Source organism: Dasypus novemcinctus, chromosome 5 (assembly GCF_030445035.2).
Source record: "Dasypus novemcinctus isolate mDasNov1 chromosome 5, mDasNov1.1.hap2, whole genome shotgun sequence".
Lineage (NCBI taxonomy): Eukaryota > Metazoa > Chordata > Mammalia > Cingulata > Dasypodidae > Dasypus > Dasypus novemcinctus.
Window position 1 is genome coordinate 156,620,650 of NC_080677.1, and position 121,896 is coordinate 156,742,545.

A 121,896-nucleotide genomic window follows, 5' to 3' on the forward strand; every position below is an offset into this window, starting at 1 on the left:
AAAGACCAAGGAGAAGAACCTCCAACCCGCTTTCAACAGACCCAGGTTCTCCCACACCTCTATTGCCTGCTACCAAAAGCCACTCCCTGGATGTCCTTCCTGGCTGGCATCTACACAATACCCTCTTCCAGGGGACGACGGGACACATTTCACTTCCTACGGGAATCAAGGCAGCGACCTCAGCCTGCCCTGTTTGAAAAACCCTCAGCACCTTCCTCATACATCACATCACATCATGCCATGTTATGTCAAGTCACCCCATGCTACGGCCTACCATTATTGCAGACAAAGAAAGCAGAGGAAGGAGGTAGGAGAGAGAAGGAGGAAGAGTCCAGACGGGCCTGATGAGTTGTCTGCGTGCTAGAGCTGTGGTTTATTCTCCCAGCGCTCGCTAACGGGTTATTCTAAATTCTCTTGATGAGTACTGGACCCCCCAAACCAGAGGCAGAGTCACTCGCAGCCCCTTGTTCCAAGCTCTGGAAGGTTCCAGCCAGGGGAACCACCCCTTCCTAAACTAACCCTGGAACTTTCACATCTGCGGTCACTTTTATAATCCCGAGAAGAAAATGCATTCTGTTTGCTGCCCTGAGCACCCCTCTCACCCTGCAGGTGCCCTCCGCGGGTGGGGGCCGCGCTGAGACGTGCCTTTCTTGCCCTCTGGTGGTGAGAGGGAGGCAGCGCCCAGCGGGGAATTCCAAGCCGCTGCTGTTGAGAGGTCAAGAGGCAAGGTCACTCCAGGGCATAGTTAGACTCAATATTTGAGTGCCGGTGTCTCAGTGCCGTGAAGGGACCTCAGCAAGCGAGGGCTGTGAGCCCTGCTCCCAGATCGCTTTAGGGCTATGGGAAGCACTGAGCCGAGAGAAGGTCTCTCTTTGGGGAATTCATCCAGCGGAACCTCCTGGTCCAGATGTGCTGATCAGTATGATGGAGCGGTCGCTGCCCAAATGTAACACTGGCCGGAGAGTGTCAGTGTCACCCGCCAGGAGGTCGGTTCATCTTCAGGGGACCCAGGTCGTGGTTTGGGGTGTTTTCGAGTGGGAATGTGCTGACCGAATGGGCAGCCACAACGCGTGGCCTTGCTGCTCCGAGCTGGATGCGGGCATTGCTTCTCCGGAGCCACAACCCACTCTGACCGACTTCAGCTTTCACCCCCCAACAGATGAATTAGGTAAAACTCCCCTCCTTTACTGTTCTACACCGTACCAGACGGTGGGGGCTGAAATTTCCCCTGTAACTGAGCATTGCACTGCTGTGTCCTGGGGCTGCCTACACACCCCCATGAGGACTGAAAATCTGATTTTTGCCCTGGTCCTGATCAAAGCAGAGGGACTAAGAGGGCAATTCAGCCTCCAACTGCTGATCACATTAACGGAATGACCCATCTGTGTCCGAAGAACTCTGTGAAGCCGTGTCAGCTGCTCTTTACCTTAAGTCTTGGCACTGATCACATCCCTGTGTTACTTTGCAGATGAGAAAACTGAGAGGAGTTTATATTTCTTTAATAGCTTTTTTTTTTTTGAAGTACAGGGGCTGGGGATTAAACCATGTGGGAAGCGGGCGCTCAACCACTGAGCCACATCGGCTCCCCCTGAGAGTTTAAATGGCTTCCCAGGATCGCCCAAGGCACTACCCTCTGGTCCCTTTCAGAAGAAGAAGCTGGAAAGGACCATCCCACCGGCTAGGAAATAGTGATTTGTTTTGCCTTTAATAAGGGTATGGAAAGACATTTTTAGTGTTTCTGAGCAAAGATCCCATGGAAACATTTTGGTGCTATTATAAGGTAAAATTAGCAGTTGACAAACGGGCTAATTTCCCCCGATGCTGAGCGAGCAGGAGTGAGAGCGAGACCTTTTACAGCCGACTGGGGCCCTTTTATGAAGCCGAGTGAGTCCTGCCACTCCCAGCGCTCCCGCTTCCTATGAGCCTGCAGTGAGGATTTCTGGGAATGAGTTTATAGGTCACTCTTCAGCTTTCGGTTGCAGGAACCAACCTGCCCAGGTAGCCGACAGTTACTGCTTTTGCCCGCGGTGGATTTCATTTACAGGCTCCTCCTGTTCAGAGCTCGGCCTTCTCCGGGGAAAAGGGCTCTCTGGAGAGTGCTTCGCCCTGACCCGCAGTCCTCACGAGGTCCCTCCACAGGGGCGCGCGGACCACAGCCCTCACCCCAACCGTGGCCTTCACCCAGTCGGGGAACCGTTTCTGCCGGGGTAAACCTTGGGGCTCCTCACAGGCCAGACCTGGCTCCATTTTGAGGCCCACTAAGAGCCGGAGGTCCAGTGCTGGCGTTCCCTCTAGAAGCAAGGCCACCAGACTAGCGGCCCCGCCCCGCCCCAGAAGGTCTACCTCACCCTTAGCCCATCAGCACTGGGGAGCGGAGAAGGGGTAGCGACTGCCTGCAGGGCATTGCCCCTCCACCCGGCCAGGTCCCACCAGGCACACGGTCCGTTTGGCAAAAGATATGGACATTTTCTGTCCTACCCAGAAATGAACTTGGAACACGCAAGAAAATGAATCAGCACAAAAGAATTAGGTTATCATGAAGTTCATTTTCTTTTTAAAGTCACAGCATGTGCGCTGAAGTCTGATACCCTCTCTTCTCCACCCTCCCGCTGCTCAGGAGAGTGTGAGCTCAGGATGGAATGTCAACTTGAACTTTAGCATTTGTGGCACAACCAACCATAACTCAGTTGCAGCATGCTTTTAAAATTTGATTGAGTGTTCCAATTTACTGTGCACTTCCCGAGGCCCTTGGGTTAAAACAACATGATCTAATGCAATGAAAACCAGCAAAAAAAAAGCATATGCCTTCTTTACTTCCCAATTGAATCTACCCAAAGCAGAGTAAGTGTTAATCAGCCCGAAGACCAAATGGTTTTGTCTCCTTTTTTGTGTGTCCACACACTCAGTTAAGAAACCACTCAGTCTCCCAGTGGCCCCCAAACAAACACAATTTCTGAAATAACCAATGACTAGTTAAGAAACCAGTCAGTCTTCCAATGGCCCCCAAACAAACACAATTTCAGAAATAACTAAGGACTAGTACTTGGTTAAAAGAGTGTTATCGGTAAGTGCCAAGGCAGGTTCCTGAGTTGTCCAGGCAGGGCAGCCCAAGGAGAAAGGAAATTCAGTCTACCCTAGTTGGTTCTAATTCTAATTCTGTAATTCCTGCTAGGAGCCTGGGGTTTAAAAGCATTACAATAGTCTCAGCGACATAAAACCAGGGAAAGGGACCAGGGAGGAGGTGGCGGTTGACTTGGGCCTTAAAGCCAGGGCTGGGTTTGGTAGATGAAGAGGAGGCTCTGCAGGCAGAGGGCGCCCTGTGAGCAGACGGCTGCATGCAGCCTTCACGCCCTGCGCCGACGTCAGCGGAGCACTGTCCACGTCCAGGACAAGTCAGTGGACCAGAGAGCTCCTCGAACTAACATGCTCGTGGAAGGAGCTAGACAGAGAAGAAAGAGCTCCAGTGTCAAGGTGGCGGAGGGCAGGCGGGACCACAGAGAAGGGGGGAGGCCTGAGCGGGGAGCTGCTCCTTGACGTGCAGGCCCCAAGGGACGCCTCTCTGGGACAGTGGCCCTGTCAGCTTCAGCAAGACCCGAAGCAGGCAAGGCAGTGAGTGACACTGCTGGACGGGGCGAGTGTTCCGGTCAGAGGCCAGGCAGCGTCAGGCTGGGAGGTGGGACCTTGCCCACCCAGAGTCTGCCTTCTCTACAGGGTGGATCTCCCCCAACGGAGTGAAAATTCATTCCTTACTTTTTTGATGTATAAGGAACAGTGCGGTGATGGACACATTTCTGTAATGGATGGCAGGGATGTGGATGTATTTAATGCCACTGGATTGTATACTTAGGAGGGGTTGAGATGGTAAATTTTATGTTGCATATATGTTTCTGCAATTAAAAAAAGACAGAAAGAGATGAAAGACAATGACAACTGAACGCAATACACAATCACAATCCTGGACTGAATCTAATTATGGCAGAGAAAATGCCCAAGAGAACATTACTGGATCAACTAAAAAATTGTTGTATATACTGTATTCCTTATATCAATGTTAAATTTCTTGAACTTGATAATTGTACTTAATGTGGTTACATAAGTGAATATCCTTGTTCTTAGGAAATATACATGGAAATATTAAATTATAAAGGAGCTTGATGTATGCAGGTTTATTTAAAAAATAGAACTAGAGAGAGAGGAGGGAGAGAGAGAGACAAAGAAAAACAATTGTGGCAAAATGTTAAACGTTGATAATTCTGGTCGGTGGATGTCCCAACCCATTGGGTGCCTGCCTACCACATGGGAGTTCCCGAGTTCAGGTCCTAGTGCCTCCTAAAAGAAGAGCAGATGCCGCACCTGCTGCAACAAGCTAGATGCTACCTCTCGTCACAATGAGCAGATGCCACAGACCACAGGAAGTGGGTGTGGCTCAAGCTGATGGGCACTCGCCTCTCACGTGGGAGGTCTCAGGTTCAGTTCCCGGTGCCTCCTGGGCAAGGGGAGCAAAACAATGAGCAGACAAGAGAACCATCTTGGGGGGGGGGGAGCAGGGTAAATAAAGAAAAATAAAGTAGATAATTCTTCTTTTAAAAAGTTGATAATTCTGTGTCTGGATGGGGGTATATTGGAGTTCTCTGTATTATTTTTGTATTGTGTTTGCAATTTTCCTGTAAGTTTGGAATTAATTCAAAATAAAAACTATTAAAAATGTTTTTAAAAAAAAGAACAGGGGAGTGGATGTGGTTCGAGCAGTTGGGCACCTGCCTCCCACATGGGAGGTCCCAGGTTTGGTTCCCAGTTCCTCCTAAAGAAAAAACAGACAAAGAGCAGACAATGAGCAAAAAACAATGAGCAGACAATGAGCACAAACAATAAGCAAAAAACAATGAGCAAACAAACAAGGGAGCCATCTCACGGGGGAATAACTTACTAAACAAAAATAAAATAAAATTTAAAAAAGAACAGATATACCTACAGCATATAAACAAAGGTATTAAAATTTCATGGCTGTGGGGGGGTGATGGTGATTAGGAAAAAGAATGTCTAATAAGTCTCCTGGGAGGGGGCAATAATGAAAAAAAAGGTTGAGAAACACTGAGTCGGAGGAGGAGGAGGGAGGTCACGGTGACTGGAGTTGAGTGAGCAAAGGAAGAGCAGAAGGCAAAGAGGGCAGACAAATAGTGGGGAGGGGTCTGATCCGACACTGAAAATAGTTGGACTTTTATTCTGAGTAAAATGGGGGACAACTGCAGGGTTTTTAAGAGAGGAGTGATGACACATAATTTTTAAAAGACTCTCTCCAGCCGCTCTGTTGAAAATAGACTGGAGGGGACCCGTGGGAGGTGCTCGCTGGAGTCCAGGTTAGAGAGGCTGGTGTTTGGCGGAGGTGCTGAGAAGTGTGGACTAGATATTCTGAAGACAAGGCTCCCAGGACACACCAGTACTGACTGTGGGGTATGCAAGAAAGAGAAGGGGCAAGTGTGCTGAGTTTGGGCAGGAAGAACTTGAAGGATGGCCTTGCCCTGACTTGGATGAGGGCTCTGGGGGAGGAGGAGTTCGGGGAGGACTCTTGGGAGCTCACGTTTGCTTTGTTAGGTTTGAGATGTCTCTTAGCTATCCCAGGGAAGAGACCGTGTCGGCAGGTGCATAGAGGAGCCTGGAGTCCAGGGGAAAGGCCCATGCTGGAGATACAAATCTGTGCGTTGTGCAGGAGACATGGCAGGAAAAGTGGAAGAGAGGAACAAAAACAGAGTAGACCAAGAGAAAACTAATAAAACGAGATCCAAACCCCCAAACATATCAATAATTACACAAATGGACTAAAGGCTTCAACAAAAAGGCAGAGATGGGATTGTCAAAGTGAATAGTAAATATTTATTTATATTTTAGTATATAAATACACACACACACTAAAAGAAATGCTGTTTAAATGTAAAGACAGAAAAAGCAAGCAGGTGGAAAAAATACCCCACAAAAAAATGGTAAGCCCTAAGAAGACTGGGGCAGCTACATTAGCATCATTAAAATATTCTTCAGAACAAAAAGTATTATCAGAGATAAAGAGGGACTTTTATTTTTATATTTTTTAAAGATTTATTTATTTATTTCTCTCCCCTTCCCCCCTGGTTGTCTGTTCTCTGTGTCTATTTGCTGCGTCGTCTTCTTTGTCCGCTTCTGTTGTGTCAGCGGCACGGGAATCTCTGGTTTCTTTTTGTTGCGTCATCTTGTTGTGTCAGCTCTCCGTGTGTGCGGCGCCATTCCTGGGCAGGCTGCGCTTTCTTTCGTGCTGGGCGGCTGTCCTTGTAGGGCGCACTCCTTGCATGTGGGGCTCCCCTACACGGGGGACACCCCTGCGTGGCAGGGCACTCCTTGTGCGCATCAGCACTGCGCATGGGCCAGCTCCACATGGGTCAAGGAGGCCTGGGGTTTGAACCTGGGTAAGAAGGACTTTTAATTATGATGAAAAGGAAGACACAGGACTTCCAGGAAGGTGGCGGACTAGAAAGACACAGGACTCTCTTCTCTCAAGAAAAATAGCTAGAGGATAGGCAGGAACCGCCTAGAAAAAATCTTCCAGGGTTTAGGACAGCAGGGGAAGGATGGACACTGCCCAGAAGAGAGAGGGGCACAGGAAAAGAATCGCTCCATCAAAACTGACTTAAAAGCCACAGCTGCAAATGCCAACATGCTCCCCCACACTATAGACACTTTATTGGACAAAAGAGACTTTAAATGCAAAAACTATATAAGAGATACAGGAGGTCATTATATTTTATTAAAAGGGGCAATCCACCAGGAAGAAATAATGGTCATAAATATCTATGCACCTAACCACGGTGCCCCAGAATACATGAGGCAAACTCTGGCAACACTGAAGGGAGAAATAGACATCTCTGCAATAACAGTTGGAGACTTCAACACCCCACTCACATCATTAGATGGAACACCTAGACAGAAGATCATCAAGGAAACAGAACTTTGAACAATATGATAAACCAGCTAGACCTAATAGACATATACAGAACTTTCCAGACTCAGCAGATTATACATTCTTCTCAAGTGCTCAGATCTTTCTTTAGGATAGACCACATGTTCGGTCACATTGCAGCTCTCAATAAATACAAAAAGATTGAAATTATACAAAGCACCTTCTCAGATCATAATTGAATAAAACCAAAAATCGGTAATAGACAGGAAAGAAGTAAATTGGCAAATGTGAGGAAGCTAAACAATACACTCCTGAATAAACTGTGGGTCAAGGGAGAACTTGCAAGTGAAATCAGTAAATACATAGAGAAAATGAGAACACAACTTATCAAAACTTACAGGATACAGCAACACAGATGTGGCTCAACCAGCTGGGCGCCCACCTACCATATGGGAGTTCCCAGGCTTGGATCCTGGTGCCTACTAAAGAAGACGAGCAGACGCTGCACCCACAGCGATGAGCTAGAGGCTGCACCACTGCAACAAGCAGGTGCCTAAAGAAGCAGATATCACAAGCCAGCAGACAAAGCAGCCCATCAGGAGCAGATGTGGCTCAGGCCATTGGGCACTTGCCTTCCTGGTGGGAGGTCCGGGGTTCGGTTCCTGGTTCCTCCTGGAGGAGGTAAGCAAACCATGAGAAGACAGATGAGAGAACCATCTGAGAGAGTTGGTATAAATTTTTAAAAAATAATAAAGTAAATAAATCCTTAAAAAAACCTCATGGGATATAGCAAAGGCAGTCTTAAGAAGGACATTTATAGATATAAATGCCTATATTAAAAAAGAAAGAGCTAAAATCAAAGATTTAACTGAACAACTGTAGAAACTAGAAAAAGAACAATAAACCATTCCCAAAACAAGCAGAAGAAATAATAAAGATTAGAGCAGAAATAAATGAAATTGAGAACAACAACAACAAAAAATAATAGAGAAAATCAACAAAACCAAAAGCTGGTTCTTTGAGACAGTCAATACAATTGACAAACCCCTAGCTAGATTAATAAAGAAAACAAGAGAGGAAAACGGACTTTGGCCCAGTGGTTAGGGCGTCCGTCTACCACATGGGAGGTCCGCGGTTCAAACCCCGGGCCTCCTTGACCCGTGTGGAGCTGGCCATGCGCAGTGCTGATGCGCGCAAGGAGTGCCGCGCCACGCAAGGGTGTCCCCCACATAGGGGAACCCCACGCACAAGGAGTGCGCCCGTGAGGAGAGCCGCCCAGCGTGAAAAGAAAGAGCAGCCTGCCCAGGAATGGCGCCGCCCACACTTCCCGTGCCGCTGACGACAACAGAAGTGGACAAAGAAACAAGACGCAGCAAATAGACACCAAGAACAGACAACCAGGGGAGGGGGGGAAATTAAATAAATAAATAAATCTTTAAAAAAAAAAAAAAACAAGAGAGAAGATGCAAATAAATGCAATCAGACATGAAAAGGGCAAGGTTATGACTGACTCCACAGGAATAAAAAGGATCCTAAGAGGATATTATGAGAAATTGTTTGCCAGTAAACTAGACAACTTAGATTAATTGGACAAATTTCTAGAACTGCACAAACAACCTACACTCGCATTACAAGAAATACAAAAACTAACCAACCAATCACATTTAAAGAGATTGAATCCATCATCAAAAATATCCCAACAAAGAAAGGCCCAGGACCAGATGCCTTCGCAGGTGAATTCTACCAAACATTTTGAGAAGAATTAACACCAATCCTGTTTAAACTCTTCCAAAAAATTGAAGAGGAGGTAACATTACCCAACACATTTTATGAAGCCACCATTACCCTAATACCAAAGCCAGATAAAGACACTAAAAGAAAATTACAGACCAATCTCTCTAATGAACATAGGTGCAAAAATTCTCAACGAAGTACTTGCAAATAGAATCCAACAACATATCAAAAGATTTATACATCACAACTAAGTGGGATTTATTCCTGGTATGCAAGGGTGGTTCAACATAAGAAAACCAATCAACATAATATACCACATTAACAAAGAAGGAAAAAAAACCACATGATCCTCTCAATCAATGCAGAAAATTCAGCATCCTTTCTTGAGAAAACATTTAGATAGATTGGAATAGAAGGAAAATTCCTCAATATGATAAAAGGCATATATGAAAAACCCACAGCCAACATCATTCTCAATGGGGAAAGGTAGAATTTTCTAGTTTATTTGTTTGTGTGTTATCATTATTATTGAAATAATGAAAATGCTCTAATAATGACTGAAGTGATGAATGCACAACTCTGTGATTATATTAACTATCATTCATTATGCACTTTGGATGAATTGTATGCTTTATCAATATGTATCAATAAAATTGATTGTTTAATCAACAACCAATAAAAAAAGGAAGACAAAACAACCATAAATATGTATGTGTCTAAGAACAGAGCTTCAAAACACATGAAACCAAAACTGACAGAAAAGAAGCGAGAGACCTGCCCATAATTCGAGGAGATTTTAAACACCATCTCTCATCAATTGATGGAATAACTAGGCAAAGACCAGCAAAGGCACAGAAGGTCTAATTCCACTATCAACCCCCTTTTTAGAACACTACACCTGACAAGGATAGAATACATATTCATTTCAAGAATGTTTGGTACATTCAGCAGGACAGACTATGTACCGGGTTATAACAAAGCCTCAACCAATTTTTAAAAATGGAAATCATGCAAAGTATGTTCTCTGGCTCTGTAGAATTAAATTAAAAATCAATAACAATAAGATAAGTGGGAAAGCCCTGAATATTTGAAAATTAAACAACGTATTTCTGAATAATCCATGGGATGAAGAAGAAATTATAAAGGAAATTAGAAAAGATTTCAAACTAAATGATAATAAAAATACAACATATCAAAATTTGTGAAATGCAGCCAAAGCAGTGCTCATAGGGGACTACAGAGTTTATGCAGACTACATAAACTTTTGAGTCCCAATAGCCAGCAAAGCTCCCTTACTCTGCACCATGATCAAGTGGTCCCAACCTTTGAATCCTACCTCAACAAGGAAGAAGAGCACGCTTACTGCAGAGCCTTACGCCAAATTCGGAGGAGCTAAAGTTTCTTGAGGCAGGGTTGGAAATGGGCTCTAGGAGAACTCAAAGCAGAAGGCAATTCTCAGACACAAAAGATGTGGGGCTCCTTTGATGCAGATTTCTGAGAAGGTCATGAAATACATGAGGGGAAGCTAGACCCACACCATTGTCTGCAGAATCCAAGAATTTTGTTTAATCACCACCCCAAGTAAACTCTACACAAGAAGGCACCACCAACAGGCTCCAAAAACTGGATCAACGTTTTATTCCCAGCTCTGTTCTAGAGATGTCACAGTTTATTGGTTGTCTGTCCAATCCTGATTCAGTTTTCTAGATAAAGAAGTCCTCCTAAGACCTGGACCTGTAGCTTTATTTGAGTAGACCTTCCCCCAGTCCCCACCTTTTAAAAAGTATATATTTTATTACAACTTACAAAACACTCACGCACATGTGTAGAATTCCCATACAACAACCCTTCACCAAAACACCACTCTGTTGTGGAATATCTGTTACAGATTATGAGATATCATCAGCCTAGGACCACTAACTCCATAATGTCCAGAGCATACATTTGGCATATTTTTTCCATACCCTCCTATTATTAACACAGTACATCTTTGGCATTGATGCAAGTATATTACAGTATTGTTGTTAACTACAGTCTATGAGTTACATTAATTGTATTTTTCCCATGCTTCTCTACATTCTCACCACCCTGCAATAGTGGTGTACATCTGTTCTAGTTCACAGAAGGACATTCCTGCATTTGTACCACAATTCTCATCCACCTCTGGTTTCACTGTGTTAATCAGTCCCTAGATTATTCTCTAGCTTTCTTTCAATTGACATTTACATCCCTAGACTACCCTTTTTGGCCACAATCCCATTTATGAACCAGCTGCCACTCTCTATAACATGCTACCATCAATTGAGTAGACCTCCTTTTGAGGTCAGTGGAAGGTCTGCCACAGTTTGGGCTTCACAAAGGAGCCTGAGCAAGTATTTGATCAGGGGCCTGCAAGCCTCTGAGATGGGGTTGTGCCTCAGGAAGGAAGATAACAACCATATCAGTTCTGCTCAAGAGCCACCAGTAAAAATCATCTGTCAAGAGATGGCTTTGGGGAAACGGGCTTGGCCCAGTGGTTAGGGCATCCGTCTACCACATGGGAGGTCCGCGGTTCAAACCCCGGGCCTCCTTGACCGGTGTGGAGCTGGCCCACGCGCAGTGCTGATGCGCGCAAGGAGTGCCGTGCCACGCAGGGGTGTCCCCTGATAGGGGAGCCCCACGCGCAAGGAGTGTGCCCCGTAAGGAGAGCCGCCCAGCGTGAAAGAAAGTGCAGCCTGCTGAGGAATGGCACCGCCCACACTTCCCGTGCCGCTGACGAAAACAGAAGCGGACAAAGAAACAAGACGCAGCAAATAGACACAGAGAACAGACAACCGGGGGTGGGGGTGGGGGTGGTGGTGGAATTAAATAAATAAATAAATCTTTAAAAAAAAAAGAGAGATGGCTTTGGAGTTCAGTGCCTTACCAGTGGGCCCTACTTTGGAATTTGTGTTCCTGAGCATGATGGAGTTGGACTCAGATGTGACCTCTCTACATATGCCTCTTCTGTCACTTTTTCTGAACTTGTGGTTGGCACTGGGGTTGGTGTATGTTTAGGTGAATTGAATCTCTAGACCGTCCATGTGCCAGCTGGGCCCTGAGCCTCAGCAGAGTTGCAACACCTACTCTCCAGTTCATTGGACTTACCCAGGTCAGCTGACAGGGAGGTGAAGATGGCCAACCACCACTCCAGGGAACCGAGAGTGCCCACAACTATAAGCAGGAGAATCGCATCCATTATCCATGTGGAATCTAAGCCCCCTCTCGATATAGAGGTGGAGAGGGCATCACCACCCCAGGGCCCACAGGATGGAGGAATAAAATATGGACTAGAGTGGACTTACTGGTATTCTACTATGGAACTATTGTGACTAGCAGTGGAAGAAACTGTAGCATTGATGTGGAGAAAGTGGCCACGGTGTAGCTGAGGGCAGGGACAGGGAAGAAGAGATGTGATGTGGGGGCATTTTCAGGACTTGGAGTTGTCCTAAATGATATTGCAGGGACAGATGCTGGACATTATATATCCTGCCATAACCCACTGAATGGACTGGGGGAGAGTGTAAACTACAATGTAAACTATAATCCGTGTGGTGCAGCAGTGATCCAAAATGTATTCACCAAATGCAGTGAAAGTGCCACCATGATGAAAGAGGTTGTTGAGGTGGGAGGAGTGGGGAGGGGGTTTTGGGGGGTGGGATATATGGGAAGCTCTTATATTTTTGAATGTAACATTTTTTGTGATCTATGCATCTTCAAAACACTACCATTTTTTAAAAATCTGCCAAGGCATGAATAATTGCTAATTACAGTATCACCACAGAGGTGGTATTTTTTCACTTTTCCCTTGAACGGCAGGAGGTGGTGGATTTTGGTTCACTTTGCCGCCTCACACCCCACCCATTTCTCAGTTGCCCTTGGGCTCCGCAGGCCCTTCTTTGCACTGCACCCATTTCTTTGTTAGCACAGATTGTTGACTCCCCAAGCTAGAGGGAGGCCATCAATAGGCCACCTTCAAACCAGGCCTGGCCTCTGAGGCTGCGCCTAGGGGGTCCCACCTCCCTCTCTGTCCTCGCTGGAGCAGGGTGACCCTCTTGTGTAACACATTTTACAGAATTTTAAACCTCATTCCCCCCTGGGCCAGGCTCAGTTGAGGCAAGGAAGTGGGCCCCTGCCTGCCACCCGCACCTTGGGCTTCTCACTGGCTGGAACGGGGCAGGGGACAGCAGTTTCTGTGCTGCTCGGTCGTGAATTTGCTCCTCTGGTTGTTACTCTCTCCTGGGCACAGTCCTCGAGGGCTCCAGCCACCCACCTCTGTAAGGGCGGCCCAAACAGGACCGTGGGAAACTACCTGGGCTGCACTTCCAGCTCTGCAAATCCCAGGGCTGAAACGTCAAAGGGTCACGCTGAGCCAGGGAACCAGCCAAAGAAAGCTGAGCCTCAGCCCCACTCCACGGCACACGGCAGGAGCCCGAGGGAGAGGCCACTGGTGGCCTCTAGGACTGGACACGAGCGAGCACAGAAATACCAGTTCACCTCCAACAACCGGACAGCTTCAGGCAAAGAGCCGAGGGCTGGGCCTGAGGGGATGATTGCCTCCAGGGCGGGCAGTTCGTTCTTTCAACAAATCTCTACTGAGCACTAAACCAGGCAGGTCCTGCTCTAGGTACTGGGATATAGCAGGACAGCAACAAGGTAGACCGAGCCCTGTCCTCGTGGAGATTATTAGTCCGGGAGTCCTCATGCTCCTCACTGTTTGCCTCTTGCATCTTTCACTTAACAAAATCTTGGTACTCTTTCCTTATGAGCACATTCAGGCGTACAGCATTCCATCCGATGTCAGCGTAGCACTCCATTGCACGGTGTGCATGCACCAGTGTCCATTAACTAGTTCCCTGTGGGGAGATATTTGGAGCATTTCTCATTGGTTGCTGCTATCAACCATGCTGCAATGACCATTCTTGTACCTGCCTTGACCTACTCTGTCAATATATCCATGTAGCAGTGAACTTGCTGGGTCTTAGGGTACACAAATTTAAAATTTGAGGGTATTATCAAAGGAGGGAGCCTGTTTCCCATATATTTACCAATATTGGCTTTTAGCACTTGTTTTGGTGTTTGCAAATCCATTAGTTGAAAAATCGGTCTATTGTTTGAGCTGCATTTCATTCATTCACTCAACCCACAAATATATCTTGAAGGCTTACTCTGTGCCAGGCCCTTGGATAAACTGCAAAAGGCCCACGGAGTAGCAGCACAGTGAACCATATTCTCATAGCTATTTATATGCCTTCTTCTGAGAAAAGCCTATTCATATCCTGTTGCATTTTTCTCTATTAGCCTGTTCATATTCCTCTTTCAGATTTGTAGGTGTTCTATATGGGGTCCGTGCCCATTTTTTCATGCCTTATAATTTCCTCCCCCAGTTTACCTGTGGTCTGTTGAGTTTGTTTAGGGTTTTTAATTTTCACTTTGGTTTTTTTCCATAGAGAAGTGTGGCAGTATGGTATTTATGAATTCCAAAAAGAAATATTGATTATTTTTGTAAACTGAGCTGTCCTTTGGGCGTGAGACCCCTTCAATTGTATTACATTCAGAGGTTTCACTTTTACTTTATTAAATCAAGATTAGGGCTTTGATTTGACCAAGTCATTAGGGCATGTAGGGTTGAGTTCCCGCCAAGGGGGCGGCTATATGCACAGACACTCAATCAAGAAAACGAAAATAGATACAGAGGATCCTGCAGCCTGTGAAGAGATGAGCCTGATAGTCTAGAGCTGACCTTGTGAAGAGAACAGACTAGCTGAGCCTGGAAAGAAATGAGCCCCAGAGGAAGAGAAAACAGCCCTATGCCAATTAACATCTGAGATCAGAAGAAGCTGGGACCACAGAGCCTTAACATGGGCCAATTTGTGTCAACATGTGGCAACAGACTTTGGGTGAGAAAGTAACTCTTTTTTTTTTCTTTTAAGATTTACTTATTTTATTTCTCTCCCCACACCGCCCCCCCCCCCCCCAGTTGTCTGTTCTCTGTCTCTATTTGCTGCATGTTCTTCTTTGTCTGCTTCTGTTGTTGTCAGCAGCATGGGAATCTGTGTTTCTTTTTGTTGCGTCATCTTGTTGTGTCAGCTCTCCGTGTGTGCGGCGCCATTCCTGGGCAGGCTGCACTTTCTTTCGTGCTGGGTGGCTCTCCTTACGGGGCGTACTCCTTGTACGTGGGGCTCCCCTACGTGATGACACCCCTGCGTGGCATGGCACTCCTTGCACGCATCAGCACAGCACATGGGCCAACTCCACACGGGTCAAGGAGGCCCAGGGTTTGAACCGCAGACCTCCCATATGGTAGATGGACGCCCTAACCACTGGACCAAGTCCACTTCCCAGAAAGTAACTCTTATGGTACCTTGAGTTGGACTCTTTAGGACCTTGTAACTGTAACCTTCTACCCTAAATAAATACCCTTTATAAAAACCAACAGATTTCTGGTACTTTGCATCAATACCCCTCTGGCTGACTAATGTAAGAAGTTTTCAATTTGGATGTAGTAAAAATACTTTAGCTTTCCTTAGTGCCATGTAGGTTTTCTATCTGGCTCAGAAATGCCTTCCCCATCCAAAATTACATAAATACATCCTTTCATAATTTCTTCTACTATTTTTATGTTTAAAGTTTTAACATTTAAATGTTTGATCCATCTAGTACTTAGTTTAACAAGAAAGATTGAGATCCAGTTTTATAACTTTGAAAATTGCTGCTCATATCCTCCAGTTTTGAATAGGATAAATTTAATATGTTACCTTATCACATCTTAAATTCATATTTATATTTTGGGTCTTTTCTGAACTGACTATTACATTCTGCTACTTTGTCTATCAATTATATAAGTTGAACATTTTACATAGTATTACTGTGTCTAGTATAGAAAACATTATAGTAATATTTTTAATATGTTTAAGATATCTACAACTAGCTTTGAAAAGAATAATTTTCCTAATAATCTGTACCTTTACTTTTCCAAATGAACATTAGCATCATTCTGTCAAATTCCCTTCAAAATCTCTTACTGGTATTTTATTGGAATTACATCAAATATATTAACTTGAGGATTCTGACACTTTAAAAAATACTGAGTCTTCCTATAAAAAACATGAATATTTTCCATGTAAGCCATATTCTCCATCCCACAGAACAGTCAAGTTTTTTTCCCACATAGGCCCTCTACATTTCTATAACTTTATTGCTATAGTAAATTAAATCCTTACATCATTGTACTTTCTTTTGAATGAAGCTATTGATTGTTGCTTATTTAATTTGTAATTGGCCTTCCTACCGAGTACTTTTTTCTTTAATAGTTATCAAGTTTTCAGATACACATCCCTGAAGGATCATACTTTTCCCTCCTCCTTTCCAATATTTCTAGCTCATTTCTTTTTCCTAATTGCATTAGCTAGTATTTCTCAAACAGTATTGAAAATTACAATGGTGAAAGTAGGCATACTTTTTTGGTCTTGAATATTATGGAAACTGTTTTCTAGTGTTCTTTCATGAAACACAATATAATGTTAGGCTTTGTATGGCTCTCTTGGCCTCATTTTTCAGGTCTTGACTCAAAGGTTGTGTCTCTGGAGAGAGGTTGTGTCAGTATATGCTCTAAAACCCCTCGCCCTCACTCCCTTGACAGTTTCTTCTAACATTGTTTTATTGTCTTCACAGCAATATTTGGGTATGTTTTTGCATTATGTATTAAATTCTGACTTTCTTCTGTACATTTACTTTTAAAAATTTATTATCTTTTTGCCTTTACTTGAAAATATGCTCCACTAGAGGCAGGGTCTGGTCTGCCTATGCCATAGCACATTTCTATTTGATTTATGAACAATGCATCTCCCCACTAAGAAAGAAAGATGAATGCACTCATAATTCTTCCCATCTTCCCACCATCTCCCATTTTGTTCTTTCCACATTGCTACATTATTGCACTCTTACATCACACTTCCAGCAGTTCTTTAGTTGTGTGTGTCAATTGCTTCCATCATACCAACAGTGCTTTTACCGTCACTCTCTGGTCATGCCTTGGTTAGAGTTTGTTAGCAGTGGTCTTTTTCAAGGTCTCACGAGTGCAGGGGTCTCTGGCTCTTCAAATGGTGTCACAATCAATTTTCTTAGACATTTCTTAGAACATCACAGTCATTGCCGCATTATCTTTTGTCAGGAAATGTTGCTCAAATTGGCACGCTTTCCCCGCTTCACTAGCAGGAGTCAGGGGCCTGCTGGTGGCTCACCTGCCCACAGACTGGTTTTTCGCCCTTCTCTTCCCTTCTCCGTACTGCAGGGAGTGTCCTGGGGTCTCTTGTCCTCTGCCATTGTGGTTGCTCTCGGGACACCAGGGGACTGCAGGAGGGTGGCGCCTGGCTTTGCCCGTCTCTGCTTCAGCTGGCCGCGGGGCAGGGGCTGCCTTTTCTGTGGACCACCTCCCGGCCACCCTGCCCCTCCCACAGGTCCAGCTCTCACCTCTGTAACTGCCTCGAGGCCAGCCTTTAAAAACGTCCTCCTTTTCAAATACGGAAGATGATTTGCATCTTTTTAAAAGGACACTGAATAATCAGGAGGTGTGCTAAAGTACACTAAAATGTTCCATCTTCCTTTCTTTCTGAATATCAGTTTTCAAAGATTATAGAACAAGTTTATGCTCCTTTCATTGTTTTGTTGTCCATGGAGCAATATTTTGGCTCTTTTATTTAAAAAAAAAACTTTTCTTGTTAGGCATTGGGGAGTATTTCGCCTGCTCTTACCCTGTAATTCCACTGTCAGTATTTTATTTTTCCATTATTTAATGTTTTTTTAATTGCAGTTAAAAACAAAAACAAAAACAAAAATGTAAGCCCTTCCGCTGCCGAGGCGGGAGCTGAGCCGGAGCCCACCGGGCCGCAGCCTCGCGGGGGTGGGTGCGGAGGAGGCGGCGGCCACGCGGGCCCGCGGAGCCCCCCGCTGCTGGCTGGTGCGGGAGCCCGTCCCTCGGGGGCGCCCGGGGCGGGAGGCCGCGGGAAGGAGCCGGGCCGCGGCGAGGGCCCGGAGCCCCTGCACTGCCCGGTGCCGCCGCCCCTCCCGGCCTTCCTGGACCCCCGGAGCCGGTGCCAGGGCGGGCCTGATGCGCTGCGCCCCCGGCCACCTGCGCCCCGCTCAGCCGCCTCAAGGTCGCCCCAGAGGTCACAGAGGAAGAGTCGCAGATGTGAGGGAGCAGAGCATCCACGACGGCCGGGGACACCCTCAGGCCCACGTGAGCCTCCGCAGGCCTGCCCGGCGCCCTCCCGATGGGGTGGAGGACGGGGACGGGGAGGAAGCTGGTGGAGCTGGTGGCTGCGAGGGAGAGATGGAGGTGGGCTGTGTGTGATGGCGCCCTCCGCCCGAGGCCGGGGCCTCCAGGACCGGGGGCTTTCTCAGAGGCGTAAAGCCCTTGGATTGTTCCTGTGCCTGCGGAGCCCTCAAATCCAGCATGGAGGTGGTCAGCTCCTACTCTCCAGTTCTGCAGGGGGCCCCGGACAACTAACAAAATGAAGAGAGGAAGCGGATTTGGCTCAACTGATTGAGCGTGGCCTACCACGTGGGAGGTCCAGGGTTCAAACCCCGGGCCTCCTTGACCCGTGTGGAGCTGGCCCATGCACAGTGCTGATGCGCGCAAGGAGTGCCCTGCCACGTAGGGGTGTCCCCCATGTAGGGGAGCCCCACGCGCAAGGAGTGCGCCCGTGAAAGCCGCCCAGCGCAAAAAAAAGTGCAGCCTGCCCAGGAATGGCGCTGCACACACAGAGAACTGACACGACAAGATGACACAACAAAAAGAAACACAGATTCCCGGTGCCACTGATAAGGATAGAAGCGATCACAGAAGAGCACACAGCAAATGGACACAGAGAGCAGACAACTGGGGGGGGGGGAGGTGCGGGGAAGGGGAGAGAAATAAATAAAAAAATAAATCTTAAAAAAAATGCTTAATCATATTCATATCTACAAAACCAAATCCCATATTCTTTCTTTACCTTTAGCATTAATTTACTACCTTATTTGCTTTTGCTACAAAAACATTACAATATTGTTGTTAACTATGCTCTGTGATTGACGTTATATTTCCCCCATGTATCACATTCTTAATACCTTGTAGTGGAAGAAACTTCCTTATTTATATTATTAATCACAATCCTCATCTACCACCAAAACCAGTTATACATTCCCTAAATTATCCTCCAGCTGTCCTCCAACTAATATTAAACTACCCAGGCTACTCGTGTCAGCCACAATCACATTCATAAGTCAACAGTGCTTGTTACACTCATTATAATGTACCATCAAGTCCATCCATATTTACAGTCGACCTTAATAACATTCTACATACATCAAGCATCACCTCCCCCTTCTCTGCTCACAATCTGTTTTCCACGAACTTACACCTCAATGTCCAACTCTGTAAGTCTACTCATTGTATTTAGTACGTATCAGTGAGACCACAGAATACTCATGAATTTGTGTCTGGCTTCTCTCACTCAACATAATGTCCTCAAGGTTCCTCCACGTTTTGTGCTCCCCCAATTGATTTCTTCTTGCTGCTGAATAGTATTCCATTATGTGTATATACCCCATCTTGTTCGTCCATTCATCAGCTGACACTCTGTTTCCATCTTTTAGCAATTGTGAATAATGCTGCTATGAACATTGGTATGCAAATATCTGGTCATGTCCTTACTCTCAGTTCTTCTGAATATATTCCTAGTAGCAGGATTGCCAGATCCTATGGCAGTTCTATATTTAGTTTCCTAAGGAACTGTCAAATTATCTTCCACAGCAGCTGCACCATTTTACCCTCCATCCACCACAGTGCAGGAGTGTCCCTATTTCCTTACATCCTCTCCAGCACTTGTAGTTGTCTCTTCTTTTAATAATGGCCATTCCGTATGGTGTGCAATCAGAACTTAATGTTTTGATCTGTAGTTCCCTAATAGGTCTTTGTCTTTGGGCCATTTGTACTTCCACTTTGGAAAAATCTCTATTCAAGTCTTTGTCCCCTTTCTGAAAATTGGGTTGCTTGTTGTTTTGTCGTTATGTTGTGTGATCCCTTTATGTAGTAAGGGAATCAAATGCTTGTCAAATAGGTGGTTTCCAGAGAAATTTTCCCATTGAGTTCCTGCCTTTTCACTTAAAAAAATAGCTTGAAGTACAAAAGTATTTAATTTTGAGGTGATTCCATTTATCTATTTTTTTTTTTTTCCTTTTGTTGTTCGTGCTTGGGATATAAAGTCCAAGAAAACACTTCTATCTTGAAGATGTTTCCCCACATTTTCTTTCAGGAGTTTTATGGTTCTAGTTTTTATATTTAGGTCCTTGATCCATTTTGAATTAAATTTTGTATGAGGTATGAGATAAGGGTAGCTTTCTTTCCTTTTAAATCTGGACATCCAGTTTTCAAAGCACCATTTGTTGAATAGGCTGTTCTGACCTAGCTGAGGCAGTTTGACAGCCTTATCAAAAATCACTTGACCACACATGTGAGGGTCTATTTCCGAACTCTCAAATCAATTCCATTGGTTAATCTGTCTATGCCAATACCATGGTATTTTTAGCACCGTAGCTAGATAATATGCTTTAAGGTCAGGGAGTGAGAATCCTTCAACTTCATTCTTTTTAAAGATATTTTTGGTTATTCAGGGACACTTATTCTCCCACATAAACTTGATAATTGGCTTTTCCAATTCTACAAAGAAGGATATTGGAAGTTTTTATCAGGATTGCATTAAATCTGTAGATCAGTTTGGGCAGAACTGACATCTTAATGAAATTTAGTTTTCCAACCCATGAACACAGAATATCCTTTCATTTATTTAGATCATCTTTGGTTTCCTTTAACAGTGTTTTATAGTTTTCTGAATACACTTCCTTTATGTCCTTACCTAAGTTTCGTCCTACATATTTGATTCTTTTAATTGCTATTGTAAATAGAATTTTTTTTTCTGACTTCCTCTTCAGATTGCTAGTTAGTAGTATATAGAAACGGTATTGATTTTTGCATATTAATCTTGTATTCGTTCACTTTGTTGAAATTGTCTGTAAGTTCTAATAGTTTTGTTATGGATATTTCAGGATTTTCTAAGTATAGGATCATATCATCAGCAAATAATGAAAGTTTTACTTCTTCCTTTCCTATTTGGGTGCCTTTTATTTCTTTTTCTTGCCTAATAGCTCTAGCTAGAACTTCCTGCACAATATTGAATAATAGTGGAGTGGGCATCCTTGTCTTGTTCCCAATCTCTGTGGGAAAGCTTTCAGTCTTTCACCACTGAGTGCAATGTTAGCTGTGGGTTTTCCATATATGCACTTTATCATATTGAAAAAGTTTCCTTCTATTTCTATCTTCCAGAGGTTTTTTTCTATTTTTTGTTTTTATTTTGTTTTATCAAGAAAGGATGTTGTATTTTGTTAAATGCTTTTGCTGCATCCATTGAGATGACCATGTGATTTTTTCTTCAATTTATTACTGTGGTGTATTATACTGATTGATTCACTTATGTTGAACCACCCTTGCATACCTGGCATAAATCCCACTTGATCATGATGTAACTATCCTCTTATGACCTCTGTCATTTCTGTTGGGTCAGTGGTAATGTCTCCCTTCTCATTTCTGATTTTATTTATTTGCATCTTCTCTTTTTTTTCATTGTTAATCTAGGTAAGGATTTATCAAGTTTGTTGATGTTCTCGAAGAACCACCTTTTAGTTCTGTTGATTTTCTTTTCTTTTCTTTTTTTAGGAGGTACCAAGATTGAACCCAGGACTTCATACATGGGAAACAGGTGCTCAACCACTGAACTACATCCGCTCCCCAGTGACTGTTTGTTTTTTCATTTGTTTTTCTTTTAGGAGGTATGGGGCATTGAACTCCGGACCTAGTACATGAGAAGCAGGTGTTCAACCACTTGAGCTACACCTACTCCCTCTACTGTTTTTTTATTCTCCATTTCATTTATTTCTGCTCTAATCTTTATTGTTTGCTTCTGCTTGCTTTGTGATTGGTTTGCTGTATTTTTTCTAGTTCCTGCAGATGTGCAGTTAGGTCTTTGACTTTAGCTTTTCTTTTTTAATATAAACATTGAAAGCTATACATTTCCCTCTCAACACTGCCTTTGCTGTATCCCATAATCTCTGGTCTGTTGTGTTCTCATTTTCATTTTTATGTCTTGAGGTATTTATTGATTTCTCTTCCAATTTCTTCTTTGATCCACTGATTAAAGGCGCATTGCTTAATCACCATATCCTCATGAATTTTCCGTATTTCTGCCTGTTATTAATTTCCAACTTTGTTCCATAATGATTAGAGAAAGTGTTTTGTATAATTTCAAGTTTTAAAATTTATTGAGATCTGATTTATGTTCTAGCATATGGTCTATCTGGAGAAAGATCCATGAGCACTTGAGAAGGATGTGTATTCTGTTGTTTTAGGGTATAAGGCTCTATAAATGTCTATTTGGTCTAGTTCATTTACATTATTCAAGCTCTCAGTTTCCTTATATATCCTCTGTCCAGATATTTTATTTAATGCTGAGAGTGGTATGTTTAAATCTCTAACTATTATTGAAGAGACATCTGTTTCTCCCTTCAGTTTTGCTAGTATTGTATTTTGGGACCTCTGTGTTATGTGCATAAATGTTTATTACTGTTATTTCTTCTCGGTGAGTTGTCCCTTTTCTTAACATATAGTAACCTTCTTCATCTCTTCTAACAGTTTTGCATTTAAAATCTATTTTACCCAATATTAGTATCACTACTCTAACTCTTTTATGATTACTATTGCATGAAATATCTTTTTCCAAAATTTCACTTTTCAGCCTGATTGTGTCATTGTGTCTAAAGTTAATCTCTTGTAGACAACAAATAGATGGCTCATGGATTGTTTGCTTATTTTTGTAATCTATTCTATCAATTTATGTCTTTTAATTGGGGAGTTCAATCCATTAACATTCAGTGTTACTTGTATAAAGGCGTAATTACCTCGTCCATTTTATCCTTTGACTTTCTATTTTAATATATTGCTATTGTCTGTCTTTTAGCCCTTTCGGTTTCTTTTACTTATATCCTTCATTTCTACACTCTTCTCCAGGGCTCTCACCCTTGTCTTTTCCTTTTAGGCTATAACACACCCTTTAATATCACTTGTAGATCTCGTCATTTCGTGACATACTCTCTCAGCTTTTCTTTATGAAGACTTTAAACTCATTTTCATTTCTGAAGATTAAATTTGCTAGATAACAAATTCTTGGTGGGGGAGCAGGTATAGCTCAGTGGTTGAGTTCCTGCTTCCCACATACCAGGTCCCAGTTTCAATCCCTGATGCCTCCTTAAAAAAAAAAAATTCTTAGCAATCAATTTTTCTCTTCCAGTACCTTAAATATATAATACCATTGCCTTCTTGCCTTTGAGAAAAGACTGGCACTTAGCCTTACTGAGGCTCCCTTGTAAGCAAGCTCCCTTGCTACCCTCAGAATCCTCTCTTTATGTTTGGCCTTTGACATTGTAAATAGTAGATGTGTCAAAGTAGGTCTATTCTGTTTGAGGTATGTTGTCCTTCTTGAATATTGATATTCAAGTCTTTCAAAAGGGTTGGAAAGTTTTAAGTCAATATTTCCTCAAATATTCTTTCTACCTCTTTTCCATTCTTTTCTCCTTCTGGTATGCCTATAATGCATGTTTCTGCATTTTGTATTGTCATTCAATTCCATGAGTCCCTGTTCAATTTTTTTTTTTTGTCTGTTTTCCTATCTTTCCAAGTTCAGATGTTCTCTTTGATTTCACTCATTCATTCTACCATTTCAAATCTGCTGTTACAGGCCTCTAATGTTTTTTTTCTTTTTTTAAAATGTCCTTTTATTTATTTTTCTTCCCTTCCCCCACGCCCTCCTCTACCCCTTCCTCTGCCCTGCTGGGTTTTTTGCTCTCTGTGTTCATTCACTGTGTGATCTTCTGTTTCTATTTCTCTTTTTGTCTTCTCTTCTCATCTTTCTCCTCTAGGATTCACTGGGATTCAATCCTGGGGACCTCTGCTGTGTAGAGAGGTTCCCTGTCAGTTGCACCACCTCAGTTCCTGGTCTCTGGTGTGTTTCACCTTGACTCTCCCCTTTGTCTCTCTTTTGTTGTGTCATCATCTTGCTGCATGACTCACTTGTGTGGGCACTGACTCGCCACGCAGGCACTGGCTCACCATGCGGGCACTCACATGGGCACTCAACTCACCACGTAGGAACTCAGATCACTACGTGGGCAGTTGGGCTCACTGTGCAGGCATGCTTTCTCTTCCTCTTTTTCACCAGGAGGCCCCAGGGATCAAACCCAGGTCCTCCCATAGGGTAGGCAGAGGCCCTATCACTTGAGCCACATCTTCTTCCCTCTAACGTATTTTTTTTTTGTTCTTGAATATGCATTTTTTACTGAAAAAAATCATTCATAAATTAACATACAAAAATGTACAAACACATGAGTAAATAATGTCATGACAAGGACTATTACTGTGAAAAGTGTTTTTTAAAACACTTTTAGATTTCAGTGCAAAAATGTATCCCCTGACACCTCTTAAAACATAAGCACAAGCTCAAAAATACAAGCAAACAGCAAAAAACATAGTGATGGAAATAAGCTAGCTGTGTTCAATGCCATGGTCAGCAGTGAGCAGATACAATCAATATGTGTGGCTGCTACTCAGCTGTTAATGTCTGTGGTAGAGGGGCTCTGACAAAAGCCCCTGTAATGTCAAAACAAATATTTTTGCAAACATCATGCATATACTCTTCCCCCCAAATTCTGAGTGAAAAGGGGAAAAAAAGGCTTGCATGTTTTTCATGACCCTTTCCCTGTATGCAGCCATCCATCAAAGACAAGATTGATTTAAGGGGTCACCATCAGTACCCTTGAAGAATTTCAGCTGCCAAGATATGCACAAGGTCACAACTGGTTCTTACTGTTCTTTCTTTACCACGAGAATTTCACGCTATCAACAGCACACATGCCTGGCTGTTTTTAACTAGTACATTTCTCATGTAATAATCGACATGGTGGATTTTATCTCTTCAGTCATATTTTTCTTCAGTTCCTTAGATTGATTAAGGTTTGTGTGATATCATTGGCAAGTTGTCTTAAATCCTGTATCTCATCAGAATATTTGGTTTGTTCCTTTGGCTAGGCCCTCTCTTCCTGTTTTCTAGTATGGCTTATAATTTTTGCCGATATCTAGGCATCTGAATATATTGGTGGATTTACTCTGTTAGTTTCTCTGTCTTGCTTAGTGTTTATTTTTTTTCATAGCTCTTCTTTTATTTATGGTTCAAATTATTCTAAGTCTTTAAAATTTCCCAGCTTCTCCTACTACATAACAAATAAGGGAGAAAGGGCAAGAAAGCCCTAAACTAAAGAGATAAACTGCATCCAGAATAATGTATCTAGTAAGCCAGATGCCAAGACACCAACAAAAAATTACAATCCACACCAAGAAAGAAGAGGATATGGCCCAGTTAAAGGAACAAGATAAGCCTCCAGATGACATAAAGGAGTTGAGACATCTATTCACAGATGTTCAAACAAATCTCAACAAATTCCATGAGATGGCTAAAAAGATTAAGGCTATTAAAAAGACATTAGATGAGCACAAAGAAGAATTTGAAAGCACACATAGAAAAAGAGCAGATCTTATGTGAATGAAAGGCACAATAAATGAAATTAAAAATACTCTGGAATCATATAATAGATTTGAAGAGGCAGAAGACAGGATTGGTGAGCTTGAAGAAATGACCTCTGAAAGTGAACATACAAAAGAACAGATGAAGAAAAGAATGGAAAAAATTGAACAAGGTCTCAGGGAACTAAACAACAGCAAGAGACGTGCAAACATACATGTCATGAATGTTCCAGAAGAAGAAGAGAAGGGAAAAGGGGCAGAAGGAATATTTGAAGAAATAATGGTAGAAAAATTCCCAACACTATTGAAGGACATGGATATCCATGTCCAAGGAGCACAACGTAGTCCCATCCGAATCACTCCAAGTAGACCAACTTCAAGACACATGCTCACCAGAATGTCAAATGCCAAAGACAAAGAGAGAATTCTGAGAGGAGCAAGAGAAAAGCAATGCATCACATATGAGGGATACCCAATAAGATTAAGTGCCAATTTCTCTTCAGAATTCATGGAGGCAAGAAGATGGTGGTATGATATATTTAAGATACCACAAGAAAAAAACTTCCAGCCAAGAATCTTATATCGAGAAAGACTGTCTTTCAAAAGTGAGAGCGAGTTTTGAATATTCACAGATAAACAGAAACAGAGAGTTTGTATCTAAGAAACTGTTTTTGCAGGAAATACTAAAGGGTGTGCTGCAGCCTGAAAAGAAAAGACAGGAGAGAGAGGCCTGGAAGAGAGTCTAGAAATGAAGATTATATCAATAAAAGCAACTAAAAATGTCAAAAGAGTGGTAAAAATAAAATATGACAGATAAAACCCAAATATTCAGTAATAAACTTAACCAATGATATAAAGCACTAATATTCAGAAAACTACAACTCATTGTTAAAAGAAATAAAAAAGACCTAAATAATTGGAAGAACATTCCATGCTCATGAATTGGAAGATTAAATATCATTAAGATGCCAATACTACTCAAATTGATATACAGATTCAATGCAATCTTGATAAAAATTCCACCAGCATTTAAAAAAAAATAAATGGAAAATATGATTATCATATTTATTTGGAAGGGTAAGGGGTCCTGAATAGACATAAACATATTAAAAAAGAAAAGCAACATTGGAGGACCCTCATTTCCAGACTTTAAATCATATTACCTACCTACAGTGGTAAAAACAGCATGGTACAGGCATAAAGACAGACACATAGACCAATGGAACTAAATTGATGGTTCAGAAACAGACCCTCACTTCTATGGTCAAGCAATTTTTGACTAGCTTGTCAAATCCACCCAGCTCAGGCAAAACAGTCCATTCAAAAAATGGTGCTGGGAGAACTGGATATCCATAGCCAAAAGAAGGAAAGAGGACCCTTGTCTAATACCTTATCCAAAAATTAACTCAAAATGGATCAAAAACCTAAAAATAAAAGCAAGAACCATAAAGCTTCTAGAAGAAAATGTAGGAAAATACTTTCAAGATCTGGTGGTAGGTGGTGGATCCTTAAAGGAGATAAGAGGAGAAATGAGAAGGACTACTAATGTTTAATGTATGTAGAAGTTTTAATTAACTTCACTGTAAAGGTTTGGAAATTGGTACTGAGTTGGTGGTAACACATTATAGCGAGTAACAGATAGTTTATAAATGGGAATGTGGCTGAAAATGGTAGTCTAGGGATGTGTATGCCAATTGACAGAAAGCTAGAGAAAAATCTAGGGACTGAAAAACAGTGAACCCAGAAGTAGATGAGAATTGCGGTTGATGGTATAGATGCAAGAGGGTCCTTCGTGAGCTAGAGCAGATGTACATCACTATTGCAGGGTCGTGGGAATGGAGAAGCATGGGAAAAATACAACTGTAGTGACCTATGGACTGTGGTTAACAGTAATAATGTAATATATATGCATCTATGCCAAAGATGTACTGTGTTGATAATGGGAGAGTATGGAAAAAGTATGCAAAATGTACACTATGGACCTGGTAATAATTTGATGATATTATCTCATAATCTGTAATAAATGTTCCACCATGGTGTGGTGTGTTGATAGAGGGGTGTTGTATGGGAATTCTGCACATGTGCATGATTGTTTTGTAAGTTTACAAATTCTGTTATAAAAATATTTTTTAAAAAATAATAATAGGGTGAGTTAAGGGGAAAATACACCAAACATAAGATAAGGACTATAATTAGTAGTAAGATTTTGATGATATTCTTTCATAACGAATGCCTCACAATAATGCAAGGTGTTGGTGGTGGGTTGATGTCTGGGACCCCTGTGTGATGTCATCCATGTTTGCTTTGTAAGTTCACAATGTTTACTATACACTTATTGTTTATGTATGTTCGTGTATAAATGATACAAGTAATAATAGGTTAGGTTAGGGGAAAACACTTTGGTTAGTAGTAGTATGTTGAGGATGCTCTTTAATCATTAGTTAAAAATGTTTCACAACAATGCAAGATATTGGTGGTAGGGTGAGGTATGAGAGCCCTGTACAATGTTATGTATGTTTGTTTTGTAAGTTCATAACTATTACTATATATTTGTTGTTTATGTCCGTTTATGTATGACTAATACACTTCAATAAATTAAACAAAAAAACGAACAAAACAAAAATTGCCCAGCTTAAGTTATCAAAATCAGGCCAGGGACTCACTAATGCGGCACAGATTTCCTCCCAGGGATGGGGTTAAAGAGAATGAAAAGCAGTTTTTCTCCTTGCAATTTACTGGCTGGCCAGCAGATGGCACTTCTCAGTGAACCTTTCTACTGAAATGTTTCTTTCAACCTCTGCTTTCACGTGCTTCTGGTCTGGCCAGAGCCAAGATTTAAGTCAGCTCTTCTGGCCAAATTCACTGAAGAGAAGCTCTCCAACTCACCTTCCCTCTTTCCTTCTTCTGTTGTAACAACTGAACAGAGAGGCAGATATATGTTCCCCTCTCAGCTTCAGTGAGCCAGGGGTTTTAGCCAGGCTTAATGTGTTGAAGGTGGGAAATGGGAGTCCTTCCCAGCTTCCATAGTTTAGTAACTCATATTTGTTGCTTCTGGTTTTTATTAGGTGTCTTAAATCCTGTGTCTTGTCTGTATTCACAACTTGTTCCTTTGGCTGGGCCATATCTTCCTGTTTCTTAGTATGTCTTATTATCTTTTGTTAATATCTGAGCATCTGCTTATGTTGGTGATTCTGCTCTGTTGATCAATTTCTCTCTTGCATAGTGGTTTTATTTCATAGCTCGTCTTTGATATTTGGTTTAATTTTTTTCTAAAACTTTAAGAGTGCCCTGTTTAAGTAATCAGAACAGGAGCAGGGAGCTGGCAATGCAGCACTGACCAAATCTACAGTGCATGGGAAAGAAGTGGGAGAGACAAGCCTGTCTTGCTTCACTTCCCTGGCTGGTTGGCAGCTGGCATGCCTCAGCAAACCTTTCTGCAGAAAAGAATCCTTCAATTTCCACTAACTAGTTCTTCTGAACCAGAGAGTTATGGTAGTGACATTTGCGTCAGCCCTCCACTGCAAACTCCCTCTTCCCAGGAAGGAATATGTCTTTTTCCCTCTCCATCAGCCACTCACCCACAGGCTTTACCAAGATTGCTTGCCTTTGGGGTGGAGGATGGGGGTTTTCCCTTTGGCCTCTCCATCTCTTTGTCCCCAGACCCTTCTAGATGATGCATGCAGCACTCTCTTGGTCTGCAGGTCCCCAGAGCAGCTCCCGTAGATGACTTTTATGCCTCCTCCCCTACTGTGCAAGAGAGCTACCCCCTGCCTGAGCTATTCCAAGGCCATCCCCATTTGCCAGTATTTTAGATACTTTTTGGAAAACTCATGTGCTTTGTGAAATAGGTATAGATGGATTTAGCCTGAACCTCTGCACTGGCATTTTTAAAATTAGAGCTCTCACCAACCATGGTAATATATCCTGTCTACCATTTTAGCTCATAAAGATAATAAAATGTCAAGGTATCCATATGGTAAAAAAAAAAAAAAAAAAAAAGTAAAATTTAAGCCAAATGCCAGTTGACCTGAAATTTCAGATAATGACTCTGCTCAAGTTCTCCTCTTTAATCATGAATTTATTTTCAAATAAAAAGATTGAGACTGAAAGCTTCTCAAAGATCAGGAACAAGACAGGGATGCCCGATGTCACTCCTGCTATTCAACATTGTGCTGGAAGTTCTTGCCAGAACAAATAGGCAAGAAAAGGAAATAAAAGACATCCAAATTGGAAAGGATCCTGAAAAATCCATAATGAAGTTACTAGAGCTAATCAACTAATTCAGCAAGGTGGTAGGGTACAAGATCAATATGTAAAATCAGTAGTATTCCTATACATTATCATTTTTAAAAAAATACATTTCATTTTTAAGATCTACACCTGAACAAAATTCAGATCTTGTTTTGACTAAGGAAATCTAGTTTCTCTTTTCTGTTCCGAACAGGGGCTATTACTAGTCTTTGGGTATATACATAGAAAAAAGGTTACACAAAGATTATTCATGGACTCAAGAATACTCAGGGTCAAGGTCCATGATGCTTTCACGGCATCAGATGAAAAGTACACTCCAGGCAAGAGCATCATAATTTCGACTATAACTAAGATGTTGCACTTTATAGCAGTAAAAAAGGTGATATTCATTAATATAAAGTTTTTAGTTTTCCTTTATTCTTAACAATTTTTTAAAATCCCCAACAGATTTATGAATCATAAGTCATTTTATAGCCTTTTCTCATATTTTACATTATCGCTTACACTGTGTAGGTAACTATAGTAACTGCCTTTAATAAACTTGGAAATACCTAAAAAAGATATTTTTTAGATAAAGACGATTTGGAGGACGAGTACTACAGAGGTGCAAGGACTTTCTATCTCAACACCAATATTGCACCAAAACAAATCACAGTAGAAATGACAAAGCCTAAAAGAGTATGTTGGAGTTCAGAAGTATTTAATATTTTTTAAGAAAGCTACATCATAAATACTTCCCAAAATCACAGGATTTACAAAATATTGTACTATGTCCTGAGTATAGATGGAAGGAAGCATCTATTCAGGCCATTGGCCAATTTCTGTTTAGAAATTTGTTTCTGATGTAGCCTTTCATAGCAGGAAGGTCAATGATCACTTGAATTCTTCTTGACCTAATGATCTGTTGCCTATACATTATTAATGAACAATCTGAAGGAAAAAAAAATTTACAGTAGCAAGTAAAAGAGTCAAATGTGTAGGAATAAATTTAACTAAGGATATAAAGAACTTATACACAGAAAACTACAAAACATTGCCAAAAGAAATCAAAGAACTAAATGAACAGATCATTCCTTGTTTGTGGATTGAAAGACTAAAATAAATATTGTTAAGATGTCAATTTTACCCAAAATGATTTACAGATTCAATGCAAACCCAATAAAAATCCCAACAGCCTTCTTTGCAGAAATGGAAAAGCCAGTTTTCAAATCTATATGGAAGGATAAGGGGCCCTGAATGGCCAAGACCATCTTGAAAAAGAATGGAGTTGAAGGTCTCATCCTTCCCAATTTTAAAACTTATTACAAAGCTACAGTAATTAACACAGCATGATACTGGCACAAAGGCAGAATAGACCAATGGAATCGAAATGAGAGTTCAGAAATAAACCCTCACATCTATGACCAATTGTTTTTTGACAAGGATGTCAAATCCACTCAATGGGGAATACAAAAGAATGAAGGCGGACCCTTACCACATACAAAATCAACTTAAAATGGATCAAAGACCTAAATATAAGAACCCAAACTATAAAACTTCTGTAAGAAAACATAGGGAAGCATCTTCCGGAGCACAGTCGTTTCTTAGACTATACACCAAAAGCACCAGCAATGAAAAAAAGAAAAAAAAAGATAAATGGAACTTCATCAAAATTAAAACCCTTTGTGCATAAGAGAACTTCATCATGAAAGTAAAAAGACAACCTACGAATGGAAGAAAATATTTGGAAACCACCTGTCTGATAATGGTTTAATATCCAACAAAAGGACAAACAACCCAACTGGAAAATGGGCAAGACTTGCATATGCATTTATCCAAAGAATAGGCAAATTGCCAACAAGTCCATGAAAAGATATTCAAATTCATGAGTCATTAGAGAAATGCAAATCAAATCCCCAATGAAATGCCATAACAACATCCACTGGAATGGCTACTATTAAGAAAATTAGAAATAAGTGTTAGAGAGGATGTAGAGAAATAGCAACACTCATTCATTGTTGGTGCGAGTATAAAAAGGTGGAGCCATTGTGGAAGACAGTTTGATGATTTCTCAGAACGTTACGTGTAGAATTACCATATGTCCCTGTAGTCTGACTTGTAGGTATATACCCAAAAGAACTGAAAGCAGGGACTCGAACAGATATTTGCACACTGATGTTGACAGTGGCATTATACACAAGTTTTGAGAGAAGGAAGCCACACAAATGTCTATCAACAGATAAATGGATAAAAACTGTGGTATTATACATTCAATGGGACATTATGCAGCAGTAAAAAGGAATGATGTTCCCATACATGTGACGAACCTTGAAGACATCAGGTTGGGTGAAATAAGCAAGGCACAAAAGAACAAATACTGTATGACTTCACTGATCTGAAATAATTAGAATAAGCAAATTCACAGAGTCAGAAACTAGAATACATGTTACCAGGGGTCAGGATAAGGGTAGGGAATGGGAAGTTAATACTTACTTGGTACAGTTTGTTGGGGATATGTTTTAGTAATGGATGCACAACATTGGGAATATAACACCACAAATTGTATATTTAAATGTGTTTAAAAGGGGAAATTTTAGGTTGTATATGTTACTATATATGTAAAATGAAAAATTTGGAATGGTACAACATAGTGAACCCTAGTATAAACTATAGACTATAGTTAGTGTAATTACAACATTGTTCCATCAATTTTAACAAATGTACACTAATGCAAAGCATAGAGAAATCTGTGGGTGAAGGGGTATATGTATTTTCTGTGAACATAGAACTTTTAAAATAACAAGCAAATATTTTTGAAAACATTGAGTTTATTTAAATAGCAAATACTTAAATTGCATGGTTTACCCATTTATGTAAAAATATTTACTGAACATCCACCAAGCGCTGCTGCTTTTAGGTCACAGGGGTGCGCAATGCACAAGACAACACTATTGTCCTCATGTTCTGTTCTTCTCACCCAAGGCAATAGCTCCAGACCTACCTGATGAGTAGGAACCAGCTTATTCTGATCCTCTTTCACCCACCCACTTGGGCCAATCAAATTGCAGTCAACAGCTGGCACTTAGAAAATGAAAGAGATGCCTGTTTATGGGGGTACATACAATGGCATCAAGTGACTGTCCCATCTTAATCTTTCCATCCCTGTCTTGAAGGCAAGGGATTCTCACATCCCCACCACTTTGCCATAGGATGAATATGTGTAGTACACATATGCTGTGACACATCTTAGAATGTGGCCCAAGAGTGCCAGTTTCCTGCTTATACTTGTCCTAAAATCAGAAGGATCTGTCTAGATGTCAAGGCATCTGAATAAGACAGTTGGACCTGTCAAAGCAGTCCTACCTTTTAAATCAGAACTCGGTCTGCAACTCTCCTATCTTACCCAAGTCTGTCCTTCGGAAGGGCCAGTTCCTCCTGGTCCATCTCCAGAAGCTTGTTACATCAGAAGCTGCATTTCACATCTCATCATCTTATTTACTTTTAAAACATCTTCATAGGAGACTCTAATTATTGGTTCAGTTGATTCATCTAGTTTTGAGACATTTAATAATGCAGACAATTAAAAGTCTTGTAGTTCAGTTTTGTTAATCAATAGTAAATTTTAATAATTTCTTTATTTAAAAAAGCCCATCTTTGCCCTTCCTTTACTATCTCCCAAAGTGAGAGGACCAAAAACAAAACTTGAAGAAACATTTTTTTGTTAACAATTATAAATCATCTTAAATCCCTTTTCTGTCCAATGTGCTTTATTCAACATTCAAAATACACTCAACACTTTTTGAGAAGATGTGGTTCAGGTGATTGGGCTCCCACCTACCATATGGGAGGTTCTGGGTTTGGTTCCTGGGGTGTCCTGGTTAAGGTAAGGTGGCCTGTGCAGAGAGTGGGCCTGCATGAAGAGCTGGTGCAACAAGATGACACAATAACAACAAAAAGACACACAGAGGAGACGAGAAACAACAAAACCAGGAGCCTAGGTGGCTCAAGCAATTAAGTGCCTCCCCCCAAAGTCAGAAGGTCCCAGGATCAGTTCCTGGTGCCTCAAGAGAAGACAAGCAGACACAGAACACATGGTGGATGGACAGAGCAGACAGTGAGCACAAGCAGCAAGGCGGGGGAATAAGTAGGTAAATCACTGATTTTAAAAAACACAACTTTCATGGAACCCTTACTGCGTATTAGGCATTTTCTTTTGAGGAAAACTAGAGTGAAAGCAGAGGGTGTTGAGATAGGCCATCAGGGAAGGCGTCCCTATGGAGACTGCAAGTAGGCAGCAAACTTTGCTAATCTCTGGCAAAGGTGCTTTCCAGGCAGAGAGAAAACAAATGCAAAAGCCCTGTGGTGGGAGCAGAAGAGGCTGTACTGACATTGAGGACCTGGCACTGGTAAATTGCCATAGGAACTTGTGGGTTTATTCCTTGTGTTGTCATCAGAGGATTTTGAACCTGATATAACCTGGTTTACACTTTACTTGGGCAGCTGGATGGGGAATAGATTTTGTGGGGAAAATGAGGGAGGAATTAGTAGAAACGGGGTTAGGGAGCAGAAGCCAGGTCAATGAATACGGAATGGACTAGAATGGGAAGTTTTGGTAGTGACATTCAATCCAAACTACATTTCAAAGGCAGAGCTCGTGGGATTTACGGATGTATTAAGTATGGGGTGTTAAAAGAACAAATTATTAAGAATGACTCCTAGCTTTGGGCCTCAAGTAACTGGGTAAATGATGGTGTTGACTATGGAAAATGAAAAATGAGAAGACTGGAGAATGCGGCCTGAGGTACACATCCAGAAAGCTCTTTTGGCCATGCAAAGCCTGAGAAGCCTGTCAGATATCAGACGTCTGACGTCTGAAGATCTACACTGACTGGAACTCAAGGAAAAGGTCAGGGCTGGAGGTGGTCTGGGTGGAACTGGCACAGAAATGGAACTTTGGAAGCCATGGGATGACATCACCTAGGAGGACTGCACCTTAGTGCATGCTGAAGGCCGAAGGGGAAAGAATCCCGCAAAGGAATCAGGACCTAAACCATCTCAACTTACAGCCAGATTTTTCATCATGATAGTGCTAAGAAATTTCATTTGCGGACTATTTTAAAATCAACAGCTATTAAAATGTTGAGTATTTGGTTATTTTAGGTTCCCTTATTCAAATGCAAATTATGCATCCCAAGATTTTCTTTCAAAACAGTTCTGAAACACTGCACAATATAGCAAAAACATATTTATTACTTTTTAGTGTCATTTTGTACACTCCAGTACAGATACAAGAATATATCCATTATTTACAGGTATTGAAAAGAAATCCAGAGTCAACCCCACATCTAAATACAGTAGTTGTAAGTCCTGAACTCTAATAGTTGGGTTCTGCAGTGAATTATTTTGCACAAGCCTTCCCCACCATTGAAATGGTCCTTTAAAGCTAGGGTTGTGTTTAAACAGAAAACTGTTTTTGAAATATTAACAATTCATTCTTTGCAAAGTTTTAAGCACCTTCTTCCTCAGACTTTGTCTAAGTGTCTAAGTGTGAGACAGAAATGTAAAATTTAGAAGTAAAACCACTCATTTGGGATATTAAAAGAATGTCTTGAAAAAGGGATGGTGCACAGAGTTGAATTCTCAGTGAGCTTAGTATCTTGGAGCTGTATTCCAAATTTTAAAATGAAAAGTTACTTGGGTTTGTTAAACAGGAAAACAAAGGCAAGCTGGTTTTTCAACGGAAAGACTTTCTAACAGACTCATTCTCACAAAATACATTTTGCTAAAATATCACAATTTTCAATGTTAGAATTAGACTACACTTTTTAAAAAAAATTTAAAACCCTGAGGTCTCCTAGGGCTGTTCAGTGGTTTTATTTTCAAATTATCTGAAGTAGGTACCCACCAAAATAAGATACATGTTCAAAGCCATGACAACAGGCCAACAAGATAAACAGGTTTTTATGCCCATTTTAGTAGGGGATAGTCCCTGGTCATTTCGAGATTAGTAGCTGGACACTATGTCTGTATGAAAGTGCAATATTTAAAATAATTAACTACAGAATCAAAAATGAATCAAATATTGTAAAAATAGTTCCACAAAAGATTTTGATTTTCTGCAGGTTTAAAAATGCACCACTAAGCAATGTCGTATTAGGCATTGTAGATAGATGTAATTCATACAGGCATGTATTTTTTTAAGCAAAAGAATAAAGTGGCATAGATCAAGATGCTCTATTAGCCAATCAAATTCAAATTTACTAATTTGAATCACAAGTTGTCATCTAATCAGGAAACATTTGCCCACTACATCACAAAAAGGCCTCTAAAATTAACACAGCTCTTCAGGGTTTCATTCACATGCACTAACTGTGTTCAGCAAACATTCACATTCTCACAGATAGAAACATTTCATGATGATATAATTCATGACATTTGTCTTATCTTACATTTGAAGAACATTCTTAAATTACAAGGGGGAAAAATCAGCTTCCAGTTAAAGATTTAAATTATTAATTACACTGGAACACTTTTGTATTTTAGAAAATACCACCCATTCTGTTACTTACAGTCTTTCATTTATTGAAACGTCTCTTGAGTGTTAACTTCTATATTTTAGATACGCTTAGAGCATAAGAACAATTTTTAAATTTAAGTTAGTATCCCATACATTAACGTCTAACATCATAAGATAAAGCCCTTGGTGCTGGCAGTTCTGAAAGCACATAAATATCTGCCCTGACAGGAAAAACCCTCTCTAAATCAGAGTCCAAGATTTTAAAATTAAAATACTTTTCTGCATCAGAACCCCTTGTGATTTAATACAATGCTGGCAGTGTACATGTTAAGGCCATGTGACTAATATTTTAGCAAAGAAAAAAAAAGCCAAGGTAATTTAATAGTAGCAATAGTTTCTTTTTTTATTTTAATATACTTTAGGAAACAATATACAAAGCTGAGCTTTCCCACCATTTCCAGATAACAGCAGGAAGCTCCAATTACACAAATTTCGCGTTTTGTGATGGCTAAGAACAGCAGTCAGCACCAGACTTGAACAGTTAGCTACAACACAAACATCCTTCAAAATGAAATGTCATAATAGCAAGACAGTAAACCAGGGCTTAACAAATGATGACCACTTGGGAAGTGACAATCATTCTTGTTGAATTTATATTTCATTAAATATCTTATACACAATTTCTTGTTAATATGCTTTCAACAAAACCTTCCTTAAGGAATTATTTCAATTAAGTATAAATATTCAACAAGAATAGCTCTGATAAAGAATCCCCAGGTAGTTCAAATTCTATTATGCACTGACCGAAGGAAAAGAAAAGTAACAATTTTTGTTTGTTTTAACATGTTTATTACAACAGATACAATTCACATCTGACTAGCTTTGTTTCCTTTTTTCCCTCCCACAACCATGTTCATTGGGCTATTTCCTTATATTTGAGCAATCAATGTACTTTCAGCACACATGCCCAGCAGTACTTTTAAGTCCATTCTTACAGGGTGCAAATGAATTTCAATAATTTATACAAACAAGTGGGTTATGCTCAATCACTGCAATTTTAAGCTACTGTACACAGGAATGAAAAGGTTATAGAAAAGTGCCATAGCAACAGTGCCTTAAGAAAGGAGAAAAAGAGGAGCCTTAAAAAATGGATAAAATCAGATTGAAGATTTCAGAGGGAAATGGAACACACGGGAAATGAAAAACATTTCTCTGCAAAATAAATGGAGAAGCACTGCTCTTGATCAGGTGCAAGTGTGGAAACAGTTGTTTCATGATATTTTGTACACTGCCCATATGGTTCAAAATCGTATCCTTAAGACACAAATCGCCTGGCGCTTGCACTGAATTTTTGAAAATGCAAGATTTCTGAATGATAAATTAACCCCCCAATTTTTTCTTTTAAAAAAAAGCTAATTTTGCAGACAGGTTTACATGTAAAAGGCTAGGTATTTAGCCACCTCAGCATTGATTAGTTTTGGATGTCTAAGCTCTGTTACACATGGCTTTCCCATGGCTTCACTCTACAAAACATATTTACAACGTGAAGAATACATCTACAAGAAATCTACATTTCAAGGGTTTTACAAATCAATCTTGTAGCTCTCCCCTGAATTGACTCTTACAGACCCCAGCCCCTTGTCATTTCCTTTGCCCAGCTTAACGGTCCAAAGTCTACTTAAATGCAGCTCAAAAATGTTAAGATTGGGCAATAGATTTACAGTTCCTGTACTCAAAACCATGTGCAATTATTCACATCTTCACACCATGAAGGAATTCTGATTTTTTAGTTTTTCGAGTTCCTTAATTTGTTGTCTCAAAAACAGTATCCTGAAAAATAAAACAAGGCATTAGAACCTGTGGTCATGTAAGTGTTAACAGAAAAACGGAACTTTTAACTGCAAAATATTTTTTTCAAATAAAACGAACAATCACTAAGACTAAATAATTAAAAACTGCCTTAAGCCTACAATTAAGATGATATATGCTGGGGGGGGTATATGGGAACGTCTTATGTTTTTTAATGTAATGTTTTGTGTAATCTATTAACTTAAAAAAAATTTTTAAAAAAAGGAAAAGTTAGATAAAAAATAATTAAGAATAAAGAGGTAATAATTAGGAATATTAAAAAAAAAGATGAAATATCCATTCAATAGATGATATAAGTATTAGGGTGACAAAAGTTAGAATGTCTCTTATTTTTCTCACACTATCTCAATAATGAAATTGAACACAGATTTAAAGTTAAAGGTTTCCATACTCTGTCAATATATTTTTAAATAGTAGTAGGTATTAAACATAAGATCAACCTCTACTGTATGTTTTCTGGGCCACAACACAGTAAGATTAATTAACTAGGTTTAAGAGACCGATGTGAAAAACAATTCTTTCATGTCTCAAAAAATGGAGCTTCATCAAAGTCCAACTGACATGTATATTTAAAACAAAAAATACAACACAAACTCCACATCTAAACTAGACTCTCCTGGGCTTCATGAGGTCTTTCCTATTATGACCCCCTCAAGTCTTCTGAAAACAACTCACAGCTTATAGCAGGGAATTTAGCATAAGCACATACTGGCTTGATATTTCCCTAAGGTATAATAAAGAAGAGTATAATTTCCTAAAAGCCAAATGATCAAGTTTATGAAAGCTAAACTGGTGTATGCTAGAACTACTTTCAGAACAATCCTACAATTAAAAAAAACTCAGTAAGATGAAAATATATTACACAATACAACTTGCTGGATAACTAAATTCTAGCTGTAACTGATACAAGGACAGTATAAATAGTAATTGGAGATTTCAATGGAAACAAACTCCTTCAAATAAAGCACTACCCCCCATTCAAAAGAGAGGAAATGTTTATAATTAGTTGTTGCCCACAATTAACATTTAAAATAATTAACATATTACCATAAAGGAAAATTTCTTAATGAAATCTATTATGTTCTTCAGTCTAATTTAAGATACATAATTCTAAGAAACATAAAAAACTTATTCAGTGAGAAACTTACCTTTGCTCTCGCAAAGTTGCTTGAATTTCACATACCCGAACTAAAGATCTTAAATTTTTTAATTCAGTACAAATTTCTGACATGTGAACGCTTCCCATGTTATGGGCTTCTTCACGCAATCGTGAGGCCTGTAGTAATGAAATGAAAATCACATAAAATATAAATCATATTAACATAAACTAAATACTAAATTTTTATGAGTAAAACCTAAAACCAGTATTACAGGATAATCCTCTTCCTTTCAATCCACAAATATGCTGGTGAATCTAAGGGAAAAGCTGATTTTAAGAAACTGGCTCTAGTGACACAAGATTCTTATTTTAAGATTTCCCCTTTGGATTTCTTGAAGAAAATAAAAGTATTTCTAATCTCAGGATAGATAATATAGAACTAGTATAAAGGGATTCATGATTTGTGTATAATAAAAGATGCTGGGTCGGCCAAAGGTGTTGTCATTCCCGCAAATTCAGGCATAGTATTGAAAAAGGGCCTCACTATACTCTTATGTCATGAGATGTACTACATATCTCTGTAAACTTTCAGAATGTTCTAGTTGGTCAGTTCTCTGATAACAGAGAAGTAAATGGCTACAATTGCAATGTTCTACATTCTCTCATTCCAGAGCAAAAATGTTTCCTAATTTCTGGTTGCTAGTCTAGTAGGACAGTCATTAGGTTAACAGTTTTAACAGCTCTGAAACTACCCAAGTGGAAAAGTGGAAAAGCACACTAGCTTTGAACCATATCGCTGTATTACCTGGGTGACCTTGGAAAACCTGATCTGGTCTTAAGGACTTCATCAATAAAACAGGAAAGGATTATCTGTACTGCTGAGCAGTTATAAGAAATGGAGAAGAAAATCAAAACATTTGACAGTGGCAGCCATAATAATTTTAATATTAAAGTATTTTATGTGAAAACCCAAAGTTTCACTAAGTACTATGTAAGTATGTGGCAAATATCAAATATGGGGAACACTCTACTTAAAAATTAGTTGTTTTTAAATATAGCTTGAGTTCAGTGGTCCAGATTAGATTTTTCTAAAAGTAGAATTAACTTTTATTTTCCTAGTCACCCAAGTATTTTCCAGTATTTTAAATCATGCAACATACCTGCTTCTCTGCATGATCTGCGGGCCATCCTTGAACATGTTTTATGAGATTTTCATTGAAGTGTGCTGCTAGCGTAGGTGTTAATGAACATGTAGGTCGGGCAGATGAATTCTGTGGTACAACTGTTGCATTTGATGCGTTACTACTAGAAGTATGATTTGGACCCGGTGATGGACTTCGCTGGCTACTAGAGGAGAACACAGAATTGAATGTGTATTGAAAAATAGTTTGTAAGTATCCTAAATCATCTGGTAATACCTTCTATTAATTTAAAGGTTTCCGAATTCGTAGGAAAAATTTGTTAACATGACATGACGTGACATAACGTAACATAACCAAAAGTATATTTGTATAATGTATTTCTCCATAACACTTTTGGGGGAAAAGAGAGCCTCTGAACACTAGTCCAGGGTTAAATTTACAATAATTGCACTCTCCAAATTTGTCAGCAGAGCCCGTCAAACTTGTATCCATGAACACCAATAAGAATGTAATTAAGAAACTGATGCATTTTAAAAGCTGTCGACACATCTGAGAATTGTTATCTTATATACATTTAGATAAGGAGAGGAAAAAATACTATGGCCTTTGACTGTTCAGCATCAGAACCAAGCATCAGAGGGTGAAAGTAATGTGGAGCAAAATATAGGCATTTTATTGGGTAGTAGTGAATAAGTACTGTGGCAAAATAAGACCCAAAAAATAATGCCCTGAGACTATTTTCTTTTAAAATTGGAAACTTTGGGCCAGGAGTTGGGAATATGGTGCTGAGAACTAGAAAGTTAATCACCCAAGATGATTTCCTACCTGCTGCACCAGACTGAGCTCTGAATGATTTTCAGTTATTTCCCAAAACTAAAATCTACCAAAGGACATAAGAGTTTTCATCACTGAGCTTATTTAAAATACTACTGGACCCTCTAAAGACAATCTGAAAGAGCAATGGCAACATTGCTAGAGAAAGTAGAGAGCTTCCCATGGTGATTATTTTAAAGGGAACAACTTTCATTTGGATATAGAAATTCTGAAATCATTGTTTAGAAAATAAAACCAACAGTTGGATTATTCTGACAACTTGTAGCACTAATAAAAAGAAAACCATTCATTCAACAAATTTCATTTAAACTTGTACTGTTCATTACCAAAGAAAAGTGACACCACAACACAGTGCTATATAACTACCTAAAACACAATCTGTATAATGTCAAGAGTTGAAGTCATTAGGAAATCCTGAGTTTCCCAAGTTTTAAATTTGAAATTCTGGTTTCACCAATATACTCACAAATCTGAAACTGCTATGAGAAGGTTAAAAATGATTTAATTCCAAACAAAGTATTGTAAAAAACATTTGTGTCCTCTTTGTACGATTATCACATATTTTTAGTTCCATTATATACCGCTAAGTAAAATTCTACAGAAAAACATCCACACAAAATAACCAAGACTTCACTATTAGTGACAACAATCTACTTGTCTTTCTGAATTTCATAATACATAAAACTGACTTGGGCTATCCATGGACCCTTCCCAGATTCAGTTCTATTATACCTACATTAAAACTTTATAATATTTGAATAAATACAACAAACCATATTGAAGGCAAAGAAAAGGTTGTAGTCTCAAAACAAACATCAACTTACCTTGAGCGCTGAAGACTTCGAGGAGAGACAGGTTCATGACCCTGCTGCTTGTCAGCAGTCACAGGCTGCTGAGTGGCCGATTGTGAAACTGGTCCTTGCTTAACTACTGGAGTACTAACCTGCAATTCCAAAATCTGGTGAGATAGGAATCTATCATTTAAGGAAATAGCAGGGAAGCTAGATAAAAGCAAAGTTTCTAACACCCCTATTATTTCTATTTGTTAGTGAAATTTTAAGTTGTCTTAATTCCGTTCAATAATTACATTATTAATGATAAAAATTTAACACAAAAATTATTGGCATTTAGGTTCTTAAACCATTCCTACCTCTCACCACCCAAAATCTAGTTAATAATCTTAAACACTGTAAATTTCTGGAGTTTGTAAGAAGTGGAATCACACAAGTTGCCAAAGGTCACAAGAGCTAGAAGATAATCAAAATTTGAAAATTAAATTTCTTAATAAAAAGGCCAAAGTTCAGTTATTTTAGTAGCACAACCAGCATAATCAGTTTTCAATTTTCAGCCCAGTGTTTATTCCAATATGCTACAATGCCTTCTCTGATTTTTTTGTTGCTTCTATTACTAATAAAAAGAAATCTGTATTACCCATATCATACAGCTAGTTGTGCAGACTTCAACCAAATTTGGAGGGACTGTACAGACTGGTCTGTCAAGGAACGAGCTACAGGCCATACAGAATTCAATTTGAGAGGTCTTCAAAGAAATGTTACCCTAGCCAATGGGGATACATATGAATTCAAATTCAGAAGCCACAGAGAGAAAACACAAGCAGTTTTAAATATATGCCCCAAATTAAAGCACGAGGGCAGATGGAGCCATCTGTGATTAAGTCGCATTAGCAAATCCAAGTCACATCCTCTACCAGGAGGAATGGTTTTCTTTCTTTCTTTTGATTATTAATAATTCTCCCAAACAAACAGGAATACTATCTAATAGCTCTAGCTCTGAATATTATCTAACAGCTCTAAACAAAAGTATTCTTATAAAGAACATTTTTATAACTTCCACATTAGATCACATGCCCAATTCTTTTTAAAACTGGAAAAAGGTTTTGAATGCAAAATGCTGGCAGCCATTGACTTCATAATTTGAAATGCCAATTTTATAACTGACTCTAACAACCACTATCACCAACATTTACTCACTTTTAGCCACCACGTATTATTCTCTTACAAAACAACCCTGAAGGTAAGTTTTTAAGCTTTAAAAATATTTCTTTTTGCCAAAAACTGATTTTGTCTTCCAACAAAAAGTACAGGCAAATAATAAGCAATCACATATTAAACTCTAAGATTAGAATATAGGATTTAAAAAACCAATCTAGAGTTCGGGTGAATCAAGACACTGAACATCACGCACAGATCAATGGCAGAGACAGGAAAGGGAAGAGCCAATAGGGAGGCCTTAAAGCTCATCTACCAACAATGTGAGTTATGTTTCAACACATCTGTATTCTTAGATTTCTGCTTAAGATTTTATCTGGATAAAGAATTCTCGGCATTAAAGTTTGAAACAGCTCATTGTTCTACAACCAATGTAAAAATAATATTCTCCCACATTTACCACAAAGAGTCAAAAAATTCACTTGTATACAGTGAATTCCAAACCTCTCAGTTTTTACTGCTGGCACCTTAAAAGGTCAAGAACAAGTACAAGTAGGGTTTAATGAATTCTAGATAAGACTCAAAAATAAATGACATGGTACAAAAGTTGACTGTCCCATTATGAGGTCCTATTCAGAGTAGCTCAGTAATAGGGACTGTGGATTCAGAAAGACCTAGGTTTAAATTCTGACTCCACTACTAAAACCAGGCATAACTTCTCTCAAGTTCAATTTTCTTATCTATTAAATGAGGCAAATACTTGCTTCTCATGATGTAGAAGTTAAATATAATGCATGAAATGCTCTTAGCACAGAGAACAACTCATTTCTGAAACAAAAGTATTTTAAAGTCACTAGAAAAGATATCCTCTCATGTCTTTTTGAAAATTCCACAAATATTAAGGCCCACCTAATATACTCTCTTTATCCCTCTTACCATGCCACAAATCCCAAAGCAAACAAAGGGACTAAATTAGACAGTGTATAAAAGTGGCACAGATGCTAGCCCTCTCCTCCACTCCTCAATGAGATGAGATTTCCACCCTGCATTTCTTTACTGCTCACCCATTCTTCACTCCATTACCACCTTATACTGATAGGGTCTTTCTCTATGATAAATTCTAAAACATTAAACTAATTTCCCAAAAGTAAGTGCTACTTTTCCAAATTGTCCTCAACAACAACATACCTTTGGCTGTGATGAAACGGGAGGAGTACTAATCAAAGGTTTGATAGGGACTGTGTTAGTTTGAGGTGTGCTTATTCTTGGAGACACGTAAGATCTTGGGGATGATGCATCAGATGTTAAAGACATTGGAGATTGATTAGATGGCTGAGCTGTAAAAGAGTGAAACAACTAATTTCAAATAAACCAAAAACCTGTATAATATAAGTGGGAGATTATCTCTCCATATGCCCCATACTCCCCAAGAGAAAATTTATGAATAAGTCAGCACCTGAGATACTATATGAGCCCCCAATTAAATGAGCTGGACTCCCTATGCATGCTGAAGATAAGCACACCTAGCATGGCCTTCTCTCTTTCTTTCTGCCCTCTCCTTCTCTTCATGAGACTGCAGCAGAAAGCTAAGCCTGAACCTATTATCAAGGGAAAAGTCACCTTAGTATCTCTTATTTCTTCTTTCTCTGCTACATTTAGGCTTAGTTTTCCCCAGTCTCTTGCTTCATGAGGCCAGCCAGAGGATTTAAGAGCCTTTTCACCATTATACTTCAATTTTAGACCACATATTCCTGTTCAGTTCATCATAATTCTGAATTAGGGATGGTCCACATAAGAAAGAGACAGTGACACCTCCCATTTGTTCCTATGTGTATCTCTCTCCATCGGATACCTTCATGGAGAGGACATATAGCTCATCCAAGGTAAGGCTTGGTCATTTTGGCATCCTCTAGCCAAAAACTAACATCAACCTGAACCAAATCTCAGTTCCTGAAATATATGCAATGTTTCAGAGACTGAAGCATATTAGTTTGTTTTGCAGTAAAAGATTCTATTAAGAAAAACTCTAAGTTAAACTATACTATAATACAGATAAGATAAATGTCAAAGTCTGTTCATTTAAAAAGGTAAATAAGTGCTTGCTTCGGCAGCACATATACTAAAATTGGAACGATACAGAAAAGGTAAATAAAAATACTATGGTATGTTAGCTATACAAAAATCAAGCAAAATAAGTAAAATCATTATGAGGTACTTAATCTCTCCGAAGACTAATAAAAATTTTGCTATTAATTCCAAAGCAAAATAAGATAGATTCTAGAAATATCTAAGAATATGAGTACCTTGTGTAGAAAGTTGAGCAGCTTGCGAAATCAGAGAAGTTATGTTGAAAGCAGAGGGTCCAGCAGTCAGAAACTTATGAATTATAGACTGCAGCGAGGCTTGTGTCACAGCTGCTGTAAGAACTGAAAACATATTATTTCCTAAATTCAAATAGAAACACTGAGGCATATGTGCCATTAGTAACAACTTGGGAATCCAAAAGGAACCCAGAAAAGAACTGGAGTGTTTCAAACTACAAGTCTCAAAGTCAAGTCTAGAAAACAGGAACAACATAATGAGTCCAAGGAGGAAAAGAAACATAATGGTTTTATAGCAAAGGAAAAGCTATAATAATGAATTTCCTTTACGCTAAAAAAAGGAGATGTTCAATTAAAGAAAACACTACAGAGTGTTCACTGCAACTTCCAATACTGCCAACTATCTAGTCATATATAAAAAAAGTGCTTAGTGCATTACTTGGAATTAGCTGGTTAAATGGTAGCTATTTCATTTCATTGTTTTATCAGACAACCTGACCACTCAAACCATACCAATGCCTACTCATCTTTTAAAATCAAATACAAAAAAGGCAGGTCCTTAGCAAGATCATGTATTCTCTAAGCACAAGATCTTTTATTATCAACTTTTTCTTATGTTATGGTTTCCTAAAACTATTTAAAAGTCCTACTTTGAAATGTTTACCTGCCAAACAAGGCAATGATGGTATGGTTACCTTAGAGAATAAAATCAAGAGAAAAGTTGAAACCAGTGAGACTAGAAGACTAATGACCAAGTAACCTGATGTAGCACTATTTTTAGGATAAAGAAAGAACTAAACCACTTAATACTACTATTAAATATGTGAAAATGTGCACAAAGAGAAACTGACTATTCTAAACAGAGAATTTTGCAATGCTATGTGCTCTTATGATTTAATGTTTGAATCTGAATGGTTTGTGAGTCAGATCCACTCGTTTCAGACCTCTTCTCAGAGGCTGGATGCCTAAATACTTCAGTAACATATAAAGCAAGGTTAGAATCAACCAATGGATTGTGCCCTTTGGATGTATTGTATGCTTTATTGTAAATATGTATCAATAAAACTGATTTGTTAAAAAAATAGGGAAACGGACTTTGGCCCAGTGGTTAGGGCGTCCGTCTACCACATGGGAGGCCCGCAGTTCAAGCCCCGGGCCTCCTTGACCCGTGTGGAGCTGGCCCATGCGCAGTGCTGATGCGCACAAGGAGTGCCGTGCCACACAGGGGTGTCCCCCGCGTAGGGGAGCCCCACGCGCAAGGAGTGCACCCATAAGGAGAGCCGCCCAGCGCGAAGGAGGGAGCAGCCTGAAGGAGGGAGCAGCCTGAAGGAGGGAGCAGCCTGAAGGAGGGAGCAGCCTGCCGAGGAATGGCGCCGCCCACACTTCCCGTGCCGCTGACGACAATAGAAGCGGACAAAGAAACAAGACGCAGCAAAAAGACACAGAAGACAGACAACCGGGGGAGAGGAGGGGAATTAAATAAATAAAAATAAATCTAAAAAAAAAAAAAATAAATAAAATAAAAAAATAAAAAAGTCAACCAATGTAACTCTTCAGGAAAAACAGCAAAATTTTATCCAGTACCTTTCTGCCAAGAATTAATCCAAGTATTGTGAGAAGAAACTAGCTGAATTCCTATTCTTATAGGAATTAGAATAATTTTTACATTCCAAATAATTACCCTCTTCAAAAGGTCTTTAGAAATATGCTAAAACTGGTTTTTACAAATACTCTTTACTTTTTACTTATTAAGTGCAGAGAATGGCTTACTTCTTGAAAAATGTATAGAAAATCCAAGTACTGCTAACTCAATTACACTACCAAAAGGCCTTCACCTATAGGGGATATGAACTCCATATTCCAAAGACTGAAGTTCAAACATGAATTTCGAAGTGAGAAAAAAACCATTCCTAAAATAGGGATTTTACAGATTATGTTATTTTTCAGTGGAAGTGAGTTTTTAAAAAATTATCACCATGAAAACTTACCTTCATTTATTTTGGATATATCCACATTAGAATTATTAAGCTGCAGTGTGGCTTGCAAAGCAGGAAGCAACTGTCTGAGAAGATTTGGGTCCTGAAGTAAGGGAGGTATTGGTGACTGTGGGACAGGTGAAACGGGGACTGTGGGAACAGATGTTAGAGGCGCAGATGTGGGATTCAGTCCAGAGGCAGAAGACGTGGAAGGAGTTGTGCAAGAATGTGATACCGATTTGTCTCCTGATGTAGATTCTAAACAAAAAGGAGACAATAAAGTTGGAAAAAAATTACTTGAATAAAGGAAACTAAAACCAACATCAAATAATCATCTCTCTTATGCCAGGCACTGAACACAAGGAAATTTCATTTAATCTTCACAAGGTGGCAACACAGTAAATACCTGACTTGAATAATGAAGCAGGTATTTTTTTATACCTATTTTATAGGAGAAATCACCGAACAAGAAAGATTATGTAACTTGTTTGAAGTCACAAAATCTCACAAAGACGTTAATCAACCATACATATCCATGCCCGAGCCCCATAGTACCACTCTGTCTAGTAGCAATGTGCCTCATGCATTGTCTATGTTAACTACACATTCAAATAAGCTTCAATCAGGATAAATGGACAATATAATCCATATAATCTGAAAAAATAAAAAGGCAAAAAATGTTTATGACCACAATAAAACCTACCTAAATTTGACAATGGCCTTAAATACAAATCAAGATAAGAACCATGGTGGTTACCCCCCAAGTAGGAAGCAAATGTGGTTAAGGAGTCAGACTCATCTTCAACTTTGATACTAATACTTGAGCTTACATACTCCCAAAAGCTATGAGATAGTAAGAGGCAAGAAACTACTAAACAAATAACAAAAACACTGCTAGAAAAGAGTTGACCTGTCAAATATCAAAGCTTAATTAAGAAAAGAAAAATTTAAGGTGGATTAAAATTTTGTATATGTATTTTCTTCTGTGGGTATATATATATATGTATATATGTCTTAGAAATGATTAAAGGAAAGCGTAGGAAGATCTTGTTGACATCAGGAAGATTTCTAAAATTATAAAAAAGCAAAATCATATCCAAAGTATTAGTAAGCAAAGTATTAAAAATTCCTCTAAATAAAAAAAGGCAACTATATAAAAATGAATAAAAGATATGAAATGAAAAGATACATTTCACAGAAGCAGCAGCCCTGGAATGGCTACAAACTGTAAGAAAAGATGCTCAACCTCAATATACAGGAAAATGTAAATTAGAACCAACAAAATATACTTTTTATACTCATCAGATTGGCAAAAATTAAAATAAAACCGATTATTAAATATTGGCGAGGGTGGAGTAATGGGAACATTTAATATTTCTTGCAGAGAATAAACTGATACAAACACAGTGGAAAATAATTTGGTATTATCTAGAAAAGTTGGAAGATACATACTTCAGGATATGTAATTTCCATTAGTTATATACCCTAGAAAAACCCTGACATATAATTAATCAGGAAAAACATTCAACAATTTGCCTAACAGCATTATGCTCATTTTATTTTAGCACAAAACTAGAACCTAACTAAATGTGTACCAACAAGAGAATTAATAAACTATGATATTTTCATATCATTAAAAGTGACTTATTAGAGAAAAAAAAAGAAAAAAAAGAAAGAAGTCCTAAAGGGAGTATCATTCAGAAAACTGAAGATGTTCACACATATTCTCTTACAATACTGGCCTAGAGTAAATATGTAGATTTGCTGAAATAGCTTTAATTTCCCATACAAACCCATTTCTTGAAGATGTTCAAGCTCTTAACCTACATCGTAAGACTGTCAGGAGCACTGCATTTGACTATTACACTGCATACTCCCTATGACAAGGATTTGATATTCATATTTCTGTTTTTCTTGATTAATCATGATCAACTTGGAAGGTCTAAGACATTAATTTTTTTGTAAGGCAGACATTTTAAAGGATCACCCCTGAATCTGGCAGACCACCTATCATCTTCACCTTAGTTGTTTTGGATTCACAAATATAATAAGGAACCTGAATGAAATGACAAAAAGAAATTTTTCCCTTGTGAATATCTGCCTTCAGTTATTATATTTTATGGAGGAAGTTAGACTATATATTTGCAGTTTTTGAAATAGGAAGGTCTCCAGACTATATCCCTTAAAATTATTTTATACATAGCTTATGGGCATCTTGATTAATGTTTTCAATGAAACAAGTTCTATATTTTTATTTACAGCATATACAATTAAATTAGTACTTATATTCCTCTTTGGAATTGCCCTCATTCTTTTTGTTACCTCTACTGCAGATTTTCTTGTGCTTTTAATGAGGTTTGGAGAAGGGTACAAGGTGTTTCCAACTTTGTTTTGGGGCTGCCAAATCTAGACACAGACTTGAAAAGTTCAAAGAGCTTGAAAAGTTTTTAGTATTACCCTTCAATCCAAACAAAGGAAACTTCAAAATAGAAAACTAATACACATCACCATAAAGAATAAGACCAAGTTAGTTAAGTCAATATTTATGGGACTTGGGCAAGTAACATTTCTAAGGGCCAGAATTTCTATTAAAATATTTGATTTTGACTGTTAGAAAAACTAATGGTTATCAGCACAACCAGGTTTTGTTTGTTTTCTAACACAGATACCTGGGATTTCACTGTAGATCTAATGAACCTGGCCTGGGAGGTCAGGAATAAGTAGAGCGTATAGAAAAGTTCTATGAGTGATTCTGGCAGCCCCTGCTGGTTATGAAAAACCATGAGAGAACCCTCTATGGTTGCTTACAGCTTAAAAAAACAAACAAAAATAAAAACAAAATAAGAAAATATCTTAAAGTACAGCATGGAGAATTGAGTGGAGTAAAGAGTAAAATAAGGACAGGAAAGCCAAACCCTCTTTTCCAGGCAGAACTTCAGCATATTATTTTTAAACAGGCCTTCCTATCCCTCAAAAAATATACCCATGCAAATACCCTTCTAAAGGATACAGGTTAAATCTTTTTTATATTATTTGCCTCAATCTATATATATAATTGAGAACTGAATTTACTAATACAAATATAAAATACTATCCTTAGAAGCAGTCTTAGCTTTACCATTAGAATATTACAAGAGAGAGAAGTTTTATGTTTAAGGGGTTAGCTGGGTGCTGCTCCTCTGTGTTCAAAAGACCCTACAGATCATCACATTACCTTGTACTTCTATTACATGGTTTACTAGCTCTCCCTTCAATTAGAGCAGGATCCTTCAAGAGGAATGCTGTTGTACTTATCTCTGTAGCCCTGATGTAAAATGGGACATGGTACCAAGATGACATCAAACCTGCTTGTAGAATGGATGTCCAACTCTGCAGCACAGGCACACATGCACATACATAGGAGCTTGCTCTCTCAACTTCTAGGCCAATCTTTTGGATTGGTCTCAAAACTGATAATGTTGGAAACAAAACTACTAAAAAGAACATTAAAAAAACAACAACAGAGCCAGTGCTTGTATTATACAGATATTAAGAGAATAAATGGAGCACTATGCATTACAAAGCTATTTAAACAGGCTCTTTCTGCTGTTTATGAATACCAGCCTCCATTCTCATTCTTTCCAGTGCAAACTTCTCCAAGCATTCAAGAAACCTATCTGAAAAAAAAAAAAGCCTATCTGACTTTAAACATTCTTCACAGTCTCTGGCAATGTAGCTCTAGTATTTTGATTCTTTTTTTTGTGTTTATAATCTTTTTGAGGACATCTAGTGGCCTCTTACTACGTTATTTTAAAATTAAGTGAACCAAGTCATGGGGACTCTGAGGTTTCCATGACTTGAAGATCTCTAATTGATTTTTAATTTTAATATAAGCCATAAAGTTTGTCTTTATTTTAATTTAAACTGGATATGTTTCTTTAGGAGATAAAACCTCTTCCCCTCATCCCAGCTTTAGGTTTGTAATTATTAGTTTATATTAACAAATTTTGCCAGTAGGGGGAGTAATCTACCAAGGAGTAGACCTCACAGAAATGTGTTACTACAATCTAACTCTTTAATGTAACATTACTTAACACTTCTAATTACAGGCACTTTCAAGCCATCCTAGAAAGCATAAATCGAAGTCAAAATTTATTTCTGACCTATGTTTGGAGTACATCAAATAATTCCTTTTAGGTTTCAGATCTACAGTAAGATCTTGAAAAAAAAAAAGACTGCACTTTAAGAATAAATGGTACCAATCACACACATCTTAACAGAAACAGATTTAAAGGGTAGCAAGCATTATGAAGGCCTAAGACTAGAGTGGTGAAGTACCGAACACTTTTAGGGATAGGATTATTGAGCTAGTCCAACTTCTATTTTCTATGTCTTGATAGCTGCTGTAATGCTGTATAGACAAATTAACTATAAGGGTCAAACTACGGCTACATAAACAGCAGGTTGCTAGTCTTATTTTGTAGTAGTGGTGTTATATGGAGAGTACAACACAGAGGGTTAAAAAAGGAAAACACTACACAAGAGACATAGAGAAAATGCACAAGGTAGCCAGGTGGCATCACTAGTTATATAAGCTTACCATAACTTTCATTTTTAATTATATAATTCATAATAATTCAATTACTGCATAGTGCCCCATCTTATGGATGAATCATAGTGTGTTTAACAATTTTCCTTGCAGCCAACATTTGGTTTGTTACAATTTTTCACGATGACAAATGCCACAGTAAGAATCCTTATGTATGATACTGCAGTTCATCTCTAGGATAAAGCACAATTACTGGTCTAAAAGACAAGCATATCTTTAAACTTTAACTGCTTTTAGATGTTCTTCCTTTCCCATTGTTCAGAATGCTAAATTCCTCCACTAAGGTATTCATTTATTTGCAAATATCTGAGTAACTCTAGAGCCAATCTTTCTCATTTTTCCATGACTATTTAGTAATCCTAAAAATTAATATAAAGCAAAGCAACTGAATGAGGCCCAAGCCAGCCAATTAGTGACCTTCTAAGGGGCCTATAAAAGGGTACTTCCTTAATATAAAAGCCTTTAAGATTCATTCAAATTTCAATGAATCAAAACACAAGAGAGAAGCCTATGTAAGGTTCATACCTCATATTAATGAACCACTAATTCCCCCCCCCCAACTTCAATTAAAATAAGACTATGGAACCAGCATGTGACTCTATTTATTCAGGCTAATCCCCTGACAACTAGTTTGAGGTCACTGAATTGATCTGCTTCTGTGACTACTTTGTTTTTTTCCCCAAACTTATCTATGCTAATAAAATACAACTCTAAATTACTAAATGAGGAACTTGCTGATTAAGATCATTAAATTCTTCTGGCTCTGGCACTCATTTGGGTAATGTAAAGAACAATGACCTAGTATATCACTAGAAAGAAAGCTTTCTTTCTGAAATGAAACATGGGACTGTACAACACAGTGAACTCTGTTGTGAAAAATGAGTATGGTAAAGAGTGCACATATAAGAATGTTTTCCTCTGAAACAACAAATGTATATAAATGTTACAAGATTTAAAATCAGGGTGATAGTTGGGCAAAACTAGTCAAAAAGGACCACATATTGTTTGACTCCATCTATACAAAATATAAATACAAATAAATTACAGAGAAGAAAACAAATTAGCAGTTATCTATGGCAGGAGAAGGATAGAAAAACTGAGAGGTGACTACTATGAGGTAGGGTATTAAAATTTTTTTTTCTTTTCTCTTTTATGGAGTAATGAAAATGCTCTAATACTGATCGAAGTGATGAACGCACAACTCCATGATTATACCAAATGCCACTGACTAAAGTATACATACTTTAGATGGATTGCATGGTTTATGAATATGTTTCAATAAAATTGATTAAAAAGGAAAAGAGCAATGACCTACACTTCATGGTTATTTTGTCACTTAACAAATCTGGAAATGAGGATGGAGTGGAGTTAGGGCCTTTTAGAATAGCCAATGGAGTGCTAACTGATAAAAATGAGTTTTAAGTTTTTTAGTATATCAGAGTTCCTCTAGTATTTTGTTATATGGATATCCAAATAAGGTAATCTGACCAACAGGTGTTCAAGTATTGTCATAACATAGGTATAGATCTAAAAGGAGGTAGCTGACCTTCTTACTTTGCACTAACCAATACTAGGATTGTTCTCTGAAAACTAACCGGCTCCACTGCCTTTCTGTCTTTCAAGCAAGCACAGACTTTGAGTTTATTTTAGCCTCTTTACCTCTTGGTTAACCAGACTGAACTCTACTGCTGACATCCTGTAATTAAATGCTCAATACACATGCACCCTTCTTTCTTTCCAAATACATATTTTTAAACCTTGGCCAACGAGGGTCTTCCCCCAACCTCAACACTTTCATTACCACTTTCAGTTATTTACCCATCTATAACAAATTATCTACTAACTGCATATTATTTGTCAATCACCAGGAACATGGGAGTGACTAAGATCTTGTTCCTAAATAATCTCATAGTGCATCCTAGCCTTGACATAAACCTGATACAGCTTAGCTATGGAATGAGCACATAAGACTAAGAGAATGACCTGATTTGAACCATCAACTCTTAATTTAAACTATTTAATTATTAAGGAAAGCCAAACAAGAAAAATCACTATGTTGAAAGGAAGACTCAGTAGGAGTATAATATAAATAACATGGAGATCTCCTTAGAGAAAAAAGCAAAACTTCAAATTAACATTTCACAGATTTAGACTAACTGGAGAGCAATCTAATAAGTTCAAAACTGCCATACAATTTATTTAAGGAAATAAAATCATTTTTAATCCACAAGCAAGGAAAAGTACTTGGAAAAATTATATGATTTTCCCTACATATGTAGGCAATTCCAAGGTAAATAAAGTTCCTTCCTGTAACTTTAAATTATACATAAAATTTTGTATATAATGGTTATGTTGAGCAAACAAATGTTCTAGAATTTAAATAAATCACCCTCTCACCTGTCAGAAATTGTAACTGGAGTCCAAATTAATATAGATTTATTGTGTTTCATTACATACAGTATTGAGGAAAGAACATGAATTTTGGAGAAGCACACACCATGCACTTGAAATGCGGCAATTTTCAGGCACTTCAAACCTAAGATACAGATAATACCTTCCCTCAGAGTTTTTTTTTGTGTGCAGGTACTGGGCCTGGGAATTGAACACAGGTCCTTGTATGTGGAAAGCCAGCACTCACCATTGAGGCACACTGGCTCCCCTGAGTTGGCTGGCCCCTTTCACTTATTTATTTTTTTTAGGAGGCACTGGAGACCTCCCATGTGGGAAGCAGGCATTCAACCACTTGAGCCACATCTGGTCCCCACAGACTTGTTTTAAGGATTAAACTAAAATGTTCATAAAACATTTAGCACCAAACCTGGTAAATAGTTTTTAATTATGTTAAGTCAGCAATGGTGATTTAAGCATAGAAGGGGAGAGGCCTGAAGGTGAGGAACAAAATTCATTAAAAAACAAAAACAAAAAATCAACCAAGTCTGATCCTAAGCTGGATATGGTCTAAACTGAAGAACTAAAATTATACTGTGATGGGTGTTCCAGTAGATAAAGGCATAAAGTGCACAGGAACAATGATTGGGACACGTTAACTGACACTGATACCCTAAAGACATTAGAATTGGGTCAAAGAAAAAGTACTGCGTTTACCACAATGTGGATGGATGGAAGAAAGAACATGGCCTTCTATTCAACAAAGCACAGAACATGAAAGAACAGAATATGTTCTAAGAAATGGAACAAGTTTGTAACAGATGAATTATACAGAATTTTAAGAGTAGAATGGCTGGGGTTCAAGCTAGTAAGAGATTACAATCAGATTGTCAAGTACTTGCTATAATCTTACTAAGCAGCATGGATTTTATTCTTTGGATAATGGGAAACCATTAAAAGTTTTCAAGCGAGGAAGTCACACAATCCAATCTAGACTTTAATAATAATGATCCTACCATTAAGTGGACAGAAACATTGGTGGTTAGAAGAGGTGAAATGGAATAAAGACTTAGAAAATCCATAGGATCTCCCCTCTTAAATGACGGTGTTTTAAAATAAAATATTCTGTGACCAAGTATTCAAATAAAATTTTAAGAACTGAAAAACAATAATGTCCTATAGAAAGTACTATGATGTTGATGACTACTATATTCAGACTTCATTGCTCAAGTATTATCTTTATGAATTTAATTCATCCCATTACAAACCACCTTTAAGGGATTTGACAACATTTGGAACAACTAATCTGTCAATGAATTGTGTACTATATAATAAAAGTATATAGTTATATGTAACAATTGCTATAGTACCAGGGAAATTCAAATAGCATATATAAAAGGAAACAGGAAGCAAAATAAACCCAACTGTTTGAACCCTTTGTCAACAAACTAAACCCATGTGAAACAGGATCAGAAAAGAGATTACAGGCTTACAGACTCATGAGGTGCATGTAGCATCTCCAGAAGGACATTTAAAAGTTCTCAGCACTTACTAGTGGTCTGCTTAGTCTCCTCATGATCATCTGTTTACTACTTGCTTTTTACTTCGACTCTTTATACTTAAGTTCCAATTCAGACATTAACATGTCTTATATGTTGAGATCTACGCCTTTACCATGACCTTAGTTTTCCAATTCACAAATTGAAACCAATAATTACAAGTTATATAGACATGACAGACTTTAAAATGTCTTAATTCATATTAAATTTTACTAATGAGAAACCTCAGATAATTTCTAAGCTAATCTATCAGGCCAATTATCACAAAACAGAATACTATTTTATACAAATATGAAGGAAGTCATTTGGCTTTGATAAGTTATTTACAATACCACTGTAAACTGTTACAAATTAAGCATTTGACTTGCTAAGTGTCAAAAAGGCAAAAAAAGACTGAATACTCAATAATTATAAATTAAAAAGAAAAAGCTAAATATGACTAACTCTAGACCTAAATCTATACAGTAACATTCTAAGACATTAAAAATTTTATATTTAAGCAACTTATTTAATCTAAAGGAAATAATGTAATATAACCAAAAGTTAGAAACTCTAGTTCAACGTGCAGCATCTAGTAATAATGGCATACCTTTTCTTTCTGTTTTCTGTGCAGGGACAGAAGATGTGGGTGTAGGCAGTTTTGATAAAGTAGATGCTCCATTAGCATCAAATGATTTCTTTGGCTGGTGATCAGACTGTAGCGTAAATGGACTAGAAGGAACAGTGCTTGGGGTAGCAGTTGGATGAACCACTGGTTTGATGGGGTGCTGAACTGGCGTAGAACTACTGTGAGTCTCTGCTCTTGGCAGTCTGTAGTCTCTGTCATTGTGTCTGCTTGTTTGAGACAAAATATTCTGTGGGAGCAAACTACTGGCATCACTGGAATGCTTGTCTTCCACTTTAGTTCACAGTTCGAAAAAAGATGTTGGAATGACAGAAGGGGGAAGAAAAAAGATTACGTTAGAATCCTGTCTCCAAATGAATAAAAATTAAAAAAAAAAAAAGAAAAAAAGAATCCAGTCTGTAACATCAGCTACTTTAGCAACATACTTGTACTTATGTTGTTTTTTTTTTAAAATAAAACTGCAAGACCAGTTACTGCCTGCAGTTTTACCACTAGCATAGAAATATCCAAAAACTAGAAAAGGAGTTTTATCTCAACTATAAATATTAATCTATACTCAGATTTCTTTCTGCTTTCAAGTCAACTATTAGATTTTTGGCGATTCTTTAGAACCACACTATATTTCAAATAAAACATTTTAAAAATATCCAGAATTATAACATTTCACTCAAAAAAAATTAATTTTTTTTTTTTTTTTACAAAAGTAAACGGTCTGTTTTTTTAAAATCTGGAACAAAGCTTCTGACAAATGACTGAATTATCTACAGTGGTTCAACTGCAAAGGAATACAGGCTTTATCAGCCTTATTTTCCTGAATACAAGGTAGCTAATTAGTGGACTCTAAAGCAGGTTCTGCTATGGATTAAATGACTTCTTTTTTAAGATGGTTGAACTTATGACTGTGCATTCAATAAGTAAACAAACTGATAATATTTTGAATATTAACAAATACTATAGTTAGTTATAAAATCATGATACATAATGGTATCATCAGTTATATATTACAAGCAGATCCTCCTCCAATTTAAACTCACAAAATATCTAAACCAAAAATTTTTATCATCATAAACACTATATTCCTACAAGAGTAAAAAAAAAAAAATTTCAACTATCATGTCAACAAAGTCTAGATTCATTAAAAAATCAAAACACCAAACCCTATCCTCAACCACAAGAGTACAATCAGCAAATAAAGGAAACTCCAAGCAGAGAAGCGCATGACATATAACAATAATATTATCAAAGGATGCCCTCTGTTGAGTACAGTATTGTTTTTTTCCAAATTCATGGCTCCTTCAGTTCAAGACAAAGGATGCATGCTCAAACTATACATCGGCCTCCCTGTTTTTAGTAGCCAGCTACTACATGCCTCTGTTATGCCAAAACAACAGGTTCTGAGGTAATGCCAAAAATGTTCATTCATATCAAAACACAAGGTCTTTTGACTTAAATGAATTTTAGCATTATCAATTACACATATACTCTATAAGCTTATCAGAAAAATGAACAGAAATAAACTAGGATAAGCTGAATCCAAGAATTTAACAGAAGACTGAACAGTCACAGAATATAAACATCTCTTGAATGATCAATTAGAAAATAAGCTATCAATCTGCATGAACATAAAACTTAAAATTTTTATTCCAAGTTTTCTTCCTACAAAAGATACTATTACAACAAAAGTCTTTAGGGACAAATATCATCAGAATAACACCATGCCTATGACCACCAATCTTTCCATCACTTGATTACTTAGAACTTTTATTTTCTCCACGAAGAAAATTCCCTTCCAGTTCTGTACAACTACAGTCAGTGTATCAAGTCAAAGTATTCAGTTAGAAATTATAATTCTAATATTTATAACTAAGAAAGAAAGAAAAGAGAAGAAAAAAAAAGAAAGACAGACAGCAGCACTACCAAACCAAGGAAGCTATCTATGGCTGCAGCAGCTCTCTATCCTCACAACTGCAGAATGAACACAGGTTAGAAAGGCAGTATGACTCAGACTGGGGCCAATCAACACAACCCCCACTTTTCCTCCCCTCACAATGTCATGACTAGGGAGAAGAAATGTTGTTACTGCCTGTGGCAAGAGGCCAAGGACTGTGCTAAACATGTTACAATGCATAGGACAGTCCCCACAACAAAGAATTAACTGGCCCAGTTGTCATTGCTGCTTCTATTAAGAAGCCCCAGGTTAAGGTTTCTCTTATCAATGGAGCAATCAACGTTTGAAGCATAGGGCCGATAAAAACAATCTAGTAGAGGTTGTATATAATTTAAAAACGTATCCATACAATTTTCAATATCAAGTTATGCTAAATATCAACATTTGCTAAAATATCTTAATATTACACTGCAAAAAGAAGTCACCAATTTTTTTTATCTCCTTACATATAAAATCTTCAGTCCTTCCCCCTCCCCCCTTTGCTTAATAGGCATTTGGGAACTACAAGCTTTAAGCCTCCCCCTAACATGAACACCAATGTACTGAACATATGGGAAAATTCTGCCAATATATTTTAGATAGTCAAAGTTAAACTTTCAAATGGTTTACTGATTACCACACCAAGTAGAGCTCAGTTGATAGATATATAAAAAAAAAAAAAAGTGATACAAACTACATTTCAATTCAAGAGCAGACCCAATGTGACTGTCTCCAAATCTAGGAATTTATCTTAAGGGAATAATCAAGCAAGCAGGTAAAGATGGGAATTACAGCCTTGTTTACAGTGAGAATAGCCTGGAAACCAACCAACCATCAACTGATAGGGTATTATTTATAAATAAAGACACATCTAAACAATGCAGTCAATATAATGAATATAGAATTATAAACTGATATGGAAACATCCATAAAACAATGATCAAAAAAGTAGGTTACAAAGAGTTATATGTAATCTCACTTTTTGGTGTAAAATACCATTTTTATATGTATTTATATATACATAAAAAAATATACAGTAGGACCTCATTTTAGATGACCAATACATTCTATGACCTTTCCATAAGGTGAAAATTGTGCTTATTAGTGAATTCCATTATTTAATAAGTATTTCTTATACAAACACACCTATCACATATTTTTAATAGGGCAAAAACACTCCAGTAATAGTAAACAAGTAAACAAAACTAATAGAAATAATTTTTAAAAATTTTAATTCACTCCCTGCCGTAATTTTTTTTTTTTTTTTTGGTTGTCAATTACATATACCAGAATTATTAGTGTGTGCTGAGTTCATGTAACATGAGGTTGTACTGTGTATCCCTTAACATTCCTGGGCCGTGGAATCAAAATTTGTTCACTAGCTTTTTTTTTTTTTTTTTAAATAACAAGCATAGCTTACTTCTGAATTCATGAATAAGGAAGATCTCATTTTTTAATGAAAAAGATGTAAATAAACACATCACTCAGATTTTATTTCCTTATAGGTGGTATATAAAATAATAAAAATATTTCACTTCCCATAAATTTTTCTACCAGATCTCTTAATTCCTCCCTTCATTTATACTACCCAGAGGGAGGAGGAGTGACTTGCTATATGATTATTTTGGGAAGAAAAAAGAAGACAAATTCAGCTGTGCTCTCTTCCTCTCTGGGAGTACACAGCCAACAAGGGGAGAGGCCCGGTCTCAACCCAGGGCTGCCTGATCCTGGGGTTTACCTAAGTGGCATCAGACTCTTACACAATATTGCATCCTCTAACCTAAATCTTTACTTACTAAAAGAGGTGATTATTTTAGCCTTCACCTGCCACTCTTCCTATAATGCCTCCTACCCTCACTTTGTTCAGGAGGTGAGCATTATGTATTTACCTCAAGAGTAAACCTTGTCTCAGTTCTAATTGTTTTTCAGAAGTTGCAGTTACTTAAGATATTAAGTAAAATGGCACTAGAACCCAAGTCTTCTGTCTCAAAATAGTGTTCTTAATTCCCCAAGTTTGCAATTTTAATGAGTCATTTTCTTTTCTAAGAACTAAGTATAATTTCACCTGCAGGTTATAAATAAGACTAAATATCCTAAAGAATGTATTTTAAACATGTAGTCTAGCAGAACCATGTCATCAATTTATATCCCCTTATATAACTTTTAGCAAAGGAACAATATCTCTCACTGTAACCAATGTACCAAATATACCCTCCACTGTTTTGTTCTGAGTTACAGAAGGATTCAAAATACCGAAGTCTAAGAATTTCTATAATTCTTAAAATTCTTCTCAAAATTTAATAAATTCTCAAATTCTAGGTGACATTTAATTTTTATTTGGGGCAAAAGAAGCCACTGAGAATAGAACACTTTTAGTGAAACTTCAAATTTAGACAATTAATTAAAAACAAGATTTTTTAATAATTCTACTCAAATTGTCTTGTGTGGATAAAATTTGGCCTCCTGAGAACAGAGTTTGATTTGAAAAGGAAGACCACCTTTGAAGAAAAGGGAAGACGCTTTTCCATAGGCATTTCAGTAACTTGAGTTAAATTTAATGGGGAAATGTTACATGGATATGTGACTGTGGCAAAATTAGTTTCCAAATATAAAGATAAACAGGTTTCTCACAGATAACATGAAACACCAACAGATACTTTGATGCTACTCTTTTTATGTGGCCATAACTCAATTATCAGATTGAAATCACTCAATTAGCTTGAAATCTAGTGAGTTGTAGGGAAGGAATTTGTGTCCAGTTTAAGAAGAAACAATTCAGGATCCAAAGAAATGTTCTTATTTTTAAAAAGTCAAGCCAAAACATGAATTTTTTTTTCTTTGAACCAACACAACTGCATTACATCCATATAGGCAGTGATCACTGCTTGTACTATTCCACTATATACCCTTCCTTTTTCAGTAAACTTTTTAGTCAAGTTTGGGGAGCAATCTAACACAAAAGAAATTCTGTATGATTCCATTATTTTAGTTTACATATGCAGATGGCTTTCTATAGGATATATATTTGTAAAGTGAACCAATTTTAAAAATGAATTAAACACTATACTGTTTTTCAAAGAAAAATTTAATACTTACTTCCACTGGCAAACCCACTGGTGGCTGTTGCTTGCATCACCTCTCTTCTGTAATCCCTATCTTTTGGGAAGCTATTAACTGCCATCTTGTTTGCTTCTTTTTGTCGCTGTTCTCTGAAAAGAAAAATCAGATAAACCAATAAAGTTTGCTTTTTTAAATTAAGCATGAAGTATATGAGTCTCCATATAATATGGCTAGCCAAATGCTTAATAAAATGGTATATGGAAAAATAAAAGAATGGAACATGGCTTTAATATAGTTTAACCAGTATCGGAGATAGAATGTAGCAAACAGAAGACAGATGGCAAAATTTTATCAATTATTTACTCCATTATCCCCACAAACAAAACTATGCAAGATTAATTCTACATATATGAAGGAAACACGTTATGAATGTCCTATAAGAATTTTGAAGACTCCTATTATAAATTAGTAGGAAGATGCTTATGCAAATTAATCAAATATGACTGTTAACAAGGTCCACGTCACCACCAGCTGCCTATCTTAGATTTGTAAAGAAAAATTGTGGAAAGCTCCAATGGACCAAATTGCAATTAAAAAGGGGAGTGAGGTCCATCACTACACAGAACCTAAAATTAGAAATGTTTAATGCCATAAAATGTTAGTCTGTAAAATCAAGAATGAGAAATATCGCTTAATTTAGATTAAGAGCAAATACCTTTCAAGCCACTCTTTTGGTTTTTCCCATTGTGAAACTTCTGTTCGACAATTGTAGTAGTACTTTTTCCCAGAAGAGCTAATATGCTCAGACCAGTCATCTGCAGAATCATAAGGCTTAAAAATATATTTTAAACATTAGAAAATGTTAATACTATTTAAATTATTTGATATAAAATGTCAATCGTTTTCAAATTATTGGAAATGTGAAATGGAAAAAGACTTATGAGATATGAGTATCCTGATCCTGAATGTATTTAGCTGCATTAATTTAGGAAACCTTAGTCTACGAAAACCTTCAAGGCAACAATGGAAAAACCCTATGAAAGTTTGAAGTTAAAAAGATTAATAAATATCAGCTTATAGGGCATAGGAAGGAAAATGTGTCATCAACAACACCCTGACTTTAGAAAGCATTACAAAAGCTCCTACAATCATAATTTTACATGCGTTAATCTAGTCACATAGTGGCAACCCCAATCTAAATGACTTACTCATAGCACGAGATCACATGGGTTCTAAGATCCTCAGGGTACAATAGTAAGTCTTGTGTAGTGCAACAGAGAATAACCTGTCTGCATTTACCATAACTTAGTAAAAAAGGCAAAAAACAAAAAAAACCCCACAACAAACCCAAAAAGGCAAAAAAACAAAAAACTATAAAACTATAATATAGAAAGCAATTTTTATGTAACAGTATTTCTTTTATAGTCTTCTTTTAATAGAACTCAAAAGTATGGGGGAAGAAGCAATGAAATGTTACAACATTTTTTTGCCTCAAAATGCCAACTGTAAACTACAAAGTGAGAATAACGTAACACATGGATCAAGACTATTAATTGTTAATTGCTTACTTAATTGCTTTTTCTGATATATTTTCATTCTAAAGAAAATGTAAACCACAAAAGCTACTTAAACTCTAAGGGTGTTTTGCCCCTCAAAGTCCATGAGCCTGGTCAGTGTTACCTAGAACCTGCCCTCCTGCAACATACGGGGGCTCAGCATCACCACTCATCTTCCTGCAACGACAACGGGTCTGTCAAAAATTCTCAGATACACGCTCTTGCATGTATTTTGTAGGCACTGAATAATTATAAAGAAATCAGAAAAATCTGAAAGGCCTAATTTTAATGGGACTGATCTCAAAAAATGAGAAGTTTAAATGCTTACACTGGCCCAAGGAAATCTGGCACAATTCCAAGTGTTCTTGCATTCCTTAACTATTTTTTTAAAGGAGCTTTGAAAGTAAAATGAAATAATGTTACACTCTGGTAGCCTATCTTTTTGGGTTCTGCCCAGTTTAGAGTGCAACATTTTAAAACAAGAAGAAAGGAATTCTTGTTCACTATTCCTCTTTCCCCATCTTAACTTTACCAAATAGTAAACAAGCTGAGAGAATCTGAATTGTCCACAAAACTAATTAGTGGTACAAGAAAGAACCAAAACTCAGGTTTCCAGATGTCCATTATTTCCACTAAATCACCAATTATGGAAATGCCCTAATAATTTTGAGAGCAATTGGAGCAATATTCCATACTCTGCCTTTTGCCTATGCCCTAGTTTACCTGCCAAAGTAGTAATCTGCTCAGTGCCTGCAAAATTCCAAGAGCAGTAATGAGTTAATTTTCCATCTCCATGGATTCCAGAAGGCTACAACAACCAAGCTGCAGAAACTCAATCACAGATGGCCAAATTCAGAAAGGTCTTCTCTATCAACCACCTGCTCCCTACACCCTAAATTACAACGCAAACGGAGCCTTCTTATATATCAATCTGTAAGATTTGGATTGCCTGGTGAGTAGTTAATGGGATCACTGATTTGGTCTGAGAGTGAGAACAATATTTAAGGTTAGTGGGCAAAAGAACACTGGATTAAGTCCATGTGAGCTAGACCAGCACTTTTCAATGTGATGGTCTGTCAACTGTTACCAGCCCAGGAGAAGCACACTGCTTTCTTCCCCAAAAGTCTGACTTTAAGGGGAAAAATATTCAGCTGAACTAAATAGTGATGTAATGGCAGTTAATTTACACTCTGGCACAATCTCAGGACAGTTCATATAGCAAGAACTTGAATCTAATACACCACGCTGATTTTGCTATCCAGCACATCAAACCCTAGGCTAGTACAAAAGTTAATGTCTTACTTAAAACATGTTCCAAGGCACAGCATTACAGTAACTTTAGCCTGTCTTCCCCTCCCCACTTCCATTCTCAAGAAAGGGGTTAGGAAAAAAAACCTTTAAGCAATGCATGATTACTTTTTTAAATGCTGATATATGTCTGCAGAGGATAAATTTGAATTAAATAAAAAAGAACTAAGAACTAAACTGAAGCAAAAAAAAAAAAAAAAAAAAAAGCCTGTATACCAGGAGTTTGGCACCCTATCAGTGGGCCTTACCTTAGAATTTATACTCCCCAGTGTAACAGAGTTGGATTCATTTATAGTTTCCCCACACATGGCTCTTCTGCCCCATCTATGTGAACCTACAGGTTAGTACTAATTTGATAGGTCTATGTCCAAGAAACTTAAATCTTCAGTCCATCCATGTGCCAGTTGGGCCATGAATCTCAGCAGAGTTCCAACACCTACTCTTCAGTTCACTGGACTCACCCAGGACAACTAACAAGGTGATGATGATGGGCAGTGCCCATCTCAAGGAACCTCAGAGAGAGCCTGCAACTAAAACAAAGTTCCATCCATCTGCTCCATGGGATCTAAGTCCCTCTCAGTTAAGAGGGAGAGTGGGTATCACCACCTCAAAATCCTCAGGATTGGGGAACGAACAATGGATTAAAGTAGACTCACTGTTTTTCTACTACAGACTTACTGTTATTCTAGCAATGGAACTTATATTACTGATGTAAAGGAAGTGTCCACCAGAGGTTCTAAGGGGAGGGAAGAAAGCAAAAAATAGGTGTAATGGGGGGCATTTTCAGGACATTGGAATTGTCCTGCATGACTCTGCAATGACAGATAGAGGTCATTATATATTTTATCACAGCTTACAAAATTGTGCAGGATAGAGTGTAAACTATAATCCAGTTAGTGGCAATGCTCCAATATTTGTTCATCAATTATAACAAATACACCACATTAATGAAGGATGTTGTTAATGTTGGAAACTGTGTGTGGGGGGAAGGGCATTGGGCATATGGGAATCCCCTATATTTTTTATGTAACATTTATGTAATCTAAAGTTTCTTTAAAAAAAAAGAAAAAAAGAAAAAAGCCTGCAAACATTTCCAGTTTTCTAAATTAGGCTTGGAACAGCTGTCAATATATGATCCAAAGCAGCAGTTCTCCAAGTGTTGTCCTTTGGGGGACCCTTGTAATCCTTTCAGGATCAGTAAGACTAAGATTTTGCCTTTGTCACTTATTGTTATCACACACATAAAGTAGTTTTTCAAGAAGCTACAGAACATTTGATATCACAATAGTACACACAGAAGTAAATATAAAAGTCCAAGTGTTTCTATTAAAGCCAGGTATGAAAAGACATGTACTTCCCCCTGTTGTTTCAGAAAATTGTTTTTCATAAAAATGTTACATGTGTTAATATGTAATGGGTTAAAGATTGGTATTTTTAAGCATTTTTAAAATTTTTTAGCTCTAATTTTAAACATGACAGATACTGATGATGTAAACCTGCGTAATATATAAATAAAAGCTCTCCATTTTCATGAGTGAAAGAGGTCCTGAGACCAAAAAGATTGAGAATGGATGCTCCAAGAGAAAAGCACCAACCAGCTACTGTAGCACCCTTCTGGGCCTCTTCCTAAACACAAAAAGTACCTAATGGAGTTCTTATGTGAACATTGTTTTTCTTTTCTCAGGAAAGCATTCCCTTTCCTCTCTCACCTAAAAAATTCTAAGATAAGCTAAGGAAATTAAACAGTTAATCTTGTAATGGGCATATAAATTATTAATAAAGAGCAGCTTATTACATCATATCATTTATTAAGATGGTCCTTTGCAAGGTAGACAAAGAATATAAATTTGAACTGGTGGCATTGAAAGTAAAAACAAGGTGAAAATGATTAACTGATTCGTTTTAAACAAAATCAGTGTATATCTGAGAATGTCTCATTTTGAGCATGCCATAGCAATATAATTTACCCTACTCAATTTGAGCTTGCACTCTTCTTCAACATTACATCCCTACCACTATGATGTACAACACAAAGCTGTATAAATGATTTTCAGCAGTTCCAAGATTTTTCAAAAAATTTTCACAAGTTTCAAAAGATTAAATTGATATGGTTTCTGTAATAAAACAATTTATAAAACCCTATCTGATAAATTTCTATCATTTTAAAACTAAATACAACACCTTCAGGCGAGACTGGTTTCAGACAGTAGCTCTCAGAAGACTCAAACTTCAAAGCTCCAGAATATGCAGAGATACTTGGTTGATAATAAGAGGAGTTAGAATATGGGGGCAAAAACACAGAAGGACTGAATTTAAAGAGTTTCCCATTGAATCGAAAGTACTGAAGGGAAGTCCCCTATTATACCATAGTCTTTACATGGGAATAAACATTTTTTCTCTAAATAAATAAATTTAAAAATCACAAATATGTGTAATTCATCTAAAACTGTCTACACGATGTCTGTTAAGTTCTGAAATAATTTTGATCAGGATGAAAGGTAGCGTTCAATAAGTTTTCCTAAATATTTGCCAGGAGCCAGGCTCTATTTCAACACACCACAATAATGTTTAGTCATTAGAATTCAGTGAAGAACTACATGCTATATCTCTACCTCACACTGCAAAAAGGTAATTTCAACTCAACTTTCAACAGTCAACTTGATAAATACCTCCCACATAACCAAATGTCTGTATAGAAAACTCTAAATAATAGTTAGATTTTCAAAGACAGATTTAAAATCTGAAAACCTCAATGAGAAAAAACTTGAAAAAAAAAAAAAGCCATTCCATATGTTAACCTACCTTATCCTGATGTGTTAGCCTGGATTACCCAATATTCACCTGCTCATTTATTCTTTATGAAAATATCAAATGAAAGATAATTTTACATTTTACCAATATTCAAAAACTTCTATTAGAAGTGATTTTAAAACAAAGAAAAATGTCAGTTGACAAATAGTCTTAAAAATATCCAACTGCCACCTTCTCAGGTGAGATTAAACTGACAATTAGTAAATGATCTGTGTGTCATTACAATAGAATACAAAAGATCACTACCTAAAGGTTAATTATATACCAAAAGAAATCTACTGAAAGGGGGACCCTAATTCTGAGAACACCTAAAATTTAACCTATTCTGATGAAGGTCTTCAGTTTCACATAATGAAATTCTTTCACATTCCTATGATTTGGGTCTTTTAAGCTTGTCTGATAATTGTCCATTACTTATGCTTTTTGATTTTACAAGTGTAATTCATTTCTTGAAAATCCAAATAATCAGAATTCAATTTCCCTGAATAAGGAATTTTTTAAATTAAAAACATTTTTTTTTCAGTTTATGAAATATTTTTTTTTGTTCCAAGCAATTTTTTTGGTCTTTATTTTTTTAATATTACATTCAAAAAATATTACCCCACACCCCCTTCACCCCACTCCTCCCCCCACAGGATTTTTTTTTTTAAACCAAAAACAATGCCCAGAAGGACTGCCACTGTCTGAAGAGCAGATTAATACATTCAAATTGCCAGTGATAAGTGGTACTGGAGGTCAGTCAGTGTTACTTTGTAAATGGGCCAATTCACAAAAATAAATATTCATTCAAAAATCCTAGAATATGTTGAGTCTTACTGAAAATGACTCTTCTCAAGCAGTGTGATGACAGCACCTGTGCAGCAGGTTTATGAAGCTGTTCACTCAGTCCCAAACCTACCCTCTGTACTCTGTCTAATGATGCTAGGGCTGAGACAAAGAAAATTACCTTCTTTTTAACTAGCTGGCTTCCTGTAGGGTTCTGCTAACAGAAGGCATTAGAGGACTAAAAGGCAGAAAGAAGAAAGGATTTGCATCTTTCTGCTTGCTTACTACCTCTGCTACTGTCATATCAGCATCAGCCCCCTAGCCTAGCAGCTGTAGGTGGTTCCAGTTCACTGCCTTCACCCCACCCCCCACCAGAACCAGCTTCACCAGATCCACTTAGAGGTACTATCACCAGCTTTGCAGGGTTCCTCCTCTAAGCTTTCAGGATCTGATAACCCAACCTTTTACTATTGCTCCCCAGTCTTAAGAGGGTATATTTGAATTACCTCATTAGTCAGTTTTCTTTTTTTCAGTACTCATACCTGTAATATCTGCTTAGCCAACCCTCTATACTAAATTCTCTGTGTTAAAATAACTAGTATAGAAGATTTCTGTCTTCCTAACTGGACCTTGAATGAAAGAATATTTGTAACTATCCAAATCCATTTCATCCAAACATCATTAATATCCCACTATCGAAGGAAATGCACTACCCAAACTGCTTCAAGAAAGGAAGAAAAATATAACTTGAAAGTCTTTCAAAGCTGACAAAGGTACAATGATCACCCAATTTACCCAAGACAAAATCTGCTGGAGTCAAGCAATATTCTATAGCCTTCCCGTTGTTTTTCTTTCTATTATGTACTTTCCACATTGCTACCTGAGATAATTTTAAAATTGCAAATCTGATGTTACTTTACTGATTATATCATTCAGTAATGCTGCCTTCACATAAAATTCATGTCCCTTAGCAAGATATAAAACCCTTTAGATCTAGACCCCACTCGTCCCTATAACCTTATCTCCTGCTGTTCCTCCATATTATCAAAATCCTTGCAGTCCTCCAAACATGCTATGCTAGTCCAACACTTCTGTGTCTTTGTAAATTCTTTTTCCTCTGTATGCTACATTCTAATTCCAGGTCTATTCAACTGGCTAAGTTATATACAATCTGCTGGGAAGCATTAATTATTTACCTCCCTCAGCCAAGTTGGGATTTCCCCCCAAGTGTCCCCAAAGCAACTTAACATGAACTGTTTTAATTGTTTCCTTTTCCATTTCCACCGCAGGTCCAAAAGCTCCTTTAAGATGGGTCACATTTTTTTAGTTCTACCTATCTACAACCTAATACACACCTGACACCTATGTGGAAACTTATTAACTATTTGCTGAATGAATACTTTAGAAATTACATTTGAACCTGTGACTTCAATGAATTCAAACAGTTAACATCATTAAATTAAAATTAAAAATATATATATATATTTATTTTGAGGTGGTACCAGGGATTGAACCCAGGACCTTGTACATGGGAAGCAGGCACTCAACCACTGAGCTACACCCGCTCCCAATTAAACTAAACTTTTGAAATTATTTGGGTTTTATGACCCTAAGGAACCTTTATATCCCTAGTGTCTAGAAAGTAGGTGCTGAGTAAATAGATGCTCCAAGGACATTATGTGTTTTGGAAAGCAAGCAAGCTCAATTTAACCACTTAAGTAAAACTACAGAAGTTTCAAAGCCTGAAGTTCTATATATCTCAGGTTTAACAAAGGTAAAATTCAGCTCAATCAGAAATGCTGATGACTTAATACCAAAATGGTGTATCTTCAGACTATCCTTGGTTCAACTAATAAGGTTAGGCTGTTAATAAATTACTAAATTTAGTTCCTTAAGAAAAAGATAGAGTTTAATTAAAACATTTCAAAACAATCAAATCAGATGTTACAAAACTTGCTATGCGATTTTTTTTTGGCCACAGATTCCCAAAAAAAAGAAACTTAAGAATGTTTATAATACTTACTGCATCTGAAGTTTTGCTTGGATTATTGCTTGGATTAGAAGAATGTGAATTTGAACTATGAAGAGCACTGTGGTTGTGTGAATTTTCTTGTGGAGAGTAACTGGTCCCTTCGAGAAATAAAAAACAAAGAGAATTACCAGTAAGTTGTATTTCATGTCTGTTTTCTATCATACTAGAGAATAGCTATATATCCTTAAAGCATCGTTTTACATAAACATCAGGAATATATACATATTCATACTCATTATAGCATATAAATTATCTGTGAGTCTTCTAAAGGTATGGCATAAAGAGCACATACACTACCATGGTTGATATACTAAGAAACAGCACTTTATAATTAGATGAGCAAAAACTTACTGTAACACTTCTAGCAACTTCCAGTGCTTAATAAAAAAAAATTTATTGGGGATGAACAGAACCACTATTTTTCAAGAGAAAAAAGGCACAAAAAATTCAAATTCAGCCAATGTTTTTGCGATTACTTTTCAATTTCTTAAGGAGCTCCCCTAACCTGATTTTTAATAACTTGCCAATTTCTCAGCATCAAGTTTTCTAACAGTTAAGTCTCAGAGAAGGGGGTCTACCTTCAAGATGGTGAAGATACCACCAGCAATCTCCTAACAGAAACAACTCTATGAAAAAATTGCTTCAGAGTAACTCTTGAGTCTTAGGAACAGTCTACAAATCCCAGAGATCAGATACTAGTTCTGATTGTTTAAAGAAAAGCTGAGGTATAAAAATCCACACTTGTAAAAACTGATATAAAAAAGTTGAATATAAGATAATGACGTGAATATTTCAAGTTTATTCCAGATAGGTATTCTTCAGCAACAAAGTAACATAATCCAACTGGCATTTTAAAAACATTGATTTGGCAATGGTTTTGTAGGCTACACTATAATGAACAAAAATGAGGAACTGAGAGCAATTTAAATGGTCAAGTTTCTAGGAATTAGATCATAGCAGCAGAGTGGGTAAGAGTAGAAATTAATTAACTATTTCAATCATCAGGAAAAACTAAATGGGTAAGTGGGAAGGTGAACTGGATGGGACAGGGAGATGAATACCCTAAGAGCTTTACATATCTAAGAAGTGGTCAGCAGATCTGCACAGAACTAAGAATTCACTTTTCCATTAGAAGTAAAAGGGAGGAGATTCTAAATTTGCCTTGTATATAATAAACAAGCACAAAGAACCCATGAATGGTCGAATATAAACGTGGAACAGAATTAGTAATTTATACACAATACCGTATTTATACACTAGTAGCAGAGATGAGATTTCATGGAAATTATCCATAAAAAATGCCAAAAAATTATAGAAGAGCCAATCTTATTGATCAAAATGAACCCAAGTAATCCACTAGGAAGTCTGGATTAGACATCCTATTTTGGCGTTTATCTGGATACATTTTTGAGCAAGTTAGTTTATATGCTTACTCTGTATCTACGAAATTTAAAGTCAGGTTACAGACATGACAGAGACCTCTATGAACATAAGGTAAAATATGGATGAAGTCTGTTGAGCTCTCCTGAGGTTAAGACCCAGAAATTCACTTCACTTTAGCAGTTATTCTTAGAATCAATGAAAATTCAAATATTAACAAACCTTCCTATTAATTAGCAAATACCTCTAGAGAAATGTTATCTCTTCCACCAGACTGAGAGACGCTACCAGATAGCTTTTAGGTCTACACAAGGGCTTTCAGACAGCAGGACAATAATCAAGCAACCTAAAGTTTAAGGTATTTTAGCCTAAGACTTTAGAATCAAATGAAGAGAAAACCGAATGAGGTGTTGAGAGACATACGGAGAGAGGAGCTTTCTGGATAGGGAATGTCAAATTCTTTGGAATAGAGAGATTTATTTAGACAACTTAGCAAATATGAAACTTAATGTTTGAAAAAAGTGAGGAATAAGATGAAGATATTTTAGTAAAAAACTAACAAAAGACTGAAATTCCTAAATAGACACCAAAAACGTAAAAGAGACTGTATGGAGAATATAATATAGTAAGGTGGGCAACAGATCTTTGGAGTCCCAGACAGAAGAAGAATGCCCTGTAAGATATGAAGTCAGGGCAGATTTGCCCAGAAAACATGACTATCATATAAACAAAGCTAACTCTCTCATAATAAAAAGTACAACTTACATTGTGGCTTACAAATGTTTTTGAGGGTAACTATCTCATTTGAACCTTTTAACCAACCTCTCCAGTCAGTCCTTTCCAAACTGAAGTAAGAAGACATCAAAGAGCGAAGTGATGACTCATACATACCCTCTTACCAGGTGGTGGTGAATTACCAGACCCAGACCTAAAAAAGGTGCTTTAAAGTGCAAAAAGCTTTTTTGAAAACTTTTTATTTGAAAAAATTCACATGAATTTTGTATCTTACCCCATGATGAATTTGTGTGTGATGGGTAACATGTTTTTATTTTTCTCTTACAAAGGAAGACTCTAAGGCTGAGACAGAATAAGTGGATTTGGGAAAGAGAAAGCATAAAGTTTGAACTGAGGATTGCAATTATTCAAGAACACAAAGGAAGATAATGTATCTGCCAGCAAGAATGTCTCATCGATACTGCTGGGCCTAATGAGGTAAAGGAACCATAAGCTATTTATACTGTCCAGTGCCTTTTATGCTCTCTGCATTACCAAAGACAGACTACTTACAATAAAAAGAAAACTTTTCTCCAGGAAAAGAAGGCTTAGTGGATAAGGGGGATGAAATTAAAATTAAAGTTAGATTGACACAGCAAAACTTAAAGACTTGTAAGAAAGGGATGCTAGTTAATACTACATGATTGTGTGGACAGTGGTGGAAGAAGAATGACAAAGGATTTCATATATTTATATTTGCAACTTGAAGTAAAGTTCTCATTTTAATGTCTAACCAAAGAGAGACATGAAACAGAAATTCAACAATATGGTTGGATGCAGGTGTCAGAATAGTCCAAGGATCAGCTAACTACATGTGTTTTTATACATAAAGTTTTATCAGAAGACAACCATAGCCAATCATTTAAGATCCTTTCCTACTCTTAGTAACAAGAGAGACAAGGTCCTTTAAGAAAATTTTGCTGGACTATACAATGCTAGTGTCTGCTTTCAAAGTTAAGTAGTTATTTACTAAAATTGCAAGATATTGACCATGTCCTTGACACAATCTTCAATATTTAAAAGGCAATATAATCCCTGTTTAGCATCTTCTAAAACTTCAGAAGCTAGATCTTAATTAAGGATAAGACTTGCAACTCCTACACTCTGGTTCATTGGACTTACCCCACTGAGCTAACATGGAGATGAAGAAGGTCAACCACCACACCAGGGAGCCAAGAGTACCTACAACTGAAAGCAGAAGAATTGCATCCAGCATCCACGTGAAATCTAAGTCCCCTCTTGACATAGATGTGGAGTGGACACAACCATTCTAAGGTTCACAGGATGGAGGAATAGAGTATGGATTAGAGTGGACTTACTGATATTCTATACATGAACTATTGTGATTAGTAATCGAAGAAAATGTGGCATTGGTGTGGAGAAAGTGGCCATGGTGGCTGCTGAGGGTAGGGAGTGGGAGGAAGAAATGTGATGTGGGGGCATTTTCGGGTGTTAGAGTTGTCCTGGGTGGTGCTGCAGGGACAGTTACCGGACACTGTATGTCCTCCCATGGCCCACTGTGTGGGCTATCGGAGAGTGTGGGCTATGGTGTGGACCATTGACCATGAGGTGCAGCAGTGCTCAGAGATGTATTCACCAAGTGCAATGAATGTCTCATGATGATGGAGGAGGATGTTGTTATGGGGGGAGGAGTGGGGTAAGGGGAGTGAAGGGTATATGGGAACCTCATATTTTTTGAATGTAACATTAAAAAAAAAAAAGAAAAAAAAAAGAATGCGCTTTTCAAAAATTAAAAAATAAATAAATAAATAAATAAAGGATAAGAAAGATATACCCTACAATCTGAGAAAAAGGCCCTAGGAGAGGACTCCAGGGAACAGGCCAAAAAATACAGCAAAACATATACCAGACTCAGCAAAAAAATGGCACTAAGCAAGCAGATTGCCTTCCCATTTAAAAAATAGGACTTGGATATTAGAAGGAAAGCAGAAGAAAGTATATACAATTTTACATAATCAACCAAGTTGGAAAACACACCCACCTTTTCAAAAGGTGAACAGAGGTTTTGCTCTACTCCATACTCTCATTATTCATGGATTCCTTAACTGCGAGGTTGCCTATTTGCTAAATTTAGTTGAAATCCTCAAATCAATACTTGTTGGAGCTTTCACTGTTATTTATGAACATTCACAGTGTAGCAAAAAGTTTGAGTGGCTTGACATGCATATTCCCAACTGAGAGTGAACAAGGTGATGCTCTGCCTGTTCCAGCTTTCATACTACAACCCAGTATCCTTTTCATGGTATATTTAGTCCCATGGTTTTTGCAGTTTTGTACTTGGTGATTTCGCTGTTTGAAATGGCCCCCAAGTGAAGTGCTGGCGTGCTGTCTAGCATTCCTAAGTACACGAAGGCTGGGTAAAAACGCATGTGTGTGTATGTATGTTTTATGAGCTTTGCTGAGGCATGAGTTATAGTGCTTTTGGCTATTAAATTTGATGTTAAATCAACAATACAAATGAAATAAGATGTCTTTAAACAGAAGCTCACATAAAACAAGGTTACATATTGATTGGTTATCGAACTTGTGACTAAAGGCTCACAGGAACTTAATCCTGTGTTTCAATATTTGTGAATTCAGTGTACGTGGAGAGTTTATAGAACATAACTAAAGTGACTAACAAGAATCAACTGTATGAGGACATCAGAACATAATCACCACCAGAATTCACTATCAGATCCTCAGTCTTATAAGTCATAATCCCTTCTACAGAAAACAGGAACCATGATACTAAAGGAAGATTTCAAGAACTACCCCACTAAGCCTTCTGAATCCAGTGAAAGCAGATAACAGGCAGAGAAAGACTTAGTGTTGAGCAGTTTTTCTCAAATGTCTGTATATTTTAAGATGTAGATTTTAGTATATGGGATGGAACCCTGAGACTGCAATTTTTAACAAGCAATTCCCCAGATGGTTCTGTACTGGTTTAACAAGGTCAAATGGCAGAAGTCAAATCTCCCCTGAAAAGATGGTAATATGCTAAAACCCACTGGTGATCATGCCACCTCACAGACAGATGACAAAACCCTATACATATAGAACTACTCATATTTTCCCACATTTATGTTTATCTTCAAGATAGTAATGGGGATTTTACAAAATACATTTTAAAGGGGAGGGAGCACATGCAAAAAAATGAAGATGAGCTGGACCCCTTCCTCACACTGTACATAAAAACTACCTCAAAATGGATCACAGGCCTGAACATAACAGCTAAATTATTTTTTAAAAACTACACACACAAATATAGGAATAAATCATCATGACCGTGGGTTAGGCAAAACTTCCTTAGATATCACATCAAAAGTATAAGCAACAGCTTTATAAACAGGATGAATTCAGAGACCCTCACAGAAGTGGAGAGAGAAACCCAGTGAAGGAGAGAGAAACCAATGAAGCATTAAGCTGAAGACCTGGAGAAGAAAGGTGAGGCCAGAAACGCCGCCACTGTGCCCTGCCATGTGAAAAGAACCTAGGATCCCCAGCAGCTGGTCTTTGAGTTAAAAAAACATTGCCTAAATGAAGCCTTGATTTGGACATTTTCACAGCCTCAGAACAGCGAGAAATTGCTAGCTGCAGAACTGGCACACCTTTGTGCCTCACTCACACCTGCAGAAGAACTAAAATCATGAAATGTGAAACTAGAATCTGTCTTACCATCAGAAAAGATATATTAAGTCTTTTCAAGAAACACGCCAAAGGAAATACCATTCCCACTTCTTTTAAAGTGCTTATCATTAAGCACTGTCATTTAAAATGAAACTCTCAAAAATAAAACAAAAGCTCAGGGTAGATTTTTTTTTTCCTGTCCATATTCCTTTGGATCCCAAATGTGAATGATACCACAGTTAAGATCAATGAGGCGGCGGACTTGGCCCACTGGTTAGGGCGTCCGCCTACGGTATGGGAGGTCTGCGGTTCAAACCCCGGGCCTCCTTGACCCGTGTGGAGCTGGCCCATGTGCAGTGCTGATGCACACACAGAGTGCCCTGCCACGCAGGGGTGTCCCCCGCGTAGGGGAGCCCCACGCGCAAGGAGTGCACCCCGTAAGGAGAGCCGCCCGGCACGAAAGAAAGTGCAGCCTGCCCAGGAATGGCGCCGCACACACGGAGAACTAACACAAGATGACGCAACAAGAAGAAACAAAGATTCCCGTGCCTCTGACAAAAACAGAAGTGGACAAAGAAGATGCAGCAAATAGACACAGAGAACAGACAACCAGGGTGGGGGGTGGGGGGAGGGGAGAGAAATAAATCAATCTTAAAAAAAAAAAAAAAAAGACCAATGAAAAGAAAACCTCACAGAACCATGTTGGCAACATTTCTCTTTCAAAAGTGCCAGTTTTACCAAACTCTTCCCACATTCAGAAAATGCAAAGAGAAAAAGACATTAAGCTTCCTAAAGATTAATTTGTTACTTTTAACAAACATACAGCTACATAACTGGGATCTAACTCAAAGTGATAAAACCAGATCCACCTTTCAGTTGGAAGTATATTCCTTTGCAGGAATCACTGTGCAATATACTCCACAGGAATCTAACCACTTGAGGGGACTCACAGATCTGAACTTTGCTTGTTCAGTGATATAAGCAGCCCAAATATATTTTTCAGCCACTGATCAATGCTGGGCCTATCTAGAGAGTATGAGCAAGATTCATCTATAAAGATCTATTCATTACATTACCAGACTCTCAGATCTGAGCAGAATGCTCTGAGATGGCTATTATTCTTAGATACTACACATGAATAAATACATCCTTAACCCAAAATATCAGAAATTTATTAAAGACTAGAATTGAGCTACAGGAGAGTGTATACTCAGTCGTTAGCGGCTACCTGCATCTTTATATTTAAATGACTGATCTCATATATATCTTAAGGGAAAAATGGATACTTGCAGCAATTAAATGAATACATTGAATTTTAAAAAGTACAAGCAACAAAAGGAATAAGAATTAAGCTTCATCAAAATTAAAATTTTTGTGTGCTTCAAAGGACACTCTGCATCATCAAGTACAAAGACAATCCACGGGATAAGAGAATACATCTACAAATCATATATCCAATAAGGGACTTGTACAGGCATACCTCATTTCATTGTGTTTCAGACACTGCATTTTTTACAAATTGAAGGTTTGTGGCAACCCTGAGTCAAATAAGTCTGTCTATTGGTGCTATTCCAATAGCATGTGCTTGTGATTTTGGCTCTGCCACATTTCTTTTTTTTTAAGATTTATTTTTTGTTTATTTCTCTCCCCTTTTCCCCCAGTGGTCTGCTGTCTGTGTTCATTCGCTGTGTGTTCTTCTGTAACTGCTTCTATCCTTATCAGCAGCACCAGGAATCTGTGTTTTTTTGTTGCGTCATCTTGTGTCAGCTCTCTGTGTGTGCGGTGCCATTCTTTGGCAGGCTGCACTTTCTTTCGCACTGGGCGGCTCTCCTTATGGGGAGCATTCCTTGTGTGTGGGGCTCCCCTACGCGGGGGACACCCCTGCATGGCATGGCACTCCTTGTGCGCATCAGCACTGCACATGGGCCAGCTCCACATGGGTCCAGGAGACGTGGGGTTTGAACTGCGGACCTCCCCTGTGGTAGGCAGATACCCTATCCACTGGGTCAAGTCCGCTTCCTGGCTCTGCCACATTTTAATTAAGGTATGTACATCTTTTAGACATAGTGCTATTGCATACTTAATAGACTACAGTATAGTGTAAACAATTTTTATATGCACCTAGAATTTTTAATTTATTTGACTTGCTTTGAGATATTTACTTTATTGTGGTGGCCTGGAACCGAACCTGCAATTTCTCCAAGGCCTGATTGTGTATTATCCTTTCCACTTGTAAGAACTGTTAACGTTCACACACCAAAAAAAAACACAACCCAATTAAAAAATGAGCAAAGTATGTAAACAGACATTTCTGCAAAGACATACAAATGACCAAAAAGCACACAGTAAGATGCCCAACAACATTAGCCATATAGAAACATAAATCAAACCCAAAATGAGGTATTATGTCATGCCCACTGGGAAAGATATAGACAGACTGCTGGTAGAACATTAAATAATGCAGTTGCTTTGGGAAAAATCTGGCAGTTCCCACAAAGGTTAACCTTTAAAGAGTTACCAGATATCCTAAAAGTTTCACTATTTTACTACTGGTATATACCCAAGAGAAAGGAAAACCTATGTCCACATAAACAATTAGATACAATTCTTCACAGTAGCATTATTCCTAATGGCCAAAAGTGGAAACAAACCAAATGTACAAATGATGAATGGATACTAAAGTAACAATAAGAAGCCTAGAGCCTTCCAATGGTCTATGCCCTTAAGACACAGTGCCTTAAACTTCATTTGCTTAGAAAAATTATCAGCACATGACTCTTCAACCATGAGTGATGCCAGGAATGTGACTCAGTACCTCATACAGAGAGCAGACTGACTGCTCTCTCCATTTTCATCCTTGCCTCCATTTCAAAATTCTCTCTACAAAATAGCCAAATTAATCTTTTAAACATATTTTGGACAATGACATGTCTTTTGAATTTCAATGAGTACACAGGCAAGCCATTAAAATTTCTCTGCACAACCTGGCCTTCCCAGCCTTATCTTGCAACACTGACCACAACTGCCCACCAGTTTTGCTACACTGGCCTCTTTCCAATCTTTGAATATGCCAAATTCTTCCCTGCTTCTAGATTCTTCCTACAGTCTCTCGCTCTTTTTGGAACATTTTTCCCCCATTCTGCCTGCCAATTTCTTCATCATCCTTAAGCTCTCAGCTTAAGTGCCACATCCTCAGAGAAGCCCTCTGACCCCCCAACTAACTGAGCCCTTTGTCACAGCATGTATCCCTGTGCTCTCATATCTATTACTTTTATGCAATATAATTAATTAAATCACCTCCCACACACCTCTTCATGTTTTCTTATTTTGAAATCAGCTAAGTGGCCAATCTAAGGAATCAAAGCATTCCCTTGAGAGAAAAAGAACATAGGTTTGTATGAAAAATAATAAATCAGTTTTGGGAAAATTTATCAAATTATCATAAGATTCTATAAGGCCAAGCAGAGGAAATATGGTTGTAAACTGAATATTATCCTTTCCCAAGCTGATGCCTTTAGAGTTATAGTACAGTAATCAAGCAGAAAACAGAGGCAGGTCCTGGCATGCCTACAGTTATATCTAGGTAATTGTACCTCCTGATTCTATATCAATTAAGTAGCAGCCAATTTCAACTTTGGAAGCCACATGGCTTCAAATCATATCATCTGAGAAGGGATGAAAATGATCTAGTATGCAAAAGGATCTTCATTATACGTAATGCCCTCATAAGTCTCTCAGATTTTAAGAACTCTCAGTAACAAAACAGTAAAGAGAGACTGTAAAGACGACTAAGACATGAAGAGATTTCAACTGGGTACAATAAAGTAGAGAACAAATTTCTGTCAGGGGAACATATGAGCAATGACAGGAAGTGTCAAGGGTTTAGAGGGCAGTGAGTGAAAACTAGTCTGACAGGAACATGAGGTTACTATATGTGAGATAACAGGATATAAAGCTAAGTTGTGCCAAAGACTACTCAAGAATCTTAGATGCCAGACTAAGAAAATCTTAAATTACATCTTCTGGACAAGGAATTCCTGAAAGTTCTATGGACATCAAGATGACACAAAAGATTAAAAAAGAAGATTCTTTCTAGTGAAGTCATTTGCCAATTTCCCCTCAACTTGTTTAAGCCACAGTATTATATCCTTATATGGTCAGTCGCTCATCTTCCAGGTGTTAATTTATAAACTATCCCCTACAAAGTCATTCCCTGACCAATGTACATATTTCTCCCACCTTTCCACCATTACCATTCACATCACTATTTATTCCCTTTATGAGAAAATCATAATATGAAATTATCCTATGTCTGCTTACAACTATCTGTTTCCATCACTAGGAAGGAAACTCCCTGTAGTCAGGCACTTTGCCTATCACGCTATGGCCATGATCCCTGAAATTACCACAGTGCCTGGGTCTGTTAAGACTCTAAAATAAAATAAAGACAAGGATGGAAGCCCAACGTTTAAAACTGGAGCCATTCAGATTGAGACAAGGGTGGGAGGATTAAGGACCAACCCCCAACCCATATAGTATCATTTAAAAAGAAATGATACAGATAATCTCTAGAGACTGGTTCTCAAAAAAGCTGGGTAGCATTGTCAAATCACCTTCTCTATGTCTCAACCAGGCACAAAAACCTCAACTGTTAAATGTAACTATCATGACACAGCAAGGAAGCTTTAAGAAAACACCATTATCTGCAATATCCTTTGGAAATATACCATTTAAAACATTAATAAAATCACTCTAGCTTATTCTGTATTATCTTATAACAGGACATCACTTTGTACGATAGCAGAGTTACATCAAGGAATTTTTCTCTTACAAACAGAACCTTTTCAATACTGCTCTTATGTGTCTGAGGCATATTCGCACAAACAGCATTTATTTTATACATCCTTTTCTGCTGCTTAGATGGTCCCATTTATATTTAGATAGTTGGGGCTATGATTTTGGATACAGCTAATGGTAATCAAACATTGGACACTGTATCTAGGTATTCTCCAACTATGAAACTGATATTAAAGGAAAAAACAAACATCCCCACACTGACTAAACCAATTTTATTCACATTAAAATAAAGATACAAACGTTTCTTGTTATGAGTTACTTTAAAAATAAAAACAGAAACTAGGATGATTGATTAGTGCTTGGGAAAATCTGACAGCTCATATTTGCTTGTGATGTTTAAGTATATACTAATTTTACCATAACATGCTTTGGGCAGAGTATATTACGTATCTCTTCACTCTCCCCTCAGCCCCAACATTTCCATTCTCCACCAACCTCTTCCAATCACAGTTCTAGCCAGACTGATGGATTTATTGAATAACTGCTTCAAACTTAGAAGGTGTAATTCCTGTAGTGTAAAATCTATCCCAGAAATAGACTCAATCATAAGAGTAACAAACCGCAAAACCCTGACAAAGATAACAAGAACCACAGTGCAATAACAACCATATACACCTTAGCTCAGGAATGCCCGATAATAGAACACTGAAAGACTTGCATGAATTTAATTTTTTGAATGTTAATTTTAAAAAAATCTATTAACAGATACTGAAAGTGCTTCTGATAAAATTCAGACTTCTAACAAAGTATTAACAACTAACTGTAGGAACAGGCAGATGTTTCCTTAATATGAAAAGGAAAATAACCTTCAAATAGAGATATCTTTACATAACAATTATTTATCATGCAAAACTTTTTTCTTAAACCAAAAATAACATTTCCAGAGTGTCTATTTTAACCATTATTTTTGAAATGCTAGGAACCGTTTTATCTGAGTTTCTAAAATAAAGTATACATTATTATTAGAAATTACATTAAAATATTAAGCAAGATAACTATCCTTACAAGTTGTTTTCTACATACACACATTATACCCAAATAAAGGATCATACTATTTTGTATGTGAATTTTTCTACTTAATTTCCAGAAACATCAATAAATGTGGCTCTACATCTTCATTTTTAATGGAACATTATATGCCACATGTGCATGCATACACCAACATATGTAATCACACATTTTCCCTACTTATCAATTATATGAGTGTTCGAAGTCCCAACCCAGAGAAAAGAAATTAGTGATTTCTAGTGCTGAGAAGAATCATGAAGGTTATCTTAAGATATATTTCCATATGAATTTTACAAATTGTTAGTTCAACACAATGATGGAATAATAAAACATGTACTTAAACAAAGCACAAAAATCAATGCTGAAAATTACATTAAGAGCAGACTTTCAGAAAGATGACAACATAAAAATGTTTCTATATTTGCCCTCTACAAAACCTATCAAAATTAACTAAAAAAATAAAAAAGAAAAAGAAAATTTAATCAAATGCAACAAGGAATAGTCACAAGCTTTCAAACTGACACTGACAAATGGTTTCCAGAGACAATGAAATCCCTAATAAAGGGTAGGAAAATACTAAAAGCCAACTTCCAGTTATATTAAAGTCTCTAAAGGTACCTATTTTGAAAAAGTTATGTCAGGCAGAAGAGGTAGAAGAAAAGGAACTCTTGGTCTAGTACACTGACATTTCTTGGACCCCCCATCTGAGGAAAGAACTGCCCGAATCTTAAGGACAATGATGCCACTCCTCACCTGAGCCTGGACACCAAAAGTAGCTCTGGTAAAAGAACTTGGGATACACTACTATTGCAAAGAAAACAGAATCAATTGCAAAGAAAACAGAACCACATCATCACTCCTCTCCACATACTTCTCACATGTTTCCTTCCCTGATCTGGACTCAGATTATAAATCAAATTTGAAGTTGGTTTAATTAAAATTAATTAAAATACTGCCCCATTGTAGTGGTACACTGAGACAGCCAGGTCTGTCTTTCTCAGAGGAAACAGAAGATTCAATTCCCTCACTGTTATCTTTCAGAGAATATTTGCAATCCCCAGAAGAGGAATAAAAGCCCTTAAGTGACCAGAATGTCTCTAGGAGGACAGGATGCAGAATCAGAAAATCTACCTGACTATACTTATATATTTTAAATACACAACAGAATAACCTCAATTAAGGCAAGTCCACAGAAACCATCCAACTTAGTCTATACAGAGACTCAACTGGGGTTTGTAAGCAAAAGAAATCTCAGGAAGCCAAGAACTTTTTAGACAAATTCTACTCTATTTCACAGAATAAAGAGAATATGAACTCTGTGAAACAAACAAGAGACAAGACAATGTTAAAAAAAAAAAAAAAAAGGAAGAAATGAGACGAAGTTAAAGTTGAAATCACTTAAAAAATGAAAATGGTATTAGAATAGAAGAAGCAATACTGCTGAAAACAATGCCAACTATACGGAACTGAAAAATATCAAAAAGCATGTGACAAAAGGACAAAGATCAAAGCATTCAGAGATATCCCATATATGAAAGATAAAAGCCATTCTATGTCAAACTGATGTCCAGAAGAAGAGAAGAGAAAGCAGGCAGGACACTCAAGGGTATATTAAAAAAACTTTTCTAAAATAAAATACGATAATGCAGACTTAAAGGGCTCACCCTATACCGGGAAGAAATAATAAAGAACCAATAAAAATTGACATGTCCTCCTAACCTCTCTCTCATTTTCAATGGTTAATGCTGCAATCTAAGGCCGACCCTTTTTTTCTTACATTAAATATCAACAATGCTTCAGCAAGTACCCACCCCCTGCAATTTTTTTCTATTGGTATAGCAAAGCAACATGCTATATGTAGTAGCTCTTATTAGAGAAAAATAACCCTTTCCTTTAACCCACATCTTACTCCAGGCAAAGCATTGTTTTCTATTCCCCTTTTGCAGCAAAAGTCCTTGAGTTTGCCAAATTCATTGTCTTTACCTCCTCTTGTTGTCTCTTTTTTAAATTTATTTTTGTTTATTTATTTATCTCCCCATCCCCCCGCACCCCGGTTGTCTGTTCTCTGTGTCTATTTGCTGCGTCGTCTTCTTTGTCCGCTTCTGTTGTTGTCACATCTTGTTGAGTCAGCTCTCTGTGTGTGCGGCACCATTCCTGGGCAGGCTGCGCTTTCTTTCACGCTGGGTGGCTCCCCTTATAGGGTGCACTCCTTGCACGTGGGGCTCCCTACACAGGGGAAACCCCTGCGTGGCGCGGCACTCCTTGCGCGAATCAGCACTGCGTATGGGCCAGCTCCACGAGGGTCAAGGAGGCCAGGGGTTTGAACCGCGGACCTCCAATGTGGTAGATGGATGCCCTAATCACTGGGCCAAGTCCGCCGCCTCTCGTCGTCTCTTAAACCCATTCCAATCAATCAGGCCTTCATCTCCCACACACACACCCCTACCCCCCAAATCCATTAAAACTGCTCTTATCAAGGTCAATGACCTCTCAGTGGCCAATTCTCAGTTCTCATATTTTTCATCAGGTTTGGACACAAATAATCATTCCACATTCTTCCAACATTTTCTTCACTTGGCTTCCAGAAGACAAATTCACTGGTTTTCCTTCCTATATCACTGGCCACTCCTGTCTCCTTTGCTGGTCCCTCCTCATATCCTTGAATTCTGAATATCATGGTACCACATGGATCAATCTGCAGCTCTCTTTTCTGTGTACAGCAGGGGTGGGCAAACTCCTAGCTGGTCAAATATGGCCATGCCTACCATTCACATATTGTCTGTGGCTACTTTTGTACTGCAATGAAGTACTTGAAAGAGACCCTGTGGCTGAGAAGTGAGCACTATTTACTAAATGCCCTTTACAGGACTCATGGTTTTTCCATCTTTTATGCTGAGGGGAGGCAGCCCAAATCTCTCCCTCAAATGACAGACTCATAGCCACCTGCCTACTCAACATCTCCATTTGCTGACTAAACTGGGTTTTTAGATGTAAGACAATCCAAGAAACAAAGTCCTGATTCTCCCCACACCCCAAACCTCTTGTTCTTCTCTACCTCAATAAATGACAATTCCAGTTTACAACCACTAAGGCTAAAACTTTTGGAATCACACTTAGATAGATCCAGAATCATACCACGATATTGCTCTCATCAGAACACAAGCCACCACTGCTTCTTCACTTTTAACTACTCCAGAGTCTCTTAAGTAGTCTCTGGGCTTCTACATTTGCACCTCTTCGCACATTTAATAGTCACTCAATATCCTCCCAATGGTTTTTCATCTTTTTTTCAGAGTAAACCTAAATCCTTTCCAAAACCTACATGGCTCTGCAAGATCCAGCCCTATGATACCACTCTCTGAGCTCATCTTCTACCACTTCCCCTAAAATCACTCATGGCTATCTTGTTCAAACAGGCTCTCACCAGAAGGACTTGACACTGGCTGGCCCCTGTGCCTGGAACATGCTTCCCCACCCCCATATCCATGTCTAGCTTCCTCATTTCTATACAGAGTAGGAACTTCTACTTTTCAAAGCACATCCCTTTTCAGCTTAATTTTCCTACAAGTTATTTCCAACTCTTATATGTTAACAATTTGTTTATTGCCTGTGTCTCCCCGAAGAGTGCCAATCTCAGACATGCAGAGATTTAACTGCCTTGTCTGTCACACCCAGGGTCTGACATAGAGCAGGTACTCAATGTTTGCTGAATACATCTGTTTACTACTTTTTAATGAGTGTTCCTACATCACTATCTCAGAGAAAATTTCACTCACCTCTTAATGGCTTTCCTTTACACAACACACTTGTTAGATCAATAAATAAAGCTTGGCTGATTTGTACCAAGTGTACTACACCACAGTCTTCATTCTAGGGTTTCTGATGGCTTTCAAATTTTCAGTAGAACCTGAAGCAATACTTGACTTCCAGGTGCCTTTCAACAAGTATACAAAAATTACATGTTCCACTCTTTTCAGAGTATCTCTGTTTCAGTAAAGTTCAAACTTGGGATTCCTTGACCTTCCTTGAATGTACCAGACTGTACTGATTCCAAAGCAAACTCAGGCTTATTTTGCTTGCTTTCATTAATATGATTGATTTTGGTCTTTGACACTCTGAAGTGCAACAATGAGGAAAAGATGAAAAATGGAAAGTTCTAAACATATGGCAAGTTGGTTCTTGTATATAAAACTTCATTTTTATAATTCATAATTATACAAATAAGAGTGCCGCACACATCACACAAAAAAAGTAAAGTGGTAAACAGTAAAAAATGTAGAAAAATAACTTCAGAGAAATAAACTTTTATCTCTAAAGACTGAACTTGCAAGTAGAAACTTTATAAGGAAAAGGGGTAGGCCAAAACCTTAACTAGGAGTTTCTCTGTAAGTGATTCAAGGGACCCTAAAAATATTTTAACATCTCTCAAAAACCTAACCCAAAGAAATTTCTCCAAATTCCACCACCATTTTAAAGCTATTCCTTTATTTTCTAACTGATTTTGGATATTTAAAAAAGAAAATCTCTTATCCTTTATATCATGATATGGTACCACATTAATACAGTTTTATAATACTGATTACTACCTTTGCCCTGATATATGATTTTTAAATATTATATTATACATACCATTTTATTAGTTGATTGCACAATGTACTCAAGCTCATTTCTAAAAACCTGGCCTTAGAACCCTAGCCAAGACAGACAGCTTCAATTTACATAATCTTGACTTATTTAACCAAAGCATGTCACCTTGGTAAAACAAGGAATGTAACCAAAGCATGTGAAAAGTTCAAGACACTCCCCGTCTTAAAATTGTTATACATTAAATGGACTAAAGCGTCAAGTTTTCATTTAACATAGCACCCCTCAGTTCAAAATATACCTTTCATATCCTGGCCAAAAAACTGAGTGCTAACATGGAAAAATTCACAATTATTGTCAAAATCACCAGAAAAATTCCAATGCAATCAAGGCACTAAAGCAGAAGAAACATTTCCCTAGAAAGCAGGGGTTCAAAGAAATAATGAAAATACCGTATATATGTTTCTGTGGGGGTTTATCAAGGTCCTTCACTGTAATCCCCAAGTGACAAAATGGTACAAAAAATGAGAAGGCACATGAGTCTGGCAACTCCAAGCAGATCCTACTCGGTCCTAAAGTATGTGCTTCTAGAAAAACTGAAGGAAATTTCTCCAGAATTAAAGAGCCCATGTTCCCATAGCACCAAAGTTTTAAATTATATTGCTTTTAAGCTTTAAATTTCCTGGTCTATCGTAGAGTTCCTGTCACTAATCATACCATGGGATTCTTAGTTCCTCTAGTCCATTATATAGCTCTCATCAGGCATATAACCCAAAGCAGTGGATGGCAAACGTTAATGTGCATCAACATGACCTTCTGCGAGTGTGTTAAATATGCAGACATCAAGGTCCCGTCACCAGAAGTTCTGATACAGTTGGTCTTGTGGGGGATTAAGAGGCATTTTTAAGTACCCCAAGTGATTCTGGGGTAGGTAGGAACCACACTTTGAGAAACAACGGGACAATGTTTCTGACTAAGCCAAAGCCAGAACATTTCTCTGAAATATGAGCTAAACGCATGTTCTTAACCTTGAGGGATGTGGATATGGCTCAACGAATAGGAGCCATATAGGAGGCCCAGGGTTCAATACCCCAGGCGTCCTGGCCTGGTGGCATGCTGCCCACGCAAGGAGTGTCGCCCCCGCACAGGGGTGTCCCTGTGCAAGGAGTGGCCCCCATGCAAGGAGCGCAGTCCTGCTCAGGAGGGCAGACCATCCAGGAAGGATGCAGCAAGATGATGCAACAAAAGAGAGACACAGAGAAAAGATATTATGAGACACAGTAAACTAGAGAGCTGAGGTGGTGCAAGAGTATGATCGCCTCTCTCCCACTCCGTAAGGTCCCAGGATGGGTTCCTGGAGCTGCCTAATGAGAATACAACAAAGAACACACAGCAAATGGACACAAAGAGCAGACAATGGGGGGGGTGGGGGTGGAGTAAGGGGAAAAAAAAAAGAACCTTAAAAACCAAGATTTTAAGATTACTGGCAGTACATTTTATAGTATACATTTTACTTTCTGTCCAAAAAAGTAGCCCTATCCCTAAATAACTAATACCACCTGTACTGAATTTAGTCTTCAAGACTAGGTATCTAGGGAAGGAAGGACAATCATGAGAAACCAAGAATTTGAACATGCTGTTGTTGCCCTGGCTAAGAACCACAGCAACACGAATGTTACTGTAATCCTTTTGATGATTCTACTTCAATGCCTTCAATGTGTTATTGTTCTGTAGTAACTATTCTGAATCACACTCCTTACACATCATTTTCAAACGACCTTGAAATACCTAGTAAGAAGGAACAGCATGGACAAAGACTGTGAGGAAGGAAAAGTGCCTAAAATGCCCAACGAGCTAACTCAAGGAGATTAGGGTGGTTAAAGCTCAGCAGAGAAGTAGAATCTAGAGATGTGAGGTCAGAGAGCAACAAATGGGGGAAGTAATGGCTTGTGTGGGGTCTTGTGGGCCACTGTGACGATATCTGAGAGGGCCGTGAGCAGAAGAATTATATGATCTGACTGCTGCATTAAGAATAAACTGAAAAGGGAAGACTGAAAAGGTAGGAAAGCAGAGGCCAGTCAGGATGTCCAAGTTCACTAGCCAGCAACTGGGAGGTTGTAGTTTCTACTTCACAAAATGCAGAAGACTGGGAAAAGCAGGTATGGAAAGGGGAAAAGCTCAGTTGTGAACACTACAATACTATCACTACAAATAAAGTAGCATATGTGATAAGGAATGTGTTAGCCAAACTAGACTTGGGGGATGGGAGGTTAGGGGAAATTAACTTCTAAGGTGAAGCCTGAAAAATAGGAAGGCAAAAAAAAAAAAAGGCGGGGTGGGGGGTGGGGGCACTCATGGAAAGGTCATATTCCAGGAGAAGGAAACAGCAAGTATGAAGGATCCACAGTAAGAAAGAACTCTCACCATTTTCAAAGAACTAAACATAGAGGAAGGCTGGAAAACTAGAAAGGAACAAAGCTGCTCCATGAAATATTTTTATCTTAAGGGCAGTGGGAAGACACTGAAAATTTTTCTCATAAAAAACTGAGTAAAAGTGATACTAGCTATTTAGTATGGCAAATTAACTGGGGAGAGAAGGAGGCAATATGCCACTGCTATAATCAAGCAAAAGAAACACATGATCTGGGCTAAAAAAAGTGAACAAATTCAAAAGCTATTTCAGAGGTAGGGTTTAAGAGACTCAGTAAGTGGATATTGGGAAGAAGACAGGATAATCACATTAAGGCAGTTAACAGCTAAGTTAAGAAAAAGAAACCAAGATATAAAGACAGGGAAGCAGATGTGACTCAACTGGTTGGGTGTCCATCTACCACATGGGAGGTCCCAGTGCCTTCAAAAGAAGACATGCAGATACCACACCCGCTACAATGAGCAGATGCCTAAACAAGCAGATGCCACAAGCCAGCAGACGCTAAAGCCCATGGTGAGCAGATGTGACTCAGGCTATTGGGTACTTGCCTCCCATGTGGGAGGTCCTGAATTTGGTTCCCAGTGCCTACTAGAGAAGGTGAGCAAACTATGAGCAGACAGACGAGAGAATCATCTTGCAGGGGAGGGTGCACTAAATTAAACAAACAAGATTAAAAAAAAAAAAAAGGTACAAAGAGAAACTAAGTTCATAGAGCAGTAAATGGCATGACCTCAGTGCTCTTTCCATCCCACCAGTGACAGAAGCCTCCAAGTGAACAAAGAACTTTACTTATTCTACATATCTGCAATTTTGAAAAATACATTTTTGCTGAAATTGTCAACTTTAGGCATTAACATTTATTTGACTTAGATACTTTAAACTTAAAAAAAAAAAAAATTTCCTCTGCCCTTAAACAGTCCTATACAAATGTATAACGCCCTTTTTTATACCTTAAGTATCTTATCTATTAAATAAAAACCAGAAAAGCTATGTTAAAATGCAAACACAGAATTTCTGTAATATATAGTATTTCATTTTTTATAAAAGTAAACCCACCAGAAATAGAAATTGGTACTTGATCAGTGGATTATGTTCAAAGTGTTTAATACCCAGTATTTTAAGAGTCAAAATGAGTACTTCTTGATGTAAAGAGAAAACAGATACTGTATTTGGTGGACAATATACTACTTAAAAAAGAGCTCCAGTTTAAAATAGTCTTGAAAATTTTCCACCTTATTCCTAAATTTAAACTAAGTCCAGAATATCTTCCATTTCTCCTTTCTCTATGTAGAGACGAAAATATCAAATAATAAACTTGCAGGATATATTCCAAATGTCCCCACATAAACAAAAGCCATAAATACTACCCTAATACTTGTCTTAGGCTGAGAGCATTAGTTAGTAGTTACCATGGGTTGGCAGGACACAGAACAAATATTCAAAAGCATGTATTTAATTAAAGCACAAAAATCAGGTTCTCTTTACATATCACAAACCATTTATTTCGAAAGGATCTTAGAGATTATCAAACTCAACCTTGTTCTTTAGCAAAGGAAGGGGGGGGGAAGCGGCAGCATTCAAAAGATTATATGATTTGCTCATGGTCAAAACACTAATTAGCAGAACTAAAACTACAATATCCAGATCCTAAGACTAGAATAGTGTTCTTTCTACTTTGTATTTTCTCCTCATTGTTATTAGCAATTATTTAATATGAGCATATCCAAAAGAGTCATACATCCAAATTCAAAAAGCACCTTTTTTGCAGGCATTAAAGCTCAGACAGTATTCACAGAGTTATGACTTAACATTTTCTAAGTTTGAAATTTTATTTGGTAGTAGCATCACATGATGTTTTGACATTAAACATTTGACATTAAAAACCCCAAGACCAACCAATAAAGATCTTTTGAAATAACACTGCACAAAATTAAACAGAAGCCCTCTATATGCTTCCTTTCCTTCCTCCACTGGCACTAATGTTAATGATATGGAATGGAATACAGAGGGGCAATATCTAACATGTCGTAAAGAAACAGGGCCAACAAACCAAAACTCAAATACCACTCCGATCTGAAGCCTGAATTTCTTCACCTGATCTTTGATCAATTCTGAGCCCAGGTAGAGGAAAAACCAAAATATGATATACTACCTCAACATCTATAAAAACAAATCGGTTCTTTTTTAAAACCACATGGCTTTTTAAAATTAATACATACCCTTAAGAAGTAACACTGAGGATAAAAATTAGAAAGGTGACAGAGATAATTTTTAACAAGTAAATACTGTAACATTTACAAACAAAAAAGAACCTTCAAGGCATTTACCTTAAGGAGACTCTTCAATAATGCCAAGTCTCAAAATGTTTATTACTCCTCTTTTGAGAGAGCATTTCAAAGCCTGTATCATATTCACGCCATTATCTTTCAGAATTCTTTAATCACTGAGAATGTGTTTAATAATTAAAAACAATGACATAATTATTCAGAGATGACATTAGTAAATAAGGTAGAAGGCAAGCTGGCTAATATCGTTTCAGATTAAAAAAGAAGATGGGACTTAGGGAGTGGATGTGGTTCAAGCAGTTGAGGGCCTGCTTCCCACATGAGAGGTCCTGGGTTTGGTCCCCCGAGTCTCCTAAAAACAAAACAAAAAAAAAACAACAGCAAAACAAATGAAAAAACCAACTCAGGGAAGCTGATGTGGCTTAGAGGTTGAGTGCCGGCTCCCCATATGTAAGGTCCTGGGGATGGCCCCCGTACCTCAAAAGAAAAAAAGAAAAAAAAAAGAGGAGACTGAAAAGAAATTAAGATTGATGTGCTACTGTGGCTCTTGGCTTTCCAGTAAGATTTGAATTCAACCCCAAAGACCACTTTATAAGACTCTTTACAACAGTTGAGCCATCAATAGATTGGAACAGTTGATATTCTTTCAAGGTATCTACATTCTAGTAGATTTACTTTTAAAAGTCATAGTTAAACATCAGAATGTGTGCAAGTTCAAGATCTAAAGTATGCCCATGTAACAGTTGCATTCTTTTTCTCCCTGATACAAAATGATCATCAGTTAACATTACAATCACCTTAGGAATAAAATCACAACAATGAATTAAAAATAAAATTAGTCAAAAGTTAGTAAAAAGTCTGAGCTGCCTATTTTAAATGTCATTTTATTCTTCAAAATACAATAATTTATAAGATTATAATATACCAACTGATACTAGTAGGTACAAAAAGAATAGAATTAAATGACATCTAACAGGAGTTCTAAAGGGAAAAGAAGAAATAATTTTAAGAGGAGGAGGGAGGAAGGTAGCAGTGAGGAAGAAGGCAGGGTATGTCTTTGTAAGGGCTAAAAATGAACCAGTTTGATACCAGACTTGTCATCTGCAACAATGAATGGTAATCATGAATTTAGAAGTATGTTCAAAACTAAAAAAAAAGAATCAAGGAAAAAGGATTTTTAAAATATAGCCAAAAGATTACTCTTCAGGCCAAAAGACAAAATTAAAGACATTTCATAGCATGCAAAGGTATCAGATTACCACTCACAAAAACATAATGAATCTTTATGCAAAAAAATGTTCTGTATTACTTAATTATGTACTACATAATTAGTCTGATCTACGGACAGAGATCTTTGTATGAAAGAGAAAACATACTTTCAAACACCCAAAAATATTTACAGTAATTAAGCATTGAGAGATAAGGGGAAAAAAAATCTTAATTCCAAAAGGCCAATAAAATTTTAACAAAAAGCAAGCCAGGGAAGCAGTTGTGGCTCAAGCAATTGGGCTCCCGTCTACCATATAGGTCCAGAGTTTGGATGCCCAGAGCCTCTTGGTGAAGGCAAGCTGACCCATGACGCGAGCTGGCCCACACGGAGTGCTGACCTTCCCGGAGTACTGCCCCGCACAGGAGTGCTGGCCTACAGGGAGAGCTGGCGCAGCAAGATGACACAACAAAAAGAGATACAGAGGAGAGATAATAAGAGACACAGCAGACCAGGGAACTGAGGTGGCACAAGAAAATGCTCGCCTCTCTCCCACTCAGGACGGCCCCAGGATTGGTTCCCGGGGCCACCAAATGAGAATAGAAGCAGACACAGAAGAACACACAGCAAATGGACACAGAAAAGAGACAATGGAGGGAAGAGGGAGAAATTAATTAATTAATTAATTAAAAAAAAAAAAAAGAAAGCCAAATAATAACAGTGATTTACAAAATTCACTTAGAAATTTTCAGGTATACTTTTAAATAATTCTGGATAAAAAAAAAAATCAAAACTGAAATCACTTATGTACACTTGAATAAGATCTCCATAGCTGTACCATAACCTATGTAATATGAACAAAGCAGCAAAGTTTAGAAATTTACATGTTTAAATGTCCTCAATAATCAACAAAGAGGAAACACAAACTAAGTATTCAATCGAAGAAAACTAGGGCCAAAGCAGAATCCAAAAAAACCTGAAATGATTGAAAGAGAAAGAGCTGTTACACTGATGCTAAAAAATGGGTCTTTAGTAAGTCTGATTTGTAAAAACTGGGGAAAAATACAATATTAATATAAGAAAGAAGTCATAACTATTGACAAACATAAATTTAAAAATGTATACCAATAAATTTTCTAATAAAATATTGAAGCAAGTAGGAGGGGGAAATGAACAAACATGGAATGAAAGGGAAAAGGAACCAAAGTTCTACCCCTAAATATCATAACAGGTCTAGGCAGTTTTATAGCAGAACTCAATCAAAAATACCTTTCAGAAATAGATAATTCCTGTGTTATTTAACATACTTCAGGTAATAGAACAGGCCTTTCCAACCCATTCAACATAGTATTTTTCATTTATGGACATGAAGGCAGAAACAAAAACGAACAAAAAAAAGAACTAAATAAAATATCAGCACATCCAAACCATGAATAAAAGAATATTGTGACCAAGAAAAGGTTTTTCCCAACATTAAGACTGTTTCAATTTATTAGAAAACTGAAAAAAAATCATGACTATCCCTTTGTACAACCGCAGAAAAAGACTGAGAATCACCATCCATTTCTGATAAATACTCTCAGCAAGTTAGAAAAATAAATTGTCTTGAAAACCATCCATCAGAAAACTGAAAAAGTATCCTTTAATGGTAAAACCTAGAAGTATGCTCATTAGAGTCAGGAATAAGGATGCCTCTATCAGCACAACAAACAATGATACTTGGATGCCTATCTGAGGCAATAAAAGCAAAGGAAAAGTTTTTCCAGGTGAGAAAATACGTAAATACATGCTAGACATTAAAAAAAAAAAAAAAAAAAAAAAAGGAAAACACAATATGCATCTATAACTTAGGTTGCAAAGCACATAAAATTCCTGGTAATTTTTTACCTAAGAAAACAGCAAATTCATGATTTCACTCAATATAAAATTCACTCAATGAAATCTAACAGCAGAAATACACATTCTACCTTTTGTAAATGTTGTTCTTTTATTTTAAAAAAAGCATGCAATTAGCACAAGTATATATAATGGCTGCCATAAATAAGTTTTCGTGGTTATAAAAGTTGTTCGCTTTGGATACTTTTCTATAAATCTTTAATTAAAAAAAATCAGTAAACCTTTCTTTTTTAAAATAGAAAAAATGTAAAATGTTTTTAACTCAAGGTGGAAATCAGGAGTTTCCACATTAGTGAGGTTCTGATATGGTTCCCATGCAGCAAAATTCAAAACAAGATTATAATAGTTAACCAGAAAATACAACGACAAACGCATGTCCAAAATCTATTCCAGCCCCCACCCCAATTACTCTTGGATTCTCCCAGTATATCAGGTTCAAGTTTGAATAGGATAGACTATGTTTTTCCCTCAAAATATTCATATCAACTGTACTTCCCTTTAATTTCTACCATCTGGAATACAACAGGCAGTGCTAATAACATTTGCCCTTATATAATCAAAGGTTAGCTAATACTCTCCAAATCAGCATATAGCAAGAATTTTCAAGGCCTAACTGTATAATACACCAATGTACAAAGGAAGGGGGGGGGTGGGAAGCAGCAGTGAATGGTGTATAATCCTCTTAACTGTACTAACTTGATGCTGATAACTTAAGTGTTGAGATAAAATGGATGAAAAGTAAAATTAAATTAAACAGCTGGAAGCAATGACCCAAACACTCCTGCTCTAGACTGCTATGCTGAAACCTTTGAACACACTATTTCACAATGAAAATGCAAATTAACATACTACCAGCAAAGTAAATTTTGCAGTTTTCTGTGCCTGCACTAAAATTAAGAATTTCGTATTTAAATTCTAATGATTGTTATATTTGAAATCTTTTCTTCCCAAGCATCAAAATCATCCCTAAAATGCAAGTGTCAGTATTAGGGACTCACTCCTTGCACAGGTAATAAAAAATAATAAAACTGGTACAAATCAAACCTAAAGGGGAGATCCTGAGATTACACGCATTTTGCCCTACTTTTCCAAAGTAATCAACATTGGCATTTAACAGTTATACATTAAAAAATGGAACTATCATAACCACACAAAAATGCAAAATCAGTTATTCTGCATTTTTAGAACATACAACTTCCCTGTGTTCCAACTTCCCTGGGTTTTCCCTATTAAAATCTTCTCACAAAACAGGCACACCTATTAAGTAGGAAGAGTCTGCAAAATCATTCTTCACATATCAATTACTAAATGCAGAAATACATGATAAAAGACAATAAACAAACAAACAAATAAATACACTATTATGATCCTCTCCTCATCCTAGCAAAAATACTCCAAAATAAACATTATTTTACTAGAATTGCCTTTTGGCTACCAGAAAGGACTAGTTCTAGGAGTATAAAACAGTTAAGAACCTTTCAGAAGATACCAAGTGTATGTCATGTTCTTCTAGCATTACGTCAGACAAATAAACAGCAATCAAAAGATTAAACAGAAAAACTGGCACTATCTAATCAACCACACACATCCTTTTAAAATGCAAATACTCTTAAAAGGGTCAATTAAAAAAAAAAACTATTGGTTAACACCTGAAGTGTGAATACACTAACAAGGGTAAAGGCCATTTTCAAACCAGGACAGACAGATTTAAGTGGAGTCTATTACTGAAATTTCTCAGGACAGCCTGAGGCATGGAGAAGGGGAGGGAAAAGGGCTATGGGGTACCTAAGATCATTTTACCTAAAGCAATAAAGATACTAGCCAATGAGATCACTGGCCTGTCCAGGTGCTAAGACTAGTTAGAAACTGCACTACCGCCGGGCATTAGATGTCCTCATCACAGAATACTAAGTTAGCTGGTCAGCTGGTTAGTACTGAATGTGTAACGGCATACAAATTATACTACTATATATACATCTAAGAAGGTGATACAAAGGAAAATTCTCTAAACTTGAGAAAATATGTATGATTTGGAAAATAACCACTCTAGAGTCCTAATGTTTCAATTCACATTCTAAAATGTCCAATTTGGAATTCCTCCTCCTTCTGCATGTACTTCTCCCTAGACCTGTAGCTTATAAATATTTAAATGAAACCAGTGTTTATTTTTAAAAATTCAGTTTTCTAGGCTCCATCCCCTATTGTTCTGATTCAGGGTGGTTCTGATGGGATAAGGTAAAGCTGTAGCTTTAAAAGCTCCCCATCTGTCTTGAGCAGTGAAATTTAGGAATCATTACCTTTTAACTTGTATAGCTGTTTGTTGTTTTTGTTTCTTTTTAAATCCCTACATCTACTGCAAAACCTCTCAATTGCAAAACTCCTGGGTGGTGCCAAGACAGAATTTTCCTGTAACCCCCTCATGCAGCTCTATCTTGCCAGACTCCTCAGTTGGTAACTGAAATACCCGTATTTTCCTAACCCAAAGAGTAGTAGCTTGAGCAGCAGGTCTCCTAATGGACAGGATTTGGTAATTATTCACAGGAATAAAAAAGCAAGCCTAATAATTTACTCTGTCATGGTTCCAGCATTTAACTAAATGCATTAGAAGTGTTTTATATACATAATTTCACCTAATTCCACAACAATCCTAAGCGGACAGACACAAAAGTTCAGGGAATCAAGTAACTGCCTAAGATCAGCCAGCTAGCAAGTATCACAGCCTGGATTTAAATAAAATCAACCTGGAAGAAGACTTCATCCATTAGGTGAGGATAAGGTATATTATTAATATTCCCTGAGCACTAACTGAAAAGTACTCCCAGTTAGTCAGTCCTCTTGGAATGACAGAATCAACACCATCTACTGATCCACTATGCCAAGTAGTGTAGTTCAAAGACCCATTAAGTCCAAGGATGCTTTGTATGAATATGGTATTTCAGAATGATTAGGCATTTAAAATATGTGAATCTCTTCAAAGAAAAAGGAACAAAGTAAAACAATAGACCATCAGGATGATCATATTCTCCAGAATGGCCCACATTGGAACTGTACTATCCATTTCAATAGCCATCTGTGCCAAATGAGGTCTGTAATGTGTTCTAAGTATAAAATACACATTAGATTTCAAAGATTAAGTAGGAAAGGAATGTAAAATACCATATTAATGGTTTTAAAAATCTTGATCACATGCTGAAATGCTAATGTTCTGGATATACTGGATTTCATAAAATATACTAAAACTAATTTCACCTGTTTTTTGCTTTTTAAAATATGGCTACTAGAAAATTATGTAAGTGGTTTACATTTGTGGCTCATGTTCTATTTCCACTGGACATGGCTGCCCTAGAACCTTGTTACTCACAGGTGGCCAGCAGCAGAATCATCATTTAGGAGTTTGTTAAAAAGGCAGACCTCCTCCCCCCACCCCAACCTCCAGAACTGCTGAATCAGCATGTGCATTTGAACAAGATCTCCAGCTGATACATAGTATACACATTCAAGTTTGGGAAGCACTGCTCCAGAAAACTCCAAGTTTACTTCCCTTATAATAACAATCCCCAAATTCCTTTATCCATTTATTGCACTGTTCTAGGCAAAGAGGATAAAAGGGAAGAAAATCGTTAACCAAAACTCACTCCCTATTCTGGTGAAGCTTATATTCCACAGAAGACAAGCAAACTAAATACAGTTCTGCTGTAACACTTGTACCTAAAACATGAATTTGCTCTAAAGTGATAAATCAGGGAATAATGTGAGCATTACACAAAAACTGACCAGAGCTGCATAAGAATATACAAAACACACAAGTGCAAGTGCACTTCAAACATCTACCAACTACCTCAGTTCATCACAGGCATTATGAATCATGTTTATGCACATCCAGTGTTATAAAACTTTGCACCTGATTTTAGACAAAATCTCTCTGGACAGATGACCTCTTTCACAAACATCAGGTGTTTGTCTTGGTGAAGTGTCACATTCAGTATAATACCTATCTCTTAACCATTTTTAATATGTATAAAACAATGCTATAGTTTTTACTAGGTTTCTGTCTTTTTTAAACATGTCACTGACAAAGTTTTTGAGTGTTGTGTCCCTAATTCCATTTTCCCCATAAGTCCCACGGTCTTCAGTGCCTGATTCTGGACAGCATGATGATTTTTAGGAAGAGATGCCATGTTATAGCAAAGTAACTAAGTATATGATCTATGAGACCACGTTAAGTACAAGGTGGGAATAAAGAAGAGGAAAGGCTGTTGTAGCATGGTCAGGAAGGTTAAGGAAGGCTTATGAGAAGGTGGAACTTATGCAGACATATTACTGAAATCAAACTACATACTAGGAAAACATACAGAAAGAGGAATCACAAAGTGCAGAACCCTTGGAACAAGAATATACTATTTCCTGCAGGATTCGTATGGACAGAGCAGCACAAACAAGAGTGGTATGAGAAGACACTGAAGAAATACCAGAGACTAGATTACAGAAGGTCTTTATAGGCCTTGAGAAGTAACAGGAAGTTACTGGAGAGTTTTGAGCATGAGAATGATGTGAGTGAATCTGCATTTTTACAAGATTATTTAGACCACTATGTGGCAAATAACTGTGAGGGGCAAAAAGGAAGCAGGGAGACCATTCAGGTGGCTCTAGCAGAATCCAGGTAAGAAAAGGTGGTAGCCCAGACTAAAATGATTGTAGCTTAAATACTGAGAAAGAGTTACAATTTTTTGGAATATCATTTGAAGTTCTATGTATAATAGAGACACTTGCTGTTCAGTTTCAACTATTATTTAAGAGTAGGCTAAACACTTTAATTGGATTACATTTTCATCAGCAAAACAGGAGTATGGCCAGTTTATTTCAAAGGGTGGTTATGGGATCAGTTAAACAATTTAAACGAGCTTTAAAAATGATAAAACAGGGAAGCAGATGTGGCCCAAGCAAATGGGCTCCCTATCTATCACAGATGAGGTCCAGGGTTCGATATCGAGGGCCTCCTGGTGAAGGCAGGCTGCCCCATGTGGCGAGCTGACCCACGCGGAGTGCTGGCCTGCACAGGAGTGCTGACGCAGAGAGGTGACAGAACAAGATGATGCAACAAAGAGAGACACCGAGGAGAGACAATAGGAGACGCATCAGACCAGAGTGCTAAGGTGGCAAAGAGAATGATAGCCTCTCTCCCACTCCAGAAGATCCCAGATTGGTTCCCAGAACCACCTAATGAGAATACAAGCAGACACAGAAGAACACACAGCAAATGGACACGGAGAGTAGACAATAGAGGGAGGGGGAAGAAATAAAATAAATCTTAAAAAAAAAAAAAGACAAAACATCATACAAATAAAAAAGGATAATGTTCATAGAATATATTTTCCAGTCCTAAATAATTCATTTCGTAATGACTAAAAGGACAGTTATCTCCAGTTACCAGAAAAGTCCCAAATACCCGAGCTCATTGCTTTCTTCACTTTCCAATACTGAAAGAGAATTACATACTACTCCAAAAGCATTCTGCACAACAGAATAAGATAATAAACCAATGCTTAACCTGAGAGAGAATCTAGAAAATATACATTTTCTGTGAATTATGGACTAAAAACACTAGATATATCACACCAAGAGCATTAAATACATCTTACACAATTAGAAAACAAGATTGCCTAAAAAGACCAACGTGAACCATTCAAAATTATTTTTATCACTATGAAATAGTTCAATTAAATCTTGGATACACAACTATCTCTTTAAAAATACAAAAAATATTAAAATGATATGACTAGAAGTCACAGAAGAGATGACTTGGTAAAAGCACTCAAACACACAGATGTTTAGGTCATATACATGTATATACTGTTTTCTGAAAGTAAGGAAAAAACACTGAAAAGCTTAAATATCAAGACTGCTAACCCGTAAACCATGTTTCTCTTAAAATGGAACGTTTCCTGTGGTCTTTTAACTGGCCTATGGAAATCCAATTGAAAAACATATGCCCAGTTTTCTAACTTCCTATGAAGTATGGATCAATAGAAATATGGCATATTTATCTTATTTTCACTAGCCAGAAAAATACTTAACATTAGTCACTGATATCAATGGGAGGCAAACATTTGTATATTTTAGATTTACGTCTTTTAAAAACAAGTCTCTGGATATGAGCACTTATCTTGTGAAAAAATGGCTTCATCCTAGGGAAATTTTTGGCAAGCTTTCATGTTAAAAACTTATTTAAAAATACAAAACATTGACACCTGTGATAACCTGGCAGATAACTACACACATACATTGTACCAATGTGAATTTCCTGGCTTTGATAAAATGCTATAATTAGACAAGCTGTAACCACTGGGGGAAATAGGGTGAAGAATACACAGGATTTCTTTGGTATCTTTTCAACTTCCTGTAAATCTAATTTAAAAATGAAAAGTTAAAAAACAAAACAAACTGTAGTTTTTCACACTTTTCGGGGGATCTTTTGGTGGTGTGCTATAGTATAGTTACAGTGAGGTCTTTCTGTCCAGAAATAAACATAAGAGGGTACAAGCAAAATCAGCTTATACCTAAATGTTTCATCTCTGTACTACAGTAGTTACAGTGAGGTCTTTCTATTTAGAAATAAACATAAAAGGGTACAAGCAAAAAATCAGCTTATACCTAAATGTTCTATCTCTGACAGCATACACAATTTACCAGAGTAGGGAGAACAATTTACCAGACTAGGCTCTGTCATTATTTGTTCAATCTTGGACAAGTAAAATTTCCCTTATGTGTAAAACTGTGAAAAAGGACATTGCCTGTTCTATCTACTTTTCAGGGTCAACGAGTATCAAACAATTTTTGCAGCACTGCCTAACACTAAACATAAACCCTATTCTGTTTTATTAAAAATGTAAAGTTACTTATGTGACAATAAAGCTATGTTGTAAAACGACAGCTGTCTATTATCCAATGTGAAAAGATTCAACCATTACTTACCAAATTAAGTTTTAAAATTCTGAAAAGGTCAATTATTCCCAAATGGTCCATATACAACAATTCTCTCAAAATGTTAATAGTAGTTTTTGTTTGAAAATGATCTTCAGGAGCAAAAATTACATTTCCAAATAAGATACAGCTATAAACTTAAAAAATTCTGAGAAACAATGTTTACCAACACACTAAGGGCACTTTTCCTTTATACTCAAGATATTAAAGGGAAGCAGATGTGGTTCAACTGATTTGGCTTCCGCCTACCACATGGGAGGTCCCAGGTTCAGTTCCCAGTGCCTCCCGGAGAAGGCAAACTGGCATGGCGGGCATGCACAGCAAGCTGATGCAACAAGAGAGACACAGAGAGGAAGGACAATGAGACACACAACAAATCAGGGAGCTGAGGTGGCTCGGGTGATTGAGCACCTCCCTTCCACATGTGAAGTCCCGGGTTCAGGTCCCAGTGCCTCCTGAAGAGAAGACAAGCAGGCACAGAGAACACAAAGCAAGTAGACACAGAGAGCAGACAGTGACCACAAACAACAGAGGAGGGTAAATAAATTTAAAAAATAAAAAAAGATATGGAAATGCTAAAAATCTATAAAAATTCACTAAAGACTCTACAAATCATATTACAGGGAACCAAAAAAGAATTGGTTATTCTTCAAACTGGTTATCCTTCAATTAACCAACTGAGTTAAACAATCTACTCAGGAAGTTATGTTTCTAACAAATATTTAAAACATATCTCATTAAAAAAAAAAACAAAATCAAGTTTCTTACAATAATTCTGAGAAGGATGAGAAAAAAAAGTATAGTCCCCAAGAGGCTGATGTATTTTTGGAGCAGCTTCACAGAATCCCTATAAAGAGACACTTCTTTCCCAAACTCATGCTACTATCATTCTTAAAAATCACTTAGAACTTATGCACAGGAAAAAAGAGGACCTCTCAAAATGCCCTGCTTTTAATAAACTGAAAATAGTTTAAAACTTTGTAACACAAATACAATCTGTATTCTGCATTCATATTTCTGACATTTGGGAGTTAGTGGCACCCTTAAAAAAAATGTCTAAACTATTAATATCAAATTAATGACTAACTTAAGAGTCGTGTTTTCAGTTATTTTTAAACAAAATATTATGAACTTTATAGATTATAGAATATATAAGAATATTTGATTTCATTAAGTTAAATTATTCACCGTAACTTGGTAAGATTTATTAACTTAGCACTTATTTCTAAGTGAGTTACAACCTCCCATAACCTCCCTTAATTTACAATAGGTAATCCATATTTCTTTTAATAAACCTTAAGGGATAAGATCTCTAACTCTTTAAACTGTACATGCTTTGTTGCAGTAAGTCTTACTTTAAACTAAGGATTTTTAGGGGTAACAAATGATCTTCAATTCCTACTTCCTCATTTTAAGTAGTGTATCTCAAAAGTTCTTTTTCACAATACTTCTGAACTGGTACTTTTCAAGGAAACCCAAACTCCTATCATACAAATCTCATAATTATGGGGGGAGGGGGGAGCAGGGAAGAAAAGACAAACTGTGTTGTGATGTCAGTAGGCACCAGTGAAGCCTAAATCTGAAGAAAACATAAAACATACCTCTCAAGTTCTGTATTTAACTTGCTTTGTAAAATGCTAATTACAAATACTTTTAAGTTATTAGATACTAAATTCCTAAGATGAAAAAAATCAATAGTTCAAGAAACAATACAGCAACTTGTTCTTCCAATATGTTAATTATACATACTGACAACAGATAATCCAACTTACACATTTAATTCTGGACAATGGTTTTGAATTTATATTTATGGGTTATTTACTTCATATTTAAAGATAAAAATCTAAAGGAATTTACAATGCTTTTAATAAATCATATGTATATATGGGCTTTTAAAAGCTTAATTTCAACACATACTGATGTGAAGTAAAAGAAAAAAAACTGAATATAGGCCACTTGGAGTCTAACTAAATATTATATATTTTATATAATATCCTTTTCCTCAAAGTTAAAGAGTAATTACCGAAGAATGCAAATGATGAAAGGATCTTCATTTTCAACCTTTAAAGATTAGATTAACATCAAACAGATACTGTGAACTCTGAAGTGGAGATACTGTATGTTTTGATATTTGGTAGTATTCCTTCATAGTATAAAGGAATTCGGCAACCAGGTATCTTAGAGATGGCAAAGACAGAGGGAGTTAAGGTTTTATGTCTGGCCCAGAGGAAGACAAGCACGCAACTGAGACATGTATACAAAGTAGTTAGGAAGCAAATTAGTGAGTGGGGCATAATCTAGCAAATAGCTAGATCAAACAAAGTAACAAGTCTCTTACAAATGGAGCTAATAGACCTAAGGAAACATTGGCTAAATAGAGTAAGCAAATGTAAATAAAAAGGAACCTAAAAAACAAAAGGAGGCATCTGGAGTTCATAGAGAAGGAAAATTAAAATCAAAATAACAGAAAAAAGGGGTGGAGAAAAGATACGTCACTATAGCACCACTAGTTCTCAAGAGTCAAACCCTTCAAGGAGAGCCTCAAGACCAGGCTCACATCTTATCTTGACTTCCAAGAGTATCACACAATTGTTGGCACAGAGTGGTTGCCCAATGATTGTTGAAAAAGCGACAGAATGTTCTTGGAATTATTTCATCTGTAAAAGAATTTATCAGGCATGGTTCACAGTAAGTGTACGAAAGCACTGACAGAAGTTTTCTTGTGGGTCTTAACTAGTCTTCTTCCTAGACAGATAATAGATTAACTAGATCACAGTCACCAAAAGAGAAATCTGAGCTCCTATGTACAAGAATATTCTATTCTGTCACAATCATCAAAAATTTAAAAATGAAACAAAGTATAAACAGTAACTGCCCAAACAGAGCTTACATTTGAAATGCAACCACCTACAGAAGAGGGTTTAATAGCAGTATAATCTCAACCTATACACAGGATCATGGAAAATATACCCACAAAAATGAAAATGTTAATAGTTTAAATAACTTTGCACCAAAGAACTTCTAACACTTTAATAATCAAACACAGCTGGCTACTGTTACTTACAAAAATAGGGCTTATCTGCATGACTAGCACAAAGACAATTGTATTTAAAGAAGAAACTGTTTCTCCCATTCAATAATCCAAATTATTCCATTCCAATACAAATTTTCTGATGATTACTAATTTCGTCAACTCAGTAATTTTGAGTACAGAGGTAGGCCAAAGTTGCTCAGTGAGTAAGGCTGATTTCTAACCCAGGAGGCAAAATAGAGGACCAGAAGATGCATCATATATGTATTTTTTAAAAGTAAGCTAAGTAATAAGGAGTTAGTTGCCAATCAGGGGAGAAAAGTCATATAATACTCTGAGTTCTCTTAGAAGCGTAAATTTTATCTCCACCATGTTATCTACTAATCAGTATGAGAACTTATAGTGGGAAAGATGAAGAGATCCTAATTTCCTTTGTGAGAACTGGATTATTCCTTAAGGCGTACTTTAGACGTGACACTTGATATTTTGGTAAACTTTTGGCAAATTAAGCCTGAAAATAGTTATTGAGAATTGCTTTTACATGCTCTTCCACTCTCCCACTGCTAAGTGCTTGAGGTAAGATGATAACTGCAGTTGTTGCATAGCTCAGTGGTTGAGTGCCTACTTCCCATGTAAGGGGGGGGCGGAATCCTGGGTTCAGTCCCCATACCTTCTTAAAAAAAAAAAAGGTGAAGGGTAGCAGAAGTTGAAAAGAAGCTAACTTTTTAAAAAGATGATTAAATGAGTAACGTATAAAAATTATAGACTGAGAGGAGAAGAATTTTCTTACTTTTTGTTACTGAAATAACGAGAACATGGGAAAAATTTTTTAATGTTCACAATAAAAACTCAGAGGGGATTTTCTAAACCTCAAATTTGTTTTAAGCCTTTGAACTGTCTTGAAAAACCCTACTGAATTTCCGAACTCATAACTTACGGTTTATTTGTAGGAAACAGATTTGAATTCTTTAAAAAATTAATTCAAGGAGGAACAAGGATCTCAACATAAACCAAGCCAAATAAACCAAAAGGTGTACTTTAAAAAGTAAAAGCTACTTTTTGAGAAAAGTGTTCTATATTTCTCGCATCACTTAATAATATATTCAGATTATATTCATAAATATATTCTTATCTGCACTAATTTTTATACACTTGGGTCAGCATCCTATCTCTACATATGATCTGTTTATGAATCAAATAAACTGACAGAAAACACCTGGATGACATAACTACATGGTAATGTCCTCAAGCTTACAACAATTATTTTACATAGAACTATAGTTAAATGATAAATATATGTGAAAGTTTCAACAAGAAAGCTACTTACCACCATCCCTCTCTCTAACTCTGTGAGTATGCACGTTTTTGGCCTTACTGTGACCTGTGTTGTCACTGTATTTGTTTTCAGGACTATCAGATCTCCGCAACATTTTATTTGGTGGTGAAGGATCTGCGGTGTCTCGCATCTTTTCATGTCTGTGATCACCACTACTGGGGTGACTCTTTGATGAATATTTAAGTGCCTGTAAAACATCACCCCCCCAAAAAAAGAGAGGAATAATTGAAACTTTAAACTCCCAAAATTAATTTTACCATAAAGTTTGGTGTATTAAGTTCTATGGATTTATATAAAAATTAAAATTTCCACTTTGAATTTTGCTCTTAAGCTATTCAGGCATGTTCCAAATGTTGAAGAGGTATTATAAGGCTCCTGATACATATCATATTATCAAATGTAAGAAAAATGAAAAAAACCTCTCCATTAATTACCTTGTAAATACAGAAAATCAAACACCTTGGCACATTAATTCTTCAATAAATTTTTCTAGGAACTAATGCTGAAATTCTTTTTTGAAACCTTAATCCAAAGGAAACTAAAAACTTACTATTGCTATAATCAACTGCTCTACAACTGACATCCAAAGACTCATATATAAATGAGCATATGTTCTTTGTACAAACATACCAAAATAGAAAAAAAATCACTTTTGTCAAATTGCTTGACTCAAAACATTTCGGACTTAACATACCTACTCTCCCAGATGCAGAAAACAATTTTAAGAGTTAAAAATATTGGTCAAAATAAACTGATACATGACAGCAGTTCTAAAAAAGCGTAATAGAATTCCTTCACAATAATGGTTTAGTTTTTCTACCACATATTTTGAGACAACCAGGATATACCAGTGTAGTTACGTTTTAGGGGAAGAGATTCAACAGGGTTTTATCTTTGACATATCCTAAGATAATATACAAATCAGGGGGCCCTAGAATTTTTAACTTGAGTTTTAACTACTCTTACTAGCCAATAACAAAACTATTTTAGAAATGTGTTCTTATTCTTTCAGGCTTAGAATGTACTTAGACAACATCTAGTGTCATCTGATAGTTTTCAACCACTTACCAAATTACCCCCCCCAAAACCTCAGAGCACTTCTATCATAAATTTTTTAAACGTTAAATGCAGCAACTGCAGTAAAACAACAATGACTTACAGAGCATGAACTTCACACACTGAATTAACCAAGCACCCAAAGATGTTAACTTTTACGGGTAAAAAAAAAAATTGTACCTTTCACACGGAGGCAATCATTTGCACCCAAAACAACTCAATTAGGGAAAGACAGTAGCTTACAACAGACTTAAGAGTTGAAAATCAATTGGCTGTCTCCTCCCAGTCCCCTGATAGAATTCTAATACCTTCGCATTAACTTTTAGTTCCCCAATCCAACACATGAGTATGCCTCAAGTCACTCATCACCTCATCGCATCGATCCCTTCACACCCAAATCATCGAGTCAGGTCTTCCTGGCTGCGAACGTTTCCTAAAAAACCTTAACTTCCTCCAATCACCTGTCAAAATAAATCACTAAGCCGGGTTGGAGAGCGCTCGCAGGACCCAGCACAACATCTTAAGGGCGCCGGTGGAGCTAGTTTCGGATCTGCGGCACCGAAGGGCCTGCAGCGACTTCTGAAGCCTGCGCTCGAGTAGCAGTCCCTCCCCTCCCCCTCCGGCCCCCCTCCGGCCCCTCCACCCCGGCCCCGGCTGGTACCTGGTAAGGCTGCGAGTCCCCCCTCCGGTCGTGACAGCTGAAAAACAGGAAGACAGGCGGCGACATGAGACAACGCGGGAGGGGGGGGGTAGGAGGACGGGAAAACGCGGGCCCCGGTCGCCCCTCCCCGCGGGTGACCCCCAAGCGGGCCCGGCGGGCAGCCCCGCACGCTCACCCGCTCCCGCCGGGCCGCGGGGCCGGCGCCGAGGGCCGGCCGGCGCTCCGGGCCGCTCTCGCACGCGCGCCCGGCCCCCCGCTCCCGCCGCCGCGCCTCCCGCAGCCCGCGCCGGAGCAGGGTTAACAACAAAAATGGCGGCGCGGCCAGCTCCCGATAAGGAGGAACAGCCCCCCCGCCGCCGCCGCCGCCCCCCGCCGCCCGGCCCGAAACGAAAAGACAATTTACCCATCACTGAGTCTCTGCTGTTTCCTCGCATACATTACCATCAATGCCCGGCCTGTGAGTGTGTGTCGGGGAGGGGGGAGAGCGGCCGCGAGAGGCGGGCGGGCGGCGGGCCGCCGGCACCAGGGCCCGGCGCGCCCTCGGCGAGTCTCAGCACCTCCCCGTTACTGGCGCCGGCGCTCCCGGGCCATCTCCCTCCGCCGACACCACGCTCGCTCCCTCTCGGCCCGGCCGGCGGAGCTCACTACACGGCGGCAGCGGCGAACCGGGGGAGGGGGGCACCCAGGCGCGTCCGGCTCGGCCCCGCGGAGAGCGACCGCCTGCTCCGCCTTCCCCTCCGCCTGCTCCGCCGCCTCCTCCCCTCCTCCCGCCGCCGCCGCCACTGCCTGGTCCTTCTCCTCCGCCTCCTCCGCCTCCTCCCGCCGCCGCCGCCGCCGCTGGTGCCGCCGCTGCCGCTCCACCAACTACATCCGGGCAACTCGGGCGATGCCGCCTTCGGAAACCATCGGCAGTTTCCGCCGTGCCCCTCCTCTCTCCAAGCCCCGCCCCGCGCGGCGCCGCACGCCGCCGTCGGCGAACCTCGGCTGGCTGGGGGCGGCTTGTTCTCGCCGGGCCTGGCTCGCCAGCTCGCGACTCGCCGGCTTTTTCCGCTGGCTGCTTTTGTGCGGCGAGCGCGCGTCCGGCGCCGGCGTTCCTGTTTAGGGCTCGGCTTGCTCAGGCGCCCGCTCGAGACCAGTCGTGGGGGCTCCGGGGTTCGCAGGCACGGAGTCGCCTTCGGGAGGAGGACGGCGGGGCGCGGGGGAAGCCATCGCGGACTAAATTAGGGAGGCCGCTGCGGCGCGCGTGCGCCCCGAGGCCTGGGCGAGGGGGTGACCTTGGCGAGCCCTCGAGCCCCCGAGTCCCCGAGTCCCCGGCCTTCTCTCCCCACTCGGGCTTGGGACGCGGGGAGGTCGGAAACCCCTCGGCGAGGCGAGCGGCGGGCGGTTACCTCCAGCGTTCTTTGTTTGCAGCCCGGGGAAGCCGTCCTCCGCGAAGCGAGGAGCTGCCCCTACGCAGCCGAAACCCAGGCCTGGGTGCCTGCCCCGCGTCGGACGCGGTGCGTACGGCCGGCGACCGGCCAGGGGCTTCTCTCCGAGCGCGCTAGTCGGCATTTGAGAAGTAAGTCACCCCCGCAGGAGGATAAAGGAAAGGACGATCTCTAAGAGAGCGGGCGAAAATGAAGGCATTTGTGGGTGGTGCGCCTGGGCGGCTGTACGGTGGGGATTCCTGGATTGAGGGAGAGCCACTCGGGACAGTGAATTTAAAAATTGGATTAGATTAGATTAGATTGGAGATATTGGGCTATTTGGAAAAAGCGTTGAGTTGCGTCATTCTTTTTTAGTATTTTACTTCTCTGGCCTGGGGAATTGGCTGTGCCCTCCCCCACCCTCTCCTTTCTTTATTTCCCATTTTTCTCTCTTCTAGTGTGTCTTCCTCGATAAATCCTTTGGTAAATTAAGATTCGTTTGCAGATTCTTCGCTAAATAAAATTGCAACAGATTTTTGTATACGCCTACAGGCAAAATAACAACACTGGCAAGGGGGGGGTGTCAGTCAAACATGCCTAAAGATTAAAATTTATTTGATGGTGGTGGCATTCAGGTGATTTTTTTCCCCGTTCTGAACTTCTTGTTAGGTAATCATAGTGTTAATTTAACATAAAGGGTTATAATAAATACTAAATAAAAAAATAGACTCTTTTAGACTACAAGGGGAAGGGAGGCAAAAATACGAAACAAAGAAACTAGACTCAGTAAAAAAAAAAGGTCGAAAACGAACTGAATTGGTATCTAACAATTTAAATTATTGCTGAGCCTAATGAGACGGATAATGGGGGAAATGGCCCTGAAATCACAACTGACTGGGAAAAAAATGAAAATAGCAGTTATGTTGTCTTACTTATTACATCTACTTACTGAATGTTAAGGTTATTCCCTTTTATGAGGAGTGGTGAAAGCCTACTTAATACCCACATAAGCTGTCAGTAACTAAGAAAAAAGCTGCCAGTTACTGAAATGACTGTGGCTGCATTGTTCCCAGCACCCCATAATAAAAAAATTTTAAAACACCACTTCAATAGACTTTGTGCAATTGCTAGCCTTTTGTAAGGACTACATTGAGAGCAGGGATATCAGAAAAATACAAAACAGTAATTTCTTTTTTGATAGACAAATGTCTTTGCTGATAATGAAATAACACCATTTGAGCAATAGCAGCAAACTGGGCTGAGCTAGGAGGAAAACACTTAGGTGTTTTCTAATGTTGTGCCCATATTTTGAATGCTCAGATTAGATACCATTATCTGTCCTTTTCAGTCCTTCCTTACAAATGCTCTCCACTCCTTTCACCCCTCTTTCTCCATCTAACCTGCCTGTACCACATTCCTGGCTAATTATGTCTTCAGTAATGTCTAGCAGAGCCGTTGAACTTGACAGAATCACATAGCCAAGCTGATTCTCACTCTTCAGGTTACATTTTTCCAATCCCTTCACTCTGCCTCTCTTTTAAAGAACTGTTTCACATTTTAGGACTGCCGGTATCACCACTCCTCACTGGTAGGCACCTTGCTTCTTATTTCTCTAAGAAAATAGAAGATACCAGAAAGCAGTAAAAATTTCCACCTGCTCCCAACCATCACCTCTACCAGCCTTCCGACATCTGAATATAGTACTTCACTGTATTCCACAAAAACGTAGCTAAACTATTATATTGGGTTACTTCCATCAACTTTTAGACATGTTCTAGCTACCATCTAACTCTTTACTGTGTAACTCCTTCTAATTCCACCTCAATTTCTCTGCTCCATTCTTTTACAGAAAAAGTTCATTTCCACTAATACTATTTTCTCTTGGATCCACACAAGTCTGTCTTTATTCCTACACTCTGCTTAAATTGCTTGAGATAATCAGTAGCCTCCAAGTTCTCCAAACCAATTTTCATTTATTAGCTGTGGTTGCACTTGACCTATCAGCAGCATTTGACACAACTGATTAATTACTTCCTCCTTCATCTCTCACTTCTTCTACCCTTGCTTTTACATGCTGTACTTTCTCATAGGACAGAGTGATCCCTTGAAAAGTCACATAATATCATCTCTTGACTTAAAACCCACCAGTGACTTCCCATCTCAGAATAAAGGCCAAAGTTTTTACAGTGCTCTACAAAGTCCAGTGTAAACTGCCCCCACTAACATTGCCTTTGGCTTTATCTGCAGTAACTTGCCTAATTCTCCTGTCACTCTGTCTTCCCTTTTTCTACATACCAAGCATGTCTCTGCCTGAGGACTTTTGTACTACTGCCGTTCTGTCTGGAATGCACTTCCCCTTTCTAACTGCTTGGCTTACACGATCACTTTTTCAGGTCTCTACTCTCTCTCACTTAGAGAGTTCTTTTCTGAGAACTTTTATTTAAATTGTACCCCATCACCCCATGCCCTAAACCCTGTGGTGTTTACAACATATATTGTCCAGTGTTACGTATTTTATTTGCTTACTGATTTTCTCCCTTCCACTAGAATGAAAGCTTCGTGTGAGCTATTGGGTAAATGTTTGTTGAATGGAAGCATGTTTGCCTGAGTATATACAGAGAAAATTGCAAAATATTGGAAATCTCAAGAGGAAAGGGCATATGGTTCTATTTCTTCTTGCTTTCTAAAAGAACAAGAGTTATAAATGCAATCCTGTTGCAAAATAAGTTGGGGGAAAAGCTCTGATATTTCTAATATAGATAAAATGTTATAAACTTTTGAAAATTTTGCAGGCATGTTTACGTTATCAGTCAATAGGAAGGTAGAACTGTCAGCTTCTAGGCCATAGGTAACCAAATGTTTAATGTAATCCTAAAGACTCAGGTTATGCTTCCTTATCTCTGAAATTGGAGCTATAGAGTATATAGAGTTCTTTATAAAGTATAAATGAAATATAATTAATTTAGTTGTACCTGGCATATATTAATATGCTTCACCAATGATGTGTATAGTTCATGTATTTTTAAAAATGGCATTATTGAACATTTTTGTATCAGGTTTTAAGAACAGAGTGATAAGCCAAATTGCTTTGGTCCCTGCTCATGTGGAGTTTATATTTGAACTAACTATAATACGTAACTAAAAGGAGAACCTTTGTTCTCAAATTTGTGATAGGTTTCATTCAGTTGAGGGAAAATAGAACAGCTGTAACAAAAATGACTGTTTAGAAAAGGGGGACCTTGAGGATATCACCGATTCTTGATAACATGCTCGAAATATAAGGTATATTCTTTTAGGAACGGTTAATAATGCAAACAATGTAGTAAACAGATTGTGTAGGTATCATTTATTCGTTCCTGTAAAGGTTCCTGAGGTAATAGATACTAAGGTACAGTCAAGATTGGAAATCACAGCCTAAATCCTTTGCATCTGTCTGACAACCCTTAAGCCTGACTTAGCCTAAACATTCACTTTCTTTGAACTGCAGAGTATTTACACACTGCTGAAGACTGCTAATAGAATAGGCTGGTTCCAGTAAAAATTTAGGATAGTCAAGTTATATGACCTTCAGAAGAGCTGAGCATTTTTCACCCAATTCTCACTGTAAAACATTTAAATTTTTTTCCTGCTTCCAAATATGCAGCCTTGCCTCCTGTCATCCTCCCTTTATATTTACTCTGCAGACATTTATTAAATACCTAATATGTGCTCTAGGCACTGTCTCTAGCACTTGGGATTACACTTGATAATTCCAGGTAATAATTTTTTCCTCTCTGGAATTTATAGTCTAGTAGGAAAAGAGGCAATAACTGAGAGAGTACTGATACAGTTTGAAAGTAATAAGTACTATGGAGAACAACAGAAAGTGATAGGAAGTGCTGGGTTAAAAAGTATTTTAAATAGAGTAGTCATTATGCAGGGAACATTTGAGCAAAGATTTGGAAAGATGTTGAGAATTGCGTTGAAGAACAATAAAGAAAGCAGTGTGTTTAAAGAGTGGTGACTGAAGGGAGAAGAGTTAGGAAATGTGGCCAGGTAGGTTAGAGTAGTAATTACAGGACCAGATCATGTAGAATCTTGTAGGCTATTAGAAGGTTTGCCTTTTATTCTTGAATGAAATGGGAAGCCTTTGAGTTACAAACAGAGAAGTGATACTAGCTCCTGTGTTGAGACTAGCATTTTGCAAGGAAGAGAGGAGGGAGACTAGAGACTAGGTAGGATGCTACTGCACTGTCCTTTCTTTAAAAAACCCATATTCTCCTCCACTTTCCTGCTCTATCACCTTCTTCACCTCAGTCAAATTTCTTGTGTCCCCTGGTTTCAATAGTTACCCCATTCATACTTCAGTTCACTGTGGTCTGACTTCTACATAACATCAGCAAAATAGATTTTCCTAAAGCAGTGGTTCTTTAGGAGGCAGTGCTGATTCTTCACGAGGAGAATAATTTATTTTCACTTATAACTTTATGTGCTGGAATGCTAATGTTGTTTAGTTGTCTGTGACCGAACATACTGTAATATTCAGGAGAGTCCCTCACAATATCTTTCTCAAAATGCCAAACTTATCCCATTGAGAAACAGTCCTAAGGTCACCAGTGATTCCCATATCCCTGGGTTCATTGATCACTTTTCAAGTCTTTCCCTGCTTGATATTTACACTATCCCTCTCCCCTAGCTTCTGTAACACAGCACATTCCTTATTTTCTTCCTACTTCTCTGGCAGCTCCTCTAATTTGTTATCTGGGTTTACTATCTTCTACTCCACTACAACATTTTCATGTCCATTGAGAACTGGTCCCTTTAAGGTAATGTCAAAGAAAATGGCAAATAGGAAACTCATAAGGGTTTGTACCTTCACGGAAACAGTCAATAAATTGGCAGAAACTCCCAGAATCAACTGTACATAAGAGTTATACACCTTTGGAATCTAGCCAAAGATTTTAGCAACTAGGTAAACAGTTTATCAAGTAAAAGACAACTGAATCTCGGTAAAAGAGCTTGTAGCATTTAAACTTACTCTAGCCTCTTTCTTCCTCTCCAGTTTGACAGCAGTCTTGAAGACAGCACCTGTTTTCCCAGTGTGGATCCCTGATGCCAGAGGGAGCAGAGCAGACTTTCTTCTCAAAGAATTGTGGTTGGTTGTTTTGATCTGTGCTCCTTGAAGGACTCATACAAAGAGGTTGCCTTTGTTATACCTCACTCAGAACTCTTCCAAGATAGTGGCAGTCGGCACATACATTAGCCATTGTCACCTGGAGCGAGGAATATCAGTTGAGGCAAACAGACACCAAAAAGTCTGGGAAGAAAGATTAGGGATCTTAGAACTTTGAAGAATTAAGGACTTTTAAAAGTGCCTCCCCCTTACTTTTGTGACTCTAAAAGCTTTATATGCATGTTGAGGGTGAGGCATATGCTTAGAAAAGACCTGAGTAAGCCATAAATCCTCCCCTATGACTGACCTTCAGGCCTTCCATGAACAGCAGGTAAAGGTTAAGGCAGGGTTGTAAACTGCACAGCTAAGTATTAAAGGTGTATCCAAACACACAGCCCACTAACAAGGCTGAGAGGTTTTTATTGTTTTTGCTCCTCTGTAGTTTTTTAGTTTTAGGTCTTTTAAAGAAATTGCCAAATCACTAACCTAACCTAACCAGAAACTTCAGTGGCTACACTAAATAAAGAATATAGACTTTTATAATATTAGTTTTGAAAAGTCAGTAAACAAACAGCCTTCACAACAGGCAGCAGAGCCATTTGAGAAGTGGGATCTGAGTCCAGAGTTTTCACAGTAATATTAAGAAGGTCCAGTTTTCAACAAATAAGGCAAACAAGAAAGTATGGGCTTTACATTGGAAAAAAAAAAAATAGAAACTCTCCCTGTAAAACCCCAGGCATTAGAATCAGAACGTGATGTCTCTTATGCCATAATTGCAGATATGATCATAGAGCTAAAGGAAAGCTTGGAAAATGAGATAAAGGAACTCAGAGAACTGCTTCATGAGTGTGCCACAGAGTTAAAAGCTATGTTGAAATCAACCAAAGGAGGTCTGGTAGAGCTAAACAAAGCACTAACAGAGATAAATAATGTGCCAGAGAGGACCAACAAATTTGAGCCGACAAAAAAACAAAGAAAGAAACCTAAATATAGATCTACTGAGATTACCCAATCTGAGAAGGAAGAAAGACTGAAGAAAGCTGAACATAACTTAAGAAATTTGTGGGACACAATCAAGCGTACCAACATACGTATAATAGGAGTCCCAGAAGGAGAAGAGAGGGGGGGCAGGACTGAAAGAATATTTGAAGAAATACTGTTTGAAAATTTCCCAAGTTTGATGAATGACATGAATCTAAACATCCAAGATGCTCAACGAACCCCAAGTAGATTAAACTCAAAAAGATCCACACCAAGACATATTATAATCAAATTGTCGAGCTTCAAAGATAAAGAGAGAATTCTGAAAGCAGCCAGAGAGAAGCCTCTTGTTACTTACAAGGGATCATCAGTAAGATTAACAGCCGATTACTCATCAGAAACTATGGAGGCCAGAAGGCAGTGGAGTGTCATATTCAAAACTTTGAAAGAAAATGGCTGTCAACCAAGAATACTATATCCAGCAAGACTATCCTTCATATATGAAGAAGAATTTAAGATATTACCAGATCAGCAAAAATTAAGAGAATTTGTTGCTGGTAAACCTGCCCTCCAAGAAATGCTAATGGGAGTCCTTCAGCCTGAAGTGAAAGGACACTAGTAACTGGGGTCCAAAGAAAGAAAATGTAGTGGTAAAGTTAGCTACTACATAAGTATAAAAATCAGACGTAAACTAGTAAGGTTAGTTAGATACATATGTATAATTATAAAAGCCAGTATTAATGTGTTTCTGGTCTATGCTTTTTTCCATAAGATTTTAAAGGTAGTTACATAAAATAATGTCAGGAGATGTTCAACATGTACAGCTGCAATTTGTAACAGTTAACTTGAGGGGTGGGGAATGGATCCATATAGAAACAGTTTTTGTTTAACAGGCAGCAGTGGAAGAATTGAGCAACAAAATAATGACCTAGAAACTAGCAAATGGCAGCCTAACTTCGTCAATAATTATATTAGATGTAAATCAGTTAAACTCTTAAAAAAGGCAGAATGGATTAAAGAAACCATGACCCAACTATTCCTGTATAAAAGAGACTCACTTTAGTATCAAAGACACAAATGTGTTGAAAGTGAACAGATGAAAAAAGATACTATGTGTCTACTGAAAGAACTGGAGTGGTCATACTAATATCAGACAAGGTAGACCTTAAGACAAAAATTGCTGTAAGAGATAAAGAAGGAGATTACATATTGATAAAGGGTCAATCCATCAGAACATGTAACACTTATCAACATATGGACCTATCAGCAGAGTCCCAACATATATATAGGTGATGGGAAAAATAATTGTGGCTGGAAACTTGAGCACTCAACTTGGTTGGTTAGTACAATTGGATGATAAACCAAGAACTAAAAGACTTGAATAACATAAACCAGCAAGACCTAACATAGAAAACTTTCCACACAGCAGAATATGTATTTTTCTCAGTACACATGGTACATTCTAGATAGACTGTTAGGTCATAAAATGTGTTATTAGATTTTAAAAGACTGAAATCATACAAAGTACTTTTTGCTGGCCACAATGAAATTGGAAATCATAGGGAGATTGACAAATATGTGTAAATTAAAAAAATGTACTCTTAGCCAGTGCATCAAAGAAGTTAGTAACTGCTTGCAGGTAAATGGAAATGAAAGCAAAACATACCAAAACTAATGGGATGAAACAAAAGCTGTGCTCTGGGAAATTTACAGCAGTCCCTACATTAAAAGAATGATTTCAAACCAATTCCTAATCTTCCACCTTGAAGAATCTAGAAAAAGAAGAGAAAACCCAAAGCCAGTAGAAGGAAATAAAGTTTAGAGTGGAGATAATTGAGAAAGGAAAACAGACTCAAAGAAACAAAATGGATGAACTTTGCTAGACTGACCAAGACCAAAACTCAAATTGCTAAAATCAGCAGTGTGGGAACATTACTAACAACGTTTAAAGAATTGAAAAGGGGTTATAAGAAAATACTGTGAACAACTGTATGCCACTAAATTAGATTACCTAGACAAAATGAATAAATTCCTAGAAAACTACCAAAACTGACTCAAGAAGAAAGAAAGTCTCAATAAGGTTTTAACAGAGATAGAATCAGTAATTGAAAATCTTCCAATAACAAAAATGTCCAGGACCAGATGGCTTTGCTGGTGAGTCTGTCAAACACTTTAAAAAATCAGTCTAAAACTTTGTCAAAAAAAGAGTAGGGAATGCTTCCTAACTTGTTCTCTGAAGCCCTTTTACCCTAATACCAAAGATAAGACAGTATAAGAGAGTAAAACTGTAGACCAGTATCCGTATTGTTTTTTACACATAGAAAAATCCTCAACAAAATGTTAGGAAACTGAATCCAGTAGAATGTTAAAAAGTATTATTATATACCATGGCTAAGTAATTCCAATCTGAAGTATATACCCAGGAGAATTTAAATTAAAAAGTCATACACAAATGTATATAGCAGCATTTTTCACAGTAGCCAAAAAGTAGGAATAACCAAAATATTAACTAATGAATGGAGAAACAAAATACGGTATATCCATATATACAAAGGGATATTCAGCCATAAATAGGAATGATGTATTGATACATGCTACAACATGGAACCTTGAACACATGTTATGTGAAAAAATTATATAAAAGGCCACATTTTATAGTTTGAGTCAGTAAATTCCGTTTATACGAACTGTCGAGTATGGGCAAATCCGTAGACACTGAAAGCAGATTAGTCATTTCCAGGGGCTGGGGAGAGGGGTGATGGTGCATGACTTTTTAGTAGGTCCTTTTTGGGGTGATGAAAATGTTCTGTAATTACATAGTGGTGATCGTTGTACAACATTGAGAATATGCTGGAAGTCATTGAATTAGACACTTGAAAATTGACAAAATTGTGAGTTTTATGTTACGTGAATTTTACCTTAATAAAAAATTATTTCTTCTCCCATCTCCAGCTCACAGCTTCTCATTTCCAGGGCTGAGTGTTGAATTGCTATTTATTTTCCTAACACTTCCACAGGTATGCTCCAAATGCAACTTTAAAACATCTGAAATTGAGCCTATTCCTTTACCTTTCCTTTTAAACTTTGTCACCTGTAAATGTTCTCTCTCAATAAAGAATAAAAGTAACTCACACTAAGGGCTGTGTGCCAAGAAAAGCAGTAAATATTCTATGTCTGTTAAGTCATTTAATTACCAACTTCACATACTACTGATTTTTGCAGTGAAAAAATTGAGAGGTAAAATAACTGATGTCATACACTTTGTTAGCTTTGAACCAAGCCATCCTCACTTCTCAGAGCCTGTTCCTAACTGCGCTAGCTCATTTATCCACCTTTTCACAGAAACCTAGATGTAATCCTTGTTACTTTTCCCCTTCATAAACCATATCCAAGTCATCACTAGTTCCTATTGATTTCTTAAGTATCTCATACCATCCAGTTGCTTTCTCTGTGATCATTCAAGCCACCATCTTTTATCTGTACAGTGGCATCCTAACTGAAGCCACAGTAGAAAAACCTAATGAAAACTGTAAATAAAATTTTGCACCTTATTAATTCTATATCCTTCTCTTATCTCCAACGATCATTCCCAAATATTTGTTTGTGAGCTTGGCCACATTAAAAAAAATAATGAATTTCAAAACCTAGAAATCTTAAAAGCTACTTTTTGAATTAAAATGCAGTGAACCGTGAAATCAACAGTTTCCCCTTATTTCTTGATGACTTTTAACTTTTGGCTTTCGAAGCCATCTATTTGCTCACAACACCTAAGTTTATATCTAGCCTTGCCTTCTCTCCTGAAATCCCAACTTTCTACCCAGCCTCTCCATGTGGATGTTATACAAACATCTCAAACATAACATGCCAGTCATCCTTATTTCATTGATGCAAATGCAGCCATTCATGTTGCTGAAGCTAAAAACTGAAGATTTCTCCCATATGATATATCCATTCTGTGAATAAATCCTGTTTGCTGTACTTTTGAATTAAGTTGCAGAATCTGATCACTTGTTTTCTTCCACCACTTGCTCCAAGCTATTAGCCCTTCTCACCTGGATTACTGCTTAGTTTTTCCCTATTTGAACACTCCGCTTCTACCCTTGCCCCCTATAATCTGTACTCAATATAGCAAACAGTGATGGCTTTTAAAATGTAAATTAAATTATGTCACTCAACTACTCAGAATTCTCCATTAGCTGTCCATATTACTTAGAATGAAACCTGAAGTCATTACAATGGCCTACAAGACCCTACATGAACTGAATTACATGAACTGACCTCATGTCCACTTCTCCCTCTTGCTTGCTCTAGTGGCCTCTTTGTCAGATTCTCTGGGCATACTGCTATAGGGCTTTTGCACAAGTTGGCTCCTCTGCATTCTGTCCACTTGACTAACTCCTTCACCTTCAAATCCTTGCTCAAATTTCACCTTGGTGGGGCCCACCTTGTTCATAGTATTTAAAATTTCAGCCCCTCTGCCAGTACCCCTCATTCCTCTTCCTCTGCTGTTCTCATTTTTCTTTTACCTAGAACGCTTATCACAAAACATGCAATTTATTTATTTTTACTGTTTATCTGCTGTGCACTAGTGTAGTTTTCATAAGGATAGAAATCTTTATCTCTTTGATTGACTGATAATATTCCAACAAGTTTTATAGGTTATGAGTTAGTAAATATTGGTTGGGTAAATGAATAAACAAAAAAACCATTATGTAAATATTAAATGATTCTTACATCAATGCAGAAGTCAAAATTGAGATTACATATTGACAGACTAGAACACTTTATACAAAAATATATGGGATGTGAATAAAAACAAAACCTAAACCTAGCTTTAAAGGAATATAATGCCAAACAGTAATTTTTGTGATCAGAGCTCTGGCTTCTAGTGCTCTTTCTTCCACCACTCTTCCCCCATCTCTAAGCAAGACTAATGGACTTTTCTCCCATGGTTACTACCTTAGCACACTTGTTCTCAAAGTGTAGTCCCTAGGCCAGAAGCATCAGCATCACTTGGAAACTTGTTAGAAATGCACCTTCTGTTTTAAGGAGCCCTCTAGGTGATTGTGATGCGTGCTAAAGTCTGAGACTCCTTACCTTAGAACAGGGGTTCTTAATGTGTTTTGTTCCATAGACCCTTTTACCAGTCAGATGAAAGCCATAGACCCCATACTAAGCCCACAGTAGACTGTATTATTTAACAAGTATATCACACCCGCACCAACACATCATCCCCACAAGAATAATGGTTTTTTGAATTTCAGTTCAAGCTCACTGACCCCTTATTAAGAACCCATGCTGACTTCTTTTTCCAAAGCCCAGGTGGAGGAATAGAGCCTAACTACTGTTGACTTCAACATTTCTCTTGCTTAGCAAGACAAATTTAATGAATCAAACAAGTTTAGTAAAGAATTACATCACTCGTTAGCCAGTACAAAATTATCTTTAATTCTTGATTACATTTTATGCATGTGAACCTTGAGTATCAGTACTACAACTTTTGCCTTCAAGTTCAAATAAAATACGCAGAAGAAAATTAAGTCACAAGCTTATATGTGCCTTACAGTTTTGAGCCTAACTGGTCAATAATTGTGAACAAATATTTACATTTAATATCCAGAAAATACCCAGAAAATTGTTTTAAAAGAAGTCGAAGCCTATACTGAGAATTTGTTAAATGATATAAAATAAATTACTAAATTGAAAGCCGTTTGATGTCTTGGATGACATAGCAATATTGTGAAAAGTAACAGTCCTTCCAAATCAACATATAAATTTAATGAAATTTCAATCAGTTTTGTGGAGGTGAGGATAGTATTCGACACATTGACTCTGGAAAGTCTTGAATGAATGAATGAGAAACTCAAAATTCTGAAAAAGAATGAGAGGTTTTCATAAAATTTACTATAAAGCTAACTATTTAAAATGCATGTTATGGATACTGGAAGACAAATACTTTATCAAATCTGATAAACCAAAAAAGATCCATGTGGTTTTGAGAGTTCAGTATATTATAAAAGAGATGTTCTTAATCAGTGGCACATTGGTGAAGTATTCATGGCATTATGTTCAAACAATTGGGTACCTTTTCAGAAGAAAAGAAAATTTGATCACCTCCGCACATTATGCCCCAAAATAAATTCTTAGTGTATTAAATGTTAAAAAAATGAAGTACAAAAGTACTAAAACCAAATATAGGAGAATAGTTTGAATCTAGATATAGGGAAGATAGGAAGCCCAGAAGCCATGGAGAAAAGAATCATAGATTCAACAGATTCAAATTTAAAACTTCATGGTGAAAATTCACCATAATAAAGTTTAAAGATGTATTTGGAGAAAGTAATTGCAACACATAAAGGGACAAAATGAGCATATATTGCTGTATAAAAAGATGCTAAAATCAGTAAGAAAAATACCAACAACAGAAAAGTGGACAAAATACTTTTAAGAGGTGAAACAAAGTACACATGGTCAGTAAACAAAAAAATGTTCAATCTTAAGTACAAACTGAGAAGTCCAAATAAATAGAATAAGCTTCCAGTTCAAGACTAGCCTGAGCACTTTCATCTACCCTACTCTCAAGGGCCCATTTTATTTTTTCAATTTGACAATTACATCCCCTTATGTGTATCACCTTATTACCTTTATTTTACAGATGAAAAAAGAAGGTACAAAGTATTTAAATTTCTTAGCCAAAGTCATGCAGATTATAGATGTGGCAAAGCTGGAATTTGAACTCCGGCAGTTAGGCTCCAGAATCCACTCTGAACCAGAGCCACACAACTACGCTATGTTGTCACTAAATGAATTAAAGCAGACTTTTCAAGTATGATCTGGATGTGGTTTAACCCTTTCAACAAATCTGTTAGTCAAAACTTACCATAATCTAAAATATTGGTCTTTATTTTTTTTATGATGGGTGATATTACAAAAGACTGAAAACAGAAGCAAATATGAGAATCCAGCTGAGTTAAGTCAGAGAGATTTGCAAAAAACAATCACAACCATTCTTACTAAACTTTTTTGTTTTGAAAATTTATTTTTCATAAAATGCTTGATAACACGTTAAGATTATTGTTGGGGGCGGACTTGGCCCAGTGGTTAGGGCGTCCGTCTACCACATGGGAGGTCCGCGGTTCAAACCCCGGGCCTGCTTGACCCGTGTGGAGCTGGCCCATGCGCAGTGCTGATGCGCACAAGGAGTGCCCTGCCACGCAGGGGTGTCCCCCGCGTAGGTGAGCCCCACGCGCAAGGAGTGCCCCCGTAAGGAGAGCCGCCCAGCGGGAAAGGAAGTGCAGCCTGCCCAGGAATGGCGCCGCTCACACGAGACACAAGATGACG

At 37.9% G+C, this 121,896-nt stretch overlaps 1 protein-coding gene and 1 long non-coding RNA gene across 7 annotated transcripts; one reads left to right on the forward strand and one right to left on the reverse strand.

Annotated features, from left to right (window-relative positions):
• Positions 1–34,803: 34,803 nt before the first annotated feature.
• Positions 34,804–107,878, reverse strand: WAC (WW domain containing adaptor with coiled-coil). Of its 6 annotated transcripts, none has more exons than XM_058297767.2 (14): positions 107,420–107,878; positions 107,017–107,053; positions 105,291–105,486; positions 69,891–69,997; positions 62,143–62,258; positions 61,464–61,576; positions 56,405–56,713; positions 47,293–47,538; positions 45,287–45,409; positions 44,172–44,320; positions 41,859–41,977; positions 40,219–40,402; positions 39,108–39,235; positions 34,804–37,920 (listed from the first exon to the last, which is right to left on the reverse strand). In XM_058297767.2, exons 1-14 carry the CDS (start codon positions 107,458–107,460, stop codon positions 37,851–37,853), a joined length of 1,938 nt encoding a protein of 645 aa, XP_058153750.1. In that variant the 5' UTR covers positions 107,461–107,878; the 3' UTR covers positions 34,804–37,850. The 6 variants fall into 6 exon arrangements, with proteins under 6 accessions (XP_058153750.1, XP_004485344.2, XP_071071571.1 ...); XM_004485287.5 differs by having other exon boundaries at positions 40,219–40,405; positions 107,420–107,778; XM_071215470.1 differs by having other exon boundaries at positions 40,219–40,405; positions 41,859–41,992; positions 107,420–107,595.
• Positions 107,879–107,975: 97 nt separating this feature from the next.
• On the forward strand, positions 107,976–117,500 carry LOC139439056 (uncharacterized). The gene is made up of 3 exons (XR_011648926.1): positions 107,976–108,168; positions 108,427–108,574; positions 113,464–117,500. It is a non-coding gene; the product is annotated as an uncharacterized lncRNA (long non-coding RNA).
• The last annotated feature ends 4,396 nt before the right edge of the window (positions 117,501–121,896 follow it).

Excerpts from the sequence above, each read along its gene's own strand:
- WAC (XM_058297765.2), bottom strand. The coding sequence starts at position 107,460 with ATGGTAATGTATGCGAGGAAACAGCAGAGACTCAGTGATGG. Across the intron at positions 69,998-105,290 it reads AGTTAGAGAGAGGGATGGTG|GGACCAGTTACTCTCCACAA; the intron begins GTAAGTAGCTTT and ends TATTTCTCGAAG. Across the intron at positions 45,410-47,292 it reads TATATCCAAAATAAATGAAG|TTCTTACAGCAGCTGTGACA; the intron begins GTAAGTTTTCAT and ends ATATGTTTTCAG.